We start from the raw sequence: 144,179 nt of genomic DNA, 5'->3' as shown, positions 1-144,179 counted from the left end.
GTGTATGAGGTGTTGCTCCTCCCACCCGAGACTGCCCTTATTGTGGCAGTAGAAGAACTATGGGAATGGGGAGTGAAATTAAAATGGTTGGGACATCTCAGTCGGTTTTAGGAACTCCAGGACTTTACACTCTGGAATTAGGGTGGTGGTCTGTCTCAAAGGACAATAGGTGATGATCATCATCACAAGCCTGGCCAGAAGGTATGGAGATCCTGAGATGCCCAGCCATCAAGATCTTGGCCTCACTAGTGTATTCCAAAGGAAAGCTTATGAAGCAATACATTTGGCACTGGTTTGGCTACAGGGAGCTGCCAGAAGGATGTTCAATGACGTCCAGCTGCCTTAGGGGCTCCACTCTGGATTTGCTGTCTGGGTTTACTCTTGTAGCCTTCATCTCTCCCAAGACTGCCCACAAGGTAGTGGGGCTATTTACCCATAGCTTTGGAACCTGGTTCATGAGATCAGAGTATGTCCAGACGCCGCTGGGCCTGCATGCTACGTGTGCAGGGGCCAGATCTCCTCCCCGTCCTCTGTAGTTCAGCCTGAGTCTGAAAGGAATTCAGTTTCCATGTGTTACCAGCGAAGAGGCACACTGTTGGAGAGGCTATGTACTGGCAGGGAGAGAATTACACATTCCGCTCTCCTTTCCGTGAGACTACTAGTCAGTGGTGGAAGCTGAAAGTGAGAGTGACAAGCACTACCCACTACACTATCACACTAAATGTATCACAATAACCATTTTGACATCATTCTGAAATAATAGCATGTTGTTAATCACCAAACTGAAGAAACATATAGCACAGTGGGAGGATCATCTGGCCAATTATAGGCAAAACAATTTAGTCTATCCCTTTGTCACATCTCTTAGTTTGTTCCCTTATAGAAAATGGCACTTCTATTACATTGATCTTTTCCACTTCCAAAATGCTTTTAAACAGTGATTTCCAGATCCCACTATATGTAGGTTGGATATTTTTCCACAACTCCCATCAGGGAAGAGGCCACGCAGCATCCACACCAATGGTTGAGATGTCCCAATCATTTTGATTCCATTCCCCATTCCTATTCTGACAAGCTGTCAGGCTGATCAACCCCCTCCCATACGACCCCCCCCCACCACTACTTTATAATTTCCTGTCAAAGTCATCTTATGTACAGATACTCCTGTTCCTAACATCACTTTATGTATGTACAATCAGTCTATGTATGTAAGCTAATCAGACGTATTTATATTTATTGTTTATTATTGTGTTCTTTAAGCTTATTGGTGTTTTTTTCATACTGCATTGGATCCAGAATAACAATAGTTTTGTTCTCCGTTGCACTTGTGTAGCAAAGAACAACAATAAACAATCTTGAATCGTGAATTTAATCTTTCCACTTTTTCCCTTGAATCTTGTACTTTAGTAATTGACCTATCTCCTACATGAAGTAGTTCCTTCCTCTTTACCATGTCTCGACTTACAATCTTATACAAATGAAAGTACATATATGTTGCCATTTACTACTTAGATACATACTCTGACAAAAAATTACTCTATTATGACTGTATGCTTGACAATAGCTGTATTTATATATACGGTACAGCTCTGTTAAACCTTTCTTCCACCACCTTTGTTGCAACAAAAGTAAGTCCAGCTGAGCTAATCTTGAAACTAAAATTCTTTATCTCTTTCAACATTCTTTTCAATCTCTACTATACCCTCTATAAAGCTGTCACCTAAGGAACTTTAGTCATGGCCTAAACAGTGTCTTGCCTATTTGCAGCATGACTTTGCTGTTTATGTATTTTATTGCTCAGCATGGACTTGAAGGTTCCTTTCTTCAAGCATAGTTCAGTCCCTGTCTGCTTTGTTTGCGTGCCCCAAATGCATTACTTTACCTCAGTTTTCTGGATTGAATTCCATTTTTGCCCACCAGACCAGTCATGCAATTCTTTATTAATAATTATAATTCTAATCTTGATATTACTTGCAAACTTATTAATTGTGGTTATGCCACAAAAAAGGAACTGAGCACTGAACGATACAGAAGCCAAATGTATGCAGTTTCCAGTCTTGTATACAGCTTCCAGTATGCAAGACTTTGGGGGGGTGGGGGTGGGGGTGGAGTGTTTAAGTATGTGGAAACAGGACTTCCTAAGGGATGTGGAGGGGTTAGTTAGCAGGGCTAGTTGTATAAAATATACAAAATGAAATTGTGTAATCACAAACCATTCATGGTAGGATCACTTAATATAGAGCAGGTTCTTTCAATGCTGGAGTGAAAAGTGTTGGAGAAGCGGTTGAGGGAAGTCCAATTAATGTTACACCTCTTAAAAAGTACTCACTTCAGCTTGAGAGCATTCAGTATTTGTTTCATATGTTCCAATTAATAAGGACCTGTTCCACCAGGCCAATGCAGAACTTATCACAAGATCAGTTTTCATTAATTAAAATCATTTTACTTTGTAGCAATAATGATATCTGTTCAAATTGTAGAAAATTCATTTCAATATTTCTTTGAAATTTACTACTAAGTGGTAGACACGGTTTAGCGTAGCGGTAGCGCAATTATATAACAGTGCTAGTGACCCAGATTCAATTACTCCATTGTCTGTAAGGAGTTTGTATGTTCTCCCCATGACCACATGGGTTTCCTCCGGGTGCTCCAGTTTCCTTTCACATTCCAGTGACGTACAGGTTAGTAGGTTAATTGGTCGCATGTGTGTAATTGGGTGGAGCGGGCTCATTGAGCTGGAAGAGCCTTTTACCGTACTGTATCTCTAAATAAGTGTAATGCCCTGGGTAAGATTTCTACTACTATGCCGTGAGGTATTTTGTTTTCGTAGTTTTCTGTAAAGTAGTGTGTGTTGCTCGTAAGAGTGTTTTGGCTTTGGCTAAAGATAAGTAGCCATGTTGTCCAACTTAACAATGTTGTGTCAGCCCATCGGGACTGTCAGGATACATGTTGTAACTTTCTGCCCAATGGGATGCAAGGGAAGTTCTGAGCAAGCTGAGTGGGAAGAGATTTCTGAAGGACAGTAGTGTGGTTTGGGATCTTTTGGTGGGAGGTGCAGAGAGAAGAACACCAGGGAAGACACCTGGAGGGTCCCATCTGAAGGGGAGACCCTAATGCAAGAAATGCTTTGTGAGATGAAGAATTCCAAGAAGGGAAGTTCTACCTGTGGATTCAGCGCCATGAGTAAAGCAATTCAGCCAGTTACTACAGAAAAGAGCTCTAATGTTTGTGTGTTGTTATTTCCCTGTGACCAATAATTGTGTATGAGCAATATTTACACAACATTCACTATAATCAATGTTCCTTAATCAGAACATCCCATCTGTCCTGTTTGGTTGAAACCCAAATCTTACTGACCCTAGACATGTATTGTTTATGAAGGATGGCCTTCTTAGTGCTGAGTCACGTGGCTGTTAACAGACTTAACTAACAAGCCAAATTTGTATATGAGTGCCAGTGAGAGGGTTACATTTGTGGGGGCTCATCTGGGATTCAGATGCTGACTGAATGCTGCTTAAGGATTTATTAAGCAGTTTATTTGTGTGTTTAAGCCAGTGTTTAAATTAGTGTTTGCGAAAGTGAAGTGACACCATAATTAAATTAATTTATTACGGTTGCTGGGAGTTAAAGTTTGGTGTGATTTGAAGAGAATATCAATAAGCAAACAACACACACAAAATGCTGGTGGAATGCAGCAGGCCAGGCAGCATCTATAGGAAGAAGTATAGTCGACGTTTCGGGTCGAGATCTCGAACTGAGACATCTACTGTACTTCTTCCTATAGATGCTGCCTGGCCTGCTGCTTTCCACCAGCATTTTGTGTGTGTTGCTTGAATTTCCAGCATCTGCAGATTTCCTCGTGTTTGTGTCAATAAGCAATGCTTGTATTCTGAGCGGGGTGGATATTAAAATTCCCGACAAACTGCTAGATAGAGAGCTGAGTTCTGTAAAGGTATTGAGGAAAGTTATGCTGATTGAACGGTGTTTTGACCAATCAGCTGGTAAGGATATCATGTAGTCCAGGCTACCAATGACATGACTGAAGTTACACTGCCTGATAAGATAAGAGCACCTGGAGAGGCGGGGCCCATGGGCAGTCCATAATTTTAGAGAAAGGGAAATGTAGCTGAGGGTGAAGACTTCAAAGACAAGTTGCTTTTGTTTCTGCGAAGTAAGGGAAAGTGATTGTCTGATGTGAAAGGTCTAATGGGTCCTTCAGTGGTTAATTTAAATTCTGAGCTGGTTTTGGCTATTACATCACTGGTTAATAAATACCAGGTGTATCTGCAGAAAGCCAAAGTTATCATAGACTGAGAGTGTTCTCTGGAGTCAAGCCTACCCTTGGTGGGGAAGAAGAATATGAGGCTTGGGTAGAGCAAACATCTCACTTACTGCTCAGATAATATGTAAAGACAGGGACTGGTAGAGAGTTTAAAAGGTCTGGCTGCTGAAGTGGTGAGGTCCCTAAAGGCAGAAAACCTGTTGTCACCTGAACTACAGGCAAGTGTTTGAAAGTATTTTGGCATGATGGACAGCCCAGCTGATCCTGTGATGAAGTTTAGGCACACATTCCAGGAGAAAGGGGAGAAACTTTCTGCCTACCTTTTCAGTCCAGAGAGATAGCTGCTTTGCTTGTGCTGTAAAGGGACCGTTCAATTGGCTGTGATAAATTGACTAAGGATGGAGCAAGTTATGAAGGGCGCACTGCCACATGATGTGATTGCTTTAAGCATTCAAATGACTCTCAAGATGTGTCCCCCTCCCTTGTTTATTGAGCTGATCAGGGAAGTTGGAGAGGAGGAAAACATGCTGGAGGAGTGGCAGCCTTCCATCAGTCGGTATATGTCCAGGTAGTAGCCTCTGTTGCTGAAGTGACCCCTGATGCCACACAAGTGGGGGTTTTGCAAGATAAAATGAAAAACCTGCAAGCTGAGGTATCTTGTTTGATGTCGGCTAGTGCTGCAACTAAGCGTGACAAGTCTGATAGAAAACCTGACCCACCTGTGAGACATCCTAAGCAGAGGAATTCTGCTGAAAGTGGCCTTTGACATGGGAAGCGACCAGTATTTTCTGTTATGACTGTGGAGAAGGTGGACAATTCAAGCGGGAGTGTGAAGGACAGGAAAACCTTCAGACAGTAACCCAGCAGTTGCTTAAACAAAAAAGGAAGTCGGGAAAATTCAGAGAGACCCAGTAAGGGAATGCTCTGGCATTCTGGAGAAAACACATTCCAATCAGTGTATCAAAGGAAATACTAAAGTGAAAAACCCTATTCCCGAAGGTTTAGTGGAACTAAACTCTGATGTATCCATGCAGATTGAGGGTATTTATACTAGAGCCATACTTGACACTATTTCTCAAGTTACTTAAGAGATCGTTTTAGAAATGGTATTTGGTGCATTTACCATTGACGCCTCTCAATGCCCTAGAAATTTTGGGCCTTAGTACTGATGATTACCAATATGATGGTTACTTGTTGAAACTGGAGTTTTCAGAAGTAGATGTTGGAGTAGCTGATACCTTTGATACACCAGCGTTGGTCTGCCTGGATCCAGTTGAAAAAGGGGAAACTTCCATACGTGGGGACAAATGCTTCCATCATGAGAAGGCTCGTGGGAGCGTGCAAAAAGAGACAGGGAGGAAATTTTTGAAAATGCTGTCCATTCACCTGGTGTTCAGAGCTGCTTTTGAGAAGATGCAAGTTCGTCCTAAGCAGGATGATGAGCATATAAGAGGAACTATGTGGTATACCCAGTCCAAACTTGTCAAGTTACGTCTCAGGGAAGTAGCTAGAGTGACGGGAAATTCCAAATTTCCCAGAATGCTTGATGCTGAGGCCCTTCTGGTGGAAACTCTGGAGGATCACAAAGAAGGGTTGTGTTTACCTGCTGGAGTGCTGGTGAGATCTGAACTGCAGAAACCTTTGGCTGTCCACACAAACAGGATGACAGTGATTATCAGGAATACCTCTGAGAGAGAAGTTACCCTCAGATGGGGAATGCCAATGGCACATCTTTTCCCTGTGACAGTAATGTCTAGTTTTCCAGTGAGAACACCGGGAGAGAGACAGTCTCTTGGATTGGGAAAGTTAACAGCAAAGCCATTCAACTTTGGTGACTCCCTGGTACCCAATAAATGGAAAATTAGATTAATTAAGAAGATGTTGAAGCTCGAAGATGTCTTTTCTACTGTCAAGTTTGATCTTGGTTGCTCTAAGAGTACTTGCCACACTATTAGTGACAGAGGACACTCCTTTCGGAGAGAGGTCCTAATGGCTAGCACCAGCGAAGGTTGAAGATATTTAGCAGCACCTGCTGAGACTGAAAGAAGCTGGAACTATTATTAAGTCAAGATGTCCCTATGTGTCACCCATAGTGGTGGTGAGGAAGAAGAATGGGAATGTACAAATGTGTGCTGATTATCAGACACTGAACAGGAGTACAGTCTCAGACTGTATTGTTCCACAGATCAAGGGTACTCTGGTCTGCCTGAGTGGAGCAAAATGGTTCAGTGTGTTGGATCTAAGGAGTGGGTATTATCAGATACCCATGAGTGAAGCTTATAAAGAAAAGACAGCATTCATATGTCCACTTGGATTCTTCCAGTTTGAAAGAATGTCCCAGGGCATATCAGGAGCACTGGCTACTTTACGACGTGTCATGGAGAAGACAGTTGGGGACATGACATGCTTGATGTACTGGTGTACTTGATGATCTCATAGTGTTTGGATCATTACTGAAGGAGCATAAGATAAGGTTACTTAAGCTGTTAGAACACCTGAAAGCTGAAGGTTTAAAACCATAACTGACAAGTAACAGTTCTGTAAGACATCAATCAACTATGTAGGGCACATAGTCTTTCAGAATGGAGTGGCTACGGATCCTTTCAAGATAGAGGTGGTAACCACATGGCTAATGGGGCCCAAGAATGTAAGTGCCCTACATTCATTCCTTGGATTCTGTGGGTACTACAGGAGACTTGTGAAGGACTACTTCAGAGTAAGTCACCCTTGAATCAGCTTCTGTATGGTTACCCTCCCTTGGGGAAGAAAGGCAGGAGAATGAGAGGGGAAAAAGGCAAGGTTTATCTTAGCCCTTTGGAGTCTTTCAGTGAAAGGTGGGATGCAAATATAAAGAGGCCTTTCAGCTGCTGAAAGGGTTGCTGACTAAAGCACCTGTGCTGGCCTTTGCAGACTGCCCCCAGTTGCCATATATACTGCATACAGACGCCAGTTGTGGAAGTTTTGGCCGTGTTCTATATAAAGACCAAGGTAAAGGGTTGAAGCCTGTTGCTTTCATTAGACGGAGTCTGTCACCCCGTAGACGAAACTATTCCATGCATAAAACGGAGTTTCTGGCATTGAAATTGGCCATGGTGGATAAGTTAAGTTACTATTTATATGGTGCCAAGTTTGAGGTGAGGACCGACAACGATCCATTGACTTATATCCTGACCTCGGAAAAGTTGGATGCCACAGGTCATCGCTGGTTAGCAGTATTGTCTGCTTATAATTTCAGCCTTAAATATTGGCAAGGACGTGGCAACATTTATGCAGATGCATTGTCTTGCCATTCGCGTGAAGTGCCGGAAATGGACGGAGAGTGGGAGGGTGTTCCTGCCTCTGGTGTTAAAACGATGTGCCAGTTTTTCACAGTGAGGAATTTAGAGGTCAGGCTGTAGCCTGATAGAGCTGTGGATCATTTGGGAGCTTCTAGTTGTGCCATTCCGCAAGCATATTGCAACTTGACCGCTCTGAATACAAAGCAGTTGCCCACTTTGAGTCCTGTGGAATTGGCAGCAGCCCAGCAAGACGGCCCTTATATAAGTGCAGTTTGGTCATCTGTTGTCAAAGGGGATATGGCCAAAGTTGAGAAGACAAAACACCCTGACATACCCCTACTGATGAGGGAATGGGATGAACTGGAGTTGAGGAACAAGGTTTTAAACATGGTCACGTGTCCTCTAGAAAGGCCTTGGCATTCCCAGTTGGTTTTGCCTGAGAAGAAACAGATGATTGTACTAAAATATCTTTATGATGACTCAGGTCATTGGGGTTTGAAAAGATCTATGGATTGGTCCAAGATTGGTTCTATTGGCCCCAAATGAAGCCTGAGCTTGAAGATTACTGTAAGTCATATATCCGATGTATTCAGAGGAAGAAGCTGGCTACAAGAGTTCTCCATTATCTCATTTACAGAGTATGTGACCGCTTGAGTTAGTGTGTATGGATTTCCTCTCCATTGAGCCTGATTCCAGTAACATTGCGGATGTCTTGGTCATCATGGACCACTACACCAGATATGCTCAAGCCTTTCCCACGAAGGATCAGAGAGCACCCACAGTTATCAAAGTATTATGGAACAAGTATTTTGTTCATTATTACCTCCCAAGAAGGATACACAGAGAGCAAGGAAGGGATTTTTTGAGAGTTGACTCATACATGAGTTGCAGAGCATGCTTGGAGTTGAGAAGTCAAGGACCATGCCATATCACCCTCAGCGTAATCCTTGGCCTGAAAGGTTCAACCGGACATTGCTAGACATGCTTGGGACCCTGGATGCCATAAGAGCAAGTGGAGCCAGCATATTGAGCATCTGGTACTCCGGCTACACACTACACTATTTGCTGTTTGGACAGGAAGCGAGATTACTAGTAGATCTCTGTTTTGAAACTGGTGGTGAAGACTTGCCGCAGAAGACATATCTCATATATGTGTCTGACATGAGGAAAGAACGGCAAAAAGCTTATGAGCTAGCAGCATTTTCTGCCACCAAGCAAACAAGAGAGATATGATCAAAAGTTTAGGTTCTCTCAACTGATGCCTGGAAACAGAGTTTTAATAAGATATTTGGGGCAACCAAGGAAGCAAAAATTGGCTGACTGCTGGGTTTCTACGCTTTATGAAGTGGAGAGCCAGATGCCAAATTTGCCAGTTTTCCTGGTGAAGCCAGAGGTTGGAAATGATACTGTCAAAATTCTCTATCAGAATGACCTTTTACCCCTAGGGCAGGAAGTACATGAGTATGTGTTGACCCAGAGCCTGACATGGACCCACAACTAATAGGAGAATTCTGCACAGAAGGAGAACAGAAAGGTAACAAGCTGATTTCAGTGGAGAGACCCGAAGAGGAACCAACCACTGAATACTGTACAGTCTCAGAGGATGAGGAAGTGGGAGTATTGTATGCTTTACTTTATGCAAACTCCCTAAGAATTGATGAAAAGATGTCTGAATTTCCCAGCTCTGACTTAGAGATAGTAGGGAAGACTACTGGTGGATAGTCGAAAGACAGTGAGGGGAAACTGGGCTCCAATATAATTTGGGATGAAGCTGAGTGCAGTGACGTGGCAGGGGAACTCAAGCAGCCAGAAAGTACGAGTGCCAGACGGGGCGGGGGGGCATCCCCTAGTAGACTAGAGCGGTCACAAGGATTGGCTGAAGCTGAGGATGAGATAAGGAGATCTCAAGAGAGTCAAGAAGCCCCCCAGACAGGCTGGCATATGATGCACAGGGGAAGAAAGTGTGACATGTTACATCCATTTACAAATGGATTGGGGGTTCTAAAATCATGAAATTAATTTGAACACTGTGGTATTAAAAATGGTTAAATGAGTTTCCAAAGTCATGAGCACATGACTATTTCTGATGAGGGGGTTGGGGATGTAATGCCCTGGGTAAGATTTCTACTGCTATTCTGTATTTTTATTTCAGCAATTTTCGGTGAAACAGTGTGTCCTGCTCGTAAGAGTGTTTTGGACTTTGGCTAAAGATAAGGAACCATGTTGCCCAACTTTGGAATGTTGTGTCAGCCGATCAGGACTGTCTGAGTACCTGTTGTAACTTTCTGCCCAGTGGGATGCGAAAGAAGTTCCTAGAGAGCTGAGCGGGAAGGGCAGTAGTGTGGTTTGGGGTCTTTTGGCAGGAGGAGCGCCAGGGAAGACGCCTGAAGGGTCCCATCCAAGGGGAGACCCTGTTGCAAGGAGTGCTTTGCGAGATGAAGGATTCCAAAAAGGGAAATTCTACCTGTGGTTGGTGATGGAAATTCAGTGCTGTGAGTAAAGCAGTGCACTCAGCTACTACAGAAACAAGCTTCAACGTTAATGTAGACATTTAGACTGGTTAACTGTAATGGGATCTTTATCTTTCTTTCAAAGATTCAAAACAAAAAAGATTCAAAAAACTTTATTGTCATTCTAACCGTACATCAGCTCTGCAGGGCAGAATGAGACAGCGTTTCTCAGGGGCAGTGCAATCATAACATAACAAACGCAACACTAAATAATAAACATAACAATAAATAGTAAAACACAACAGCCACATGTCAGTTAAAATCAGTTATAAGGGTCCAGTGCAAGTTAAAAGTGTCCAAAGCAGAGTCAGATGGAACAACTATTTAGCAGTCTGACTGCCTTTGGGAGAAAGCTGTTTAGTAGCCTTGTGGTTTTAGTTTTGATGCTCCTGTAACGTTTGCCTGCTGGCAGAAGAACAAACAGTTCATGGAGAGGGTGTGACGAGTCTTTAATGATGTACCGTGTCTTCTGGAGGCATCGACTCTGAAAGAAGTCTTGGACAGAAGGTAGGGAGACCCTAATAACCTTCTCTGCTTCCCTAACCACCCTCTGCAAGGCTTTTTTGTCAACAGCACTGCAGCTGGAGTACCAGGTTGTGATGCAAAAGGTCAGCACACTCTCAACCACGCCTCTGTAGAATGTAGTTAAGATGTTAGTGGGGAGTGCAATCTCTGCTGGGCCCGTTTCACAATCCCAGTGGTGTTCCTGGACCAGTTGAGATTGTCCGAGATCTGCACCCCAAGGAACTTGATGCTTTCACTCTCTCCACTGTGGAGCCGCTGATGCTGAGGGGTGTGTGCTCAGGCTGAGACCGTCTGAAATCAACGATCATCTCCTTGGTTTTGGTGATATTAAGCATCAAGTTGTTATCCCTGCACCAGCTCTCTAGGTGTTTGACCTCCTCCTTGTACATAGTTTCATCATTTTTGCTGATGAACCCCACCACTGTGGTATCATCTGCAAATTTAATGATCAGGTTCTCCTTGAATCTGGCTGCACAGTCACGTGTTAGCAGTGTAAATAGCAGTGGGCTAAGCACACAGCCTTGTGGGGATCCAGTGCTCAGTGTGATGTAGTCAGAGATGTTCCTGCCAACACGGCCTGACTGTGGTCTCTCTGTCAAGAAATCCAGAATCCAACGACACATGGCAGTGCTAAGGCCAAGCAGCGACAGTTTCTCCACTAGTCTCTGCAGGATGATGGTATTGAACGCTGAACTGAAATCAATGTACAGGATTCGGGCATAAGTGTCTTTGTCGTCCAGGTGAGAGAGAACTGTGTGCAGTGTGGTGGATATTGCGTCCTCTGTAGAGCGATTTGGACGATAAGCAAACTGTAGAGGATCCAGTGATGAGGGGAGGCTGGCTGTGATATGAGGCTTGATAAGCTGTTCAAAACATTTCATCACTATGGGGGTTAGGGCAACGGGACAGTAATCATTCAGACAGGCTACAACTCATTACTTTGCTACAGGGATGATTGTGGAGGTTTTGAAGCATCTGGGGACAATAGCTTGACTAAGGGAGATGTTGAAAATGTCTGTCAGGACATCTGCTAATACGTCAGCAGATTCCTTGAGCACACGTCCAGGGATGTTGTCGGGACCTCCCGCTTTTCATGGGTTGACCCTGGCAAGGGTCCTCCGTGTTTGCTCTGGATCAATGATTGGAGCCGGCTTGTCAGATGGTAAAAAGGGACTGGCTCTCCCCCTTGCTGTAGTGTTTGATGCTTCAAAGCAGGCAAAGAAATTGTTAAGCCTGTCTGGTAGAGAGGTGTCGCTGTCATCAGTTTTCTGCCTGATCTTGTAGTCTGTCAGAGCTTTAATTCCCTGCCACATCTGTGTGGTGTCACCTGTGTCACAGAAGTGTCCATGTATTTTGCCCGCATAGGCCCTTTTCGCTGTCCTGATCCCTAGACCTGGCTGAGCGAAGCGCACTCCTGTCCTTTTCCAGTTAACTGTTTGATAAAGTTTAAAAATTGGTAAATACACTTTCTTTATAATTTTATGCTGGTGTACGATTTGTTATTTCTTGGCGACCAATAATTGTGTCTGAGCAGTATTTATACAGAATTCGCTACAATCAATGATCCTTAATCGGAACTGTTACGTACCCTGTCACTGGGTTGCCAAACCAGCAGAAATGGACCACTTAGTTGGAGTCTGGATTACTGGAGCTAAGAAAGTTTTATTAAAGAAATAAGTAACACAGTACTCTAATCATAAGGATATAAATGCAACAGGTTAGCAATGATAAAACACACATGTACACAGAACTAGGGTAATAGGATCAATCAAGCTCTATCGCAGTCTAGGGGTAAAATGATCAGTCATCAAGTGACACAGAGTTCAGTTCAGTTTAGTTCAGTTCACAGTAATCGCTGTTGTGCCGTTGGGGAGAGAAAGAATGAATATGCAAATTCTCGATTCAAACAGAACTTGATGTTCCTCGCAGTTAGCTTTCGGGCGAGCCCTTTGTAATGTCTTCTGAGGTCACCGACTGTGACCCCTCCGTTCCGGATACGATCGTTCTTCTGCAGTGAACCCGGCACCCAGGCAAGCGCGGACACACACACCAGGTTCCCGCCGATCGTACCTTTCCACCCTGTGCGTCAATGGTCGGTCCCGCGAGCAACCTCCAAAAACTTCCACCAACTTGTGGGGGGGGGGGGGCACAACGCACTTCCAGGGTCTCGTTATCTCGTGGTGTGGTGGTGTCTCCTGCCTTAGCGAACCTACTCCTTTCATCCCCCTGCTGGGGTATCGCCTGTCCATTAAACTTCAAACAGTTCAGGTTCAAAGCAAGTGGTCTAAACAATACTCGGAACTGTGTCTCTTTTCGTTAATCTCTCTCGTCTCTCTCTTATTAGCATTTTGAATGTTTCCCCCATTTGTCTCTCTCTTATCTCTCTTATCAGCATCAATCTTCTGATAACTTGGTCATTTGGTCACAGAACATTCCAACTGTCCCGTTTGGTTGAACCCTAAATCATACCAGCACTGCACGTACTGTATATTGTTCATGAAAGGTGGCCTTCTCGCCACTGAGTCACGTGGCTGTTAACAGACTTAACTAACAAGAGTGTTGCATAAAAAAAACAAAAAAATCTGAATCTGAAGTTGAAGAAGCAAAGAGGCGCCACCTTGTGGGCCTGTATGAGCTGATTTTTACTTCCGATCAATGTATCTGGCATCAAAAACAACAGGAGCAGAAACACATCATCAGTCCTTGATTTTGTTCTATCATTCAAGGTGACCATGACTGATCTTAGATTATAAAATTAGCTTTATTTGTCACATGTACATCAAAATATACAGTGAAATGTGTTGTTCACATCAAATCAAATCAGCAAGGAGCAACCAGCAAGTATTGCTATGTTTTTGGCGCCAGTATAGCATGCCCACAACTTACTAACCAAAACCGTACACCTTTGTTATGTGGGAGGAAACACACATGGTCACATCAAGAACATATGAACTCTCCTTACAGACAATGGCAGGAATCAGACCTCGATCTTACACCTGGCACTGTAAAGCTATGTGCTAACTGCTACACTACCATGCCATCCCAGCTTAAATGGATGTCCTTATTCTATCACCACACTCCATTATTTTATAATCATCTATACATCTCTTTGGAGTAAGCTGATGTTAGTCTGGTGGTGCAGTACCTTTAAGAGAGGTTCACAACTATTTTTTAAAAATCGTATCTTGATAATCCTAAATGGCTGACATGTTATTCCAAGTCAGTGTCCCTTAACGTTGGATGGCTTAGGTAGGAGAAAGGATCCATCAATGAGACTACAGATGCTGGAATTGGAATCAGAATCAGTATTTATTATCATTGATATATGTTGTGAAATGTGTTGGTTTGCGGCAATAGTACAGTGCCATACATAAAAATACTATTGACTACAATAAGAAATAGAGTGCCTATAAAAAGTATTCAACCTCCTTGGAAGTTCCCGTGTTTTATTGTTTTACAACATTGAATCACAGTCTATTTAATTTGGCTTTTTTTTTTGACACTGATCAACAGAATAAGATTTTTGTGTCAAAATGAAACGGGTCTCTACAAATTGATCTAAGTTAATTACAAATATGAAACAAAATAATTGATTGCATAAGCATTCACTCCCTTTTAATATGACACACCAAATCATCACTGGTGCAGCCAATTGGTTTTAAAAGTCACATAATTAGTTAAATGGAAATCACCTGTGTGCAGTCAAGGTGTTTCAATTGATTGTAGTAAAAATACACCTGTAGGTCCAAAGTCCAACTGCTGATGAGTCAGTATCCTAGCAAAAGCTACACCATGAAGACAAAAGAGCAACTCTTCGAAAAGGTTATTGAAAAGCACAAGTCAAAAAATGGATACAAGGAAATTTCTAAGTTACTGAATATCCCTTGGGGTACAGTTAAGTCAATCATCAGGAAGTAGATAAGAGATGGTATAGCTGTAAATTGCCCAGAGCAGGCTGTCCTCAAAAACTGAGTGACTGTGCAAGAAGTGGACTAATGAGGGGGGCCACCAAGAGACCAATGATAACTCTGGAGGAGTTACAAGCTTCAGTGGCTGAGATGGGAGAGACTTGCATATACAACAATTGTTGCCTGGATGCTTTGCCAGTTGCTGCTTTATGGGACAGTGGCAAAGAGAAAGGCACCATTGAAGAAAAGCTCACATGTAATCTCAGATAGTTTGCCAGAAGGTGTGTTGGAGACTCTGAAGCCAGCTGGAAGGTTAGATGTAGAAGGTTCTATAGTCTGATGAAACCAAAATTTAGCTTTTTTGCCTTCAGACTAAATGCTATGTTTGGCATAAGCTGAATACCACACATCATCAAAAACACACCATCCCTACAGTGAAGCATGGTAGTAGCTGCATCATGCTGTGGGGATGCTTCAGTGCAGCAGGCCCTGGAAGGCTTGTGAAGGTAGAGAGTAAAATGAATGCAGCAAAATGCAGGGAAATCCTGCAGCAAAACCTGATGCCACCTACAAGAGAACTGGGACTTTGGAGATTTGTTTTCTAGCAAGACTATGAACCTAAGCATAAAGACAAAGCTCCACAGGAATAGCTTAAAAATAACAAAGTTAATGTCCTGGAGTGGCAAAGTCAGAGTCCAGACCTCAATCCAATTGAGAATTTGTGGCTGGACTTAAGAAAAGATGTTCACTCACGATCCTCATGCAATCTGACAGAGCTTGAACAGTCTTGTTAAGAAGAATGGGGAAAATTGCAGTGTCTAGATGTGCAAAGCTGATAGAGACCTATCCACACAGACTCAGGGCTGTAATGGCTGCCAAAGGTGCATCTACTAAATGCTGACTTGAAAGGGGTGAGTATTTATTCAGTCAATTATTTTGTTTAATAATTGTAATAACTTCAGATCACTTTATAGCAATTTGTTTTCACATTGACACAAAAGTATTTTCTGTTGCTCAATGTCAAAAAAGCCAAACGAAATCCACTGTGATTTACTGCTGTAAAACAATAAAACATGAAAACTTCTGTGGGGGGGGTGGGGTGGAATACGTTTCATAGGCACTGTATGTAATTTAAAAAAAAACTAAGTAGTGCTAAAAGAGCAAAAGTGGATATTGTTTATGGACAATTTACAAATATGGTGGCTAAGGGAAGAACCTGTTCCAAAAACATTGAGTATGTGTCGTCAGGCTCTTGTACCTCCTCCCTGCTGGTAGTAATCAGAAGAGAGAAGTCCTGGGTGGTGGTTCTTAATAAGTGATGCTACCTTCAAAAGGCAATGCCTCAAGAAGATCTCCTTGATGCTGGAGAAGCAAATGCCCATAATGGAACTGGTTGAACTTGCAACCTTCTGCAGAGGCTGCTCCATGTCAGATGGTGATGTAATCAGTTAGAATGCTCTCTGTGGTATGTCTCTAGAAATTTGCGTGAGTCTTTGGAGACTTACCAAATCTACTCAAATTCCTAATGAAATATAGCTGCTGGTGTGCCACCTTAATTGCATCAATATGTTGGGCCCAAGATAGGTCCTCAGATGTTGACACCCTGGAACTTGAAATTGCTCACCCTTTCCACTGCCGACCCCTCGATAAGGACTGTGTGTGATTCCCTCAAAATGGAAAGTCATCAAATGTCATGTGTTGGTGGTTGCATACTTTCTTGTTCGAGATAGTTGTTGCTTTTATGGTATAAATGTTGCTAGCCAGTTGTCAGCCCTACTAGAATGTTGTTTTGGTCATCTGATTTGCTGACATGGAGTGCTTCATTTGCTGAGAAGAATTGGAAGTGGATTAAACATAGTATAATCATCAGGAAACCTCCCTCTTTCTGAGCTTATGGTAAATGGAACATCTGAAGCAGTGAAGGTCTTGGGCCTAGTAATACCATGACCGTTAACAGCCACAATGATTACCCTTTTTGTGAATAATAGAGATAGGTACAACTAGTCAGAATGCTTTTCATTGTACATCTATAGAAATTTGTAAGGGTCGTTGGTGACATGTCACATCTCCTCAAACCCCAGCAAGAACAGCTGCTGGCAAGCCTTTTGTGTCATTGCAAGATGTTCTGGGCCCAGGATAGATCCTCAGATTTTGGTATCCAGGAACAATGAAGTTGCTTAACTTCTACACTGATGATCCCTTGATAAGAACTGATGTGTGTTCTCTTGACTTGCCTTTCCTAAAGTCCATAATTCCTTCATCTTACTGACATGAAGTGTAAAGCTGTTGTTGCAACAGCACTCAACTAGCTGTACATTTGTGCATCTCCTCATCCACCTGAGACTCAACAACAGTTGTGTCATTGTCACATTTATAGGTATCATTTGAGTTGTGCTGTAAACCATAAACAGTAGCCTGATATGTCTTGCTCCAAAGCAGAGTGGAGAGTCTCAGTGAGACTGTGTCTGATGTAGATCCATTGCAGTGGGTCCAGGTCCTTGCTCAGACAGAAATTAATTTTGGCCACAGCCAATGTCTTCAAACACTTCATTGCAATAGATGTGAGTGCAACTGGGCAATAATTGTTGAGGCAGCTCAATCTGCTAGTCTTGGGCACCAGTATGATTGTTGTCCTTTTGAAGCTGGACAGAACCTCTGAACGTAGCACCGAGAGGTTGAACATGCCCTTGAATATGCCAGACAGTTGGTCGGCTCAATATTCAGTAGCTGGTCTGGTACACTATCGAGGCCTGATGCCTAGTCATAGTTTCTTTAAGTGTCAGCACAGATGAAGAAAATGCTTGAAGAAGCATATATGATCCTGGGGCACATCCAAGTGAAAGAGCATGGTAAGCCATGATGAACATTTATGAAACATTGGTTTTATCACAACTGGAGCACCGTGTCCAGTACTGGGTACCATAATTTAGGAAAGATGGTGAAGAACGCAGAAGTGATGTATTGCAAATTTATTTCATATGAATACACATATTCCTTGTTCCTTAAAGAAATGGAATCAAAATTAGAGGGGCTTTAAGGTGAGAGTGGGAAAAAATTATAAGGGGACCCAAGGGGCAACTTCTTCATACAGAAGGTTCAGAATATATGAAATGAGCTGCCAAGGAAAGTGGCTGAGGCAAGTAGAATAATCAATTTTATAGGTCATTTGGGTAGGTACATGGATAGCAAAGAAGAATATGGGCCAAATGGGTCTAGCTCCGATGGGCATATTGGTCAGCATGAATGAGTTGGGTTGGAGGGCCTGTTTCCATGCTGTATATTAACACTTCCCTTTTGATATTGAAGGCCATTCAGCCCATTGCCAAGTCTCCAAACACTCCCATCAATTCTATCCCCAAATATTTCCACGTAACCTGTTTTTTCACATACGTCCATCAATGCTTTGATTCATCTTTCATCCCTCTGCACCAAGGAGAACTTGCAATAACCAATTAACCCATGGGATATGGGAGGAAACTGTAGGGCACTAAAAGAAACCCATATGGTCACAGTGAGACAATGCAAACTTCACACACAGATACTGCTCAGAACCCGAATTGGGTTTATTATCAGACATATGTCGTAAAATTTGTTGTTTTGTGGCAGAAGAACCATACATTTAAAAAAATACTAAGGTACAATAAGAAATATTTTTTTAAAAATTTAGTGCAAAAAAGAGACCAAAAAGTGAGGTGGTGTTAATGGGTTCACTTTCCATTCAGAAATGTGATGACTTGGGGGAAGAAACTTTTCCTAAGACATTGAGTGTGTGTCTTCAGGCTCCTGTACCTCCGTGCCAATGGTAGCAATGAGGAGAGGGCTTGTCCTAGCTGGTGAGGGTCCTGAATGCTGTCTTTCTGAGGCATCTCCTGTTGTTCTCAGTGATGGAGCTGGCTGAGTCTGGAACCTTTCGCAGCTTTTTCTGATCCAGTGCATTTCTGCCTTCATACCAGATGTTGATGCAACCAGTCAGAATGCTCTTCACAGGGTACATCCATAGAAAGCTCTGGACAGATACGTCTAACAGCAGCCCATATGGTTTGCGTTTAATGAATTTGTACCAGGGATGAGGAACTTTAGTTTTGAATATATACTGGATAACCTGGGACTGTTCTTCTTGGAACAGTAGAGTCGTATAACTGTATTTCATATCACAAAGGCTACAGTGAAAAGAGCAATTCTTCCTATGGTAGAAAGGCTTAGATTGAGGGCCGATGGAATGAAGTTCAGATCAAGATTTAGATTTAGTTATCACGTGTACATTGAAACATACAATAAAATGTCATTTATGTTAACGATAGTATACTCAAGGGTGTGCTGAGGCAGCCTATGTTACCACACATTCTGGCACCAACTTACCATGTCCACCATGTAAAACTTGGAACACAACAAAGCAGAATATACCAAGTGACAAAGCAATATCAGCAAAACAAACCCTGTTTCTCCCTCCCATCCACTCACCATCCATATGCATACACAGTCCTCTAACCCCAGGACAGGATGTCTTCCTTGGCCTTCAGAGGACTTGTGGATATGCAGCCACGAGGCTCCAACTTCCCCAACATGCTCGCAGAGATTCACAGCCCCATGTTCAGGCCATCAGGCCTCAATTTCTGGGCTTCTGATAGACCCCTGAGCTTTGATCTGGACCTCTGATTGACTTTTGGGCTTTGATCTGGACTTCCAATCGACCTTCAGGCTTTGATTAAGACTTCCAATTGACCTTTGGGCTTCATCTGGACTTCAGACCTTCAAAAGAACCAAATGTGTCATAGTTTTATTACTTTGTGAATATTTACTGATTAGTATGCATTAATAACAATGTTTACCATAATATACAGGAGCAAAATTAGGCCATTCAACTGATTGAGTGTGCTGGGCCTTTCAATCCTGGCTGATTTTTTTTTTTCAACCCCCATTCTCCCACATTCTTTCTGTAAACCTTAACTCCCTTCCCAGTCAAGTACATATCAGCAGGCTCAATCATAGCTACTACTCCATGTACTGTATGTTCCTTATTACAATAAGAATGCACTTGACTTCACAACTTACCTTGTTATGACCTTGCAATGAATTGATCTGTATGGACAGTATACAAGCCAGGTTTTCCACTGTACTTTGATATATGTGACAATAATGTACCTACTTGCATCCCTTTATTCTGAGGCTGAGCACTCTGATCCTAAAGTCTTCTATGAATGGAAATGTTCTCTCTATGTCCATTCTATCCAGGCCTTTCGGAATCCAGTAGGTTTTAATGAGATTCCCCCCATCCTTATGGATCTTATCAAGTACAGGCCCAGAAACATCAAACACTTCCGATATGTCAAGCCCTTTATTCCTGGAATCAATCTCATGAATCTCCTCTGGACTGTCTCAAGGACCAGCACATCTTTCCTCAGATGTAGGGGCCAAAATTGCTCATAATATTCCAAATGAGGTGTGACCAATGCCTCATAAAGCCCCAACAGTACATACTTGCTTTTATGTTCAGCACTGCACTTTCTTTGTAGATTTTACCAGTTTATTCTGTATTGTTATTGATTTACCTTGTTCTGGCTCAATGTACTGTGTAATGATTTCATCTGTATGTCTTCTCACAATGAATGCTAACATTGTATTTGCCTTCTATACTACTGACTCAACCAGAAAGTTAACCCTAAGTGAGTTCTGAACGAGGATTCGCAATTCCTTTGCACCTCCAATTTCAGAATTGTCTCCCCATTTAAAAAAGTCTACACTTTTATTCTTCCTACATAGTGTTCATAATCCTGCACTTCTCTACTCGTGTTATAATGGAGGACCATTGAATTGTAGTGTTCAAAAGTGTGGTTAAGTATCTAAAAGGAAATAATGGGTGTGGGGAAGGGAGATTCGGTGTAGCTTTTACAGAGAGCGTGTATGGACTTGATGGGCTGAATAGTCTCCTGTATTTTTTACTATTCTGTGTCAGCTGTGACTTGAACTTTTGGATTTGAATTACAAGGATGTCTGTTGAAATCCAATTTCAGGGATTTGATCACAAAAATCGAGCATGGTATTCCTGCGCAGAATGGAACAAAGGTCATTCTTCAGAATGGAGATGTTAAATCAGGGTACTTTTTTGAGTCTTGAATTTCCCAAGGGAAATCCCATGGAACAATATTGCAGATGATCCATTACTTCCCAGCCAAAACGTCAACTGTTTATTCCCCTCCATAGATGCTGCCTGACCTGCTGAGTTCCTCCAACATTTTGTACGTGTTGCTCTGGATTTCCAGCATCTGCAGAATCTCTTATGTTTATACTTTGGTATCCTTTTCTGATTTGTACTGATCCCCAACCTGAACATGCTGCAACTTGTGGCTGCCACTGGCGACCCAGAACTTCACTTGCCTTGGGACACCTGAAGGGTTGTGAATCTGTGGAATTTGTTGTCACTGACAGCTGTGGAGGCCAAGCCATTGGGTATATTTGATAGGTTTTTTGATTAGTAAGAGTGTCAAAACTTGCGGAAGGAGACAGGGAAATGGGTTTGAGAGGGATAATAAATCAGCCACGATGGAATGGTGGAGCTGACTCGATGGACCAAATGGGCTAATTCTGTACCTATGTCTTGTGGTCTAAAGAGGCTGCAGAAATGGAACATGAGAGATACTGGAAAACTTGAAAGGCTTGGACTTAAAGTTTTTTTTGTTAGAGTTACCTTCCACATTTTATGAAGCTTCTATTTCTTTAATACTTAAAGATAAAGACCCTACTGACTGTGCTTCATATAGACCTATTTCATTATTAAATGAGGATGCTAAAATTCTTTCAAAAATAATGGCTAATTGACTGGAGAATATTCTAGCTAAAATTATCTCTCAGGACCAAACACGTTTTATAAAGGCCCGTTATTCCTTCTCTAATACTTGGAGACTGTTAAATGTTATGTACTCGTCCTTTTCTAAGACTCTCCAATGTGTTGTTTCTCTTGATGCTGAAAAGGCATTTCATAGAGTTGAATGAAAATACTCATTTAACGTTTTAAAGAAATTCAACTTTGGTACTAATTTTAATAAGTGGATTAGAATGATATATACAAAAAAAGCCCTATTGCTACTGTTATTACTAATAATTGCAGATCTCCTTTTTCTTGACTTTCGTGGGGTACGAGACAAGGATGTCCGTTAAGTCCCCTGTTATTTAATTTGGTGTTGGATCCCTTGGCCATTGCACTTCGTGAAGCTAAAGATATCCATGGAATTTCCATAAATGGGACTATTCATAAGATCTCCCTTTATGCTGATGATCTCTTAATTTCTGTTTCGAATACTGAAGAATCCATTCCTAGTTTATTGAAATTATTAAAAGAATTCGGAAAGTTTTCGGGATATAAACTAGACCTTCATAAAAGTGAATTATTTCCTCTAAATGATTCTGCTTTTATATATGATGACATTCCTTTTAAAGTTATGGACTCTTTTAAATATTTAGGTATTATTATCACTAAAAATTACAGAGACCTTTATAGAGCTAATTTGGTTCCTTCAGTGGATTTTATGAAGCAATTATTTTGTAGATGAAATCCATTTACACTTTCGTTAGCTGGCCGAATTCATGCAGTCAAAATGACGATTTTACCAAAATTTTTATATGTATTTCAAAATATTCCTTTTTTTTTAAACTAAGAAATTTTTTGATCAGGTTGATTCTATTATTTCATCTTTTGTTTGGAATAATAAAAGACCAGGAATTGAAAAATATCATTTACAAAAATTAAAGGATGGAAGTCTTGCTCTGCCTAATTTAAGAATGTACTATTGGGCTGTTAATATACGTTATATGTATTCTTGGTTATATTGGGCTGATAAAAATGAACGAACACTTTGGGCTGATTTGGAATTGAAAGCTGAGAAATAATTTTACTTAACCTTGTTATTAGGAGGTTCTTTACCCATACAACTGGTCAAAATTTCTAATTTAAATTTATATCCTATGATTAAGCAGTCATTACGAATTTGGTAACAGTTTTGTAATTTTTTTAAATCTCAAAAAATTTAATCTTCTCAGTATAATTAATCAAAATTATTTATTTAAACCTTCACTAAGTGATCCTACCTTTTTTCTTTGGAGGAATGAAGGAGTCTATTCCTTCATGGATCTGTTCCAAGAAGGCCGATTGATTTCTTTTGAGAAATTAGTAACTACTCTCTCTTGTACTCACATTTCTTGCAATATCTTCAGGTCAGACATTTCTTACAATAATATTTAAGTCATTTTCCATATATACAGGATTCTGACCTGTTAGATATTATTTTAAAAATGAATCCTTTAGTTAAAGGTTTTATTGGGAAAATTTATAATTTACTATTACAACAGTACAATTATCCTTAAGATTAAGCAAGATTGGGAAAGGGAGTTTAATATGACCTTGATAACAGAGGATCGGTTACGAATTTTGAAGTTGGTTAATTCTTCTTCGATTTGTGCCAGTCACTCTTTAATTCAATTTAAAATTGTACATCGTTACTATTTGACGAAGGAGAGACTGTCTAAATTGATTCCTAATGTTGATAGTCAGTGTGATAGATGTAAAACCGAGTATGTTTTAGTCGCGTTCTGTATTGAAGCAGTTTTGGAAATCTATCTTCTTTACAATTCCTAAAGCTTTAAAAATTTATTTACAACCTAATAAATTGACAGTTTTGTTCAGTATAATCCCTCAATATATTCATGGTATTTCTGTATCAGACCAGCATTTGTTACATTATTGGCCAGAAGGGCTATTTTATTAAAATGGAAAGATGCCTCTGCTCCCACGTTGATACAATGGTTCTCTCAGGTGATGCTATGTCTTAGTTTGGAGAAAATCAGAAGTCGAACATTTGATCCTCGATTTGACTTTGAGAAAAGGTGGGGTTCTTTTGCCCACTACTATAATCTGATCTGAGTTAATTAAGATGGTTTCCTTCTAATTGTTTAAATGGATTTGAGTTGGCAGATTGATAATTTTCTTTTATGGAAGCTTGTATGGCGTATAGCTCCGGGGTTGTGCTCCCAATGGTTTTTTTTGTTTAAGTTAGTAGGGGTTTTTTTCCCCCAAAAAATAGCCTTAACACTTGATTTTTTCTTCTTATTATTGATATATTGTTCAGCTTTGTAAATCAGTTATTTGGTAATTTAATTCCTCATTGTACATATTGATATGTTGACTTGATTTTTTTGTTTTTTTGTTTGATTTTTTGTTGATCTTCAATAATAAAGATTTAAAAATGAAATGAAAGGCTTGGATAGAGTGTAGGTGGAGAGGATGCTTCCTATAGTGGGAGAATATTTTGAAGGACCATTGGGCACATCCTCACAAAGCAAGGATGCCCCTTTAGAACAGAGATGAAGAGGAATTAAGCCGGAGGGTGGTGAGTATGGAATTAATTGCCATAGGCAGTTGTGGAGGCCAAGTCAATGGGTATATTTAAAGCCCAGGCTGATCGGCTCTTCATTAGTCAGGGCGTCAAAGGTTACTGGGAGAAGTCAGAAAAATGGGGTTGAGAGGAATAATAAATCAACCATGATGGAATAGCGGAGCAGACTCAATGGGCCGAATAGCCTACTTGTGGTCTAAAGCTCACGCAGCCTCTCAGAATGCCACAAAACATTTTGCACCGGCTCTCGCGCATGACCTAACTTCTCCCGGGAATGCGCCGCACAAAACACGGTCACACCAGGACAGTCGCGCCGCGAGGGGCGAGCGCGAGCGCCGGCGCGTAGCCGCACGCGAGAGCGGAAGCGGCGGCGGCGTGTGCGCAGGCGTCGCAAGCTCAGCTGACTGACTTGGAGTAGCGCTGCTCGAGAGCAGCGGGCGATGTGAAGGCGAGAGCGGGGCAGCCACGGCATCGCAGAAGACCCCCTCTTCCATCGAGCTGCTTCGGTAAAGCCTCGGCTCCTCTCCCAGGCCGCCGAACGTTTGGGCGGCGTCGGTTGTCTTGTGTGGTGGTATTTGCGTTGGTTGTCATTTAAGTGCCGGGGTGAATGATGTAGGAGTAAGGCCCGAAGGAGAGAGATGAACCCTTGCCTCCCTTTCTCTCATAGTCTTCCCCACATTTTGCTGCCAATTAGACGGCATAGTTTGGCGACTGAGGCTTTCTTCTTCATTGGCTTTGAAATCTTCAGGAGGGTGGTGCTGTGTTAATTTTTCCTCTGTAAAGGTCGGTGACAGTTTGTTCAGCTTCCTCCCCCCGAAAAACAAACACTAAGGTTTAGGGAAGTGCAATAATCCATTAAGCAATCGCCCAATAAATCCTCTTTCCTTACTTGGGGGAGAAATGGAGCTGCTTGTCACGAGTGCTTGAGTATTTAAGATACATTTGTCTTTTTAGGTTGGTGGGACGCTCTAAGTTGGTGTTTGTAAAACGTGTGCACTGTACACTAGGCTTGTCATGCAGTAATATCCCTTTTGGGTGATTTTTGTCAATTCTTGTTAGATTGGAGTTTTTCAAGAAGTGTTATTCAATATGTTTTGAGAAATCAGGTGGACTATATTCCTGTTCTACTTTTAGAAATCTACCAAACATATGTGATTTTTAATGGTGCTAGTTATACTGACTGCAAGTGTTTTGTTTGGCATATTGTATGCATCAGGAATTTTTTTCATGAAGGGAATCAGAATTTGGTTTATTGTTGCTGACATAAAATGAAATGTTTTGCCGTTAAAATACAAGCACATTAAATGATTGTAAGTTGCATTAAAATTGTGCAAAACAGGAAGATCAAATTGGTGTTCAGGAGTTCATAGCTCATTCAGAAATCTGCTAACAGGGAAAGAAACTATTCCTAAAACTGAATGTTGGTCTTCAGGCTCCTGTGCCACCTCCCTGATGATACTGATGAGAAGAAGGCATGTCCCAGATGGTGTGGGTCTTACATGATGGATGCTGCCTTTTTGAGGCACCACTTTTGGAAGGTGTCCTCTGGGGAGGCTTGTGTGCATGATGGAGCTGGCCTAGTCTACAATCCTCTAAAGCTGCTCAAGATTCTGTGTATTGCCAGACTGTGATGCAGCTAGTCTGAAGGCTGTCCATGGGACATCTATAGATATTTGCTGGACTCTTTGGTGACATGCTGTACCAAATCTCCTGAAAGTCCTCATGAAGTATAGCACTGGTGTGCCTCTGTGATTGCATTAATATGGTGGACCCACGATAGATCCTCTGAGACGTAGATACCTAGGAGGTTGAAAATGTTTACCCTTTCCACTGCTGGCCCCTCAGAATGACTATTTGTGTGTGTTCTGCCAACATCTCCTTCCTGACATCTATAATCAATTCTTTGGTCTTCCTGACGTTAAGTATTGCAACATGTTCAACAAGTTGATCTGTTTTGCTCTTGTACTGTTCAGAAATCTGATAGTGGAGGGGAAGGAACTGTTTCTGAATTGTTGAGTGTTGGTCTTCAGGCTTCTGTACCTCGCTGATGGTATAAACGGGAAGAGGGAAGGTCTGGATGGTGAGAGTCCTTCGTGTTGGATGCTGCCTTGTAAAGCTGTCCTCGGTGGTGGGGATGGTTGTGTCCTTGACAGAGCTGGCTGAGTCTACATCCCACTGCAACCTCTTGTGATCCTTTGCATTGGAGCCTTTGCATCAGATTTTGATGCAACCAATTAGGATGCTGTCCATCATATATTTGTCGGAATTTGCTTGGGTGTTTGGTGACCTACCAACTGTCCTAAAACTAGAAGTAGAGGCACTGGTGTGCTGCCTTCATGATTGCACCAATATGTTGGGCCCAAAACACATGCAAAAGTAACACTTGATGTAGGTTATTGAACTTTGAGCTTGACAATCCAAGGTTTGGTCATAGCACAAAATAGTGTTTTTTTTTAAGATAACAACTTATTCAGCCATGAAATAATTAGCACTAGAACCGGGACAACTGACCTAGCTTTCAGATACTACTCTGATGACTACGCTGTTGATTTGGGGAACTGGACTTGATGTGTTGAGATTGGGATTTGTGACCATTTCCGTGTTGGAGTCATTTATTTACTTTCTTATTCCCAAACCCATATGTTCATTGTAACTGCCAATTTTTGTAGAGGCTTTAAACCCTATATCTTGCTGCTTGACGTCACAAGTAGGGTGATGTAGAAGTGTCCTGGCTTGAAGCATCAACTGTTTATTCATTTCCCTAGATGCTGCTTGACCTGTTGAGTTTCTCTGAGAGTGAGAGAGTGAGATTCCAGCATCTGCATACTTTTTCATGTTTATCACAATTAAATTTGTCTTCTGATCTTGTAAAAGCACATTCATGTATTTGTACTATATCTCTCTGTGTAGTGGAGAAGGTTGCAGTATTATGATGATAAAGTTTAAGGAAAAGGGGATTCTCAAGATTCCTGTAAAACAATGGATTCAGTACTGACTATGTGACTGCAGTGTGTTTGAATAATGTCTCTCAGCTGCTTCCTTTGGAGAAGATAAGGGTTAAAGTTCACCCAGATCTACATCAGATGTCTCTGGGCTTATCACACCTTTTGATTTTGACGAAAGGCAGTGCCTAATGGAAATTGGACAGAAAATTCCTTTCCTAATGAAAGCATAGATTTGACGGATGTTCTTACCTTTGTCATTAAGTTGTGGCTCCAGCAAACCAGGTAGGACATTCCTTTCTTTAATTAGGTGGCTGGAGTGTGTAACAAATTGATTGTACTTTGTATCAATAGTCCATTGACTTGGCTGGAATAGTTATCAAACTGATTGTTCTTTTATATCGGTGGCCTTATAACTTCTGACAATTCTGACATCGGGCAGTGAACTTGTGGAACCGCTGAGGAGATGAGAAAGGGTCTCTCCCTGACGTCGGGTCCAAGGTCACTCGCCGGCTGAACTTGAAGAAATAAACAGGTGAAAAGACAAGTAACAATCTTTTTGTGCTGTCGTTATTTGATCCAGCAAAGTTATGTTTACAATCATGCCAATTGATTCTGGCACAATCAATCAAGGGAACTTGTTTTTCATTGTAGGTACTTCAACTGAACCTTTGGCCCAATTTTTTTAAGGTTACATTTCAGCTTTGCTTTGACAGTGTCTGTTCAAAAAAAAAAAAAATCAGTTGTTCAGATTTTTGCTAGTGGATTGTAAGCACAATATCAGTAATGTAATCACTCAAGTTAAGTATAATGTTCTCCTTGTCAATTGGTGGGTACCCGGGTGGTTCTAGATGCTGACCTGGGATCCACACGTTGTGGTGCAGTATTGGCAAGAGTAAATGGTGGCCATGGTTAGTGGTTGGATCCTTTGGTTGTTCAGTCTCTCCTTTCACAGCTGTCACTTGTTCTCTGGTACAGCAGAGGTTGTTCTCATGTAGAGCATCTCCCTCCTGAACAGATTTCCTCCAGGTGTACCTATTGAGTGTAATGCCTTCCTAGTTTTTAGATGGAATGTTGAATTTATTGCCTTTGATGTAATCTTTGAAGCATTTCCTTTGCCTATGAACAAAATATAGCATTGTTACTATGTGGTATTTGAAATTCCCTTGCTTGTTACTTTCACATCATTGTACAGTGGCATGCAGAAGCTTGGGCACCCCGGTCAAAATTTCTGTTACTGTGAATAGTTAAGTGAGTAGAAGATGAACTGATCTCCAAAAGTCATAAAGTTAAAGATAAAACACTCTTTTCAACATTTTAAGCAAGATTAGTATTATTTTTGTTTTGTGCAATTTTAGAGTGGGGGGGGAAAAGGAAAGGAGCACCATGCAAAAGTTTGGGCACCCCAAGAGATTTGAGCTCTCAGGTAACTTTTACCAAGGTCTCAGACCTTAATTAGCTTGTTAGGGCTATGGCTTGTTCACAGTCATCATTAGGAAAGGCCAGGTGATACAAATTCCAAAGCTTTATAAATACCCTGACTCCTCAAACCTTGTCCCAACAATCAGCAGCCTTAGGCTCCTCTAAGCAGCTGTCTGGCACTCTGAAAATTAAAATAAATAATGCCCACAAAACAGGAGAAGGTTATAAGAAGATAGCAAAGCATTTTCAGATAGCAGTTTCCTCTGTTCATAATGTAATTAAGAAATGGCAGTAAACAGGAACGGTCAGGTTGAGGTCTGGAAGACCAAGAAAACTTTCTGAGAGAACTGCTGGTAGGACTGCTAGAAAGGTAAATCAAAACCTCCGTTTGACTGCAAAAGACCTTCAGGAAGACTTAGCAGCCTCTGGAGTGGTGGTGCACTGTCTACTGTGCAGCGACACCTGCACAAATATGACCTTCATGGAAGAATCATCAGAAGAAAACCTTTCCTGCATCCTCACCACAAAATTCAGTGTCAGAAGTTTGCAAAGGAACACCTAAACAAGCCTGATGCATTTTGGAATCAAGTCCTGTGGACTGAAGAAGTTAAAATAGAACTTTTTGGCCACAATGAGCAAAGGTATGTTTGGAGAAAAAAGGGTGTGGAATTTCCTGAAAAGAATACCTCTCCAACTGTTAAGCACAGGGGTGGATCGATCATGCTTTGGGCTTGTGTTGCAGCCAGTGGCACGGGGAACATTTCACTGGTAGAGGGAAGAATGAATTCAATTAAATACCAGCAAATTCTGGAAGCAAACATCACACTGTAAGTAGTTTTTAAAAAAAAGCTGAAGACGAAAAGAGGATGGCTTCTACAACAGGATAATGATCCTAAACACACCTCAAAATCCACAATGGGCTACCACAAGTGGTGCAAGCGGAAGGTTTTGCCATGGCCCTCACAGTCCCCCGACCTAAACATCATTGAAAATCTGTGGATGGACCTCAAAAGAGCAGTGCATGCAAGACGTCCCAAGAATCTCACAGAACTAGAAGCCTTTTGAAAGGAAGAATGGGCGAAAATCCCCCAAACAAGAATTTAAAGACTCTTAGCTGGCTACAGAACGCGTTTACAAGCTGTGATACTTGCCAAAGCGGGTGTTACTAACTAGTGACCATGCAGGGTGCCCAAACTTTTGCTTTGGGCCCTTTTCCTTTTTTGTTATTTTGAAACTGTAAAAGATGGAAATAAAAAAAGTAACCTTAAAATATTAAAAGAAATGTGTCATCTTTAACTTTATGCTTTTTGGAAATCAGGTCATCTTTTACTCGCCTAGCTATTCACAGTAACAGAAATTTTGATCGGGGTGCCCAAACTTTTGCATGCCACTGTATTTTGTAAAACAAAAAATAATCATATTTTCCTTTATTGTATCCTTTTTAAAGGGCAAGTTTAAAAGCAGTAAATGTGTCTTTCAACTTTGAATGGAATTAAGCTGGGAGTTTTAATGTGGACCTGCATGGATTAAATATTTGTTTTGGATATCCAAGATGTTCAAGGAAAAGAATTAGTTCAAATTATTTTTGTAAATTTGTCTTTTGCAGTAAAAATAAATAGAAATCTTATCTGCTCTGGATTCTTTGAGTTCAAAATTAACATTCGAATTCACTGGTCATGCAGTTAGGCTTGCACAGACTCCTAACAAGATTTTAAAAAGGGGATTGTTTTTATTTTGTCATACTATATTTTAATTAACTTGATACAGTTTAGAAAATGATTAGTGCATACAAATATCAGAGTTTCAAAATTGTACACGTTTTCTTAAATGGGTTAGCCTAGGAGGTTTGAGTAACATGAGGGGAAAAATGAAAACAGAAATAGAAAGCTATGGTAGGTGGGGAAGTTGCTGTCAGCCTTGTGTGTATTTGAAGAAGTGAAAATTCAGAGATTTCATTGTGTAATATGATTTGTTAATATTTCTCAGGATGTTTGAAATTAGTTTTTCCAAGTATTCTGGAGTTGGTACAGAATTTTAAGAATCTTTTCCTTCTTGGGTAGAATGAGCAAAGAGTGTCACTAGAACTGATTTTTATCATCTGTTGCTTGAGAGACAATTAAAATTAGGATTTTATTTTCTAAATGTTTGGATTTTCTTTTACCCTGGTATTTTCAAAGCATTTAAAGGAACTGATTCTAACAGAGCTGCAAGTTTTGCCATGCTGTAATCTCCAGGTCATGACTGATGACTGTCTGTTGGTGAACTTTTATAGTAATCACTTGGCCACAACAGAATCTTTACCCAACGTCTACACTTGTATTCTTCCTTGGAGTCCCTCCAGACTTTTTCCCCATTTTTGTCTGCATATCAAAGTCAATTGTTAGACTTTGTCAGTCTAGCTGCTAGGTTAGTCACATTGAACTCCAGATCTTCCTTTGCCAGCTGAGCAATCAGGGATGATGTTAAATTCATAGATGAAAATGTTTGATGCCTAATACTTCGTTCTCCCTGTAATTATTGGTTGTAACTTTTAAAATAACCTAAGGTAATTTATTAGATCTGTAACTTTGAACAGATGATAATTCTAAAGATAAATCTCAAAAGGCCAGATTGGTTAATTGTAGTGAAGATTCTAAGTTGCATCTCCAAATTGATAAGTAACATGGATATGAAATAGATTGTGCCACTATTCAAAAAAAAAAAACAAAGACCTCTCATTGTGGAACAATTCAGAATCAGGTTTATTATCACTGACATGTTGTGAAAGTTGTTTTGTGGCAGCAGTACAAATACATAAAATACAATGGGTTACAAATGTATGCATATACAGATATATGTACTTTTATAGATAAATGCGTAGCTACTTTTATATGATGTGTTATATATACACGTACATACACGCAATGGTTGTCCATCGTATCCGATGATGACAGGAAGCCTGTACGGGAGAGTTTTTAAATTGGAAAAGCCATTGTACTGAGGCAGTTCCACTCTCTAGACCTTAGCAGTCTGGGTCCAGTGGTACGAACAAGTGTCACAAACTGGGGTCTTCCCTGCTTGCAGTGGATGACCATGTCATTTTCTGTGCCCCTCCATGCTTTTTGCTCTTCATAGAGATGTGCAGTACTGCCTTCCTGGCTGTTGGATCTCACTGTAGATCTCATCTGCCCTGTCACTGGAGCTGACTTTGCATGCTAGGACAGATGACAGGTGTGTCCCTATCTCACCGGGGAATGGTGCTGCCTCTAAGTGCTGTACATGCACACATATACATACCCCTGAACTGGAGGGGTACTAATATCCTAGAAGGAAGGATTGCTAATGTTGCACGGGGGTGGGGGGGGGGGTGGCAGTGGTTAAAGGGAACCAGAGTGCCACAACAGATGCTGGAGAGGTTGTGGCAAAAGATGTTGTCAATACCTCAGACAGTCAGGATTCAAAAAGTTGAGCATGGTGCAACTTATGTCCGGAGCTGCGTATATTTCAATGCAAGAAGTATTGTAGGGAAGGCAGATAAGCTTGGGGCATGGATCAACACATGGAAGTATGATATTGTAGTCATCAGTGGTTGCAGGAGAGGCAGGACTGGCAGCTCATTATTCCGTGGCCCCACTGTTTTAGACGCAACAGTAGGAGTGATTAAAGGGAAGGGGTGGCATTACTGGTCAGGGAAAATGTCAAGGCAGGGCTCAGTCAGGACAGACTGGAGAACTCGGATAGTGAAGCTTTGAGTGGAGCTGAGAAATAAGAAAGGTATGACCATATTAATGGGGCCATATTACAGACTACCCAACAGTCCGCGGTATGTAGAGGAACAAATTTGTGGAGAGGTCATGAACTGTTGCAAGAAACGTAGGTTGTTATAGCAGGTAATTTTAACTATCCACATATAGACTAGGTCTCCCTCACTAAAAGGATAGTTTGTCTAATGTGTTCAGTAAAGTTTCGTAAATCAGTGCATGTAACTCCCAAAGAGGGTGCGATACGTGATCTTTTGGGGAATGAGACAGGGTAAGTGACAGAAGTTTGTGTAGGGGAACACTTTGCATCTGCAGATCATGATGCCATTAGTTTCAAAGTAAATAGGGAAAAAGATGGGTCTGATCGGCAGGTTGAAATTCTAAATTGGAGAAAGTCTGATTTTGATGGCATCAGAAAGGATCTGGCAAGTGTGAATTGGGACAGGGTGTTTTCTGGCAAAGGTATACTAGAGAAGTGGGAGTCCTTCAAAAGTGAAATTTTGAGTACAAAGCTTGTATGTTCCTGTCAGAATGAAAAGCAAGGATACCAGGTTTAGGGAACCATGGTTTTCAAGAGATATTGGGGCCCTCGTTAAAAGAAAGAAAGAGGTGCCTAGCAGGTATAGGCAAGTAGGAACAAATGAGGTACTCATGTACAAGAAATGCAAGAGAACGAAGTCAGGAGGGCTAAAAGAAGACATGAGGTGGCCCTAGCGGACAAGGTAAAGGAGAATCCCAAGGATTTCTACAGATACGTTAAGAGCAAAAGGATTACAAGGTACAAATCTGATCCTTTGGTAATCTATGCATGGAGCCAAAAAAGATGGGGGAGATCTTAAACAAATTTCTTTGCAACTATATCATCTCAGAAGATGGACACAGAGTCTACAGAGGTGAGGCAAAGCAGTTGTGTGTCCCTACGCAGATTACAGAGAAGGAGGTGTTTGTTGTCTTGTGGCAAATTAGGGTGGATAAATCCCCAGACACTGGCAAGGTGTTCTCTTAAACCCTGTGGGAGGCAAGTACAGAAATTACAGGGGTCCTAGCAGAGATATTTAAATCACCCTTAGTGACAGGTGAGGTACTGGAGGATTGGAGGATAGTTAATGTTGTTCCTCTGTTTAAGAAAGGCTCTAAAAATAAACCAGGAAATTATAGGCCAGTGAGCCTAACATCAGTAGTGGGAAAGTTATTGAGGGTACAGGTGTCCCCCGCTTTTTGAACGTTTGCTTTACGAAACCTCGCTGTTGCGAAAGACCTACATTAGTTACCTGTTTTCACTAACAGAAGGTGTTTTCACTGTTGAGAGAAAAGGCAGCGCGCGAGAAAAGCAACGCACTATAAAAGGCAGCACGCATCCCGAGCAGCCAAGCTCCTCCCCCGGAACTGCATTCTAGCCGGCATTGCTTAAGCACGTGTCTGTGAGCAGTTGTTAGCAAGATGAGTTCTGAGGTATTGGAAAAGCCTGAAAGAGCTCGTAAGTGTGTAACACTTAGTGTAAAACTAGACATAATTAACCGTTTTGATCGTGGTGAATGAAGTAAAGACAAAGTGAGTTTGGCTTGTGGAAGTTTACGAAGATTATGTTGAAGAGGTTTTGGCATCCCATAACCAAGAACTGATAGATGAAGAACTGATGCAATTGGAAGAGGAAAAGATAACAATCGAAACCGAATGCAGTAGCGAACAGACTGAAAGTGAAGTCGTCTAGGAACTGAACGTGAAGCAACTGCTTGAGATTTTCGCTGCAATTGACAACAATGATTGCAGAAAAGTACGACTTTAATTTTGAAAGGGTATGTAGGTTTAGGGCATATTTGCAGGATGTTTTGAGTGCTTACAAAGAACTGTATGATAGAAAAATGCGTGAGGCTAAGCAGTCAAGCACACTGTCGTTTTTCAAGCCTTCCACATCAGCCACAGCAGACGACAAACCTCAACCTTCGACATCGAGGCAGGCAGACATAGAAGAAGATGACCTGCCTGCCCCGATGGAAACAGATGACGAGGGCGTAGAGCGTCCCGATGAAACAGTTCGTAAGCCAAAATGTCGTAAAGTGAAGAAGCAATTACCAGTTATTTATATGGGAAAATTTTGTGAGCGTTCGCAGACACAAAAATAACCTACCAAATCATGCCAAATAACACATAAAACCTAAAATAACAGTAACATATAGTAAAAGCAGGAATAATATGATAAATACACGGCCTATATAAAGTAGAAATACTTTTCCACAATCATTGCTGGCACTGTTCGCCGAAGCGAAAATCTCATGCAAGCGCGCTCAGCAGAAAATCTCACGCAAGCGCTGTTGGCAAAAACACGGCGTGAGTGCTCTTCAGTAAACTTTTAAGCTATGAAGCTGCCAAATCATACCAAATAACACGTAAAAATACACAGCCGATATAAAGTAGAAATAATGTATGTCCAGTGTAGTATCACTTACGGGAATCAGGAAGACAGCTTGCCGAGCATACTGATGATGGTGTGTTAGACTGAGTCGTCGCAGGTTGGGGTGGTGCAGTGGCCCCCACCCTCCAGGCCGCCGACCGATACATTGCCGCGAAGCATGCAGGGGTTCAGTGGTAGCCGGGAGGCACACAGCAGATCTTTAAGAAAAAAGCCAAAATAAACATGCCGATTGCATCGCCTCTGATCTGGGCCAACATTTACGTGTAGGGCGGCACCTAATTAATTAGCATGTTTATTTCGGCTTTTTTCATAAAGATTGCTGTGTGCCTCCCGGCTACCGCTGCATTCTCCGCGAATCGGTATCCATCCATGGCCCGGGGGTTGGGGTGGTGGGACACTGGGGTGTCATCTCATCATCTGTTTCCATTAGAGCAGGCAGCTCGTCTTCTCCTATGACTGCCTACCTCAATGTTGAAGGTCGAGGTTTGTCGTCTGCTGTGGCTGATGTGGAAGTCTTGCTTGACTGCTGAGCCTCGCGCATTTTTCTATCATACAGTTCTTTGTAAGGACTCAAACCATCTTGCAAATATCCCCTACACCTATGTACCCTTTTAAAATTAAAGTCGTACTTTATCATTGCAGCGGAAAATCTCACACAGTTGCTTCACATTCAATTCGCTACTGCATTTGGTTTTGATTGTTATCCTTTCCTCTTCCAATTGCATCAGCTCTTCATCTATCAGTTCTTGGTCATGGGATGCCAAAACCTCTTCAACATCATCTTCGTCAGCTTCCACAAGCCAAACTCACTTTGTCCTTCCTTCATTCACCACAATCAAAACAGTTAATTATGTCTAGTTTTACCCTAAGTGTAACACACTTACGAGCTCTTTCAGGCTTTTCCAATACCTCAGAACTCATCTTGCAAACAGCTGCTCACAGGAACGTGTTAAAGCAATGCCGGTGAGAATCCGGGGGAGAGCGGCTGCTCGGGGTGCGTGCTGCCTTTTATCGCGCACTGATTTTTTTTTTGTAACAGTGAAAACACCTTCTGTTAGCGAAAACAGGGTACTAATGTAGGTCTTTCGTAACAGTGAGGTTTCATAAAGCGAACGTTCGGAAAGCGGGGGACACCTGTATCCTGCTTTATATTATTGGCTAGTCTGCCCTCATCTTTCACCTTTTCCCTTTTTATAGCTTTTTTAGTTGCCTTTTGTTGGATTTTAAAAGCTTCCCAATCGTCCAACTTCCTACTAATTTTTTTTTGCTACCTTGTATGCCCTTTCTTCAGCTTTTGTGCAGTCCTTGGCTTCCCTTGTCAGCCACAGTTGCCTACCCCTGCTATTTGAGAACTACTTCTGTAGGACATATCTATACTGTGAACTATTCCCAGAAACTTCAGCCGTCTCTGCTCTGCTGTCATCCCTGCCGGTATCCTCCTCCAATCCACCTGGGCAAGCTCTGCTCTCATACCTGTAATTCCCTTTTATACCATTGTGATACTGATTCATGTGTCTTGTGCTTCTCCCTCAAAATTGCAGGATGAATTCAATCATATTATGATTACAGTATCCTAAGGGTTCCTTTACATTAAGCTCCCTAATAAAATCTGGGTTATTACACAACACCCAATCTAAGATAGCCTTTCCCCGAGTGGGCTTAAGCACAAGCTGCTCTAAAAGGCCATCTCACAGCAACAAATTCCTCTCTTGCAATCCAACACCAACCTGATTTTCCCAATCCCCTTGCATTTTGAAGTCCCCCATTACAATTGTGACATTACTGTTGACGTCTTTTCTAGCTCCCTTTGTCATCTCAACCCCACACCTTGGCTACTGTTTTGAGACCTGTATATGATTCCCATAATGGTATTTTTTAACCCTTGCGGTTTCTTAACTCCACCCACAGATTCAACATTCTCTGACCCTATGTCACCTTTCTCTAAAGAAGTAATTTCATCTCTTACCAGCAGAGCCATACCACTGCCTATGCCTTTCTGCCTGTCCTTTCGATACAAAGTTTATGCTCCCAACTATGGACACTTTTGAGCCACGACTCAGTGATGCCCACAACGTCATACCAGTCAATCTGTAATTATACCATGAGTTCATCCACCTTATTCCAATTGCTATGCGCATTTAAGTACAGCATCTTCAGTCCTATATTCTTTGCCCTTTTGAATTTTGCCTCTGTGGTACAATTCAACTGTCTGCATTTGTACCCGATCATTGGCTTGTCCTGAGTTGAAGTTATTTGCTGTATGTCCAAACTCCAAAAGTGCTCTAACAGACGGGATTCCCTTTGTTTATTTGGGACGCAATGCTGTTTAATTAGGACAGTAGACTGTTGCCAAACAGCTTCTGGCTAGTATCTGCTGTATTATACCAAGTAGGAGGGGAGAGAGAGTCTGGGGTTTAGGTTGAAAGTCTTTCAGCAGAATGGTTAGAAATAATGCTCAGATGTGAAAAAGATGGAGAGTTGAGAAAAACACAAATGGTGATAGGGTGGAAGATGAGAGAAATTAAACGACGAGTGAAAGTGCAAACTGAGAAAGGTGATAATATTCCCAACACTTCATAATATTTCCAGAATCTTAAGTAATTTGCTTTTAAGTGAATGAGCAATTTTAAAATTGTGACTAGAGACATAATTCTAGGTATTGATGCATAAGGTAAAACCTTGAATTTCTATTGCACTAATTAAGTTTTATCATCTTATTACAGTATCTCAATCTTGCAAACCATTTACTTATTTGAGGATGACAGAATTTTGGTTAATATCTGCTCCTGGAGAAAAAACATGTCAACAGACATGGGACAAATTAAATGTTGCAACTACGAGGAGCAATAATCTCTCTACCAACTTCAAGTTTTCAATTCCAGATTTGAAGGTATGTAACAACTGAGATAAAATTGTATAAGTTCTCAATCCTGCTCCTTCATCCATGTGTTTTTGAAGCAATGAAACCAATATTTTTTTCTCTGAAAGAGAATTGAGTTAATGTTTCTCTGATTATTTAAGTTCCAGAAAGAAAACTGATAAAACCAATACAAAGTAATATTGAATAGACCCTATTGAGTGAGAATTTTCACATTGACATTAAAGGAGAAATTTGGTTGTGTGCTACTGTGTGATCCAAGGTGAATATAAATGAACAGAAATCAAAGTTGAAACATTGCACTAAAATTTTACTTGTACTTTGTTACGTTTATTATTAGCAAAGAAAAATGAGATTTTTCAAGTTCAAGTTTTTTTTTGTCATTCAAACATACACGTGTATACAGCTAAACAAAACATCATTCCCCTGGGGCTAAGGTGCGCAAAACAGTACATTGTCACAGCACATACAATCATGATTCAGTGCATACAGACACAAAAGAATATTAGCACATGTCCCTGAGTGGCATGATCTGAAGTTTGACAGGTGCTGATGTTATGTGGGAGATGCGCGTTTATGTAGGACAATATGCTGTTACTGTTGAATTAGTGCCTGTTACAGTCACATTAATCCTTTAACTCCCGAATCCCTAACAGTAACGATGAAAGTATCTGAAGAGCAAATGAGGATGGTCAATAAATGTTGCCCTTCCCTTGTCGTCGTGGCTATCCCTCGAGGTCGAGGATGATGGTCTTTATTCTGAAGAAGTGGCCCACAGAGTGAAAACGCCTGTGCGTGTATTTGTTTAACGTGTACTTGATGTTGCACTCCAAGAAGCACACGATACTTCACAAATCAACCAACTGATTCCGTGGCATGGAAACCATGACGATTGGAGCCGATGGATTTGTTGCAGCATTCATCCACCTTCACAGCCATTGAGTTTGAAGTAACTTCATCCGCCTATTCCACTGTTGAGGACTTGGTTGGATTGTTCTTTGTCAGGGACCTCACCCTTGACCTTACCACCATGGGTGACCCTACCAGGAGCATAGCTCCAGACAGCATTGCTCTCGGGATCACAGGACCACACAAGCTTCTCCACCACGACAAGGAGGCAATCCACAGAGAAGTTGCCCTTCCCTATAGTTTGCATAATAGGGATGCCATTGTAGCAATGTATTACAGCACCAGCAATCAGTGATCTGGGTTCAATTCCTGCCACTGTCTAAGGAGCTTGTATATTCTCCCTGTGACTGTGTGGGTTTCCTCTATATGCTGTGGTTTCCTCCTAATTACCAACGATGTCAGAGTTAGGGTTAGTAAGTTGTAGGCATGCTAAGTTGGCGCTGAAAGCATAGCGACACTTGTGGGTCTCCCCTAGCATATTTGTAGCATAAATGACATTATGTTTTGATGTACAAGTAACAAAGGTATTCTTTAATCCTTTTACCTCACTGATCACTACCCTGCAAATTGTCGATGAGACCTGAAGACAAATCTGTTTATTTCCCTTTTTTGTTACTCTTGCTTTCCTTTCCAGAAGGTGAGAATATTCTTTGGCATTCAACACATTATCTTATACCACTTCCATAATCTTTACTCTGTGCTGTTCTCTTTTACCTTGCATCACGACCCTTCCCCTACCTTTTGTAATTTGATCTCCATCAGAAACTTTTCCTCAATACCACCCCACCATTTTCCAGTGTATTATAAAATGTGCAGCTGTTTAATTTTTCCAAAGCTACCATAGGATTGTTGATGTGAATTGTTAATTGCTTTTCAGTAATACCAAAATAAATGTCCCTCTAAAATGCGAAGTTTTACATAACCTGAATGATCCTGGACAATATTTGAACATTAAATTTGTCATAGCAAAATGATTTCCTTCAATGTTTTGACACTCTATTCATGTTTATTTTGACTAAGGTGGGCAATTTTAGTTAGTGTTGAAAAAAGATTGCCTCCAAACATGTCACTTACATGAATGGTAGTATAAGGTTTCATGAGCTTGCATGAAAACTATGGCGCCACAAGAAAAATCTTGTTTAATGAATTTGAGAATTTTGGAGAAACAAAGTTTAGATTTACTTAAGAGGTGAAAGCATTAAAGCCCTGTCACAAGTGTCTAGCATCTTTCATTGATTAACGTTTAGTCTGGATTTTCCACTTCTCCTATGAGATGGCTTTCTGGAGATCGTACCTGGACCTCTTGTAACTTTCTAGATCACCAGACTTGAATGCCTTTGATCTGGCCCTTAGCAGATTGCGGATCTCATAGTTCATCCAGCGCTTCTGGTTAGGGAAGACTTTGAATGATTTACACATTCGTCTACGACTGTTTTTATAAAGTCCATGACAACTATGGTGTATTCATTCAGATCCACAAATGAGTCCCTGAACATGACACAGTCCACTGACTCAAAAGCAACCCTGTAGCCACTCCTCTACTACCCTTGACCACCTCTTTGTTGTCCTAATCTCTGGAGTCTTGCTCTTCAGCTTTGTCTGTATGCAGGTAGGAGGAGGACAGCCAAGTTATCACATTTCCTGAAATGTGGTCTGGGCATAGAAAGGTAGCCATTGTTTATGTTAGTATAACAGTGATATGGTGTGTTGGGACTCTGGAGCTGCAGGTTATATGCTGATGGTAATTGGGCAGGGAGTTCTTTCAAACAGGCCTGGCTGAAGTCCACAAAAATGATTTGAGATCAAAGTTGGGGACTATGAACATAAAGGAGCCTCGACTCTCACCACCAGATTCAAGAATGGTTATTACCCCTAGCCACCAGGCCATAGAGCCAAAGGGCTAACTTCACTTGCCCCATCATTGAAATGTTCCTATAGCCTTTGGACTCACTTTCAAGGATCTTCATTTCATGTTTTTGATATTTCATGCTTATTACATTATTATTATTTCTTTGTGTTTGCACAGTTTGTCTTTGGCACACTGAAAGCCTAGTTGGTGTGGAATTTCATTGATTTATATTATGGTTATTATTCCATTATCGATTTATTGAACATGTTTGTAAGAAAAGGAATCTCTGGGTTGTATAAGGTGATATATATGTACCTTGATAATAAATTTACTTTGAACTTTGTGTAGATTTCTATTAATTTTGTTTTTGCTGTTATTAAACCAATGTTGAAACTATTTCAAATAAGGAGAATTATGAATAAAATAAACAGAACTGTACAGCAACACCCACCAAGTGCTGGAGGAGCTCAGCATCAATGAAGGGGAATAAACAGTCAATGTTTCAGGCCGAGACCCTTCTTTAGGGCCATTCAGAGAATTGTAAATGCATTTTGTAAAATTATTCATTTTTTAGATTCCACATTTTTATCATTCACTTGGTAATTTTAGGCTTGGTCAGACTGTACATTTATATCATTAAATGTTTTGTGGAAATTTTTGGTGGCATTTTGTGGAAGAAAAATGTAGAAATGCTCAAAGCTACAAAAAACAATTGTCTTTGAAGCTATTGATTGTTTGGGATCTTAATTTCCATTCTGCTGTCACATAATTTTGTACTGCTTTTAATATGAGATTTTCTTTCCCCTTAAAAGGTTGGAACGTTGGATGTCTTGGTGGGATTATCTGATGAACTCGCCAAGTTGGACTCCTTTGTTGAGAGGTAAGTTTGTTAAATAGTCAAATTATTTCTAAAGATGAATTTATATTGCTTCTGACAGTTCCTTTGTGAAAGTCTGATTTTTAAAAGTGACGAAATTACATGTGGTGATAATCTAGTAACTGGTTGCTGTTTACAGTTCACATTAATTGTGGCTATGTGAATTGAACCCATCAGAAACCAAATGTGTGTGTCATTTTCAGATTGGGTATGTATTCTGACTTAAATTTTTAAAAAATGCAGATCTATGTTAGGGCATGCATGCTGGCCTGTCTCAGTATGACTTGATGAAGTCATAATAGGTACAGGTGGATTATAAATAGGTTAAATGACTAGACAAAGAACTGGTAAATCTGACGTAATGTCAAAATGGATAATTTTGGATTTTCCAACAAGGAAAGAAATCAAAGGAGCAGAATTTTGACCCAGATCATTGACAACTCATCTCCACCCCCTACTAACAGATGCTACTTGCTCTGCTGAGTTCCTCTGCTGATTGTTTCTCTTTATTCCAACACCTGAAGTCTCTTGTGTCTCAAAAAGATAAAAGGAGGTTATTATCAAAATGATGAGATATTGTGGAGTTCTGAAATGCAGAAAAGGTTAGCTGAATTTTCAAATGACTAGTGCATCAATCGGTGAGATTGGTGGGTTTGCTGTTCAGTGATTGGCAGGCCCTTGTGTCCTGGAAGTCAATTTGGAAGTCCAGAAGCCAAGGCTCATTGACTGGAGCCCGGAGTCTGCTAACTGAGTCTGCTGGGAAGTGAGACCACCGTCAGTGAAGCTGATTCCACTGGAGACCGAAGAAGGTGGCCTGTCCTGGGGTTAGAGGCCTGTGTATGTGGTTGGCTGGGTGAGAGGAAGAGGGCTCGTTTTGCTGCTGTTGTTCTGCTCCTTGTGTTCTGTTTTGTTCTGTTCCATGTTGTCCTACTGAGCATTAAGGGTATGCTTATGTTGGCATCGGAATGTGTGGTAACACTTGTGGGCTGCCTCCAGTACATTCTCGGGTGTGTTGGTTGTTAATTCGAATAGCATATTTTACAGCATGTTTCAATGTGCGAGTGACAAACTTGAATCTTGATCAAACCTGAGGTGCCAAGTGGCCTTTGAGTCACAGTAACTTTGGCTTCAAGCTCAGTTCGAGAGATTTAAGTATGTAGTTTTAGGTTGATGCTCAGTTGTCAATATTTAGGCTGTAAAGTATAAGACAAGCAGAATTAGGCGTTTCGGCCCATTGAGTCTGCTGCACCATTCCAATTATGATCTGTCAACCACGGTTCAGTGATGCCCACAATGTCATACCTGCCACTTTCTAACTATGCTGCAAGATCACCAACGTTATTTCTTGTACTGTGTGCATTCAGATATAACACCTTTAGTCCTGTACTTGTCACCCTTTTCAGTTTTGTCTCCGTGTTCTCTGAAGTTAAATTCTTATCCCTTTAAACTTTTTAATCTTTATTCTGGAGACTTCTGTAATCCTTCCTGCACTCTCCTTCCGTTTTACTTTATCGATACTTTTCCAAGCTGTTGAACTGACCTTCTCCCCCGTTCCCCCCCAATACTATATAGTTTAAGGCCCTATCCACAGTCTAGTTATATTTTGCTAGGGCCCTGATCCCAGCATGCTTCAGATGGCGCTTGTCCCATTGGAATAGCTCCGTTCTTCCCCAATACTGGTGCCAGAGTCCCACAAATTCAAACCCACTTCTCCCACGCCAATTTTAGAACCACCCATTTAGCTCACTGATCTTATTAACCTTGTGCCAATTTATGCATGGCTCATAACAATCTGGAGATTATTACCTTTTGCATTTTAATTTAGTCACTAGCTGCAAAAGTTCCCTCAGCAGAACCCCTTTTATTGTTTTTACTATGTCATTACAGATAATGAAAGATACAATATTAAAAAATTCCTTGCACTATTTCAAAGATCAAAATACATTTATTATCAAGGTATGTACAGTATTATGGAAAAATTTTAGGCACCTTAGATTATTTTATATGGTTTTCGATTGTATAGCCTCCAGAGAGCCTTGATTTCAACATCAGCGAGGCTGTCTGGAATTACCTGGAGAGACAGAAGCAAGTGAGACAGCCATAGTGATTTAGTTTTTTGCCGTTTACTGCTCTTTATGGTAATTCTTTGATACTTGGAAACTTTTCATTTTATTTTTTTTAAGCAATTTTGCTTGACAAAAGTTTTTTGCATTTGCCGTAGACTTTTGCACAGTATTGTGTGTGTGTTTGTGTAATATGTTCCCTTTTGTACAGTTCAAGTAAAAGACTTGTCTGAATATTTCACATTCTGAATTTTGTCTCATCCCAATTTGTCCAATATTTTAAACTTGTCACATTTTATTATTTTAACTGGTGTTCAGCATTCTTTTTTCATCAAAGTGTTATAGATATCAAAGTGAGAAAAATCTTTGATGGAATCAGATGTAAAAGATTTTTGATCACAGAATAAAATTAAGATCACCTCCCTGTCGGATTCCAGTCACTTCTCTGAAAATCAATTGGCTTCAATCTAATAACTGAGATTAAATAAATCTACCAACTTGGTGTTGAAGCAAAGGGTATATTTTTGATTAACAAGTATGGTTATTCTAAGGATATACACAACTTTGATAACAGATATCAATAGTAATTAGACTATTAACTAATGGTATTTATTCCAAAAAATGATACATCATGAGTTGGTGATGAAAACAAATTGAATATCAGAAATACATGTTCAGCCAAATTTCCCACACTAACTTTAATTTTCTGGCTCAAAATGGTGCCACAGTTTAGTAATCAAGAACAAAGTTCAATAATAATTCTTAATGGGAAGGAGTATGGGTTCAAGAAACATTTCAGAGTTAGATTTATCACATATATGTTGAAACATAGTGAAATGAGTCGTTTGTGTTAACAACCAAAACACCCAAGGATATGCTGAAGGCAGCCTGCAAATGTAGCACACATTCTAGCACCAATATCGCATGCCTACGATGCTCTGTAGAAAAACATGCAACAAACCAAGCCACAAAGCACCAACAGCGAAATGAGCCCCATTCCTCCCTCTCACCCACATGCAAACATAGTCCTCTATCTCAAGGATGGGTCGTCACCAATTTCCTTCGGGATCAATAAAGTATGACTATGACTATAAGTGGTTAAGGCATTCGTCTAGTGATTTGAAGGTCACTAGTTTGAGCCTCAGCTGTGGCAGCGTGTTTGTGTCCTTGAGCAAGGCACTTAGTCACACATTGCTCTAGTCTGTGCGAGGAGTGGCGCCCCACACAGACTTTCAATCTGCGCCTTGTAAGGCATGAAAATGTCCGACACAGGCCTCTCATGGTCTGAGTCGACGTTTCCTCCCTTCCCTAATGGGTAAATTCAAAACCCTATATCTGAAAATATTATTTCAGAGAGAAGAGGTAATTCTACAGAGTAGCTTCCAAGGAATTAGACTGTTTTGATTACAATACAAATTCTACAGTGTTAATTTCAGCAGTAATTTTAAATTCTGTATTTTTTTAAATGCTCACCTTGAAGGGTCAGCAGAGCACCCTCCTCAAAATGGGCTCGCCATAGAAATTCCTTTTATCTTGTTTACAGTGCTACCACAGTCCAATAATAGTCTATGCTGAACCAAGCTTCATTACTGCCCTAACATTTTGTTCAGTTTTTCTTGCCTCCAAACTGTGCCCTGTGGGTTCAAAGTATATTATCAAGGTACAGTGTGTGTCACCATATTCTACCATGAGTTTCATTTTCTTACAGGCATTCACAGTAGAACAACGAAATAAATAGCATCAATGAAAAACTACACACTGGCTGTCAAACAACCCAATGTGCAAAAGAAGGCAATCTGTGCAAATATAACCATATAACAATTACAGCACGGAAATAGGTCATCTCGGCCCTGCTAACCAATTTAACCAACTAACCAATTTCCCCCTGGGATCAATAAAGTATGACTATGACTAGTTTGTGCCAAACCCTTACCCTATCCTAGTCCCACCGACCTGCAGTCAGCCCATAACCCTCCATTCCTTTCCTGTCCATATATCTATCCAATTTAACTTTAAACGACAACATAGAACCTGCCTCAACCACTTCTGCTGGAAGCTCATTTCACACAGCTACCACTCTGAATAAAGAAGTTCCCCCTCATGTTACCCCTAAACTTTTGTCTTCTAATTCTCAACCTATGTCCTCTTGTTTGAATCATCCCCACTCTCAATGGAAAAAGTCTAACCACGTCAACTCTATCAATCCCCCTCATAATTTTAAACACCTCTATCAAGTCCCCCCCTCAACCTTCTATGCTCCAAAGAATAAAGACCTAACTTGTTCAACCTTTCTTTGTAACTTAGGAGATGAAACCCAGGCAACATTTTAGTAAACCTCCTCTGTACCCTCTCAATTCTATTGACATCTTTCCTATAATTCAGTGACCAGAACTGTACACAATACTCCAGATTTGGCCTTACCAATGCCTTATACAAATTCAACATTACATCCCAACTCCTATACTCAATGCTCTGATTAATAAAGGCCAGCAAACCAAAAGCTTTCTTCACCACCCTATCCACATGAGATTCCATCTTCAGTGAACTATGCACCATTATTCCTAGATCCCTCTGTTCTAAAGCATTCTTTAATGCCCTACCATTTACCATGTATGTCCTATTTTGATTAGTTTTACCAAAATGTAGCACCTCACATTTTTCAGCATTAAACTCCATCTGCCATCTTTCAGCCCACTCTTCTAACTGGCCTAAATCTCTCTGCAAGTTTTGAAAACCTACTTCATCATCCACAACGCCACCTATCTTAGTATCACCTGCATACTTACTAATCCAATTTACCACCCCATCATCCAGATCATTAATATATATGACAAACAACATTGGACCCAGTACAGATCCCTGAGGAACACCGCTACACACCGTCCTCCAATCTGACACACAGTTATCCACCACTACTCTCTGGCGTCTCCCATCCAGCCACTGCTGAATCCATTTTACTGCTTCCATATTAATGCCTAACGATTGAACCTTCCTAACTAACCTTCCGTGTGGAAGCTTGTCAAAGGCCTTACTGAAGTCCATATAGACAACATTCACCGTTTTACCCTCGTCAACTTTCTTAGTAACCTCATCAAAAAATTCAATAAGATTTGTCAAACATGACCTTCCACGCACAAATCCATGTTGACTGTTCCCAATCAGACTCTGTCTATCCAGAAAATTATATGTACCATCTCTAAGAATACTTTCCATCAATTTACCCACTACTGACGTCAAACTCACAGGCTGATAATTGCCAGGTTTATTCTTAGAACCCTTTTTAAACAATGGAACCACATGAGCAATACACCAATCCTCCGGCACCATTCCCGTTTCTAATGACATTTGAAATATTTCTGTCCGAGCCCCTGCTATTTCTACACTAACCTCCCTCAAAGTCCTAGGGAATATCTTGTCCGGACCCGGAGACTTATCACTTTTATATTCCTTAAGAGTGCCAGTACTTCCTCTTTAATTGTTATACTTTCCATAACTACTCTACTTGTTTCCTTTACCTTACACAATCCTTTACCTTACACAATTCAATATCTTTCTCCTTAGTGGATACCGAAGAAAAGAAATTGTTCAAAATCTCCCCCATCTCTTTTGGCTCTGCACATAGTCGTCCACTCTGATTCTCCAAGGGACCAATTTTATCCCTCACTTTTGCCACTAACATAACTGTAGAAACCCTTTGGATTTATTTTCACCCTACTTGCCAAAACAGCCTCGTATCTTTTAGCTTTTCTAATTTCTTTCTTAAGATTCTTTTTACATTCTTTATATTCCTCGAGTACCTCATTAACTCCAAGCTGCCTATATATATTGAAGATCTCTCTCTTTTTCTAAACCAAGTTTCTAATATCTCTTGAAAACCATGGCTCTCTCACACATTTAACCTTTCCTTTCAACGTAACAGGAACATAAAGATTCTGAACCCTCGAAATTTCACCTTTAAAGACCTCTATTTCTTTGTTACATCTTTCCCATAAAACAAATTTTCCTAATCCACTCCTTCTAAATCCTTTCACATCTCCTTAAAGTTAGCCTTTCTCCAATCAAAAATCTCAATTCTTGGTCCAGTCCTATCCTTCTCCATAATTACACTGAAACTAATTGTATTCTGATCACTGGACCCGAAGTGCTCCCCAACAAATTCCTCCGTCACCTGCCCTGTCTCATTCCCTAACAGGAGATCCAACACTGCCTCTTCTCTAGTTGGTACCTCTACGTATTGCTTCAAAAAACTATCCTGCACACATTTTACAAACTCCAAACCATCCAGCCCTTTTACAGAATGGGCTTCCCAGTCTATGTGTGGAAAATTAAAATCTCCCACAATCACAACCTTGTGCTTACTACAAATATCTGCTATCTCCTTACAAATTTGCTCCTCCAGTTCTCAGTCCCCATTAGGTGGTCTATAATACACCCCTATAAGCATCGCAACACCTTTCCTATTCCTCAATTCCACCCAAATAGCCTCTCTAGATGAGTCCACTAATCTATCCTGCCAGAGCACTGCTGTTATATAATCTCTGACAAGCAATGCAACACCTCTCCCTCTTGCCCCTCCTATTCTATCACACCTGAAACAATGAAATCCTGGAATATTTAGTTGCCAATCACACCCCTCCTGCAATCACATTTCACTAATAGCTACAACATCATATTTCCAGGTATCAATCCATGCTCTAAGCTCATCCACCTTTCTTATAATGCTCCTAGCATTAAAATAGATGCATTTAAAAATACTCTCTACCTCCCACTCTCTGTTTATCCTTAATTGAGCAAACAACTTTATTATCATCTTCTTCTTTTTCCCCTACATCAACCTCCCCTCTCCTATTCTCCTTAATTTGATTCCCTCCCCCCAACCATTCTAGTTTAAAGTCACCTCAGTAGCCCTCGCACATCTCCCCGCCAGGATATTGGTCCCCCTATGATTCAAGTGCAACCTGTCCCCTTTGTACAGGTCATGCCTGCGCCAATAGTGGTCCCAATGATCCAAAAACCCTGAGTCCCTGCCCCTTGCTCCAATCTCTCAGCCACGCATTTATCCTACATCTCATTGCATTCCTACTCTCACTGTCGCGTAGCACAGGCAGTAATCCTGAGATTACTACCTTTGTCGTCCTTTTTCTCAACTCCCTTCCTAACTCCCTATATTCTTCTTTCAGGACCTCTCCCCTTTTCCAACCTATGTCATTGGTACCTATATGTACCACGACCTCTGGCTCCTCTGCCTCCCACTTCAAGATCTCTTGGACGCGATCAGAAACATCCCGGACCCTGGCACCAGGGAGGCAAACTACCATCCGGATCTCCTGACTTCGTCCACAGAATTGTCTATCTGACCCCCTAACTATTGAGTCCCCTATTACTATTGCCCTCCTCTTCCATTCCGTATCCTTCTCAGCTACAGGGCTTGACTCTGTGCCAGAGGCACGGCCAGTGTTGCTTCTCCCGGGTATGTTGTCCCCCCGCAACAGTACTCAAACAGGAGTACTTATTGTCAAGGGCCACAGCCACGGGGGTACTCTCTATTACTCTATTCTTCCTATTCCCCCTCCTAACCTCGACCCACTTGTCTGCCTCCCGTGGCTCCGGTGTAACCACCTGCCTGTAACTTCTCTCTATCAACTCCTCACGCTCCCTGATAAGACGAAGGTCATCGAGCTGCAGCTCCAGTTTCCTAATGCGGTCTCTTAGGAGCTGCATCTCGACGCACCTGGTGCAGATGTGGATGTCCAGGAGGCTTGGAGACTCCACTACCTCCTACATCCGGCACTAAGAACAACAAGCTGCCCTCACACTCATACTTCCCCCTCTCTTCAAATAACAGTGGAGAAAAAAAAATGAATAACCAAACCCTCTTCGCCTCGCCTGTTTCCGCCTAAGCCCGTTGAGCCAAAGCCCTTAAGCCTTCACTCTGCTCCCTGCTCATTCCGCAGCCCGCAAACTATGCTGTCCGCTATATAAGGCTGTGTTCCTTTTAAATCTTTCTCGTTTCACTCCACGACGTCACATGCTGTGCAGTCCTGACTCTCTCAACGCCGATGGGGGGAAAAAAACCCGAAAGATTCCAAAAAGGCTTCCTTCACAATCCCGCTCCGAATCTCAGTCTTCTTGCTCCCAATTAAACTGGAATCAGGATTTGAGTCTTTTTAAATCTTCCTCGTTTCACTCAATGACATCACACGCCTGCGCAGTCCTGACTCTCTCGATGCCGATGGGGGGGAAAAAAGAACCGAAAAATTCAAAGAAGGCTTCCTCCACACTCCTCCGAATCTGTCGTCTTTTTCCCAAATGCAAATGTAATAATAATAAATAAGAAAATAAATAATACGGAGGACGTGAATTGTAGAGACCTTGAATGAATGTGAGTTCATAACATTGTGGAATCACTAAAGTAAAGTCAGGTTGTGGGTGTGGAGTTCAAAGTAAATTTATTATTGAATTATGTGTATGTCACCATATACTACCCTGAGATTCATTTTCTTGCAGGCATTCACATTAAATACAAAGAAACAGCAGAATCAATGAAGAGCTGCACACAAAAACAGACGAACAATCGATGTATAAAAGGCAACAAATTATGTAAACATAAAATTTAAAGAAAAGAATTAAGTACAGTGGATTCCAGTTAATTGGGACACATTGGGACCAGTACATTTCAGCTCAATTAAGTGTACTAATTATCTAAAGTTTCATGGAAATAGTTAAAAAGGTATAAAAAAAAAGACAAGCTACTGCTTAACTGAGTAACAAATTAAGTATTTAAATGAAATACAGAACAAATTAGAACATCAATATTACTACAGTACTATAGAAATGTATATTCATAATTGCTGACAGGCATTCATTGGATGTATGCTGGCAGAGTACTTGATTAGTAAACTATCCATTCTTATCCCCTTAAAACATAAGAGTTTTAACACTCTTACCAATAACAAACAATTTTTTTTATCAGTTCCTAGCGTGCGTATTTGAACAACACAATTATTAGATCCATTGCTTTCTTTGATCCTGATAGTGTTTCGTGTTTTGTAGCCTGGTATATTAGCGTTGTAGGTAACATTTGCAAAAAAAGTTTTTAAACAAGTTACACACATCAAAGTTGCTGGTGAACGCAGCAGGCCAGGCAGCATCTCTAGGAAGAGGTGCAGTCGACGTTTCAGGCCGAGACCCTTCGTCAGGACTAACTTTTTAAACAAGTTGAGGCCTTTTGTAGGTTTCCAGGATTCTGCACTTACAGTATCAGTGCTACTTTTCTCACTGTGTGCTTTCTTGAATTTAATGTGTCTATATTTCCATACTGCCCAGAATATCTGGTAATATGAGGAAACAAATTGAAGCAGCAGAGATGTGGTTTTTGAGGAGGGTGCAAAGAATATCATGGACGAAATGAATATCTAACGAAGATGTCATGAACAGAACAAATACAAAGAAATAATATGAGATCATGAAAAGGCAACATAACTTAATTGGACCTGTGATTAGGAAAGAGGAGTTAGAACGCACAGTAATTATGGGAAAGATTGAAGGGAAGAAAGCAAGAGGAAGACAAAGACAAATGATGATGGAGACAGCAGCCAGAGAACTGGATATGAATACCAATGAATTGATCCACTTGATCCGAAACAGGAGTGTGTGGGCCATGGCAGTCAAAGCTCAAACTGGGCACGGCACCTGATGATGATGATATTTCCATGAAGATAACCATCTGTTGCTTTAAAATCTTTGTGAACCAGTTTCTTGGCTAGCTCCTCAGACTTTTTTTTTTACATTGGTCCACTGACAGACAGACACACACACACACTTTGTCCAGTTACAATGGAAAACCATTGATTTCTTCAACATCTGGATCTTTACGTTGTTACGTACCCGTAACGGTTTAAATGAACCAGCAGCAATAGACCACACCTGGAATCTGGTTTTGATGTTAAAACCACTATCTTTATTCGTATCTACTTAATATAGCAACTTAAAACAAGAATAATCAAAAGTTAAGTGTTATGCGTATACATATGTGTAAATGTAACTCTCAAACTATTGAGCTCGGGGGTGGGGGGGCGGCACCAGGCTTAAAATCTTGATGGTAAGGTATGAAAGTTCAGTTCATCCACAGATTAAATGATGTGAGAGATATTTGTAATCCAAGGTGAATATCGAGAGAAGGCCTTTATGTCGCGTTCAACGGTGGTAAACAGGATAACAATCGCCGTAGGTTTTACCCATCGTCGTTCCAAATCCACTTACGAATGATCACCAATAGTAGCTTATCACAGGGGTACCGTCTTCAAAGGGAACTATCACCTAGGCAAGGGTTAACACATAGGTAGATTCCACAAGGTTGCCCCAGTCACGCAACGTTATAGCCACTTATCGATGTGCTGGATCGATACTCAACCCATCCTTGTGGGGCACTCGAAAGTTCCAACCAGTGACCCCTTAGTCACTGGCTTCCTTCCATTGTCCGACTCCAACTGCGACTGACTGTGTGTGAGTGAGTGTCCTTGCTTAACTCAAAACAAGCTGCAGAGTCCCATAGCTCCGCCTTCTCTCTCTCTCAGTAAGAATCAAACAGGAGCCAAGAAAGCTGGTGGCTGACGTCACTCAGGCACTCTCTCTTAAAAATGACAGTCCACGGCAAGATAAACCTAGGGGTTCATCACAACCTTCATGCTTTCACTTTTGGGGATGCTTCCATTTGTCACTTGTGTAATGCCCATTCTTCTCGAGCATCCATTTGTAGATTTCAATAACTGGTCATCTCTGCCAGCTGATGATGCGGGGTGTTAGGTAGATGGCTTTTAATTTGGTTAATGAGGGTAATACTTTTATATTAAAAAAATCAAAATGAAAGAAACCTAAATGATCCAAAAAAAGACTGCTTTTTGAATCTGCGTCTGTTGGCCCAAATGAATAACATAACACAATCACCTGCTACTCTTGTCTCTAAGCATGGTGCAGTGTCTAACTGCCACACAAGTTCATGTGATTGACCATCTCCTATCCCAATTAAGTGGCATAGTGTCCCAAATAAATGAAGGCAATTGTGGCTATTTTCTTGATTTGTTTTTGTTATTTGAGTTCTCCCAAATAATTGGCTGCCCCAGTTAATCAATGCCCTAATTAAATGGATTGAGAACGAGTTGTAGAGTCCTTGAAAGTGAGCCCATAGATTGTGGAATGAGTTCAGTGTTGAGGTGAGTGAAATTTCTGTCTAATGGGCAATGGTGACCCCCTGTCCTCTATCTTATGAGGTCTGGGCTACCTACAACAAGTCTCTCAAGACACTTAAAAGATAACTCAATGCTGAATCTACACAATTCTCAATTCACCGAAGGAAAAGTAAACCATTGTTTCCATTTGTAGGTTGGCACTTAGGGGCTTGGCTGTGCACAGCTGGCTGTGCTGGCCAGGTCATGTTGTTCCACATGCCTGCTATCAGACTTCTGAAATAATGCCCAAGACCTCATTAGAGAAGAGGGTTTGGGGGGGCGGGGCGGTTGGCTGGGGAGAAACAGCTTGTGCTTAATGTCCCTTTTGAGAAAATGCAAGAACACCATTGACTGTTGGGATTCCCTGGCTTGTAAGTACTCTAGGTGAAGAAGATAAATTTAGGATGGTATTGAGCACCTTGTACACCTCGTCCATGCTTAGTCAGTACAGAGGTCCTGCAACTACCTACCCATCTGCCCTTTCAGGCAGTTCAGGAGAGTGGGGGGCAGCATGGTAGTGTAGCTATTATTGTAATGCTTTAAAGCACCAGTGATTAGTAATCAGGGTTCGATTCCTACTGCTGTTTATAAGGGGTTTGTACGTTCTCCCCATGACTGCATGGGTTTCTTCTGGGTGTACCATTTTCCTTTCACATTCCAAAGACGTACGGTTAGGGTTAGTACATTGTGGGCATGCTATGTGGCGACAAGCTTGCCCCAGCATATTCCTCACCAATTTGATGCATACAATGCATTTCACTGTATGCTTTGATGTATGTGTGATAAATAAAGCTACTCTTATCTTATAATTCATGTCCCATCTGAAAGATTCTTCAGTTGTCATGTCAGCTTCACTGTCACTTGCATACCCTCAGAACCCACTGGAGGTAGGTTGTGCTCGGTTCCAAGGATAATTGAAGAAGATGCTGATTTGTGAGAAGATCCGCGTGTCAATGGAATTCCCTTGACTGTTCCCTTCTTGGGGCACCATTATTGAGTGATGTTGGTTATTCTTGCTCATCAACTCTGAAAATAACCACATCTTTAGGCTTATTTATTGTTTCTGATCAGTTGGTCTTCAGAATGTCTTTCTCCTAACTCCGTCATCCTCTGCTGTTCTAGGGTAGCATTTCTAGAACCAACAAAAGTTCTCCAGCCTGAAGTGTATTGCTTTCCACATATGCTGATCTGATAAATGTTTTTAGCATTCTCTATTTTTATTTCAGATTTCTAGTATCTGCAGGTTTTTGATTTTTCAGTCTTCTAAAGGACCTGAGTGTACTGGTTTTATTTTTTTTGCAACTCTGAACATTCCATGTCATTTCCTAGTGCACTGATTACCAGGTTATTGAATTCAGTTTTGGAGGCATTCTACTCTTGGCTTTGTCCTGCCTGATAGTAAATTTTTTTTATTTAAGGATATAGTGCAGAACAGGTCCTTCCAATCTTTGGGACCGCACCACTCGGTAACCCACTAACTTAAGCCTAACCTAATCACAGGATAATTTACAATGACAAATTAACCTACTAAACAATACATCTTTGGACTATGGGAGGAAGCTGGAGCACCTAGAGGAAATGCACATGGGAAGGAATGTATAAATTTAGAGGATGCTGGTATTGAACTCCAAACCCCAAGCTGTATTAGCATTATGCTACCCACTACATCATCATGGTGTTGAGCACAATTATGTGTTCATATACTCAATGTTTTTGTAGGATGCAGTGGAGCAGAGGCCAGTACATGTTGCATTTGCCCTAATGTATTGTTTAAACCCATAACCCATGATCTGTTTAATGTTTCAGTGTTGTGAAGAAGGTGGCCCAGTACATGGCTGATGTGTTGGAAGACAGTAGGGACAAAGTACAAGAGAACCTTTTGGCCAGTGGAGGTAAATAGAAAACTCTTGAATCGCAGTGGAATTTTGCGCTGTTAACCCTGCTTTCAGTTACATTCCTGCTTTCTTTTTAATAGGTTGTAGGAATTGAATTTCACCCATGTTCATGCATGAGTGATTATTGCATCTCTGAGACTAATGTTATCAAATGCTGGAATTTCATGATCAGTCCAGTTCGTATTTTACTTGCTGGAAACAATGATACTGAGCAGCCATTATGTAATTAAGATGCAGTAACAGAGCAGACATTTAGTGGGATGTTAATCAGATATCATGCACTGGAGCAAGGGGAAGCTTTCCTATCATGGCATTGGAGAGGCAACAATGGGGGACAAAAAAAATGGAGGACATCATTGTTCACTTCAAAGAAGCCATCAGTATGCCAGAAATTTGGAGTGTCAAGGGGCAGAAGTGAGAGTAGTGTTATTACTGAGGAGAAGGTGTTTTGCTTGGGAAGTTGACATGCCTTAAATGTAGATAAGTCACCTGGACCACCAGGGTTTTGAAAGTGGTTGCCAAAGGGATGGTGGAGCCATCTTTCAAGAAATCACTGGATTCTGGAATGATTCCAGAGGACTGAAAAATTGCAAATGTTACACCTGCTTTAAGTAGGGAGGGTAGTAAAAGACAGGAAATTATAGGCCAATTAGCTTGACTTCAGTGGTTGGTAAGATGTTGGAGTCCATTATTAAGGATGAGGTTTTGGTGGATTTGGAAGCACATGAAAAAGTAGGCTGAAGCCAGTATTGTTTTCTTCAAGAGAAATCTTGCCTCACAAATCTGTTGGAATTCCTTGAGGAACTAACAGACAGGATAGACAAAAAGTGGTCAGTGGATGTTTACTTCGATTTTCCAGAAGCCCTTTAAGGTACCGTACATGAAGCTGCTTAATAAGATGAGTCCATGGTATTACAGGAAAAATACCAATATGGACAGAAGATTGGCTGACTGGCAGGAGGCAAAGAATTGGAATAAAGGGGGTCTTTTCTGGTTGGCTGCTGGTGACTAGTGGTAATCTTCAGGGGTCTGTGTTGGGACTGCTTTTCACATTATATTTCATTGATTTAGCTGATGGTTTTATGGCGAAGTTTGCAAATGACACAAAGATATGTGGAGAAGCAGGTAGTGGTGAGAAAGCAGGTAGTTTGCAGAAGGATGGATTAGGAAAATGGACAAAGGTGGCAGACAGTGTATGGAAGTATATGTTAGAAAGATAAAGGCATAGACTGTTTTCTAAACGGAGCATATTCAAAAATTGCAGGAAGACAATGAAGGCAATCCATTATCTGCATTAGGTATCTGTGATTTTGTTCATTTTCTGTCAATCAAAAGAACAAAATGGTGTACACTGAATTCTGTTAATAACTATTAGGAGCTAATATAAAAGTTTATAGTACTGTAATAGTGTTGGTAGTGTTCTAATTTCTGTATTTCATTCAATACATAATTTGTAATTCTGTTAAATGGTGGTTTGTCTTTTAGACCCTTATAACTATTTCATTGGAACTTTGGCTTTTTGAGGCAGCTGCTTACTTGGGCCATAATATACTGGTCCTGATGTGTCCCAATTCACTAGAATGCATTGCTTGTGTCTGTACCTTAAATTGCAGCTTCAGTTGTGAAACAGACCTGTCCTGAAATGGCTGGGATAGATGTGCGACAAGGAGATTCATTGTCTTCCCAAAGGTTCTTTCAATGGGACAGAATCAGAATATCCTATTAAATTGTGCACATTGTTTATTTCTTGAAGACTGGTTCTTATTTTAGTTATGCTATCAATAATGGTTAAATCCAGTTTCGGCCAGCTCCACATGGTTCAAGCAGATTCGGATCGGTTCAAACCAGAGCTTAAAGTAAAGTAACCTTTTGGAGATAGTGATCATAATATGACAGAATTCATCCTGCAGTTTAAGATGGCAAAGCCAAAATCTGATGTACCAGTATCATAGTGGAATAAAGAGAACTAAAGTTGTATGAGGAAGGAACAGGCCAAGGTTGATTGGAAAGGGACCCTAGCAGGGATGGTGGCAGAACAGCAATGGCTGGAGTTTCTGGGGAGAAGTTCAGAAGGCGCAGGATCAATTCATCCCAAAGAATAAGTATCAAGGAAGGATGACGCAACAATGGCTGACAAGGGAAGTCAAAAATAGCATAAAAGCAAAAGAGGGAACATATAATGTCACAAAAAATAGTGTGAAACTGGAGGATTGGGAAGCTTTTTAAAAACAAAGCTAATAGAAGGCAATAATCAGTTAAAAGATGAACTACATAGGGTAAGCTAGCTCATAATAGAAATGAGGGTACTAAAAATTTTCAGATATAAAGAGGAAAAGAGAAATGAGCTTGGACATCGGACCACATGAAAATGTCGTTGGCGAGGTAATAATGGCGGAACAAAGAAATTGTGTATGTTGCTTCAGTCTTCCCTGTGTAAAACTCTATTTCCTGAGGAGACTGAGGTCCTTTAACATCTGCCAGACGATGCTGAGGATGTTCTACTAGTCTGTGGTGGCCAGTGCTATCATGTTTGCTGTTGTGTGCTGGGGCAGCAGGCTGAGGGTGGCAGACACCAACGGAATCAACAAACTCATTCGTAAGGCCAGTGATGTTGTGGGGATGGAACTGGACTCTCTCACAGTGGTGTCTGGAATGAGGATGCTGTCCAAGTTGCATGCCATCTTGGGCAATGTCTCCCATCCACTACATAATGTGCTGGTTGGGCACAGCAGTACATTCAGCCAGAGACTCATTCCACTGAGATGCAACACAGACCTTCATAGGAAGTCATTCCTGCCTGTGGCCATCAAACTTTATAACTCCTCCCTTGGAGGGTCAGACACCCTGGGCCAGTAGGCTGGTCCTGGACTTATTTCCTGGCATAATTTACATATTACTATTTAACTATTTATGGTTTTATTATTATTTATGGAGCAACTGTAACGAAAATCCAATTTCCCCCGGGATCAATAAAGTATGACTATGACTATAATCTGTTCAGGAAATGGTTGTTGTCTTTTTTCATATTTTTAACTATATCATTTAAATAGTTGGGACAGCCACTTACTTGGGCCATAATATGCTGGTCATGATGTGTCCCAATTATCCAGAATCCACTGCTTGTGTTTGTACCCAAAATGTAGAGCTTTTGTTAGTGTTGATGGATGGCTCCATGAATATACAACTAACCGAAAGGACCGGTCCTGAACTGGCTGGGATACATGTGCAATAGAACATTCATTGTCTTCCCCAAGTTTATTGGTGGGATAGAATCAGACCGCCCCTTTAAACTGTGTACAGGTTTTATTTCTTGAAGACTGATTCTTTTTGTTAATCCGTAATGTGATAACTCCAGAATTAAGTTTCAATTCGGTTTTGGCCAGTTCCATGTGGTTTAGATATGTTCAAACCAGTTCTGGTGGGTTCAAACTGGTTCCAACGGGTTCAGACTGGTTCAATTGGATTCCGGCTGGTTCTGACTGGTTCAAATGGGCTCTGGCTAGTTCAGAAGTGTTTTGGCCAGTTCAATCTGATTTTGACCTGTTCAGTCTGGATCAAACCAGTTTCAGCCAGTTTAAAGCAGAGCTTAAGATAAAGTAACCCTTTGGAGACTGATCATAACATGATAGAATTCACCCTGCAGATTGAGCTAGAGAGGCTAAAATCTGATGTACCATTATTACAGTGGAGTAAAGGGATCTACAGTTGCATGAGAAAGAAGCTGGCCAAAGTTGATTGGAAAGGATAACTAGCAGGGATGATGCCAAAACAGCACTGGGAGCTTCTGGGAGAAATTTGGAAGGTGCAGGATAGATTGATTCCAAAGACGTAGTATTATGAAAGGAGGATGACACAACCACGGCTGACTGGGAAGGTCAGAGATAGCATAAAAACAAGAGAGGGCATATAATGCAAAAAATAGTGGGGAACTGGAGGATTGGGAAGCTTTTTATATATTAAAAAAAAACAAACAAACTAACAGAATGCAATTAAAAAGCAATAATCAGTGAAAAGATAAAGTTAATTATCTATGCTGCGTTCAGATTGGAGGACAGGATGACTCCAAGGTCAGCAAAAGCCGTGCTGTCCTGAGCCATCAGGAAGGTAAAGTGTGAGTATGCACAGAAAACCCACAGCCACCTTTGTGACACCATGGACATGCGACGCGTGTGGCCAGGCGTATAACCCATAACCAATTACAAGTTCACCCTGCACGTCAACAACAGTGGCGCCTCCCTTTTGGGCTGAATGTTTTCTATGCACAATTTGATCAATTGAATGTTATGACCGAGGTAAGGCCCCTCTCTTCTTGGGAACAGGCACCCTGTACAGCTGTAGCCCAGGTGAGGAGGACGCTCGCCAGGTTAAACCCATGCAAAGTTGTAGGGCTGGACAACATGCCTGGTTAGGTGCTGAGGACTATGTGAACCAGCTGACAGAAGTCTTAATAGACATCTTTAATATCTCTCTGAAACAGTGAACTGACCCTGCAGGTTTTATGGCAGCCACCAAAATTCTGGTGCCCAACAGAGCAATGGCATTTGCCTAAATGATTACCACTCAGTGCTCTGATTTCAGAAATCATGAAGTGCTTTGAGTGGATGGTAAGAAATCATATAAAATCCCACCTTCCATCTACATTGGACTCTGCAGTTTGCCTACTGCTGAAGCTCCGGTACGCCTCCAGTGGAGTGCACTGACTCTGCCTCTCTAATGAATACCCTGCCATTACAGAGGCCTTGTCACTACGATAACAAACTGTTTATTTTGCTATTTACCTGTGCTGCACTTTACTACATACTGAATTGTATTTTATTAACTTATAGTATAATGTTTTGGTTTATGTACTATGTGTGATGTATGTTGTGGGTGCACTATGGTCCAGAGGAAAGTTGTTTCATTTGGTTGTAAACTTGAACCTAAAAACATTCACTATTTTCTTTTGGCTGTTAGTTTTCCAGTACTTTGTACTTTTCAAGTTCAAGTTTAATTGTCATTCAACCATTCATGACTACCATGAATACAGCCAAACAAAACAGTATTACTCCGGGGCAAACACAGCACCAACAGTCACACACAGCACATATAAGATGTCAGTAAAATAGTCACACAAAAAATATCGTCCAAGGTCCTGAATCCATTAATGTTGCAACAATCTACAATCAAACACAATACTGTTTGTTTTCTGTCCAGTGTGAACACTGGGGGCTGCACTGACTCCAGCCTGGATGCTGTGCCATACCAACTCTGGTGAAATGCACCTGCTCCAACACCCCTCTCTTAGGCAACTGTAAACTGGTGACACTGGCTTGAGGCCTAGTCCTTGCTACGATCAAGGCCACGCAGCTCTCCTGCCAGCCGCCAATGAATCAAACTTGCAGCGTTCCATATTAACAATGTCCAACAGGGTCTTGTGATCACAGGAAAAGCAACCAAGATGAGCACTTGCTGTTAGATTCCACACCGCCTTCATGTGCCAACTCCTCTGATGCCTCTGTGACGCAGGCAGGAGAACGATCTGAACCAAGTCCAGCTCCTTTAGTTTCTCCATCAATGAGCAACTTGCTGATGGGGTAGTACTTTAAATTCTTAATGCCCAGTAGGATCTTGCGATTGTAACAGATGCATTTAAAAAAGATAATAACACCTTTGGTTGGCCACGTAGAAGCCACTGCGATTGACTGCACCGACATCTTAGCAGAAGCACACTCTTACTGTTGGGCTTTGGTTTACATATCTCAATTTAATTTTCACTTTTTTTTTACTTGAGTTCTGTATTGTGATTTACCTATTGATCTTCTTGGTGAAATCTTATTAGTTCTCTGCAATATCCAAAATTAAGTTGTGTGTGAGAACAGCTGTAATTAACTTTATACGCCTTGAAGAAATTAGTTTTGTTACAAGGATCACCCCTTTTAAAAATGATCAGTGAGGTACAGAGAATCTGTGCTTATCGGCAAGTAACTTCTATTGTTTTAACTAAAAAGCGTGTAGGTTCACACTCTATCTACCTGTGTGCGCCCTACGAGAACCACTGACACTCCATGAAGTCAATGAAGAGAAAAGGTATTACCCGGGAGAGGAGTCTACGCTGGCCAGGCGTTCCTCATGGTCCCTATCTCCATGTGTCCGTGGGGTCCTCCTTATCCACCATGGTTGGTCTCTGGCTGCTGGAGAGTTATCGCCCCAGCGTTTTTGGAGCACCTGAGTCTTGTACGGTTCCTCACTAATTGAACCATTGGATCTCCACCCTATTGGCTCAATGTCACCTGACCGACCTGGTTCATCATCTTACTGGTCACTGTACGGGGCTGCAACCAACATTGTTTCATGGTTCTACCCATCCTAGCCTTGTATATTTGTGTCTTTACACTCTGACTGGTCCAAGCCAGTTAAATGAGGCAACCCAGACAAAGGCTACGTCCACACTAGACCGGATAAATCCGTAACCAAAGCTTTTTTTCTTTGTTTTGACCCTCTGTCCACACTGAAATGGCGTTTTCCTCCCCTGAAAATGGAGCTTTTCTAAAACGCTTTCCAGAGTGTGTAAATCTGAAAACGCTGGTTGGGTGGTGTAGTGTGTATGGGGTAACCGGAGCTTTTTAAAAATGCTGCCATGATGTACCGGAACAGATGGTGGCGGCAGCGCTGTATTTCATTGTTTTCTTGAACGCGTATAGCGTTCTTTATAGCAGTCGAGGATGTCGTTGTATTTGGTTTGGCACGACACGACTCCCAGTCCACGTTCTTGCTGATTTTGTAGTCGTTTGTAACTCGCAGAAGCAGCTCGACTTCATCGTCTGTCCAAACGAAGTCTGGTCTGCTTTTTCCAGCAGAGGTTTTCTTTGTATTCCTCAAAGACAGACATTGTTGAAAACTTTCTTTCGTTGTTTTTGTAGGTACTCTAGTTTTTGCCCAATGCAAATAGCACAACGCGGCCACGGAAACGGAAATAGTTATACGGTTTTCTCTTCACTTGTTTTCTGTAGATGTGCCTTGCACATGCCCAGTAGGAGGAGATTCGCCCAAATACCTATTTTAATGTGGACAGAAGTATTTTCAAAAACACCAGCGTTTTCAAAATTATCCAGTCTAGTGTGGACGTAGTCAAAGTCTAAAGAGATTACAGATTGTTTCTTTTGTAGGTCTGGCATTTTGCATAACAAGTAGCTACTCCTCTGAGAATGGTCCCAGATTTATTGCTCTGATTAACTGTCCCAGAGTCAAGAATCAGTTCAGAGTCTACACCCTTTACATGACAAATGGCTACTTGTTTGAGAATGGTCTCAGGTTTAGCAGATTACCTGAAGCTTCCTGTGTCCACATTCAGTTGGTCTGATTAGGTTATCCAACAGCAAGAATCAATTCAGAGTCCACAAAATGGAGGGGAAAACAAAGACAACTGGCTTGCCTGCTTCCCCCGTCCTTGATCAGACTCTGTTTCTTCTGGCCAACAGTTTCCTTGCAACTCAAACACTACTGCCGGAACTTTCTTTTCATGTTGATATTGCTGCTTTAATTTCTCTCAAAATATGTCTCTTCCATTATTGAAATCTGGAGTCATGAAATTTACAGATTCTTGTCTTTTAATAGTCATGATAGTTTGCAGGTAGTGCAAGATAGTAACAATCTGACTAAATCAGAAGTACAGATTTATAACAATTTACTATAAACCGTTTATTGTTTTCTATCAACAAGCACATTTGTACCTTTCATTAAAGTTGATATTTTGGTTACAAATCTACTATCATTTTAAAGGTAGAATTTGATGTAAATATATTCATGTATCTTACAATTATAGTCATTACTTTGTAGTTTAACTTCTGCGCATTATAATTCTTGTTACTGGAATCTTAAGTGTAGAACTATAATCTTTGTGCCCTTTTGTTGATCCACTTATTTCAGCATTCATTAGAATTGGCCAACTGTTTGCTTTAAAAAAGACTTATTTTTGTTCCCCTTGTAGTGAGGAAAAATGAACTACAGGTGTTTGTGTGTGTGTGTGTGCTTTTCATAATTGTTAGTCAGGAGTTTCTTTGCAACTGTAGTGCTTCAAATCTTTGTTTTTATATTCCACATTGGCGACGGTTCTCTGGTTCACCAAACTCCAGTATGTAATATGGAGGTGCAAGACTGATGCACCATATTTCATCTTGCTGAAACCTAACAGAAGCTTCAAATTCCTTTGGAGTATTAGGTTTGCCATTATAGTTCCTTGATTTTATTTGTTATTTGGAGACATGGCATGGTAACAGGCACTACAGCTTGGAGTGTAAAACTGCAGTTTCTTCCACCAGGTTGCTACATGAATCCAAATTTTGCTTGCACTTCAGGCAACTAATGCATTACTGAGTTCATATGAAAGAAGTTAACTGGGGCTTCATAACGGCTTTGGTTATTTTAAATACAAGAGATTCTTCGGATTCTGGAAATGCAGAGTAATACAGACAGTGCTGGAGGAACTCAGGAATTTTGTGTATGGTACCCTGATTTATTTATTTTGAAGTTTGGTGTACTAGTAAGTGCAATATAGTAATAAGTAACCAAAATGACATTTATTTAGCAGAGGTGTTTTATGTTTAATAAGCTGGTGCTTTACTAATGGTGATTGACCACAGTATTAGCAGAATCAACATGCTACATTCACCTTTGCATCTCCAAAAATGTTGAATAAACTCTTCTCAGGCTACAAGCCAGGTACAGGTATCAATTATAACCAACGTTTCGATGACAAACTCTGCCATCTTCATCAGGGATGATGTCTGGGCATGCCTAGTCCAGTGGTATTTATATTCATGTAGTCTGTTACTCCTGATTTGATGAGAACTAACCAATCAGGTTTCCATTCTCCCACCTTGTTTACAATCAAATTTCAGTTCTAAGAGCGAGACCCTCAGCTTTGTTAAAATTCTTTTCCTCTTAAGTTTATTTCAATGGCTTCCTTCACCAGGCAGTCCCAAAAGCCATTGGTGTTGAAGTCAGTCCTATGGCCAGTGCAAATTCAGTGTCTGCTACCACCAATTTCTCCGGGTAACCCAAATGGATACACTTTGTGTTCTCCTTGATGTGGGTTTCTACTGTGCATCCCGTCTGGCTGATACTGTATACGCTGCTCCACGTTCACAGGGAATCCGTAAACGCCAGCCAACCTGAGTCCCAGCACTAGATCGTTTTTCCAATAATGTCTTTTATACCTTAAAGTACATATTGATCCATATCTGCTTTAATTACAGGTTTCCCCCGCCATCCGAAGGTAGAGCGTTCCTATGAAACGGTTCGTAAGCTGGAATGTCATAAAGCGAAGAAGCAATTACCATTTATTTATATGGGAAAAATTTGTGAGCGTTCACAGACCCAAAAAATAATCTACCAATCATGTCAAATAACACATAAAACCTAAAATAACAGTAACATATAGTAAAAGCAGGAATGATATGATAAATGCACGGCCTATATAAGGTAGAAATACTTTTCCACAATCATTGCTGCACTGTTCTCCATAACGAAAATCTCATGCAGGCGCTCTCGGCAGAAACACTGTCTCCAGTAACCTTTAAGCTATGAAGCTGCCAAATCATACCAAATGATGCATAAAAATATACAACCTATATAAAGTAGAAATAATGTATGTACAGTGTAGTATCACTTACCGGAATTGGGGAAGACAGCACCGAGCACACTGATGATGGTGTGTTAGGCTGAGTCATCGCAGGTTGGGGTGGTGCAGTGGCCCCCACCCTCCAGGCCGCCGACCGATACTGATCTGCAAAGAATGCAGCGGTGCAGCAGTAGCTGGGACACACCTAGCACATCTTTAAGAAAAAAGCCAAAATAAACAAGCTAATTGATTAGGTGCCACCCGGCACGTTAATGTCGGCCCAGATCAGAGACGACGCAATCAGCAATTGCCTCTGATCTGGGCCGACACTTATGTGCCTGGTGGCACCTAATTAATTAGCTTGTTTATTTCAGCTTTTTTCTTAAAGATGTGTTGGGTGCGTCCCGGCTACCACTGCATTCTCCGCGGCAATGTATTGGTCCGCAGTCCAGGGGTTGGGGTGGTGGGATACTGGGGTGTCATCTCATCGTCGTCTGTTTCCATCAGGGCAGGCAGGTCATCTTCTTCATGTTCACTTCCTGGACGACTTCACTTTTGGTCTGTTCGCTACTGCATTTGGTTTTGATTGTTATCCTTTCCTCTTCCAATTGCATCAGCTCTTCATCTATCAGTTCTTGATCATGGGATGCCAAAACCTCTTCAACATCATCTTCGTCAACTTCTACAAGCCAAACTCACTTTGTCCTTACTTTGTTCACCACGATCGAAACGTTTAATTATGTCTAGTTTTATGCTAAGTGTAACACCCTTATGAGCTCTTTTAGGCTTTTCCGATACCTTAGAACTCATCTTGCTAACAGATGCTCAAAATAAATCGACATAAAGCACAGATGCTCACAAGCACGTGCTTAAGCAATGCCGGCTAGAATACAGTTCCGGGGGAGGAGCTTGGGGTGCGCGCTGTCTTTTATCGCGTGCTGCCTTTTTTCATAACAGTGGAAACGCCTTCTGTTAGCGAAAACAGGTAACTAATGTAGGTCTTTCGTAACAAGAAGGTGTCATAAGGTGAACGTTCGAAAAGCGGGGGACACCTGTACATCCTGAAATGCTTTTTCTTCGCAACTATCCATAAAAACAGAGGAGTGCCCCCAAAAATGAAAGTTAAATGTTAGAACCCCAAAGTACCTCGCAGTTCCTGTCCTTCCCGTGTATAAGCAGCAGCAAAGCAATGATCCCCCTCCCCAAAGACTACTTGTTCACCTGGTATTTGACATACCACAGATGCGTGCATGCTCACCCCTCCCCCCCCCCCCCGGGAGCAAGAAGTGTCTCTGTTTCACAAAGAGAGGGGAGGCATAACAGACAACTCACTGGTTTATGATGTTAAAAGTCTGTTGCATTGCTCTTTCTGAGTTCTGTGCCAAAAGGTCTCGGGTATCTGGGCACACAGCCAGAGATCTTCTGACTTCCACGACACACTGATTCCTGCCAGGACACTGACCTTTAATCTGCCTGTCTCCAGAGCCATGAGATCCCGGACCTCAGAAGGCGAGCTAAGCTCTTAGGCCGCATCCTAGCATGTTGAATGTCAGCCAGTCATGAAACTCCGAGAGCAGGTCCCATTCCTGCAAAGAGCCGAAGTCAGCGTGTAACTGCAGGTCAGGGTATTCAAAAGAAGCTCGAAAGGGAAAAATAGGGATATTCAAGATGGAAATAGAGCTGTTTCCGAAGATGCAAGTAAAGAAGTTGCTGTTTAGCGCCATCGTAACTACGCTCCGCCCTCAAGTTGGAGCTCAATTCACCAATCCTCAGTCAATCTCGCTACCTGGCTCCATTCACGATCTCCGCACCAGGTCATATCGTACGACTGGTTCTTTCCACCATCTTCTCTCCATCTCCCGTCGAACAAAGGACTTGGCTCACGTTCCAAAGCACCTGTTATCTTTAACCACAACCCAAACACTGCTTCTACAGAAAGACCCATTATGTTAGCAGTGAAAACTTTCCCAGGCTGTTACAGCCTTTATTTGTCTGTTGACTAGGCTGATTTTTAGAGTGTGGCTTTCACTGCACAGCCAAGAAATATATTTGCTTTGTAGATGACTACATAGTGGTTTAGATAGAAGTACAACATCAGTAATCTCCTTTATCTCTCTTTAGTTTTACGCTTAACTGTTTAACACCATTCATAAACAAGACCATAAGACCATAACACACAAGCAAATTTGACTATTCAGCCCATCAAGTCTGCTCTGCTATCCCATCAAGTCTGATTTATTATCTCTCTCAGCTCCATTTTCCAACCTTTGACACTCTTACTAATCAGGAACCTATCAACTTCTGATTCAAATATAATCAGTGACTTAGCCTCCACAGCCACCTGTGGCAATGAATTCCAGACTTCACCACCCTCTGGCTAAAGAAATTCCTTCTCGTCTCTGTTCTAAAAGGATGTCCTTGCATTCTGAGGCTGCGCCCTCTGGTCCAAGACCACTAGACCACCCCCCCCCCCCCCCACCACCACCACCACCACTATAGGAAACAGCCTCTCCATGTCCACTCTATCTAGACCAGGGTTTCCCAACTTTTTTATATGCATAGACTCCTACCATTAACCCTGATCTAGACCTTTGAATATTCAAACAACAGGAATTCTGCAGATGCTGGAAATTCAAGCAACACACATCAAAGTTGCTGGTGAACGCAGCAGGCCAGGCAGCATCCCTAGGAAGAGGTACAGTCGACGTTTCAGGCCGAGACCCTTCGTCAGGACTAACTGAAGGAAGAGTTAGTAAGAGATTTGAGAGGGGGAGGGGGAGATCCGAAATGATAGGAGAAGACAGGAGGGGGAGGGATGGAGCCAAGAGCTGGACAGGTGATTGGCAAAAGTGATATGAGAGGATCATGGGACAGGAGGCCCAGGGAGAAAGACAAGGTGGGGGAACCCAGAGGATGGGCAAGGGGGATGGGGTTAGTGAGAGAAAGAATGTGTGTATAAAAATAAATAACGGATGCTCACTACCCCATCCGTTATTTATTTTTATACACACATTCTTTCTCTTGCAACCCCATCCGTTATTTATTTTTATACACACATTCTTTCTCTCACTCGTCCAACTTATTATTCTCCGTAACTTCCGCCACCTCCAACGGGATCCCACCACTAAGCACATCTTTCCCTACCCCCCCCCCCCCCGGCTTTCCGCAGGGATCACTCTCTACGTGACTCCCTTGTCCATTTGTCACCTCCATCCCTCCCCACTGATCCCCCTCCTGGCACTTATCCTTGTAAGTGGAACAAGTGCTACACATCCTCCCTTACCACCATTCAGGGCCCCAGACAGTCCTTCCAGGTGAGGTGACACTTCACCTGTGAGTCGGCTGGGGCGATATACTGCGTCCAGTGCTCCCGACGTGGCCCTGTATATATTGGTGAGACCCGACGCAGACTGGGAGACCGCTTTGCTGAACACCTCCGCTCTGTCCGCCAGAGAAAGCAGGATCTCCCAGTGGCCACACATTTTAATTCCACATCTCATTCCCATTCTGACATGTCTATCCACAGTCTCCTCTACTGTAAAGATGAAGCCACACTCAGGTTGGAGGAACAACACCTTATATTCAGTTTGGGTAACCTCCAACCTGATGGCATGAACATTGACTTCTCTAATTTCCACTAATGTCCCACCTCCCCCTCATACCCCATCTGTTATTTATTTTTATACACACATTCTTTCTCTCACTCTCCTTTTTCTCCCTCTGTCCCTCTGACTATACCCCTTGCCCATCCTCTGGGTTCTCCCCCCCCCCCCCACCTTGTCATTCTCCCTGGGACTCCTGTCCCATGATCCTCTCATATCCCCTTTGCCAATCACCTGTCCAGCTCTTGGCTCCATCCCTCCCCCTCCTGTCTTCTCCTATCATTTTGGATCTCCCCCTCTCCCTCCCACTTTCAAATCTCTTACTAACTCTTCCTTCAGTTAGTCCTGAAGAAGGGTCTTGGCCTGAAATGTCGTCTGTACCTCTTCCTAGAGATGCTGCCTGGCCTGCTGCGTTCACCAGCAACTTTGATGTGTGTTGCTTTGAATATTCAATATGTTTCAATGAAATCTCCCCTCATTCCAATCTGTGAGTTCTCCTTGTAATTTTTGCCCTGAGCATTGCTTTTACACTTCTCCATTTAAATGTCACTCTTTTGTAGCTTTACTTTCTTGTAATTTGCCTACCTATAACTTTACATCTCAGCTTTGCAGAAGTCACTAATTGCAATTACTTCTCAGTTAAGCTGCTCAACTGCAGTGTTATTTGATTTGTCTCTTGTGGGGCACATAATGCTCTGACCCTTTTAGTCAGGAGGTTGTGGTGTGTAGTTTCAGTCATGAGATTTGAGCACGTTGTCTAGACAGACATGCCAGCCCAGTGCTGGATTGTTCTGCATGAGAATCAAAACTGGTAGCGTTAAGTTGGTTCTATTATCCATTCCTCAATGCCCTTGAGAATTCAGTGGTGAGCTGGTTTCTTGAACTATTGCAGTGTTTCTGAAGAAGATTTTCCCACAAGGATATTGGAAATTGGATTTAGATCCATTGCCAGTGAAGGAACAGTGATATATTTCTAAGTTAGAATTGTGTGATACTAAAGGAACCTGCAAGTTGTGGGGGTGCAGAGTGCCTCCTGAGCTTGCTGTCTTTGGTTTGAGTGGTGCTGTTGAGATCAGCAGTGTGATTTGTTGATGGTGTACGTAGCAATCACATTGTGCAAGGGAATTAATATATGGTGTGGAGTACCACCTATCAAGGTTGCACTATTATACGTGGTATTGTGCATCTGAAGCTTTTAATATTTGTTGCAGACACTTGTGCTTTTCTGTTGCATTTGCTATCTATTCTGTTGCAGCATCAAAAAAAATAGGACTTTCCTTTATACAGTGTCCTTTACAACCTTCAGATATTTCAAAGCTCTTTCCGGCCAGCAGAGCCTTTGCTATTGAATGTAGGAAAGTTAGATGCAAAAGATTTAGTTGCAAAATTTTAATGAAGAATAGGGTTTTTCATTTATCATGTATATCAGTGGACCATTGGTTACCATATTTTAAAAGTATCTCATTCATTGTTTGGTTTAAGATAGTGTTGGTGAAGCACAGCAATGACTTGCTGGCAGTAAACAAAACTATAAATTACATTATTTATCACTCTTTTTCTCAGAAACTATGACTGCAATCAATAGCCTGTAACTTTCCTTTTGGAGTCGAGCTTTTAAACTGCCTTTATGACCTGGCATTTTTGTAGTGTGAACTGAAGTCTCGAAGGTGCAGGATGGTTGTGACGTGGTGGGTATGGGCCTAATCAAGGAGGTTGGGCCTGTGTCTGAGAGTGGGTAATTGGCCAATGTTTGGCCATTGCTTGAGTGGACTTGGAAGCGATTCGAAGCGGCAGAACCAAGATGAGGCAGAGTCAAGACAGCGGGGCCCAGGCTAGAGAGCGAGGAATGACCCACCGTTTGGCTGATTTAAGCACTGGGCCAGATGGGAAGGTCAGGTATGGGCCAAGTTAAGCCAGCGGAGCCTGGGCCCGAGATTGGTCGAAGCAATAGGACCTAGGTCCAAGAAGGAGGAACGACCTGATGTTTGGCTGCTTTTAAGCACAGTGCCAGATTGTAAAGGTCAGGGTGTCTGCACCAGAGGAGAGGGATAGGCTGGTGTTCAGCTTGCTGCTCGGTGAAGTTACCTGGTCTCTGTACTGAACTGGGGCTGTGGACTGCAGCTAATAGGCTCCTGAATTGGCTGCAAAGATGACTGTCTTTGTGGCTGTGAACTCACTTACGTGAACTTCATTTCTGAATGTTATTTACTTCTATTGTTTGCACGATTTGTTTTTTCTTCCTGTACATTAGGTGTTTGGCAGTCTTTTTTTAAAATGGGTTTTATTGATTTTCTTCTGTGGCTGCCTGTAAGAAGATTGATCTTAGTTTTGTGTATAATATATATAGTTTGATAATAAATGTTCTTTGAACTTTGTAAAGCATTTTGAAATCTGTGGTACTATGTAAATACAAGTTATTGAGCTATATTTGCTACTCCTCTGACAAAAAATGTGATAGTTCAAATATTTGTGCAGCATTGAGACATTGAGACCAGATTATATTGATTGTTAGCTGGCAGTTCTGTAGAGAAACTGTAGAATACGGAGAAAATGGGGACGTGTGAACCGCATAGTACATAATTTTCTGGGGGTGGGGGTAATTGGTTGTTCCTAATTTTGTTGAGCCAAGAGTCTCTTTGCACCTGGCCTGTCAGCTTTAAGTAAGGCATGTCAGGTCTATAAGCAGTTCCCTATCTTTTTCATCTGAATGGATTGCTGACTTTTGTGTAAGTGTTTTAATTTCATTTAAATATGAATATTTTGAATTTGTTGAATGTGGCAAAGTTTATAGTCATATTTTTCATTTGGTTTTTAAAAGTGTTTCGATAAATTTGTTGTTACAATGAAAAAAAGCATGAGCAGTTAGAATGTAATAGCATTAACAACTGGGTTTGCTGGTGGATGTGTCTCACTGCACAGTTTGGGGTCTGCTGGCACTTTCTGTTGGTTCTGCTTCATAGATTAGCCATGTCAGTGAGGATTTAGGATTGCTGTGAGTTGCTTGCAGTCAGTGCAAACCTTTAGATCCTGCAGCAGGTGAACTCAAGTGCAGGCCTGCTCATGGGTGTTCCAGCCCAACTACATTTATATCTGTATGAAATGCTGTCTGACCTGAATCAATACACTGAGTGTATGTTTTGGTCGTCTTCTGCTGTAGCCCATCCACAAGACATAGGAGCAGAATTAGGCCATTTGGCACATCAAGCCTGCTCTGCCATTCCAGACATCCCACCTCTCCTGTAAGTTCCGGGAGTCTCCAGCATATTGATAGCAGCTCCCTGACGCCCGCAAATTATATACAATATCCCAGAAATGAGATCGAGAGCGTAAGGGAGAATGAGAGCAGAAGCAAGAGTGACCATGCTGATAGGTCTACTTAGCACAAAGAGAGACCAATCAGTTTTCTTTGTGGGCAGGCTTTACAGTCAACCTCTGTCTCTCCATCACTTCAGTTTCGTGTCCTGCACCGCCATGGCAAAGTGTTTCGAAAAAAGAAAATAAAAAACGCACTTCACCCCAGACTACACTAAAGTGTACCCCTGCCTGATAGGGGTCAAAAATAATGACCGTGTTGCTTGCTGCACTGTTTGCAACAGTGACTTTTCTATTGCCCATGGTTGGGTTAGGACTGTAAAGGACATGTTGAGGTGAGTTTAACAGGTGTCATTCATTCATTAGCATAACTAATGTTACTTAAACTAGCTGGCTAGCTGCTAAGGAGCTACTCTATTGATGTCCTACGTGATGAGGCCAAACTCCCTGTAGACATGCTTAAAGTTGTAATAGAATTAAAAAACGACTCCATGATAATACATAAGCACATATTTTAATGTCACATTTTCTGCATATACCGAGTTTACAGATTACAGATTGGTTTACAGATTAGACAAAATCACTAAACAAAGTATTACATAAGTCAATATAATAAGGATACACCTTATGCTTTTATTTCTTTTAGAGACCACAACATATTAGGGAGGCTAATCGCAGGGAAGGCTGCTCAAGTATTTCACAGTTCTTTTAAGCAGAGCCACATCACAGTACAAGGAAAGTTTGCAAAAGAAATAGAAAAGCTATTTGCATTAACATTGAGATTACCAACAAAATACTCAACAAGGAATATATATATATGTATGTATGTGTATGTATGTATATGTGTAAAAAAAAATATATATATATATATATATGTAAATAGTTTCAACATGTGTCAGATAAATTGTTGTGTTCTTCATAATCAAATATCCCGTATACATGTGCCCTTGGAGGTCGATCTGGGGGTGGGATATGGGGTTTCAGGGGTGGGGGTGCTACCTCCCTGAAATTGTGGTGCTATCTCCCTGAAATGAGTTTTTGCAGGGTGGGATGTCTGCCATTCAGTCATGGCTGATCTTTTTTTCCCCCCCTCAGCCTCACTCCCCAGCCTTCTCCCCATAACCTTTGATGTTGTGTCCAATATAGAACCTATCAAGCTCTGCCTTAAATACATTCAACGACCTGGCCTCCACAGCTGCCTGTGATCATAAATTCCACAAAATAAACTCTACTTAAAGGTTTAATGTGTTGTGTGTTTAGAGATGCTTTTCTGCACACCACTGTTGTAACACGTGGTTATTTGAATTACTGTTGCCTTTCTGTCAACTTGATCCAGTCTGGTCATTCTCCTCTGACCTCTCTCATTAACAAGGTGTTTTTGCCCACAGAACTGCTGCTCATTGGATGAGTTTTGCATCATTCTCTTTAAAGAGACTATTGTGCATGAAAATCCCAGGAGATCAGTAGTTTCTGAGATACTCAAACCACCCTGCCTTGCACCAACAATCTTTCCACGGTCAAAGTCACTTGGATCACATGTCTTCCCCATTCTGATGTTTGGTCTGAACACCAACTGAACCTCGACCATGTCTGCATTCATTTATTCATTGAGTTGCTGCCACATGATTGGCTGATTAGATATTTTTCATTAACAAGCATATGTACCTCATAAAGGGACCACAGATATATTCAAATAATTTGATAATATTTGTAAAACATTTTGATTTGTATACTGATTTGAAATTGTTCATTGCTACAACATGGTAATTGCACACATTGCATTTCTTCCCATTATTAAACCAAGCAAGACTATTATGTTTGTTCTAACAAACACCTGAAGTTTTTAACCACATTTTTAAAACAACTTTTTTTAAAATTTTAGTTGACTTGGTCACCTATATCACAAGGTTTCAATGGGACATGGCAAAGTATCCAATCAAGCAGTCTCTGAAAAACATTTCTGAAATCATCACCAAGGTTGGTGTCATTTAGATTATTTCTTGAACTTAATGTCGCTTTAATATAAATACTACGGTCATTTTAATTTCCTTGTGGCAATTTTGGAACATTTTGGGTTTATTTTTGTTTTATTTAAGAAAAAAAAAGTGAAATTGTAATGTTCAAAATGGAGATGCTTTGTTGATATTTTTGTTTTGGATACTTGTATGATAAGGGAATTTAGAAATGTAAATATGTTTTATTTCATATGCTGTCTACTTAAGTTTAAATTATTTAAAAAAAAAAATGACTCTGTCTGGGTTAGATACACTTTGTCTTGACTAGGGTTATCCTCCCAACTATAAGAGCTAAATTATAATTTGACATGAGCTAAGCTTTTAGTCAGTAAATTTGCTAAAGTTGGTGTTATTAAAAGATGTAATGCTCTTAAAGGCACCTGGTTGTACAATGTCTATCACATATTTATATTCATTCTGGAGATGTTGATGTTGGTAGCAAGGGCAGTACTTATTGTCCATTCCTCTGTGTCCTTGGGAAGGTAGTGGTGAGCTGCTTTCTCTTGTCCATTCCTCTGTGCCTTTGAGATGGTAGTGGTGAGCTGGTTTCTTGAACTTCTGCAGTGCTTCTGAACAAGTTTCCCAGAAGGATATTAGAAAATAGATTTGGATCTATTGTTAGTCAAGGAACAGTGATATATTTCCAAGTCAGAATGATGTGACACTGAAGGGAACCTGCAAGTTGTGGTTTTCCCATGTGCTTCCTGAGTGTGTTAGATTGATTTGAGTGGTGCTGTTTAGAGTAGCAATGCAATTGGTGGAATTGTGTGCTTAGCAGTCACATTGTGCCAGGAAATTAATGTATGCAGTGGAGTATCAGCTATCTGGGTTGCATTGTTCTACCTGGTAGTGCAAGTGTGATCACTTGAGGCAAGTATATTCTCCTAAGGGGTTGTCTATTGATGGGTTCTTGGGTGGCTGTTGTGGCCCTCTCCTGAGTGTTGGGGTATATTCCCTTCATAGAGAACATCTGTCCATGACTCTTTTTAATGTGGGCAGGCTGATGTGTAGGCCTTGACGGATCGGGGCCGGGGTCCAGTGGTACATAATGCAAGACAACTAGGAATTCTTCATTGCCACAGCCTTTCTCTGGCCTCACTGCCATTATGGTGTGCCGATATCATCTTCTGCCAGTCCCACCCTTGAAGTTTTGGTTGGATCGCTGTTTGTTTGGAACCTTACTGCCATGGGTGACCCTACCAGAAGCTAAGCGCCAGGTAGCTAAACTGCAGATGGCACCACTCTCAGGATCTCAGGAACTCGAGTCTGTCCATCGTGATCAGGTGACAATCCTCGGAGCGGAATCTACATGGTATCAGGCATCTGAGACTTTCAGCAGTTGTCGCAATCAGACACGAGTGCTTTTCTATTGCATCAGCTGTCTATGTCATTTCTCAGTGATAATAGAAGGATGCATTCGTTACCTGAATCTTCAAAAGTAACTGGTGGTTATCTTTATACTGTCCAAACTATTTGCAGGGAATGTGACATTTTTAGCTCTCCACAATGAATTCTCTTTTGATGGTATTAAATTGTTTCGAATTCATGTGTTCAAGGAGTAAGGGTTGAAATGAAGGTGATTATGCACTTGTTCTGGTCAGCAGTGTGCTTCTGGCAAATTATTCCAAGGATTGCATTCAGCTTGTTTTTTAAAGGAATATTCTGAGATGGAGATATCCAAGATACAGATTTATTTATCATGTACATCGCATACAGTAAAATGCATTGTGTTAACAATCAACACCCGAGTGTCTGGTGGTGTATACCTGCAAGTGTCGCCACACATTCTGGTGGCAAAATAGCATGCCGACAATGCTTGGTAGAACAACACAAAACACAACAAGCGACAAAACAATCCCTGTTCTTCCCTCACAATGCACATACGTAGTCCTCCAACCCCAGGACAGGCTATCGTCTGTCTCAACCTGCCTGTGGACTCAAACTCGCAGATAATGGGCCTTGGACTACTTTTGGAGTAGTTCACAATTTAAATCAGTACATCATCCCAATGTATGCTCTGCTTAGTAGTGAATTTATTGTCTTAGATCCTTTTAATCAAATTTGGCATGGAGTGAAATTTAATTTTAGGTTGCATTTCAATTAATTTAATAAACATTCTAGATTAATTTAATCAATTGATAAAACTGCTTCAATTCAACTGTAACTAGTAAAGAACAAGATATAATTTCATCAGATGAGAAGTGAGTCCCAGCAAGATTGTTCTGTTCTGAATTGATAGCTCCAACCAGCAAGATTTGCTACATTGCCTAAAATGCTAGTCTATAGATACATAACCAATTGTGTGTCACTAGATTTAATATTCAGTGACATTTGTTATTAGATTGGGGCCAGTCTGTGGCCATGTACCACTATAAAAGTCTAGGAGAGGCTGCTGGTACCTGGCGGTCAGTTCACCAAATCACCTGTTTGGCCTTCAGATAGCTTGATCTGTCAAATAGCTTTTCATCTGTGTCTAAATACTTTTGATTATAGACATTTAAAAACATTTATCTGTATTTCTTCATTAAAATTCATATTTAAATGCAGAACTTTTGTATATTGATTTAAAATATAAATACAAAGCGAAAGGTAGAAATAAGTAGTTGCCCCTTATTTGTCTTTTTGAATAAAGATCAACGATGCCATTGAAACGAATAGGGCCATTTCATTTTATTATTTATTTAGAGATACAGCACAGTAACAAGCCTTTCTGGGAGCTCAACGACCCCCTACCGCCCAATTAACTATGTGGGTAGAAACTGGAGAATCCAGAGGAAACCCATGCAGTCACGGGGAGAATGCATAAGCTCCTCACGACAGCAGCGGGAATTGAACCTAGGTCACTGGTGCTGATACACTACCGTATAATTGTGATGTTATTCCTCTCCACGCCTCGTGGCGCATCAGGCAGCAGCCTTGCCATTTCTTCTTTTTTTTTTTTTGAGACTGAGATGCTAGCTCAACGCTCAACCCATCGTAGATGGAAAAGGTGCAAGGAAATGGGAACCACTCGCCTCAAAGTCCAGTACTGATGCCACTACACCACCTGCTGGTTATAGTGTTAAGGGCTTAATAGACTGCGTCTATTCCCTCGGTACAGGTGATCTAGAAACACCTTTACATTTGGTAATGTGCCAGCAGCACAGTGAGAGGGGTTATGTACAATAAAAGTAGCACCAATATGTTCAGCACTCATGTGCAACTGTGTGGAGATGGAGAAATTTATAAAGCCAACTACTTCAAGGTTTACTTATGTACATTGAAACATACAATAAAATACAACATTTGTGGTAACAACCAACATGCCCAAAGATGTGTGGGGGGGGCAGCCCACAAATGTTGACACACGCTTTTGCGCCAACATAGTGTGCCAACAGCGCTCAGCAGAACAACACAGAACACAACAAAAGAATAACAGCAAAACAAGCTACTTTCTTCCATCCCAGCCAGCTCCATGCACACAGACCTCCAACTCCAAGGTAGGCTGTCTTTGTTCTCCTGCGAACTTGGACTCACAGACATTGGCCCTTTGATTATCCCAGCACACGTACAGAGATCCGCAGACTTGGGGCTCCAGCCATTTGGTTTTGATTTCTGGACTTCTAATTGCCCCTTGGGCCTTGATCCTCATCATTGACCCCAGGACCTGTCGGTCACTGAACATTAGGCCTCAAACTCTAGTCTCATCGATTCGCATACCCTAGAGGTTTCCGGACCTCAATTCTTCTGCTTGCGTGGAACTCTGACTCCTGAACCTGCCTGCAATTTATGATACTTGCATCATAGCTTCTTGTTTTCTTTTGAGCCACAGCCAAAGATAAGTATGATTCAGCCCAAAGAGCCACAACAGATGTAATAGTCAATATGTAAAGCTGTTGGGCTGTTGGCTTGGTCAGGTGCTGTCCAGTTAAGAAGGTTCTAACAGACATCTTGAACATCTCTCTGCAACAGTCCACTGTCCCTGCAGGCTTCAATGTAGCCACTATCATCCTGGTGCCCAAGGGGACAACAGTAATCTGCCTTAATAATAACCGTCCAGTGGCACTGACTTCAACAATAATGAAGTGCTTTGAGCGGCTGGTTATGGATCACATTAAATCCCATCTTCCTGCTAGATTGGATCCTTTCCAGTTTGCTTATTGCTCAAATTGGTCCACTGATGATGTCAAATATGCCTTGACCTTAGCACTCCACTCTGTCCTGTCCCAGCTAGAAAATGGTGCCTCATACACTGGGATGCTGTTTATGCTACTGAAGCATGACTGCAGTGCTAGATCCATTTCAAACCAAATTGTCAACTTCACTGATGACACACCAGTGGTAGGGCTCATCAACAATGGCGATGACAAGACAGTGTACAGAGGATGTAGAGTGGCAGGTAGAATGGTGTGACCATAACAGCTTGACACTCAATGTGGACAAGACCAAAGAGATGATTGTGGACTTTAAGAAGGTGCAGACTGACCACTCCTCATGGTGCATGCTCCATGGAGTGTGTTAGGAGCACCAAGTTTCTGAGAGTGCCCATAGTGGATAATCTTACCTGATCCTTCAACAGCACTTCTTTGGACAAAAAAGCACAGCAATGTCTCCACTTCCTAAGTTGAAGTGAATGAGGCTCTTTCCCACCCGCCACCCTGTTCTAACCAATTTTTACAGGAGCATTTTTGAGATTGTCCTAACCAGCTGCATCACCGTCTGGTATGGAAACACAGCAGCTAGAGAATTGGAAATGAATACCAATGAATTGATCCACTTGACCCAAAACAGGAGTGTGTGAGCCATGGCAGTCAAAGCTCAAACTGGACATGGCACATGATGATGATAGTTGAATGACCGTAAACTTGAACTTGTAGAGGACAAGAGACCTCCTCCATGTTTGTCTCTGTTTGATTCATTTCACTGATTAATTATACCTTTTAAACCTTAACCTAAAGTTTTTCCTGGTGTAAAACCAGAATAGAAGAAATGAGGTGAAACATGGCACTGAAAAGACCCATAGAGAACAGATCTTATACTGCATTTAGGAACTGGAGGTGTGCAAATACAGTGGATTCCAGTTGATTGGGACACATTGGGACCAGTACATTTAGGTCCAATTAAGCGGCTGCCCCAATTAGCTGAAGTTTCATGGAAACAGTTAGAAAGGTATATCTTAAAAAAAGACAAACTACAGTTTAACTGAATAAAGATTATGTATTTAAAGAAATACAGAACAGATTAGAACATTATCAATCCTACTGTAGTACTATAAATCTGTGTATTAGTTCACAATAGTTATCAACAGGAACTCATCCAGTGTACGCAGCCATGTTCTTTTGATTAACTGTAAATGAACAAAATTAGTGCCGACATCTAGTGCAGAAAATAGACTGCCTTCATACGATGCTTTCGACAATTACATTCTCCAAATCTTCATTTTTATTGTATCATTCAAGGTGATTGCTGATAACTTCAAATTCTTCATAATTCCTGACTTTCATTTTCACTCACAGGCCTTTCTGGCATCTCCAAGCCTGTGTTCTTGAAACTGCAAAGAGCAAACAGTTCTGAATTGTCTCACTGTTTGTCTTGCCAATTTTCAGTGACAAAAATCACTGCATTTTGAACAGAAACACATACAATTGATGCTATTTTAAAACTGTTTCCTCTAGGCACAGTGTGGTGTCTAACAGCCATAGAGATGCATGTGACTGACACCTGTAAAAAAAAACTGTTCAGCAACAGTCTCCTGTACCAATTAAACAACATAGTGTCCCAAATAAATGAAGGGAATTCCTGCTACTTTCTCAATTTAGTTTTAGTTTTTTGAGTTGACCCCAACAAGCAGCTGCCCCGATTAACTGATAGCCCAGTTAATTGGAGTCCACTGTACAGGGTATATTAAGTATATTCACAGCAAATAATATAAATTCAAGGGATGTCTTTGAAAAGGCAGTTGAATGTTATTAAATGAGAGCATTAGAGAAACATGGCACTAATGGGCTTTTCCAATCCTTTTGTTTGTCCTTGCTAATTTGGACATTCGTTCTTTTGCTAATGCTCTGGGTAAATCCAATAACCACCACCCCCCCCCCACCAAAAGTTTTAATTAAGTATTATAGCAGTGGAATCTGTCTTGAAACGGTTAATTTCATGAATTATGCAAGGTAAATTTGGCATTTTCAGATGTCCATTTATTTTCAAGTAAATAAACCATTAATTAATTGTTTGCAAATTTGCAGCAAGTATCACAGATTGACAATGATCTAAAAGCAAGAGCATCAGCATACAACAATCTAAAAGGAAACTTGCAGAATCTAGAGAGGAAGAACGTGTAAGTTACCTTTTAATATATTACCCATATTATAGCTGGACATGAAATACTTATCACTTGCCATGTAATTTACAATTTTGAGTTTTTTTTTTCAATTCTCTCACTTTTGGTTTCAAACCTAGCCCTTCAAATTTCAGTAAATGGATCTTAGAATTATTTCAATGGATTTTGCCAGAGGAAATGGGTATTTAATTTGTATTGTCATGTGGTCATTTGTAGTGGAAGTTTGATGACAAGAAGCCTAGCTGATATTGTGAAGAAGGACGACTTCGTAATGGACTCTGATTATCTTACTACTTTGTTGGTAGTTGTGCCCAAGTAAGTAACTTTCAAATATATTTTTAAATTTAATAAGTTTAAATTGCATACTTCATTAGCATTGATTACTCTTCATGCCAGGGTGCAGTGATTGGGAAAGAAACAAATATTGATAATAACTGAAAAATCAGAATGAGCATATTGATTTTGGTGGTTTTACTTAATCAAAAAAATCTAAGGCCTCTCAAGTGCAGAAGAGCTTTTGCTTGATTTCTTTTAACCTAGGATAGCTGCTGCCCATTAGCTACAGCATGGGGTTGACAAAGCAAGATTCTGTGGCAAGGAGATTCAGATACAGATTTATTTATCACATGTACAATGAAACATACAGTGAAATGTTTCATTTGCATTAACAAGTAACACACCCAAGGATGTGCTAGGGGATACCCGTAAATGAGGCCATTCATACTGACGCCAACCTAGCATAGAAGTAATATTACAATGCTCAGCAGAACAGCACATAATGTAGCACAACGGAACTTAGCAAGGGACAAAGCAACAACAGCAAAACAAGCCCCATTCCTCCCTGTCACTCACCCATGCACATACAGCCCTCTAACCCTAGGAAAGGCCTTGTTCAAACTCAGGCTTCCAGCGGACTTGTAATTCCAGACGTGGACTTGGCATGCATGTGTATCTACGTGGACACGTATACTGAGAGATGCATATGATATGCATATTTGTCCATACCCAATTCCATTATGGCTTTTTCCTTTCAAACCCCTCCCTCCACCCTTCTCCCAACTTTGCAGCTGTCCACTGCCTGCATTTTCCCATAGTGAGGCCACCTTCAATAACCCATGCCCGTATTCACAGAGGTTGTGTTTCCTGAAGACTATGGCCAAGTCTAGCCCCACTTTGAATCTTCAGCTGCTCCCTTGGTGTGCCTGATGTTGACAGTTCAGTGTTCTGGTGTCTTGCAAATTGGTTGGAGGGTCTCAGGATAATTTCTTATTTGGAGGATGTGAATTCAACCACTTTTCACCATCACTGGCCATTTCAAATGCCCAGAAACCCACTGTGCATCTTTCTCCTGAACTTGTGGGCTGCCCCAGCACATCCTCAGATGTGTTGGTTGTTAATGTAAAGGATGCATTTCACTATGTTTCAGTGTACAGTACGTGATATAAATCCGAATCTGCCTGGACTTTAGCTTCTGAACCATTGTACAATCACACATTCTTAATTTGAGTTTGGACAATTGATGAGGAATAGAAGGTAGGCTAAATGATACAACAAAATTTTATATAGGATATATTGGAACACATTGAAATTTGCATACTCAAACCTTTGAAGATGGCAGATAATATTTAAGCTGTTAATCTAAGTACTACAGGTGTCTGGACATCTGAATGAAAATAGATAATTCTAGAGCAACTAACAAAAAACAGACAGCTGACGTTTTGGGTTGAGAAACCTTTTTGGGACTGGAGAGAAGAGTGGGGAAGGAGGGGATGGAACGAGAGCTGGTGGATGATGGGCGAATCGATGGGAGAGGAGGAAGATGGGCAGGTAGGCGAGGGAGGAGTGGGAATGGTGTAAGAACCTTGGAGATAGGTGGAAATGACAAACAGCTGAAGAAGATGGAACTTAATAGAGGAGAGTGGACCATGGAATAAAGGGTAGGAAATGTGAGGATGGGAGATGAGGGAGGAATGTGTAGATAGTTGCCAAATTGAGAGAGCGGGCTAGGGAAAGAGAACAAAAGGATTGGGGGGTTCAACTGAGGGGAGTGGTTACGAGAAATTGGAAAAATCAATGTTAATGCCATCAGGTTGGAGATGGCCAAGATGGAATATGAGATGCTGTTTTTCTCATCTGTGTCTGGCCTCAACTTGAAAGTAGTGGAGGTAATTGAAAATAGCTGGTTTCTTGGGAGATCTTATCTGCTACAGCTGATGGAGTAAAGATGCCTCCCCACCCCCTCCCCCAATCTGTGTCATTTCCCCAATGTCACAGATAGATTCACAATTGGAGTATTATCTCACCTGGAAAAACTATTTAAGCCATGGATGGTGGAGGGACATATGTGGCACTTAGTGAGGTTGCAGGGATAAAAGGAAGGGGGATCAGTGACAAAGGATGGGTGGACAAAGGAATTATGGAGAGAGCAATCCCAGTGGGGAGGGGAAGGGCAGATGTGACTGGTGATAAGGTTGTATTGGAGATGGTGGAAATTGCACAGAATATACTCAGTGGCTACTTTATTAGGTACACCTGTGCACTTGCTTGTTAAAGCAACTATCTAATCAGCCAATCGTGTGGCAGCAAGTGGTACAATCAGATGGAAGTTTTATATAAACCAGAATAGCGTGTAAAAGCATGTAGACATGATCAAAGGGTTCCTTTGCTGTTTGGACCAAAAATCAAAATGGGGAAGAAATATGATTTGAGTGACTTTGACCATAAAATAATTGTTGGTGCCAGATGAGTTGGTTTGAGTATCTCAGAAACTGCTGATCTCCTGGAATTTTCATGCACAATAATCTTTAGAGTTTACAGAGAAAGGTGCAAAAAATGTAAATAGAAGTGTCCAGTGAGTGGTAGTTCTGCAGGCAAAAATGTCTTGTTAATGAGAGAGGTCAGAGGAGGGTGGCCAAACTGGTTTAAGCAGACAGGAAGGCAACAGTAACTCAAATAACCATGCGTTACAAAGTGGTGTGTAGAAGAGCTTCTTTGAACACGCATGTCGAACCTTGAGTGGATGGGCTATTGCAGCAGCAGATCTTGAGCGTACACTGAGTGTCCACTTTATTAGGTACTGGAGGTATGTTGGATGTAGAAGCTTGCGGTGTGGGTGAAGAAAAGGGAAACTATATCCCTGTTATGTCTAGTGGGGGATGCAGTGAGGCAGAAGTGCGGGAAATAGATGCAGGTGTTGGCCCCATCAATAGAAGTGGGGTGGAACCCCTTTTTCTGTTTTTTTTTTAAAAAAGAGCATCTTGAACATTCTGGAGTGCAGAGCGTCACCATAAGAATAGATGCAGTGGATGGGGAGGAACTGGGAGAAGGGAATGACATCCTTGCATGCAGTGGATGGGGAGGAACTGGGAGAAGGGATTGATATCCTTGCATGTAACAGGTTGGGAAGAGGTATCGTCAAGTCAACTGTGGGAGTTGATGTGTTTGTTGGAGATGTCGGTGGATAATCTGTCTCCCAAGATGGAGATAGTAATCAAGAAAAGGGAGAGAGGTGTTTGAGATGACCAAGTGAATTTGAAGGAAGGGTGAAAGTTCATTGTGAAGTTGATGCAATTGACAAGTCTGCATGAGCAATCTCTGGTCCTGATAAAGGGTCTTGGCCCAAAACGTTGACTGTACTCTTTTCCTTGGATTGCTGCCTGGCTTCCTCTGTTCCTCCAACATTTTGTGTGTGTTGTTTTACTTTCCCTAAATTTTCTCTTAAGGGCCTCCTCGCTTTTCTTACCTATGTAATTGTTATCAAGACTTCTAGCTGCTCACCCTTCCTCTTTAGAATGTTGTGGACCAGATCTGAGACTTCCCTGACTCTGGCACCTGGGAGGCAACATACCATCTCATAGTCATAGTCATACTTTATTGATCCCAGGGAGAAATTGGTTTTCATTACAATTGCACCATAAATAATAAATAGTAATAGAACCATAAATAGTTAAATAGTAATATGTAAATTATGCCAGTAAATTATGAAATAAGTCCAGGACCAGCCTATCAACACAGGGTGTCTGACCCTCCAAAGGAGGAGTTGTAAAGTTTGATGGCCACAGGCAGGAATGACTTCCTATGACGCCCTGTGCTGCATCTCGGTGGAATGAGTCTCTGGCTGAATGTACTCCTGTGCCCACCCAGTACATTATGTAGTGGATGGGAGACATTGACCAAGATGGCATGCAACCTTTCAGACACCACCGTCAGAGAGTCCAGTTCCATCCCCACAACATCACTGGCCTTACGAATAAGTTTGTTGATCCTGCTGGTGTCTGCTACCCTCAGCCTGCTGCCCGAGCACACAACAGCAAACATGATAGCACTGGCCACCACAGACTCATAGAACATCCTCAGCATCATCCGGCAGATGTTAAAGGACCTCAGTCTCCTCAGGAAATAGAGATGGTTCTGACCCTTCTTGTAGACAGCCTCAATGTTCTTTGACCAGTCCAGTTTATTGTCAATACGTATCCCCAGGTATCTGTAATCCTCCACCATGTCCATACTGACCCCCTGGATGAAAACAGGGGTCACTGGTGCCTTAGCTCTCCTCAGGTCTACCACCAGCTCCTTAGTCTTTTTCACATTAAGCTGCAGATAATTATGCTCACACCATGTGACAAAGTTTCCTACAGTAGCCCTGTACTTGACCTCATCTTCCTTGCTGATGCATCCAACTATGGCAGAGTCATCCAAAAACTTCTGAAGATGATAAGACTCTGTGCAGTAGTTGAAGTCTGAGGTGGAAATGGTGAAGAGAAAGGGAGACAAGACAGTCCCCTGTGGAGCCCCAGTGCTGCTGATCACTCTGTCGGACACACAGTGTTGCAAGCACACGTACTGTGGTCTGCCAGTCAGGTAATCAAGAATCCATGACACTGGGGGAGCATCCACCTGCATTGCTGTCAGCTTCTCCCCCAGCAGAGCAGGGCAGATGGTGTTGAATGCACTGGAGAAGTCAAAAAAAAAAAATGACCCTCACAGTGCTCGCTGGCTTGTCCAGGTGGGCGTAGACACGGTTCTGCAGGTAGACGATGGCATCCTCAACTCCTAGTCGGGGCTGGTAGGCGAACTGGAGGGGATCTAAGTGTGGCCTGACCATAGGCCGGACCAGCTCCAGAACAAGTGTCTCCAGGGTCTTCATGATGTGGGAGGTCAATGCCACCTGTCTGTAGTCATTGAGTCTGCTGTGGCGCGGCGTCTTTGGCACAGGGACGAGGCAGGACGTTTTCCACAGTACAGGAACCCTCTGGAGCCTCAGGCTCATGTTGAATACATGGTGAAGTATTCCACATAGCTGAGGGGCACAGGCTTTGAGCACCCTGGTACTGACACCATCCGGTCCTGCAGCCTTGCTTGGGTTGAGACGTTTCAGCTGTCTTCTCACCTGTTCAGCCGTGAAGCTCACCGTGGTGGTTTTGTGTGGGGGAGGGGTATAGTCATGAGAGCAGGATGGGGGACTGTGAGGAGGGGTAGGATGGGAGAGTGGAACATGTGTTGATTGGGGGCTGACAACAGATGGCTCATGTGGGGGATGGGCAGGGGTCACAATGTCAGATCTGTTAAAGAAGGTTAAGTTCGTTGGCCCTGTCCACACTGCCCTCAGCTCCTCTGTTGCTAGTTTTCCGGAATCTAGGTGTGTCTATCAGGTCCACAGAATCTTGTGTCTACTCTTAACTGTGGAATCCACATCACTACAGTAGTCCTCTTCTCCCTTCTTCCCTCTAAGCCTCAGCATCAGACTCAATGCCAAGAGACCTGGTTGCTGCAGTTCTTTCTCCCCCCCTCCCTATTACTGAGAGGAACAGCCACAGAGGTACTCTGTACCAGTTGCCCATTTCTCTTCCCTCTCCTGACAGTCACCCATTTTCCTGCCTCCTGCAACTTAGGGGTGACTACCTCCCTGTAGCTACTATCTATCACTTTCAGTTTTGTATATGAGCTGATGGTCATTGAACTGTAGTTCCAGAAAAAATAACTAACGCGTTCTCTGAGGAACTGCAGCTTGGTGCACCTGGTCCAAATGTGGTTTCCTAGGAGGCTGGAGGTCTTCCAGAATTCCCACATCTCTCATAAAGAACACACCACAGCCCAAGGAGCCATTCTCACTGTTCTAACTATATACTAATAGACAAAGTATGAAGAATAAGAAGAAACTTACCAGATATGTACCTAGCCAAAGGCTCTCCATTCTAACACTGGTCCATTCTCACAATGCTGCTCCACTTGTTCTGCCTTCTTTTTATTTGCCTTTGCTAATGCATGAGTCTTCTTGCACCACCGAGACTGTGCTGCCCTTGTATACTGTGCTTTATAGGATTGCTTTTATATATTTTTTATTTATTGAGGTTTTTGTGTTCTTTATGCTTATTGCATTTTTTATGCTGCATTGGATCCAGAAGAATCATTTTGTTCTCTTTTACACTTGTACTGAAAAATGACAATAAACAATCCAGAATCTCGAACGAGCTGAGATTCAAAGAGAGAACTAGATTCCTGATTCTGTAAACAACAGGAATTCTGCAGATGCTGGAAATTCAAGCAACACACATCAAAGTTGCTGGTGAACACAGCAGGCCAGGCAGCATCTCTAGGAAGAGGTACAGTCGACGTTTCAGGCCGAGACCCTTCGTCAGGACTAACTGAAGGAAGAGTTAGTAAGAGATTTGAGGGGGGAGGGGGAGATCCGAAATGATAGGGGAAGACGAGGGGGAGGGATGGAGCCAAGAGCTGGACAGGTGATTGGCAAAAGGGATATGAGAGGATCATGGGACAGGAGGCCTAGGGAGAAAGACAAGGGGGCAGGGAACCCAGAGGATGGGCAAGGGGTTTAGTCAGAGGGACAGAGGGAGAAAAAGGAGAGTGAGAGAAAGAATGTGTGTATAAAAATAAGTAACGGATGGGGTACGAGGGGGAGGTGCGGCTTTAGCGGGAGTTCGAGAAGTCAATGTTCATGCCATCAGGTTGGAGGCTACCCAGACGGAATATAAGGTGTTGTTCCTCCAACCTGAGTGTGGCTTCATCTTTACAGTAGAGGAGGCCGTAGATTGACATGTAAGAATGGGAGCAGGATGTGGAATTAAAATGTGTGGCCACTGGGAGATCCTGCTTTCTCTGGTGGACAGAGAGCAGGTGTTCAGCAAAGTGGTCTCCCAGTCTGCGTCGGGTCTCGCCAATATATAGAAGGCCACATCGGGAGCACCGGACGCCTTATATCACCCCAGCTGACTCACAGGTGAAGTGTCGCCTCACCTGGAAGGACTGTCTGGGGCCCTGAATGGTGGTAAGGAAGGAAGTGTAAGGGCATGTGTAGCACTTGTTCCGCTTACAAGGATAAGTGCCAGGAAGGAGATCAGTGGGGAGGGATGGGGGAGACGAATGGACAAGGGAGTCACGAAGGGAGCGATCCCTGCGGAAAGCAGAGAGAGGGGGTTAGGGAAAGATGTGCTTAGTGGTGGGATCCCGTTGGAGGTGGCGGAAGTTACGGAGAATAATATGTTGGACCTGGAGGCTGGTGGGGTGGTAGGTGAGGACCAGGGGAACCCTATTCCTAGTGGGGTGGCGGGAGGATGGAGTGAGAGCAGATGTGCATGAAATGGGGGAGATGCGTTTGAGAGCAGAGTTGATGGTGGAAGAAGGGAAGCCCCTTTCTTTAAAAAAGGAGGTCATCTCCCTCGTCCTGGAATGAAAAGTCTCATTCTGAGAGCAGATGCGGCGGAGATGGAGGAATTGCTAGAAGGGAATGGCATTTTTGCAAGAGACTGGGTGAGAAGAGGAATAGTCCAGATAGCTGTGAGAGTCAGTAGGCTTATAGTAGACATCAGTGGATAAGCTGTCTCCAGAGACAGAGACAGAAAGATCCAGAAAGGGGAGGGAGGTGTTGGAAATGGACCATGATTCTGATGGATTCCTGATTCTGTTCCGTGTTTCTGATCCACATGTTTTGTTCGAAGATGATAATCACTTGCCACAGTAGATGTGATTTTGTTGAACTCTGGATTTGTTATGAAGATGAAATCTTGAATCATAAGACCTTAATACTTAAAATGGAGTTAAATATATTTAGACAGTTAAGTACCGATAATGTTGTTTCATGTTCCATCTAGTGGTTGAAAGTAGAATTGCAAAATTAGATGCTTTTAAACTTACGTTTTATAAAGCAACGAGGTGTACTTTAATGGTGCAGGTTCTAGCTCAGTGCAATCTTGTGACATGTATATGTCTAAAGAAATTTCTCTCCACTCCTTATCCTGCGATACTACCTCTAACTCAAGATTTTCCAGCCCGAGGAAATAACTTCTGTGAACCTTTTTATATGAACCTTTTATAGCTTGGTGAGATCACACCTTGTTTTGAAATTTCATATAAATATGAGCCTTCCATAGAATATAGAAAACGACAACACAGTATAGTCCCTTCAACCAGCAGGGTTGTGCCGACCTTCTTATCTACTCTAAGATCATTCTCACACTTCCCTTCTTACATGTCCTCCCTCCATTTTTCTATAATCCACATGCTTAAGAGTTTCTTAAATGGCCCTAATGTATCTACCTCTACCAGTTCTCCTGGCAGTGTGCTCCATGCATCACTCTGCTTCTTTTTAAAAAAAACAAGGAAAAAGAAACACCTCTGACACCTCCCCTATACTTTTGTCCAATTACTTTAAAGTTATGCAGCTTGTATTAGCCATTTCCAAACTGGGAAAAACTACCTAGCTGTTCACTTGATCCATGTTTCTTACTAAACATTTGTACTCTATATCTTCATTATAATTATCTTAGAAATCAGTATGGTGAATCCAAATAACTCTTGAGTCCAACACAAATTCAGCTTTTTTTAAGCACAGGTACAAAAAAAACTGCATACAGTACTCAAAGAAACTTGTACCAAAGTCCTATTTAATTTCATTATAATTCTTGTAGAATCTTCATTTGCAATGAAAAAAGGTGAGAATTCTAAGCAGTACAGATTGCGTGATTGAATTAAGCATGAGTTGATGACCCACGTGTTTACTTCAGTCCTCTTGAAGCAATAGCCAACTAAACTTTTGTATCAACATACACACAAAATGCTGGTGGAACGCAGAAGGCCAGGCAGCATCTCTAGGAAGAGGTACAGTCGACGTTTCGGGCTGAGACCCTTCGTCAGGACTAACTGAAAGAAGAGATAGTAAGAGATTTGAAAGTGGGAGGGGGAGATCCGGAATGATAGGAGAAGACAGGAAGGGGAGGGATGGAGCCAAGAGCTGGAAAGTTGATTGGCAAAAGGGATACGAGGCTGGAGAAGGGAGAGGATTATGGGACCGGAGGCCTAGGAAGAAAGAAAGGGGGGGGAACCCAAAGGATGGGCAAGGAGTTATAGTGAGAGGGACAGAGGGAGAAAAAGGAGAGAGAGAGCGGAAAAAAAAATTAATAATAAATAACGGATGGGGTACGAAGGGGAGGTGGGGCATTAACGGAAGTTAGAGAAGTCAATGTTCATGCCATCAGGTTGGAGGCTACCCAGATGGAATATAAGGTGGTATTCCTCCAACCTGAGTGTGGCTTCATCTTGACAGTAGAGGAGGCCGTGGATAGACATCAGAATAGGAATGGGACGTGGAATTAAAATGTGTGGCCACTGGGAGATCCTGCTTTCTCTGGCAGACAGAGCGTAGGTGCTCAGTGAAATGGTCTCCCAGCCTGCGTCGGGTCTCGCCAATATAAAGTAGGCTGCATTGGGAGCACCAGACGCAGTATTTCACCCCAGCCGACTCACAAGTGAAGTAAACACAAAATACTCTGCAGATGCTGGGGTCAAAGCAACACTCAACACGCTGGAGGAACTCAGCAGGTCGGGCAGCATCCGTGGATACGATCAGTCAGTGTTTCCACGGATGCTGCCCGACCTGCTGAGTTCGTCCAGCGTGATGTGAGTGTCACAGGTGAAGTGTCGCCTCACCTGGAAGGACTGTCTGGGGCCCTGAATGTTGGTGAGGGAGGAAAAGTAAGGGCATGTGTAGTACTTGTTCCACTTACAAGGATAAGTGCTGGGAGGGAGATCGGTGGGGAAGGATGGGGGGGACGAACACCTTATATTCAACACCTTATTTTCCGTCTGGGCCAACACCTTGTATTCCGTCTGGGTAGCCTCCAATCTTACGGCATGAACATTGACTTCTCTAACTTCTGTTAATGCCCCATCTCCCCTTTGTACTCTATCCCTTTATCTATCTATATATATCATCCCCTCCCCCCTCCCCCCTCCCCCCTCCCCCCTCCCCCCTCCCCCCCCATAACTCCTTGCCCATCCTATGCATTTCTCTCCTCCCCTCCCCCCCCCCAACCTTTCTTTCTCCCTAGGCCTCCCGTCCCTTGATCCTCTCCCTTCTCCAGCCTTGTATCCCTTTTGCCAATCAACTTTGCAGCTCTTAGCACCATCCCTCCCCCTCTTGTCTTCTCCTATCATTTTGGATCTCCCCCTCTCACTCCCACTTTCAAATCTCTTACTATCCCTTCTTTCAGTTAGTCCTGACAAAGGGTCTCGGCCCGAAACGTCAACTGTACCTCTTCGTATAGATGCTGCCTGGCCTGCTGCGTTCCACCAGCATTTTGTGTGTGTGTTGCTTGAATTTCCAGCATCTGCAGATTTCCTCATGTTTGCGTTTTTAAGCTTTTGTATTCTTAGTTTCTTATTTTATCTGCATGATTACTTTCTGCATCTTGTGAACCAGAGCACCAAGATCTCACTATAGGCAACAAGATTGCTCAAACTCACTGCTTATAAATATTAACAGAAAATACTGTGGAGGCTCAGGCAGCATCAGTGGAAAGAAATGTCTTAGCATCTGTGGAAAGAGACAAAAGGTTTGGGCTGAGTGTTCAATCAATTTCTGTTTCTTTGCTTCTGATTTCCAGTATCTGCAATATGCTTTAATACAGCTATCTGTAGTATTCCTCTTCTTGCCCTGTCTCTTGCAAAAATGCCATCCCCTTCTCACAATTCCTCCGTCTCCGCTGCATCTGCTCTCAGGATGAGGCTTTTCATTCCAGGACGAAGGAGATGTCCTCCTTTTTTTAAAGAAGGGGGTTTCCCTTCCTCCACCATCAACCCTGCTCTCAAACGCATCTCCCCCATTTCACGCACATCTGCTCTCACTCCATCCTCCTGCCACCCCACTAGGTATAGGGTTCCCCTGGTCCTCACCTACCACCCCACCAGCCCCCGGGTCCAACATATAATTCTCCGTAATTTCCACCACCTCCAATGGGATCCCACCACTAAGCACATCTTTCTCTCCCCCCCCCCCCGCTTTCCGCAGGGATCACTCCCTACGCGATTCCTTTGTCCATTCGTCCCCCCCATCCCTCCGCACTGATCTCCCTCCTGGCACTTATCCTTGTAAGCGGAACAAGTGCTACACATGCCTTTACACTTCCTCCCTCACTACCATTCAGGGCCCCAGACAGTCCTTCCAGGTGAGGCGACACTTCACCTGTGAGTTGGCTGGGGTGATACTGCGTCTGGTGCTCCCGATGCGGCCTTCTATATATGGGCGGACCGGACGCAGACTGGGAGATCGTTTTGCTGAACACCTACACTCTGTCCGCCAGAGAAAGCAGGATCTCCAGTGGCCACACATTTTAATTCCACGTCCCATTCCCATTCTGATATGTCTATCCACGGCCTCCTCGACTGTCAAGATGAAGCCACACTCAGGTTGGAGGAATAACACCTTATATTCTGTCTAGGTAGCCTCCAACCTGATGGCATGATCATTGACTTCTCAAACGTCCGCTAATGCCCGACCTTCCCCTTGTACCACATCCGTTATTTATTTATTTATTTATATACACACACATTCTTTTTTTCTCTCTCTCCTTTTTCTCCCTCTGTCCCCCTCACTATACCCCTTGCCCATCCTCTGTGCTTTTCCCCACCTCCCCCTTGTCTTTCTCCCCGGACCTCCTGTCCCATGATCCTCTCATATCCCTTTTGCCTATCACCTGTCCAGCTCTTGGCTCCATCCCTCCCCCTCCTGTCTTCTCCTATCATTTCGGATCTCCCCCTCCCCCTCCCACTTTCAAGTCTCTTACTAGTTCTTCTTTCAGTTAGTCCTGACAAAGGGTCTTGGCCCAAAACGTCGACTGTGCCTCTTCCTCGAGATGCTGCCTGGCCTGCTGCGTTCACCCGCAAATTTTATGTGTGTTGCTTGTTTTTCTATTACATTGATTTAAAGTGCATATTCTGACTTTTTTATTATACTCTCTGTCACTGCTTTTTACTTTACCTTTCTATCCTTTTGCATCCTTCTGCTCCCTCTGCCATTTAGCTTTCATTATCGGTAGACTTGTATATGTTACACTGTCACGGAATACTCTCAACGGGAAAGGCGGTCATCTTGCTGAGCTCTGTTTCTGTATTTATCAGATGTGGAAAAATATCTGGATCTGGAGTTAATATATTTTAATTAAAATGCTTTTCTTCTTTAGAGCAAATTATGCTGAATGGGAAAAAACATATGAAACTCTAGCAGAGATGGTGGTTCCACGTTCAAGCAAGTAAGGAAGAGATATGATCTATTTCTTGTGAACTTTCCAGCTGGTATTGATTGAAAATTTGAGCAATGCTTACTGCTATGACTTTGATTTTGACCATCTTAAATAAACTGGTTATAATTTGTAGATTGTATCCAAGATGCAGAGGGGGAGAGAACCTGGAAACTGTAGTGTAATGGTTCAGCAGCATAGTAAGATTAATGATGCTCAGAATTCTGGTTCAGTGGGAAGAGAGTGGAGAAAGAGTATATAGAGATGTGTGGCAAATTGAATTAAAGATAATTTTTGCTTCATTTGGGGGGGGGTATGTAGAAAATTCTGATACAACCTGGAGTAAACTTATATGGGAAGGGCAGAATATAGGGGAAGAAAACACAATTTTATGGGGAAAGTAGTTGTATTTTTAAGTGGGATTAAAGACAACTTGTTCTCAACCATAAAGTTAATCAGAGTACAAATATTTGAGTGCTTAACTTTCCAATGAAGCATGCTTCCAGAACAGCACCACTACATTTGCTTTAAAATTTGTACTTACTAGGGCTTTCATAAATATTCAGGTATTATTTTCAATGATACATGTGAAGTTGGATTTTCTATGAATGATTAAAGTTCATATAACTACTTCCACTTTCAGAATACTAATACATTGGATGTGAATTTTTGTTGAAGACGGGCAGTGCAAGTTGGTGTTTAGTTCCAGATGTGAGAATTTGGAAATCTGCTGGACCCTTCGAAACATTGTTCATGTGATTTTTTTTTAAATGGTGAAAGAACTGGAAAGTGTGCAGTTTCTTGATAAATAAGGAAAAATTTATCAATTTCATTGCTGCTTTAAATTTTAGTGTTTTCAAGGGTTGGGCTTCGGTGTGTTGTTGGTCCAAGACTAGAACTGGGGAAGGCATGACATTTGTTGCAAAGAAATGATTACATTTAAAGTACACCACATTCTATATCTTATGTACTTGATAAACCATGAACGAATCTGAAATGAGACCTATCCACATAATTTAGTGCTCAGTCTGTGTCCACGTACAAGCAAGCTAACAAACTTTGTGCATTAAAACCTACACTCATTGGTCACTTAATTTGGTACAAGAATGGTCTTCTTCTGCTGCTGTAGCCCGTGCACTTCAAAGTTCGACATGTGCGTTCAGAGATGCTGTTCTACACACCACTGTTGTAACGTGTGTTTATTTGAATTGCTGTCTCCTTTCTGTTAACTTGAACCAGTCTAGCCATTCTCTTCTGACCTCTCTCATTAACAAAGTCCTTTCGTCTACAGAACTGCTACTCCATGGATTTTTTTTTTGTTTCTTGCACCATTCTCTGTAAACTCTAGAGCAGCCTTTCTCAACCTTTTTGCCCTGGAGGAACCCTTGAAATAATTTTCAGATCTCAGGGAACCCCTGCCTAAAAATTTTTATATGTACAGCTCACGGTATTTTAGCGTGATCAGTAAGTTGTAGATATAATGCAAAAATAACTGTCAATGCTTTTTTGAGTAGAGATTGAATTTTTAGCTTACCTTTCTGAAATTAATCTCTCTTTCCCTTTTTCATAAATGTTAAACAAGAAAAAGCTTGCTCACACATGTAAGAAGTTGAAAACTCAGCAAAATGTTCATTGCTTTCCTATGAATGGCAGGATATTTTTCTTTCACAGAAATCCAGAACTTGTCCAGGGCAGGTTAATAAATCTCACCTTGAGTGCACGACCAGAGTGCAGCTCACAAAGTTCTTCCTCTTCTCTCAAAGTCAAGTTCTCAGGCTGAGCAGAATGTTTGGGGAAAGGGTCCCTCACCCAGTCATACATGTGTTGAAAGGGAGGAAAAATGCTGTTCAATCTTGTTCTGCAGTTCTTCCAAGTGGTTTTCAATAAGACTCAAGACTTTCTGATATCCGTCCTCACTCTTGAGCCCAAGTAGCAACGGAAACATTTCGCAATTTCCTTTTGCATCATGATTTTTCCAAAGATTCAGTTTACTTTTAAATCTAAGAATCTTGTCACTTGAAGTCAAAACATTTTCTCCAGGGCCTTGCACAGACTTGTTCAACTGGTTCATATGTTGAAAAATGTCTGTTAAGTAGGCTAGTTTCTGCAGCCATTCTGCAACTTCAAAGCACTCAGCAAAATCTGGCCTACTATTTTCTGAAAAGCACTCATGCAATTCATCTTTCAGCTCAAACACCCTGTTGAGAAATCTTCCTCTGCTAAGCCACCAATTTTGTATGTAGCAGAGGATTGGTGTGCTCTTTGTCCAAGTTTCCACAGTTTTTTAAACATTCTCTAGTGAACTAGTCTTAAAGCTACTAAATAACTTGCTTCCTGAATCGTTTTACTGACTGTGACTTTATTTTCAAAAGCTTTAATCTGTTTGTTTTAAGATTCCAATAGTTTAAAATAATCAGCACTTTCATGTGTCATGTGGCTGTGATTTGTAGTTAAGGGTCTTTTCAATTTTGCTGGAGCCATTGCTACATTTGTATGTTGTTTGCCACCGACTAGGCACAGTGGAATATGACAACTTGGATCACCAGTCCATATAAAACTCACTGATAAGCTGGTTTATTTGAAAAGATGGACTTTTTTGTATCTGTTGTTTCACTAGTGTAGTGAAATGATTCAGATTGTAATTCTTCATCATTAAGCTTATCAGAATTGTCCGTAGGCCTAGGTCTAGAATTCTCTTCTTCAAACTTACACCTCCTATTCAAAAATCACCACACTGGACCACCTTTAGAATTAAAATTTCCCTACAATTTTCTACTACACTGGTAGTTTGTTCGCTCCTATAAATCAGTAGGCAGCACGTAAAGGGAAGTTGTGGGAGGTGTTTCGGAAGGGAGAGGCTGACATCACAGCCCAAGTTGGGCAAGTCTATTCAATGCTCAGAAAACACATTTCATGCTCCTCTTCGGCTTATTGTCCTCCCCTCCATCCAATACACTGCTCATCAATTATCAATGGCCTCCCCATCTCATGTTAAAAACTGAGAAAGGACTCAACCAAATAAACACAATCCAACTGAGCACTGCCATACTGTGCTGAGATTGCTAGTGGGGCTATTCAGTCACTGCCTACCACTGCGAGTGCTAGCATTGCCCATTACGCGAAGTTCAAATACTGCTGGATGTTTTAAGTAGTCATATTGCACTGTCAGATATCCAAAAGCACTTAAAATGCTAGTCTATGTTGGCAAAACTAAGGGAGGGGCATTGCTGGCTCTCAAATTTTAGGATAAAAGTTTCTCCATTGTGTTGGATCCTGCCATTATTGAGAACATTAACATACTTGAATGCATGAGGTTAGGGAGGAAAAAACCCTGTGCATCTGAACGTGACCACACCATGGACTAAGGCAAGCAAAATCTACACAAATAATCTTTATTAATATTTCTTCCATTTTACCTCCATTCAAGATTGATATACGAAGATTCTGATTGTGGCCTATATAATGTGACATTGTTCAGGAAGGCAGTTGATGACTTTCGACTGAAGGCCAGGGAGAATAAGTAAGAATTCCTGGTTGAATAATTTCTATTAGAGTTATGCATATTTAAAAACCTGATACATTCAGCTTTCTCTTGCTTTCTTTCTAGATTTATCGTGCGGGATTTCCAGTATAATGAGGAGGAACTGAAAGCAGATAAAGAAGAGATGACTCGTCTTTCAACTGACAAGAAAAAACAGTTTGTATGTGCTTAAGTCTATGGCAGAGCAGATTTGATGGGCCAAATAGTCCCATCTTATGTCTCTTATGTCTAACGGTCATTCCAAGACATGTAATTCTTTTGAGCGAAGAATTTTAATTGACACTCATTATGTAATTTTACTCTCTTGTCTTAATCATAGTTATAGAAAAGTACAGCACAGAAGCAGGCCCCTTGGTCCATCTAGTCCATGCCGAAACATTTAAACTGCTTACTCCCATCAACCTGTACTGGAACCAGAGCCCTCCATACCCCTCCCATCCATGTACCTATCCAAGCATCTCTTGAACATTGAAATCGAGCTCGTATGCACCACTTGTGTTGGCAGCTCTTGCACACTCTCACAACCCTCTGAATGAAGAGGTTTCCCTGCATGTTCCTCTTAAACTTTTTACTTTTTACCCTTAACCTATGACCTCTAGCTGTAGTTCCACACAACCTCAGTGGAAAAAGCATGTTTGCATTTACCCTTTCTATACCCTTCATCATCTTGTATACCCCTATGAAATCTCCCCTCAATCTTCTACATTCCAAGGAATAAAGTCTTAACCTAGTCAATCTTTCCTTATACTCAGGTCCTCCGGTTCTGGCAACATCCTCGTAAAATTTTTTTGTACTCTTTCAACCTTAATTACATCTCTTCTGTAGGTAGGTGACCAAAACTACACACAATACTCCAAGTTCGGAGTCACCAATGTCTTGTACAACTTCAACATACCATCCCATCTCCTGTTTTCATTCTTTGATTTATGAAGGACAATGGGCTAAAAGCTTTCTTTATGACCCTATCTACCTGTCTCGCCACTTTCAATGAATTATGGACCAGTATTCCCAAATCCCTTTGTTCTATCACACTCCTCAGTGCCCTACCGTTCATTGTGTAAGACCTACCCTGGTTGGTCCTACTGAAATGCCTCTATTTAAACCACCAGTGAGATGTTGCATATGTTTGGTAGCGTCATCTTAAATAGAAATTTTCCATATAGCCAACATCCACTGCCTTGCTTTCATCAACTTTCCCTGGTAAGTTCCTCAAAGAACTTAAGGTTGGTTGGTTAGATATGACCTACACACATATTGACTATCCCTAATCAGTCCTTGTGTATCCAAGTACTGATAAAACTGGTCCCTCAGAATACCTTCCAATAATTTTCCCACAACTGATGTCAGGCTCACTGACCAATAATTTCCTATAATCTGCAGATGCTGGAAATCTAAGTAACACACACAAAATGCTGGAGGAAATCAGCAGGCCAGGCAGCATCTATGGAAAAGAGTAAACAACATTTCGGGCCGTTCTGTTGCATCTCAAACAACAGAACCCTAGACTGTTGAGCTGCCAGTCCTACCCCTCCTGCAGCCAAGTCTCACTAATAGCTACAATATCATAATTCAATGTGTTGATTATTGTCCTGAGCTCATATGCCTTTCCTACAATATATGCGCAGATCAGGACATTAGTTGCACCATGCTCAACCTTTTTATTCCTGACTTTGTCTGAGGTCTTAATAATATTTGTCTTCACAACTCTCCACCATCTCTACTGACACTCTGGTTTCCATCCCCCTGCAACTCTAGTTTAACCCCTGCCCACCCCATGCCATACTAACAAACCTTCCCACTAGGATATTTGTCCCTCTCCTAATCCACCTATGGTCTTTTATTAGCTCTCCTCCATTATGTCCTGTTTAAGTTTAGAGAAAATAAGAAGTCGGACATTTGATACATCTTTTAAATTTGAGCAAATCTGGCGACATTTTATTCAATATTTTCATTTAATTTGATTTATTACTCTTTCAATCTTTTTTTCTGAAGTTTTAGATTTGATCAGAAAGTCTTTCTTTATTTTTGGTTGTATCCTCAAAATGGACTGCCCAGTCCTTTTGTTTTTTAGTGTAGTGGTTTTTAAAAATTTAAAACCCAATGTTTTTTCTTTTCATAAACTGATAAGAGGAGAATTGTTATTTTCATTTTTTATTATATATTTTATACTAGTTTAACAATATCTATGATTTTGACAATGTTTATCTTAATCTCGGTTTATATTGTTACTGATATATATAATTTTTTTGAGATAATTCTCCTCTTGTTGTATTTATGCTCCTTTTAAATCAATAAAAAGATTAATAATTAAAGAAAGGATATTTGTCCCTCTCTAGTTCAGGTACAAACTGCCCGTCTCTCCCTGGAAGAGACCCCAGTGATCCAAAAATCTGATGCCCTTCCTCCTACACCAACTCCTTAGCCACATGTCAAACTGTATAATCTTCCTCTTTCTGGGCTCACTAGCATGTGGCATGGGTGCAATCCTGAGATTACAATGGTGGAGGTCCTGCCCTTTAACTTAGCACCTAACTCCATGAACTCACTTTGCAGAACTTTGCCACTCTTCCCACCTGTTCCATTAGTATCTACGTGGACCACGGACTCTGGCTGTTCACTCTTCCACTTAAGAATGCTGAGGACTCAATCTGAGATGTCCCTGACCTTGGCACCTAGGAGGCAACATACTATCTGGGCATCTCATTCTCTTCCACAAAACCACCTTCCTGTTCCTGTAATTAACGAATCCCCTGTCACCACAGCTTGCCTCTTCTCCTTCCTTTCTGAGACACAGAGCCAGACTCAGTGCCAGAGGCTTAATCATTGTGAATTGCCTTTGCTAGATCATCTCCCCTCTACAGTATCCAAAGTGGTGCACCTGTTGTTTAGAGTGATGGCCACAGGGGTACTCTGCACTGGCTGTTTAACCCTTTCCCTGTCCTGACTGGCACCCAGTCTCCTGTGTCCTGTGCCCTGGGTGTAAGTGCCTTGCTATATGTCCTATTTGTCATCCCCTCGGCTTCACGAATGATTCGGAGTTCATTCAGTTGCTGCTCCAATTCCTTAATGTGGAGTGTTAGAAGGTGCAGCTGGATGCACTTCTCGCAGGTGTAATCATCGGGGACACTGGAGGTCTCCCTGCCTTACCACATCCCGTAAGAGGAGCCTTCAACTATCCTGGCTGGCATCCCTACTGCTCTAATTGAGTATAAAGAAGGAAAAAAAATAAACTGGGGGGATAAAACCTATTTACAGCTTTTTTGCTTTCTCTTACCCAAGCCTCAAATTCCCTACTCCAATACTGTCCACTCCAAAAATGGCCGCTCCACATCTCCGCCTTATTTTAATTTGTTCTTTCCAATCAATCCCAGTTGTTGACTGGTCACTGCTCAAAACTCCAAACTGCTGCAAGTCAATGCCTTATGTACTGAATAGCGAACCTGAGTGGGCTATATCTTCTCACGCTTATGATCTCTGATTGGCTACTGCTTTTATATATATATATATATATATATATATATATATATATATATATATATATAAAAAAAGGATTGCTCTGGTCAAGCCCTTTAAGAATATTGTGTTTCAGTAAGATCAGCACTCTTCTGATTATAAATGAGCGCAAACTGAACACGAATTATATATGAAAGTAGTTGTACTTAAAAGAAAATGTCATTCCCTCCATAACCAGAAACATTGTTGTGAAACATTGCTGAACTGCCTCCAGTGATGATAAATCTTGAATAAAAGAAACAAATCTGAACAGTGTTGTCCTCACTAATGCCTTTGCAGCTGTTTTTAGACTTAACTACCTCAGTACTCCATCCCCTTTGAAATAAAAACCATCATTTTCTTATTCTAATAACCTGCACGATACCCAGGATAGTCCAATTTTCCAGCATTTGGCCCATGACCTTCTAAACTTTTTCTATCTATATACCTGTACAACTATCTTTTAAAGGTTGTTATTGTTCCTGTCTCTACCATTTCCTCCGGCAGCTCACTCTACACATGTTCCACCCTCTGTATATAATTAAAAAGTTGCTTTCAGGCTTCTATTAAATCTTTCCCTTCTTCCCTTAAACCTAAGCTAGCAAGCCATCAGTGTTTCATGTACAAGAACACCCAAATTATCAGTGGCAAGGTAGCGTAGCAGTTAGTTCATTGTTTTACAGCACTATTTGTAAGATTGAAATTTGATTCCTGCCAATTCTGTCAGGAGTGTGTATGTTCTCCCTGTGACTGCATAACTTTCCTCTGGGTGCTCTGGTTTTCTTCCATATTCCTAAAAACATATGGTTAGGGTGGTACGTAGTGGGCATACTATGGTGGCACAGGAAACATGGCGACACAGCATGGGCTGCAAAGCACAACTTTGCTGGTTTGAGTTGATGCAAGCAACTTATTTCTCTATGTGATTTGACGTACAGGTGTTTAATCTTATGATCTTAAAAAAAAATCACCATGTTCAATTTTCTGTTTAAATATTAAATATTCAGCTTTCTAAAGTTAACAGATTCCCTTTCACACATAATATTTCGTTTGTCAACTTTTTGCTCTCTTATTTAACCTATGAATATCTCAGTGTATCATCCTCAAGCTTACTATTCTACCCAACTGTATTTCATTCGCAAATACAGTGTACCTACTGCCTTGAGATCATGAATATACAGGTGCCACCCTCCCCCCACATTACAGCTGTTTAAGTAACAAATTTGTCATTACAGAATTTATCATTTGCTTTCCAAAAATTTTAATTGAAGGAATAAAATTTGCTGTTACAGAATTCGTGGGGGCAAAAAAACAAGTGTGTGCAATTGTGTTTTTATTTAATTTGCATTTCTTGACCTATTTGATTCTGATAATTGTGATTATAAAGTTGTAGAAAACTATAGCACAGAAACAGGCCCTTCAGTCCATGTAGTCTGCCCAAATTATTATTCCAACTAGTCCCATTGACCTGCACCCATACCCTTCCCATCCATGTACCTACCCAAATTTCTCTTGGGTGTTGAAGTTGTATCTGCATCCACCAATTCTGCTTGCATCTACTTCCACATTCTCACCACCCTGAGTGAAGAAGTACACCTTCAGGTTCCCCTTAAACGTTTCACGTTTCACCTTTCACCCTTAGCCCAAGACCTCTAGTTCTAGTTTCACCCAACCTCAGTGGAAACCGTCTGCTTGCATTTACCCAAGCTATACCCCCCCCCCCCCCCCCGGTAATTGTGAATACCTTATGATCTGTTTTCAAGGAGCACAGACCTCTTCCGTCCATCATGCAGGGGTCACCCATTTGTGTCGCAAATGGTTGTAGTGTCAGTACTGATCCTTGCAGCACTCAGTTTGTTACAGGCCATGATCCGAGAATGACTATTCAGCAATGAGTTTTGAGGTTTGCACAATTAAAGTGAAGAAAATGCAGTTTCTGAAAGCCCTGAAAGTCAGCACTCATTTTCTTGAATATTTATTCCCTGGATGAAAGCTGTTTTAAGTTTGGAACTCTGCTGCATTAGATCCTCCTGAAACCAGCTGCCCATATGTGCATTTTGGTTTGGTATTCTTTCCTGTCAGCAGAGCAAAGTCAAAGTAGATTTATTATCTAAATATGTACATGTTACCATATACTACCTTTAGATTCATTTTCTAGCAGGCATTTACAGGAAAATAAAGAAATACAATAGAATTTATGAAAGAAATACATTAAAGTCTGACAAACAACCAATATGCAAAAGAAGATGATACAATTTTAACAAATAGTGATACATGATTTGTATTCAGCTCTTTGTAATTTGGATTATTTTTATTTGGGATTATAAAGAAAAATGGGTATCATAACCACAACATATGCTGCATGTACATCTAATAGAGGCATGCAAAGTCTGACTACACGGTGCCCTTGAACTTGAGAGAATTTCAATAATGTTTCTGCAGTTCACCAAGGTGCTGATGAATGTTAACCAACATAGTACTCTTGAAGTTAATTGTGCCTTTGATGTGATGCAACAAGTACAAAAATACCCAACCACAAGCATTGTATCTTAACATAGAAGTTCAACTTTTAAGCAACACACATCATAGTTGCTGGTGAACACAGCAGGCCAGGCAGCATCTCTAGGACGAGGTATAGTCGACGTTTCAGGCCGAGACCCTTCGTCAGGCCCTCTTCCTAGAGATGCTGCCTGGCCTGCTGCGTTCACCAGCAACTTTGATGTGTGTTGCTTGAATTTCTAGCATCTGCAGAATTCCTGTTGTTTGAGTTCAACTTTTACATCATTTTATGTGAGTTACTCTGGATTTCTAGCATCTGCAGGATCTTTTATGTGATGCACTGTGATGTTTGTTTAAATTAGTTAAAAAATTAAACTATCAAGAGCAATCTTTAATACCAAATAAATTACCATTTCAGTTTAATTTGGAGTATTGATTTTCTGTGATGTTCCTTAGGGTGAGTTGAGAAAAAGAGCAATGTCTATCTTATATAGAAATAGCGGGTAGAAAAATAATTGGACATGGGCAGAGAACTGGGCTAAATAAGATGACAAGATGAGGTGGGCGGTACCTGTTTTAAGGAAACTTGAGGGAAAATACTAAGCAGGCCACAAGAACATATAAGAAGCCGTTCACAAAGCATGCAAGGGGCTAACTGATAGTGCAGAGTAGCCCAGCCCTACATTCAATAAAGTGGGAAGGTAATGGACAAAAATGCCATCTGTGCCTAAGGATAACAGAAAATAGGATGAAGATCAGAGGAGGAGCCTTGATGCATTTATATTCAGCTAGCACTATATATTGCCAGAGCCTGCGAACATGTAAGCATGTTTCCAAGGGTCACCTAGGAGCAAGTGTAAAGGAAGCCAGCAGAGGTAGACATCCAATCAAATGTAAAATTTTGGAGCAGAGAGTGGCTGATAAATGGCAAAATTCTTTTTTTTTCAACTTTTAATTTTTTTTGAAAGATATTGAGCAGGCCAGGCAGCATTTATGGGGAAGAATAAATAGTCAAACATTTCAGGCAGAAACCCTCATCAAGTCTGAAATGTCAACTGTTTATTGAGTCTGATTAAGTGTCTCAGCCTGAAACATCAACTGCTTATTTCTCTACATAGATGCTGCCTGACTGGCTGAGTTCCTCCGACATTTTGTATGTGTTACTCTGGATTTCCAGCATCTGCAGAACCTCTCCTGTTTAACAGAATTTTGTTTTTGAAGGGAACCTAGAAACAAGGCAAAAGTAGCCATTATGTAAGCATTATGCTTCTATGTTAGGATGCAATGTTTGTGATTGGGTATTTTACTATTGATCAAAAAATGATCCTGCTATTAGTTGACATCTTACAAGGTGTATCAGTTCCACAGCTAGAAGTTCAACTACATTGAAATCTGAGTAAGTTTAATCAGATTGTGGGAGTTATTTTTTTGGATGAGGGTGAGATGAGCAAAATTACTTGGCACCATACTACATCTATGTGATTGTTTTGCAATTTCAAATGTTTAGATAAACACTTGCTAATTATCTTTTATAGCTATGCCCTCTGGAAGGCTAAAAGTAGGAAATGAATGAGAATATAAAATTTACTTTGCTACATCTAATTGCGATACTAGGATAAGTTAAAATAAGGGGTTGTTTCATATTTAGCAATAATACTGTACATGTACATACTATCTTGTGCATCTTAATTGAAAATTATCTGAAGTGTTTTTTAAACAGTTAAAACTGAGTCTGTTCTGCCATTCCATCATGGCTGATTTATTATCCCTCTAAACCCCATAGTCTGCCTTCTCTGTTTAACCTTTGATGCCCTTACTAATCAAGAACCAGTCAACCTCTGCTTTAAGTATGTATGTATGTATGTATTTATTTATTTAATTTACTGATGCACTACAGAGTGGCCCTTCTGGCCCCTCAATCCATGCTGCCCCAACAACCTAATCACAGGACAATTTACAATGACCAATTACCTACCCACTATGTCCTTGGACTGTGGGAGAAAACTGGAGGACCTGGAAAAAACCCACACATTTCACAGGGACTCATTGCTGAGCAGCGTTGGAATTGAACTCTGAACTCTGGAATTCCCAAGCTGTGATGGTGTCACGCTAACCACTACATTACTGTGACGCCCAGTGAAATAGCCCCCCCAGCCTTCTATGGCAATGAATTCCACAGATGCACCCCCCCAAAAGAAATTCCTCCTCATCTCTGTTCTAGAGGGATGTCCTTGTATATTGAAACTCTCCCGCTATAGGAAGCATCCCTTCATCTTCAATGCCTAGATAGAATGCATAAACTGTATAAAATGTATTGCAATGAACTATTTCCTCAAATGTGTTGTACTGTTTATTTGTAGGGTCCTTTGGTGCGATGGCTGAAAGTTAACTTCAGTGAGGCTTTTATTGCATGGATTCACGTGAAAGCTTTACGGGTGTTTGTAGAGTCTGTTCTAAGGTACTGATTACTAATTTGAAACTTCACAGTGCAAATGCTATTATACAATAAGTTTTTAATGTTATCAGTTTAATTCTTAGTTGTAAATCAAAGTATAATGTTTGTGCTTGGATATTTCATATTCAGGGTACTGTAGTGGTTAGCACAGTGCTATTGCAATTCAGGGCGTTATAGTTCAGAGTTCAATTCCGATGCCATCTGTAAGGAGTTTGTACTTCCTCCCCATGGCTGCATGGGTTTCCAGGTTTACTTCCACATTCTAAAGTCATACTGATTATTAGGTTAACTGGTCATTGTAAATTGTTCTGGGTTTTGGTTAGGGTTAAATAGGTGGTTTGCTGGACAGTGTGGCTTGCTGAGCCGGAAGGGCCTGTCTGCACTGTATCCCTAAATAAATAAATATACATTTGCTACTGATCAGAAACCACTTCAGCACTCGTACTTGACAGGTCAATTAAGGTAAATCAATTAAGGTTTTCTGATTTTGTATTTTTCTTCTAGGGTCTAAATCGTTATCAGAATTTCTAACATTTGTGGTCAACATAAACTTGGGAGAGGTAACACTCAGAACAATTTACCTGCAGTTCACTTGTACTGAAATGCAAAAAAGTTTAATGAAATTGTTAAAAGGAAAGGCAAATCCTGTTGCAGAGCAATTTGGAGATGACATTATTTCATCTTCCTTCCTTACGTACATAAGCCCATCACCCCTATTGATGCATTGGCTGCCAACAGCATCTTGCCAATTTTCTCAGTCTTGGGCTAGTTTTTCAAATTGTTCCATCTTCGTGGTGTCCTTTGTCTCCCACGGATGAGATCTTTGGTGCTGCTGTTGGTGTTTCTGTAGCTCTGGGTTTTTGGAGATGGAGTTGCTAGTCCCATGCCCAGTCCTCCTCCTCTTCTAGCTGGGCTTGGGACCATCCATGGCAGAGTTATTCCATCTTCCAGTATTTGCATGTTCAGAGCTGTTTTGGATGCTTAGCTTTTGTACTTCTGTTTCTTTCACTTTAATTTTGAGTTGGATTATATTTGCTGAATGACATCCTAAACTGAATATTCTTAGAAAATGATTTTAATTAGTAGAGTAATGTCAATGCAATTAAATGTGAGTTGAAGGAGAAGTTGTACTTTTTCTTCAAATGCTTGTAAGTTGTTGAGTGCTATCCTACCAAGTTTGTTGATCACAAATGTTAGAAATTCTGTCAATGATTTAGACCCTAGAAAAAAATTATAAAATGTGAAAAGCCCTCACTACACTAATCCTTGTGAGATCTCATTGTCTTCTGATTATCTCTACCCTGTGCTTTCAGTTAGCTATCTATTCTGCTTCCTGTCCCTTAACTTTATTTTTCTGTCCCTAACTTTATTTTGAACATGAAGGTTTTTATGCAGTACCATAAGGCCTTTGTCTTCAAATGATCAACTATTCCATCTTCTTATATTCAGTTTATTTCCTTCCCATTAAATGTTTAGGGGTTTAGTGAGTTGTGAGACCATAAGACCATAGAAGCAGAATTAGGCTATTTGGCCCATTGAGTCCACTCCACCATTCCATCATGGATAATTTATTATCCCTCTCAACACCATTCTCCTGTCTTCTCCCTATAACCTTTGACACCCTTACTAATCAAAAACCTATCAAACTCCACTTTAAATATTACCATGTCTATGGCAATGAATTCCATAGATTCATCACCCTCTCACTAAAGAAATTCTTCCTCACCTCTGTAAGAAACATCCTTGTGAACTAAAATGTGCTGTTACTTGAAATAATCAAAAAGTGCCAGATCACCACAGATAATTTTACAAAAGGGAATTTAATCTGGTATTCAAAGGATAAACATCTTTTCAGTTTCCAGTGTCAAATAATTGATGCATTGAGATTTTTTTATCACTGTACTTTGCTATCAGCTTGTGGTTAAATCTAAAATCTTTAAATAGATCATGCCAGCTATCCATATTCCAGAGAATTGTAGTGTCTAAATTCTGGAGTCTGGCGTGGTAGGCTGCGTACTGTAACTGGACCCCCCTCTCCTACAGCCGAATCCTGGCTGCTCGGAGTGACTTTGACAGTAATCATGGATCAGTGCTGGGGGTAATTCGATAGACCTCAGAGTCTCCTTAATAGGTTGACTAGAGTACAATGTCGAAACAGGATCCAGACCAGGGTCCTAATCTGACTCCAGAGACTTGACCAAATCAGAGTCCAAATCTTCATCTGTATCCTCAGATGACGGCAACAGGGCACTATGAATGGTCTTTGTCCTCTTGGGACTAGGCTCTGAGAGTCTGAGTTTAGGAGCCTTGCCCTTTCACGGGACCTGTGACTGAGTCCCTCGGGCTTGGCTGCTAGGGCTCCGGAATTCTTGAGCACATCTTTGGTGGGTTATTTTTCTCGCTTGTCTCTGCAGTTCCAACACACCTCCGACTAGGCAGGGTCTCACAGTCCTGTTGAAATCTTCTCACTATGGCTGGCCACAGCTGACGAGAGACTCCGATATCCTGCTGGGTCTGTGTTGGCTAAATCATACTGTGACAAGAGGCCTAGGTGAGGATGGTAAGGACCCAAGTGCTGGACTATCTGAGACTAGAATTGAAACACGATTTTGAGACTGAGACGAGAAATTGAGTTCTTGACTGGATACTAGATAAAAACCTGACAAGACTAGACGAGAATCCAAATCAGACAGAAATCCTTAAGTCAACTGCAGTCTGAACCAAAGTTGAGCTGACGGTTGAACACTGAACCTGAATTTCGGTGCTCTTTAAATATCCAAATCTTGACATCAAAACTTGGCTGCCAATTAGTGGAGTGGGCCAGAATCTATAAAGGGACCATGCGAGCTATCTGTATGACAATCATCGCATCTAAACCCCAGAGGCTGGCACAGTGGGGTACATTCTGTAAGATGACAAGGTACAGGATGAGGATTGATTTTGTGGAAGATATTTTTGCTTAAGCTATTCCTTCCCCCATCCACTATCTTTGGGGGTGGGTGGGATCTATATGCGGATAAAGTATGGCTTAACACTTAAAAATACGAACTTAGCAGAAGACCTAAGACTGTTAATGTTCTTGCATGTTAGGTGTCCTGACAATGTTTCTGTGCAGATCTGTGTACTGAACCTCTAAGTAGCTTTATTATTTTTGCAGATTGCTAAATTTGCTAATGATTTAAAGATAGGTAGTTTCATCGCTAATCAACTGGACTCTGAAAACTCACACTTGGTCATCAATCACACTTTTACTTGTGCACAAGGAGAACAGCATGGCTTCTGTCACTATAATTTTCTCCAGTCTGAACAGAAAAATGCCATTTTTATACATAATTGACTAGCAGTTGCCAATATTGACCATTTGGTGAACTTGTGTATGTTCAAACTCCTTTTTTTTTGTATAAATCACCAATCACACTACAATAATACAAGTATTAATAACCAATAGAATTTCCATGCTAAAGGTCAATAATACTTCAGAATTAGTAAAATAACTGATCAGTAGTAAGTGTCACCCTAGAATCCTTTGTTTGCATTCTTTTGTATTCCAAAATGGCTCTGGTCACTGCTGAGCAAAAGGAAGCTGTGCTTTTCATAGATCTTTCTTAAAGATCCTTTCTTGTCTGGGCTGACTGCATACGACCTGTAAGCTATCCTTGCCTGGACATTTTCAATCCTTACCTTGAAGCAACTTACACAGTAAACTGTGAGAAAGGCATACGGTGGCTACAAATAGGAGCAAGGATCTGGCAAAAGGAGTATAATGTGGACAAAATATGAAAAAATAAAATGAAACATTATTTAAATAGTGACACTACAGAGCTCAGGTCTAGAAAGGTCTTGATGTCCTCCTGCATGATTCACTAAAGACGTATGCAGATAGAGCAAGTAATCAGGAAAGCTAACAAAACTTTTGGTTATGTTGAAGGGAGTTGATTACAAATATTGGGAGCTTGTGCTTCAGTTATTTAGTGTATTGACACAACCACATTCAAAGTACTGTGCACAGCAGTAGTCTTTAATGTTCATGGAAGGTTGCTAGTGTATTGGGAACGATTCAGAGAAGGCTTAACTTTACAAATTTCTGGAATGAGTGAATTATTTTAGAGGAAAGTTGGAAAGGCTCAACTTGTGTCCATTGGAGCTTAGAAGCTGAGAGCAGATTTGACTGAAGCAAGGTGCTGCAGGTTCTTGATGAGGCAAGTGTGGAGATATTTTCTCTTCTGAACTAGGGGGAGTCACGGTTATTTTTTAAATTGTCCATTTAAAATGGGTAAGGTGAAATTATTTTTCTTAGTGGGGCATGTGTCTTTGGATTTCTCTTCCCCAAAAGGTGGTCAATAGATGTTGCCTGGCCTGCTGAGTTCCTCTAGCAATTTGTGTGTATTACTTTGATTTCCGGCATCTGCAGCTTTTCTCTTGTTTGTTTTCAAAGCAGAATCTTTTGGTATTTCTAAAGCAGAGGTTGATAGTATTTGATAAGCAGGTTTGGGGGGGGGGGGGGCTGTCTCTTGGTACCATAGGTAAAGTGGAATGCAGAATTGAGGTTATGGTACGAATACATTACTGAATGGTAGAGTAGTGTTGAGTGACTATCTCGCTGCCTACTGTTCCTAATCCTTGGATTTATTCACCTGTTACTTCAGGCGGGAAATTCAACATGCCTAATGCCAAACAGGCTAACTGCCTTTCCTGTTTTATTCTAAAGTTGTTTCTATGTATTGGTATTTTTAAAGGTAAATGAATATGAAAACAGTCACTTCAAATAGAGCAGTTTTGTGTGACAAGAATAACATTTGAAAAGTAGTTAATGGTACACAAATGCTGCCCCAAGCAAAGACTTGCACACTGGGAAATGTGAAGCTAGTTGAAAAAGAGGAATTCTAAATAATAAATTAATACAGTTAAGTATGGTAAGAAAATTTTGTATAGTTGGTTTTATTTCAAAATCAGCATAATGTACTGAAATTTTATAATCATGTTTAAAAGATTGTGAAAAATAAAATTATCTTTTAAGCAATATTATAAATAACAGAATTTGGGATGTAAGATAGCAATGTGGCAATATATTTGTATCATAAAACATCTCAGAAAATGTGAACAGTGTATTCACGATAAGATGTTCTTATGGCCACAAGTAATACTTGACAGTTTTGATAAACCATTCTTGATGCACAGCCTTTTCAGTTGAAAGAAGCACATCTATTTACTGATAGAATTTAGATATCTGGAAAAGCCTAAATAAGAGAAATTAAATAAACCCAAGCAGAAAAGTTATAAAATATCAGACTTGATATCTTAAACTTTATTGCAAGGAGGTAAGAGCTTGAGGTGGGCTGAGAGTAGTGGATTGAAAGGAAAGTAGAAGCATCATAGTCATGTGATTTATATTATGTTTACGTGGCACAAGCCACAATGTTGTTAACATGGTGGCACGGTATCGTAGCAGTTAGTACAATGCCCTACAGCATACTAGTTGTAAGATTGGAGCTTCAATTCCCACCATTGTATGTAAGAAGTTGGTATGTTCTCCCCATGATTGTGTGAGTTTCCTTCGGATGCTTCTGTTTCCTCCCATGTTCCAAAGACTTACAAGGTTAGGGTTTGTAAGTTGTGGGTATGCTATGTTTGCACCTGAAGCATGGCGTCACTGTGGACTACTCCCAGCATATCACTAACACAAATGATGCATTTCTCAATGTTTCGATTTAAGGTACATGTGATAAATAACCTTATCTTTAAAGTTTTGAATGATAAATCATACTTTGTAATGCATTCTTTTAGATTCCTATGATGTACAATTTGTAATAGTAGATAGATTTCCATACTGTACTTTGTAACATGGGAACACAAATTAATTGTGTAACAGGGAAGCAGGCATCTTTTCCATTAAGCTTTCTTTTCATCTTAAAATTCTTTTAAAGATAATTATATCTGAAACTTTATATTAAAAAAGAATCCATTGGTTGAAGTTGCTAGATGAACACTTGTTCTAAAGCATTTCTGTCTCCTTGTTGTAGGGTTTGAAGGCTTGCATGCCTCAATGACCCGGAAAGCTATGTTGGCTGGAGTCAGGGCTTTATGCTTTGGCTCTTGGTTGGGTCACTCATGCCAAACGCGTCGAAGGGTAGAAGCCAGACTTAAGAATGGTCCTTTGGGTTTGGGGGTTCAGCTCGGGGTTAACAGCCCTGACTGGTAAAACAAAACTGTTAAAGGAAACAGCAATATGAAGTATCCTTCTATATCTTAAGTGCAATGGTATTTCTGAGTTTCCACCTGGAACTTGCAAGACTGTCAGTAGTGAAAACTGAGCTACTGACAAGACAAAGGAAGCCCTGAACACCACCAGAAATGGAGGACCTTCATTGTTGCCCTAAACACCAGTGGTGTAATGGGGCAGTAGCTAGTGATTTCTGTGTATGGAACAACATTATGCATGTAAAAGTACAGGATGTATGACTAACATCCTTGTTTTATCTTTCCAGATATGGTTTGCCAGTTAACTTCCAGGCCATGCTTTTACAACCCAACAAAAAAATGATGAAGAAACTTCGAGAAGTTCTCAATGATTTGTACAAACACCTAGACAGCAGTGCAGCTGCCATCATTGATGTAGGTACCTGAATGGCAACACTTGTTTCAGTAATTGTTAATCTATTAGGAGACATCGTTATTTTAAAAATAACTGACTGCAGGCCTCTGTAGATAAAATATTGATTGTAATTTTATGGAACAGATGGACCATTTATTGCACAATCACTTAATAACACGCAGACTAGTCGCAATTTTTCCCAAAAGTGTACTTTATATATAAAGCTCAAGACTCTTTATTCCATTCCATAGATGCAACCTGACCACCCGAGTTCAGATGGGACATGGAATTATCTTCATTTACTATACCAGGCGTACTAGGTCATTAGTTATTCATTCCTAGATATTTGTTGTAGTTTTTATCCACAGTCCACAGGCTTTTCTCATAGTTGCATTAGTGTCCTTCAACACATAATTCTATAGTTTGGATTACAGAATTTATACTTGATGGAAGTTACTGCTTCTGAAATGTGAAGGGCATTCTCTACCTGTGGGAGAACCTTTCATTGCAAAATCCTTAGATTAGAATGAGAATCATATTGTCTGGGTAGCCTCCAATATGATGCCATCAATTTCTCTGACTTCTGTTAATGTCTCCTTGTTCCCCTTCTCTCTTTTTCTATTCCCCATTGTTTCCCCTCTTACTTCTTCTCCTCCCTTGCCCATCACCTCCTTCTACCTGTCCTCCTTCCCTTTCTCCCATGATCCACTCTCCTCTCCTATCAGATTCCTCCTTCAGCCCTTTACCTTTTCCATCTGTCACCTCCCAGCTTCTCACTTCATCCTCCCTCCCCCACCTACCTTCTTCCTCACTCGGCTTCACGTATCACCTTCTAGCTTGTACTCCTCCTCCTCCCCACACCACCTTATTCTGACTTTCTCCCCTTTCCTTTCCAGTCCTGATGAAGGGTCTCAGCCCAAAAGGTCTGCTGTTTATTCCTTTCATGGGTGCTGCCTAACCTACTGAATTCCTCCAGCATTTTATTTGTGTTACTAATGAGAAATCAGGTTTATTATCACTGACATGTGTTGTGAAATTTGTTGATTTGTGGCAGCAATACAGCGCTAGTCAAAATACTGTAAGTTACAAAAATAAAATAATAGTGCGAAAGAAGAATAACAAGGTAATGTCCATGGACCATTCAGAATTATGATGGCAGATGAGTAGACTGTGGGTCTTCAAGCCCCTTTATCTCCTCCATAATGAAGAGGGCATGTTCTGGATGGTTTGGGTCCTTAGTGATAGATGCCACCTCTTGAAGATGTCCTTGGTGGAGCTGGCTGAGTACACAACCCTCCGCAGCTCCTTCTAATACTATGCATCAGGTAGTGATGAAGCCTGTCAGAACACCCTCCATGGCACATGTGCAAGTGTTTGGTGAGAGACCAGATCTGCTCAAACTAATAAAGTAGAGCTGCTGACATGCATTAATGTGTTAGGCTCGAGATGGATCCGCCAAGCAGTTAATTCCCAGACACTTGAAGCTGCTTATCCTTTCTACTGCTGACCCTTCAACAAGAAATAGTGTTGTGTTCTTCCAACTTCCTCTTCTGAACTGCACAATCAGTTTCTTGGTCTTGTCTTGTTGCGATACCACTGATCTATCTCACTTCTGTGTACCTCCCAGTCACCATCTAAGATTTTGTCAACAGTGATATTATCAACAAATTTGTAGATGGTCTTTCAGCTGGTGTTAGCCACACAGTCATGAGGTGTCAAGAGAGTAGAGTCATGGGCAAAGCACACTTGAGGTACACTAATGTTGTCATATCTTCACCGTGGCCTCTCAATAAGGAAGCTGAAGGTCTACTTACAGAGGTCCAGATTTTGAAGCTTGTTGATTAGTACAGAAGGAATGGTGGGGTTGAACGCCAAGCTGTAAACGATAAATATCAGCCTGTCCTATACCTGGGTGTACCTGAGTATATGGGGTGAAATTCTTTTCAAATCGGTCTTCAGAAAAATTCAAAAGATCATTCATTATTGCCTAGCTGAAATAATCTGGTGTATTAGGAGTTTCAATTTGTTTTTAATGAGGTTTTGCTTTTTAAAAAAAAAATCAAGGCTAGTTGCACCACACTTAGATACATTTGTTGCTTGACCTTGAATGTGAATGTCTTTGTTAGCAAATATTTGCAATTAACCCTGATTTCCTCCGCAGTGCAATTGTATCCTTTCTAAACATGGAGAAAGTTCAGAAATCAAAGATGCAAAGGGACTTGGGAGTCTTGCAGGTTTCCCTAAAGGTTAATTTGCAGGTTGAGTTGGTAGTAAGGAAGGCCATTGTAATGTTTACATTCATTTCTAAAGAACTAGAATATAAAATCAAGATGTAATATTGAGGCTCTATAAGACATTGGTCAGATCGTGCTTGGAGTATTGTGAGCAGTTTTGGGCCCCTTAGAGTGGATGTGGAGAGGATATGGGGAGATGAGGCTGAGTACAGCAAGGGAGATGAGGCTGAGTACAGGGCTACGGTGGGAAACCTTGTCACATAGTGTGAGCAGAATTATCTGCAGCTTAATGTGAAAAAGACTAAGAAGCTGGTGGTGGACCTGAGGAGGACTAAGGCACTGGTGACCCCTGTTTCCATCCAGGGGGTCAGTGTGGATATGGTGGAGGATTACAAATACCTGGGGATACGAATTGACAATAAACTGGACTGGTCAAAGAACACTGAGGCTGTCTACAAGAAGGGTCAGAGCCGTCTCTATTTCCTGAGGAGACTGAGGTCCTTTGACATCCGTGGGACGATGCTGAGGATGTTCTATGAGTCTGTGGTGGTCAGTGCTATCATGTTTGCTGTTGTGTGCTGGGGCAGCGGGCTGAGGGTAGCAGACACCAACAGAATCAACAAACTCATTCGTCAGGCCAGTGATGTTATGGGGATGGAACTGGACTCTCTGATGGTGGTGTCTGAAAAGAGGATGCTGTCCAAGTTGCATGCCATCTTGGACAATGTCTCCCATCCACTACATAATGTACTGGTTGGGCACAGGAGTACATTCAGCCAGAGACTCGTTCCACCAAGATGCAACACTGAGCGTCATAGGAAGTCATTCCTGCCTGTGACTATCAAACTTTACAACTCCTCCTTTGGAGGGTCAGACACCCTGAGCCAATAGGCTGGTCCTGGACTTATTTCCATCTGGCATAATTTACATATTATTATTTAATTAATTTATGGTTTTACATTGCTATATTTATACTCTGTTCTTGGTTGGTGCAACTGTAATGAAACCCAATTTCCCTAGGGATCAATAAAGTATGTCTATCTATCCATCCATCTATCTATTTCCTATAGTGGGGAAGTCTAGGACCAGGTGTTTTTTTGAGAACAGAGATGAGAAGGCATTTCTTTAGCCAGAGGATGGTGAATCTGTGGAATTCATTGTCATAGACGGCTGTGGAGGCCAAAACATTGGGCATATTTAATGTGGAGGTTGATAGGTTCTTGATTAGTAAGGGCATCAAAGGTTACAGGGAGAAGGTAGAATAGGATTGAGGGGGATAATAAATCATCCATGATGGACTGGCGGAGCAAGCCCAATGGGCCAAATGGCCTAATTCTGCTTCTGTGTCTTTCTCTCCAATGGTCTTATAAAGTGGCCACTGAGTATAAATTATTCTTGATGAGCAAAAGTTTGATTTGACACAAAATGATGCATTTTGCTGTATGTTTTGATGTACATGTGACAAATAATCTCATTTTATAAAGTTGCATTCTTTAGTTTTAAACCCATGAGCTGTCAGTTTACTGATTCTCTATTCATTGTTGCTTTAACTTGTGCATATTATCATAAACTTTGTATAATCCTTTCTCTTGGGCAAAAATACGTGGGGGTATTGCACGCACACACCTGTTGTATAGAATGATTCTAGGATACAGTATTATAGTGTGCTAATACAATAAGCATTAATCTTGAGGTTTAATTACTGTATCTAATCTTATTTGAATTTGTACACAATCATTGTATTCTTACTATGACTGAGCTTGCTTGACATTTGGAGACAAGCTTGTAAAAGCTGATGGTACAAATTTTCTTATTTGACTGCACGACTTTTTGAAAGCTCATGGATAACATTCAAGTTGCTGAATGAGCTGCTGGTTAATTGGGAGTTAACTGTATTTTGTATAGTTTGACTTGCATTCCACACAAACAGAAATACATGTGTAAATTCAGTTAATTCTAGCTCACAAAAAGAGGAATTCTAAAACTAACATCATTAATGTAAATCTACTTAAAATCACTGCTTTCTGGATCAAATATTCAAAAATTCCCATTACCTCCTTGCTCCTCTCTTCATCCCACCTATTTCTTCTTACTGCCCTCTCTCATTTGCCTATTCCTATTATCTTCATTATCATCACTCTACAACACTTGGCCACTTTATTTCCACAAGAGTGGAATCTGATGTGGTCTTCTGCTGCTGTTGCCCATCTCATTCAAGAGTCAATGTGTTGTTTGGTCAGAGATGCTCTTCTGCACACCACAGTTACAACATGTGTTTATTTGAGTTATGTCGCCTTTCTTTCTGATTGAGCCAGTCTTGCCACTCTCCCCTGACTTCTCTCATTAACAAGATGTTTTCACCCACAGAGCTGCTGCTCACTGGATTTTTTTTGTTTTCCACACCATTCTCTTTACAGAGACTGTGTATGTGAAAATCCCAGGAAGTCAGCAGTTTCTGAGATACTCATATCACCCTGTCTAGCACCAACAATATTTCCAGTCAAAGTCACTTAGAGCACATTTCTTCCTCATTCTGATGTCTGGTCTGAACTACAGCTGAACCTCTTGACCATGGCTGCATGCTTTAATGCATTGAGTTGCTGCCACATGATTGGCTCAATAGATATTAGCATTAATGAACTGGTGTACATGTGTACCTATAAAGTGGCTGTGGATGTCAGTTGTGCAATACAAAATTTGTAAATTTTCATATTTTTTATTTGGTAAAATTTCCTTCAGTTTTATTGAAGTCAGGAACTTCAAAAGAATTGTAACATGGAAATGTCATTGATTTATGCATGAATTTACTTAATTTACAAATTGCCAGTTTATATTTTAGAATTTGAAACAAAGGTATTTTGGAAACTGCTGCCATTATCTTAAATTGAGCTTTTTTTAAAAAAAAGTCTATGAATGGAATAATGTAAATCAAATGTTAATTTGTTTTCAACCTTCTTTTACAGGCTGCAATGGACATACCAGGTCTAAGTTTAAGTCAGCAGGAATACTACCCATATGTATATTATAAGATTGACTGCAACCTGCTTGAGTTCAAATGAAAGTTCATATAGTTCTTTTCCAGTCACCTTGGCTTTTAGAGTATGGGTAACAGTAGTATTGGATTGCAACTTGCTCCTCCCTTTTTCTTCAAGCCTGGGTTAACTGGTGTTTGCTTACTCATTCCTGCAATTAGGTCCAGCTCTGTGATCTGTCCACTGATGTTTCCTTCAAAGACGTGTTGACATACTTTTTTTTTTACCAATCAGGTATTGAATTATGTGCTGCAATAATCTGGATCTATATTTATGAAACAAACTCACTATTTAAAAATTTTAAAAAACACATTTGTGAAGTGCTGTGCAATAAACTGCATTAGTTGTCAATATTCCTGGAAGACCTTGTTTACAGCTATATATTAATAGTGCAAAGAGTTTGTATCATGTCACCTCTTTACCTGTGTTTGATACATAAAATTTTAAATGGTCATTGGTCGTAACAAATTGTGTTTATTGAAAAAGTATATGTGATGTACCAGGTCTGTACTGGTGTTTCAAACATGACTCCAATGTGCAACATTCATGATTAATGATGTCTTCAAAATATGTAATAAATGTAAAAGTCATGGTAATGAAGATGTTTTCAGTGTTTAGTATTTGTCAAATTACTAAATAAGTAAGAAGCATAGAAAATCTACAGCACAATACAGGCCCTTTGGCCCACAATGCTGTACCAAACATGTACGTACTTTAGAAATTACCTAGGGTTACCCATAGCCCTCTATTTTTCTAAGCTCCATGTACCTATCCAAGAGTCTCTTAAAAGACCCTGTTGCGACCACTGTCGCTGGCAGCCCATTTCACGCACTCACCATTTTTTTTAAACTTGCTCCTGACATCTCCACTGTACCTACTTCCAAGCACCTTGAAACTGTGCCCTCTCATGTTAGCCATTTCAGCCCTGGGAAAAAGCCTCTGACTATCCACATGATCAATGCCTCTCATCAGACCATAAAACCATAAGATATGAGTGCAAAATCTAATGTTATAATGTTGAAATTATAGAATTGCTAAAACAAGTTAAGATTTTAGGATGTTGAGCACCTTCACTCCATCTGCAACAGGCAGTATTTCCTGGTGGTCAACCATTTAAATTCTACTGCCCATTCTAATTCCAAAGTGACAGTTCATGGCCTTCTCTACTACCATGATGAAGCCACTCTCAAGTTGGAGGAGCAATGCATCAATTCTGCCTGGGTAGCCTCCAACCTGACAGCACAAACAATGATTTCTCTAACTTCTGGTAATTTCACCTCCTCCCCCATCTCTCTTTTTGTGTTCCACATTCTGGCTCTTCTCACCTGCTTATCACCTTCCTCTGCTGATTTTGTTGTTGTTTGTTCTCCTCCCACCTTTTTTTATTCTGGTGTCTTCCCCCTTCCTTTCCAGTCCTGATGAAGGGTCTCGGCCCAAAATGTTAACTACTTATTCCTCTCCATAGATGCAGTCCACCTCCTGAGTTCCTCCAGCATTTTGTTTGTTGCTCTGGATTTCCAACATTTGCAGAATCTCTTTCGGCTAAGATTTTATAAAAACAAAATATTAAAGATGCTGGAAGTGTGAAATGGAAACTAAAATTTTGGAAGCACTTTGTATATAAGGGTGTACTTGCAGGGAGTGAAAGAATTAATATGTCATGTTTATCATACTTATGAAATTGCATCTTCAGCAACCTGGGCTCAATGCTCACTTCATACTATCTGTATGGTGTTTACATGTTCTTTCGGTGACTGTGGGTTTTCCCTGTGTGCTCTGACTTCCTGTCTTATCCAAAAGATATGCAGTAGGTTAATTGTCAAAGTTCAAAGTAAATTTATTATCTAATTCCATGTATGTAAAAAGTGCGGAATAGGCCCTTCGAGCCATACTGCCCAGTAATCCACCGTTTTTATCGTAGCCTAATTACGGGACAATTTACAATGGCCAATTAACCTACCAACTGATACGCCTTTGGACTGTGGGAGGAAACTGAAGTACCTGGAGGAAACCTATGCAGTCACAGAGAGAACGTACAAACTCAAACAAAATATACAAGCAACCATACTTCCCTGAGATTCAATTTCTTGCAGGCATTCACAGTAGAATAAAGGAGTAAAATAGAATCAATGAAAAATGACAAAAACTGACAAGCAACTAATGTGCAAAAGACTAATTGTGCAAATGCAAAAGGAAGCATCTAATAAGTAATATTGTGAACTTGAGTTGTAAAGTTCTTGAAAGTCAATCATTATTGATCAGTTCAGTGTTGTGGTGAGCGAAGTTATCCAATCTGGTTCAGGAGCCTGGTGGTTGTAGGGTAATAACTGTTCCTGAACCTGGTAATGTGGCACCTAAGACTCCTGAACCACCTCCCTGATGGCATCAGTAATGGCCTTAGACGATGGAGGTTCTTGATGATGGCTGTTGGAAATCCAGGGAAATGTGCACAAAATGCTGAAGGAACTCAGCTGGTTAGGCATCATTTATTGAGAGGAGTAAACAGTTGATATTTCAGGCGGAGACACTTCATCAGGACTGGAAAAGGAGGAGGAAGAGTCCAGAATAAAGTAGGGATGGTGTTTTTTTTTGTGTGGCAGTGTTCTATGTAAATATACTGGATGGTAGGGAAGGCTTTTCCTTTAATGGACTGGAGTGTATCCACCTCTTACTGTAGACAAGTCTGCTGACCTGTATATTACCCAAGTATGTAGCTGAGTGGTGTAATGTAGGGGAAGTTAATAGAACTATGGGAAGTATAAGGTGGCATTAGTGTAAATGGTTGTTGATGGTCACTGTAATAGTAGCTTTGACCCAGTGGGTCAAAGTTACTATTTCTGTGTTGTATCTTTCTGTGATTCTAAGTTAACTAAGATTTTAGGCTTGTATAGATTTACAAAAATTATCACTGATTTAGATTGCAAAAATTAGTGCAAATTAAAGGTTGCTATTCTTTTTAAGAACTTAAACTTTATTTGGTTTAAAGAGAGATCAGATCTAAGAAAAGAATGCTCAGAAGACAAATATTTCACCCAAAAGTAATTTATATTTGCAGATCTACATTTCATGATTCATTTTTTGCCAGATCAGTTGATTTCAGTCCTCATTCCTGAGGATAGGGATAGATAAATAGTAGCAGTAAGCTATAGCAAGTGTCCTATCTCTAGTAAAACATTCATTTTTAAATATTTTTTGAGAAGTTTCATTTTTAGTTTTTTGTCTATCCCTTTTTCTGGAAACTTGGTCTTTACTGAGATTATTCCCAATATTAATATACCTTGAGATCTTCCAGGCCCTCTTCCACAATGGAATCAATGAATGACCCCACCCAGCAGGACAGGTAACAACCAATGTGGGGAGAAAAAACAACTGTACAAATACAAAAAGGAAAAAAAAGTTTGATCAAGTTCAAGTTTATTGTCATTCAACTGTACACATCTATCTAGCCAAACAAAACAATTTTCCTCTGGGACAAAGTACAAAACGCCAGATACATCACATACAGCACATGAAATAATACTAACAGATAATAAAATAGTGTAGATGTACAAGTTGACAAAGTGCATGGGTGACATACAGTATAATTAAATAAATAACAGTATAATGCTACTGACACGGTCATAAATAGTGTGTACTTGGTGGTAGCAGGTTATACAAACCTATTGCCCAGTCTAACAGTCCTTGTTCTCATACTACAGTTAACTTCTGCCTTACGGTAGGAGGTCGAAGTGATTGAGGGATGGATTTATGGGGTACTTGACAAAGCAGTGAGCTCTATAAATACTTCTAGTATATGTCCTGTTTGGGGGGGGAGAGAGAGAGATCCTGATGATTCTCTCAGCAGTCCTCAAATCCATTGTAGGGTCTTGCGGTCAGATGCTTTGCAATTCCCATTCCAGATGGTGATACAGTTGGTCAGAATACTCTTGATGATGCTCCAATAGAGTGTGGTTAGAATGGGGGTGGGAAGCCTCATTCTCCTCAATCTCCTATGGAAGTAGAGGTGTTGCTGTGCTTTCTTGTTGAGGGGCCAGGTGAGATCATCTATGACGTGCACTCCCAGAAACTTATGCTCTTGAACTGATGCAGTTCATTAAAGAGTACATCACCTACAAAAAAGTTACCATTGTTAACCTGTCCTATGCTCACAAGCATTAACAGCTGTTTAGTGTTTACTATTCTTGATGCTAAATTAGTTTATTATGGTAGGAATCAATCATATAGAAAAATAAGTCCAGGGTCAGGGATTCAAGTTGTACATGTGTAGACAATCCAGACCTAAATCTGAGCAAAAGGAATATGCTGTTCATTAATTTGTAATGAGTGCACCAAATGGACAACATAATTGGAGCATAGCTTTGCCATCTGTTGACTATCTCCATAGCGCGTTAGTTAAGGAGGATTTTACTGATCTACTCAAGTGGCCAGACATATTGACTAGGTCCAGGAAGCTCTCAGCCAGTGAGTTGGGCCTTGCACATCTAACTACGTCAATGTGAGGTAATGAAAAAATGGTCTCCATGCAATATTGGTGGTACAAATAGAAAGTGCATGTCATAAGATGTAGTTTACAGTGAATCAGGAAGATGCTATGAAATAGTGATGTAGCTCAAAGTAAAATGTATTATCAAAGTACATATACATTATGTCACCATACGCTACCTTGATTAATTTTCCTGCAAGCATTTACAGGAAAATAAAGAAATACAACAGAATTTATGAAAATCTCTACAAAAGGACTGACAAACAACCATCGTACAAAGAAGACAAAATGTGTAATTTTTAAAAAAAATACTGAGAACATGAATTGTAGAGTCCTTGAAAGTGAGTCAGTAGGTTGTTGAATCAATACAGAGTCGTGGTGACTGAAGTTATGTTGGTTCAGAAGCTGAAAGGTTGTAACTGTTCCTGAATTTCAGTAGGTAACATGTCAGAGTGCTTTGGTGTTTTTGTCAGAATTTGGTTGGAAATGTCCTTCTGTTACTTAAAAAAAAAAAGCATATTTTGCATTTTGTTTGCCAAGTCCTGTTTCATTTTATGTAAATTTAAATTTCAGTAAAATTTGCCTGTTACTGGTTACCAGAGATGTGCAAACAGTTAATGATCAGGAGCACCAGGAAATCAAAAATAATTTCACGTTCTTTGAAATATTGATGCAGATATGATGTTTATGATGTTTAACTGGCTGGTGGCGTAGTGGCATCAGCGCTGGACTTTGGGGTGAGTTCTCGAGTTGGAATCCGGCCGGCTCCCTTGCACGCTCTCCTTCCGTGCCTGGGTTGAGTGTTGAGCTGACAACTTGACCTCGTTTTAAAAAAAAGCCTGGAGAGGTATGGGCTCTGCCAGGTTTCAGATGCCCAAGGCACCGTACGTACGGCGCGCGCACACTCTCACACTCTCACACACTCACACTCTGTTTATCATCACACACTCTTTGCTCCCACTGAAATTCATATAATGTATATGTAATGTGGAAGCAGATTCATTGGTTTGGTTAGTGAGCCAGAAAACTCTGACTATGAATCAGTGTATTAGTTATAACCAGTAAAAAAAAAATTGACCAAGCACATAAGTTCTCCAAGTTACACAAACTACAAAACTAAATATTCAACAAACAGATACTTAGTTAAAAGTGCACATGGATTATACCTTCCAAAGAGCTCTGTGCAGCAAGCCTTAGACAAAGGAGAGTGAGAAAAAAAACTCCCATGCCTGCTATTCTTTATACCCAGGGTATTCAAAACTGGACACTGGGTGCTGTGGTGCGCAAGCCAACCATTGGGAAGAGTGGTTGTGGTTTTTAAATGCATCAGTCACAATCAACATTTCAGAAGTGGCTTTTGACTGGCAAATAAGCCACACCCCCTCACCCAACCCTCAGACTAGTAGAACCTTGTGAACTCTCTGCTAAACTACAAAAGTACAATATCCACTTGCCATCCACCTTGTTCCTGTGCTTATCATTCTACCTACACCAATATTCTGTCTGGTGGGGAAATCACTTTTAAGAGTCAGGATCTTCCAATTAAACAGATGGTATGAAGGGATTTTTTTTGCAGATTACGCCATTGCCATTCAGGGCAGCATTGAAGGTCCTTCATGTAGTATTCATGGCTTCCTTCATTGTGTCAGTAGCTTCTTCTTGGTTTACTATCAGTCATACAGGTCTTGGGTAAAGACTCAGGAACACCATCGCACACAGATGTAGAAAGATTCTTCATTGCTGTTTCTCCGTAACAATTTTGTTTTACCAGTCAGGGCTGTTAGCCCTGAGGTGAACCCCCAAACCTGGAGGGTTGGTGGCTGGTGGACCACTCTTAGTCTAACCTCTACCTTTTGACCCATTTGCCACGGGTGACCCTACAGAGAGCCAAAGCATAAAGCCATGATTCCATCCAGCATAGGTGTCCAGGTCATTGAGGCATGCAAGCCTGCAAACCACGACAAGGTTGTGGTCCTCTTGGAGGAGGTAAGGAAATACCAGCCCTTAAAGCACATGGGCTATGAAGGCTCAAGGCTGATAAAATACTATGGATTGAGGTTGGCTGGAATAGATTACTCCCTCCTGGTTCCTTTCAAAACAGAATGCCAAAATCTCAGAAGCCAAATATTTTCTCCTACAATCTTTTTCCTTGTCATGAAAAGGGGCCATTATTAGCAGCATCCCTTCTGCAATGTAGTAAGGAATCCTCAAACAAATGCAGCCGTCTGACCCACTAGCCTGGGGTGCAAATTCAAACACCATCCCCAGGAATGTATTCCAGGATCTCCCACCACATCCAACACGTTGCCATTCTGTAATGCAGGGAGATACAAATGCAATTGCACCTGATTAGTCACTGAATATTTAGAAAATACAAAAAAACCCAAAAACTACTGGAATTGATCCCCTAATTCCTATGCCCCCTCTTAAATGTGGGCATCTCATACGCTGAATAAAGTTGTCCAAATTTCTACTCCATCAACTCAAATTTCACACATGGCCAGTGTGAAATGTAATATATCCCTAAAACCAATTGCATGGAAAATAAGTAACAGACTAAGAACATAGGATACAAAGTAACAGACTAATACACAGGAAACAACATAGCAGACTAAAAGCACAAGAAAAAAGTAACAGGCCAAAAACACAAGAAACAAATTACAGACTGAAAACACAAGAAATAATACAGGCTTGTATTTCTCTTCCTTAAAAAATCTTCACATGGAACTGCAAAATTTAAAACAGTTAATTCCCACAGGGCAAATGCATTTAAAAAAACAAAAAGGTGTCGCTTTTTGCAAATAAAGCTGCATGAGGCATTTTATATTTAAGTAAACGGTAACAACTCATTTATTGTACTGCAAACAATGAACGTGAAGCACGGTAACAGAGCTTTACATAATTATGTCATCCAGTCAGATCAGCCTTTTAAAGTGAACTTTAGCTCGATGTCGGTGGCTGTGAATTATGTATGTTTCCACCAATTACATCACCCTTCCAAAGAACCCCCAGAATTCACTAAAACAGGCATTGTGAGTCAGTCCGGAGCTTGGACAAGCCACCTGGCTTGAGTGCTGTATTCCATGGGTGGAGGAACAGCCCACAGCCATGTTGACATGCTCATGATCATATCATGATGGGAGGGGCATGGTAGCAGAACCCTCCGAATCTTGGTGGGTCGTTTAAGGTGATCTACCAAAATACATTCCAGTTTACCCCTCTTATCTATGATAAAAGTCCTCTCTCTCCATTCCAAAACATGGAATGGGCCATCGTATGGGGGCCTCAGGAGATGTTGGTGTGCATTATGGTAGATAAAAATAAATGAGGTGGAATGTAGGTCAACAGGAACCCAAGGATGCTGTACGCCATGATGGGAGATAGGAATGGGTGCAAAGGAATTGAATTTACTGAGAGGGTGGAACGCCGTTGAGAGGCCGACCTGGCAGTTGTGGTGTCAGGAATAAAATCACCTGGTACTTGTAACGTCTGCCTATATACCAAATCAGCTGCAGATGACTGCAGTCCTCTTTTGGAGTTATTCTGAGCCCCAGCAGGACCCAAGTGACACGATCGTGCCAACAATCATATGTCAGGGAAGCCCTCAGGAGCCTTTAAGAAGCAGTCAAACCGCTTGCATGGCCTATTGGACTGCAGGTGATTGGTGTGATGTAGCCTAACACAGAAGTCCTGGGCCAGTGCAGCTCAGAGGTCTGATATGAATTGGGGATTGTGGTTAGAGGAAATATCAAATGGGATGCCAAACTAAGCAACCCAGGTGCTGAGGATCACCAGAGCCACATCTGCGGCTGTCATCGATGCTAGGGGGACAACCTCTGGCCACTTGGTGGTACGGTCCACCATTGTAAGAAGGCGCATGAAACCACAGAAGGTGGGGGTGGGGTGCAGGGGAAGAGGACACATGTCCCTTCTAAGGTTGTGCCACACAACCAGTTTCTGTGAGGTCTTCCAGCCCAGATACGAGCGGCCATGTATGGAGTCAAAAACAGTCCGCCTCCAATCTGCCAACACGATGGGGCCAGGGCAACGGGTTGAGACATTGCACAGGAAAGAAACCCCAACTTCCTCCACTAAATGTCGGCCAACTGCACGCCCATGACTGCTGTTTGGTAAGCCTGGACCTCAGGGTCAATAGCTTGGTCGGCTGCCATGCCGGTACAGTCAACCCTCAATGGCTGGCTGTGAGAGGCAATCAGCAATGGGATTACCTTTCCTCTTGGTATGTTATATATCAGTTGTGAACTCTGATATGTAGGCCAGCTGGTATTGCAGCCGTGCAGACCATATTTTGATCTTCGTGAGCACGAGGGGTTTGTGGTCAACACATACTGTGAACTGGTGACCCTCTAGAAGAAAATGGAAACGGTGGACAACCAGATAGAGACTGAGGAGCTCGCAGTCAAATGTTCTGTACTTACTTTTGGGGGGACAGAGCTGTTGGCTGAAGAAGGTGAGCAGCTGCCACACATTTCCCACCAACTGTTAGTGCACAACACCCACAGTATAGTCTGAACTATCAGTAGGTGTGTTGGGGAGCGGGTGCGCCAGTAGGGTTACGTTGGAAAGAGCTCGTCTGATATCATCAAATGCACTGGTCATGTCCGCTGAACAGTCAAGCATGAGATCAGAGGTATTGCCTTTAAGCACACTATAACAGGGGAAGCATAAGTTCAGCAGCTCATGGATTGGAGTGGTGATAGAAATTCACCTCACCTAAAAACTGCTGTAGTTTTTTAGTAGTGTGGGCCAGTGGGGAATCCAGAATACAAGCTACTTGATGGGAAGGGTTTTGTATCTTCTGCGGAGATGCGATGGCTAAGAAAGTCAATGGTTGACAACCCAAACTGGCACTTAGCAGGGTTAATAATCTACCCGTGTTGGCATAAGCACTCCAAAAGTGTGAGGAGCTGGGATATGTGTCCAGATTTGGATACACTGGTGACAAGTATGTCATCCAGGTAAACAAACAGGAAAACTAAGTTTTTCAATACAGAGGCAATCAGCCATTGGAACACCTGTGCTGCATTTTTCAGTCCAAATGGCATGTGCAGAAATTCAAAGAGGCCAAACAGGTGATTTCCCAGGGAGATATGGTCCATTATCTCAAACGGCTTAGCATTGCTGAGGCTGGGCAAGAAGAGCATCTGTTTGGCACAATTAGACTCCAATAGTCCAAAAATCTGTAAAAAGTGGGTTTTCAGCGATTGGTATTTATCGTGTTCAGGCGGGTCTTCTGGCAAACTCACCATGCTCACAGCCATGGAGTTGCTGAGCGATGCCACCTCATAGTAGAATTTGGTGTTGTCGGCGGAAATGGGGCCTCGGCTTGTACAAAAACCAAACAATAGCAATTTGCTCCTAAAGCTTCAACAGTTTCAAAATGACTGCACTGGCTGACACGTTCGATAACTCTTGAATCATTGTAAAGGACAGAGGTTACCAAACAGGTTTTTGCTAATAAAACTGGATGAGGCACTTTACATTTTAAAAAACTGTAACAACTCATTCATTGTACCGCCAACACTGAACACAAAGCGCAATTACAAAACTTCATGTAATTACATCATCATGTCAATCAAGTCTCTTAAAGGGAAGCCCGACTGAATGTTGGTGATAGTGTATTGTGTATGGTTACACCAATTACATTACCCTACAGGAGAAGGAAAAAAACAACGCACGCAATGCTGCATTCTCATCCTTAAGACCCATGAGCATCTTGGGCTGGTTCATTTGATAGATAGATAGAATCTTTATTGATCCCAAAGGAAATTACGGAGTCTCAGTAGCATTACAAGTCTGCAGATATACAAATATTAGAAAAGAAGTAAGAAAGAATAAAAAAAAGTTACCTCAAGCAGTCTAACAGGAGGGGGGAGGGTCATCACTTCCCCGGCTATAAGTTAACTCATTATAGAGCCTAATGGCCGAGGATAAGAGTGACCTCTTTGGAGCAGTGCAGTTGTCTTAGTCTATTACTAAAAGTGCCCCTCTGTTCCACCAAAGTGGAATGCAGAGGGTGAGAAACATTGTCCAGAATATCCAGGATTTTCCATACAGTCCTTTGTTCTACCACAGTCTTCAGTGTGTCCAGTTTGACTCCTATAACAGAGTCAGCCTTTCTAATCAGTTTATTGAACCTGTTGGCATCACCTATGTCAATGCCATTGCCCCAGCACACCACCACATAGAAGATTGTACTGGCAACGACTGGTAGAACATGTGAAGGAGAGGCCTACCTACTCCAAAGCACTTCAGTCTCCTCAGGAAGTAGAGACAACTCTGGTCCTTCTTGTACACAGCCTCTGTGTTGGTGCTCCACTCATCTGTCATCCAGGTGCACCCCCAGGTACTTGTAGGTGCTCACCATCAGTGGTAACAGGGAACAATGCAGGCTTAGTCTTCCTTAAAGTCCATCACCATCTCCTTTGTCTTACCGATGTTGAGCTGCAGATGATTCAGCTTGCACTATTTGACAAAGTCCTCCACCAGGGCCCTGCATTCATCCTCCCCATCCTCCCTTTATACACCCAACCATTGCTGAGTCATCAGTGAATTTCTGCAGATGACATAACTCAGTGTTGGATCTTAAGGTCCAAGGTAAACAGGGTAAACAGGAAGGGAGCCAATACAGTCCCCTGTGGAACCCCAGTGCTATTTATAGCCATGTCTGACACACAGCTCTGCATGTCTGATATGCAGTTCTGAAGCTGCACAAACTGTGGTCTGCCAGTCAGGTAGTCCATTATCCAAGATACAATGGAAGTGCCAACCTGCACTGAATGAAGCTTTACCCAGCAATGAGGACTGTATGGTATTGAAGACCCTTGAGAAATCAAAAAACATGATCCTCATAGTGCTGCCCTGCTTATCCAAATGGGAGTAGACTCTGTTCAGCAGGTAATGACAGCATCGTTGACTCCAATGTGCTCCTGGTTGACAAACTGCAGGGGATCAAGGGCTGATCTAACCAGGGGATGGAGGTGAACCTGGACCAGCCTCTCTAGGGTTTTCATGACGTGTGAGGTAAGGGACACTGGAGGGTAGTCATTCAAGGGTTGGCCCTTCTTGGGTATTGGGACTGTACATGATGTTTGCCACATAGTCGGGACACTTTCCAGGCTGAAACTCCGATTGAAAATGCGCTGGAGAACTCCACACAGCTGCTCAGCACTCTCCTTCAGGACCTTGGGGTTCACACCATCCGGTCCCAATGCTTTGCCGTGTCTGAGTTTCCCAGACCCTTCTCACCTGCTCAGTGGTGAAGGGAAGTCCATAATGACTGGGGAGTTGGTGGAAGGTGGGGGCTGGGGGGAGCGAAGGGTGAAGATTGGGATGATAACAGTTGGTATGTGGAGGTGTGGTGGTAGGTGATGGGCAAGGAGGGGATATAGACAGTGATAGCCTCTGTTGTTCATCCACGTGTTGAACTGGAGGGGGGAGGAGGAGGGGAGGAGTTGGTGCTGAGGGAGCATTGGGTGCCTCGGGATCTGAACCGGTGTACTGAGGGGGGTGTGAACAGGAGGGCAATTGTCAAACCTATTGAAGAATTGGTTTAACTCATTAGCCCATTCACAGCTGCATCCTGAGGCTCTACAACTAGACTGGTTGAAGCCAGTGATGTTCTTCATGCCTCTCCTCACATCCTGTGTGCTACTCTGCCCAAGCTTGTTCTCCAGCTCTCTCCTCTTTAGCCCCTTGATCTTCTCCTTTAGCACCCTCCACACATGTTTCAATTCCTCCCTGTCTCCTGATCTAAAGACTCTTTCTGTGGTTGAGAAGGGCCTTTAGATCACTGTTGGCCCATGGTTTGTTGTTAGGGAAGCAACGAACAGTCCTTCATGGTATTACAGTGTCCACACAGAAGTTGATGTAGTCAGCGATGCAATCAGTAAGTCCGTTAAATGTCCTCACCATATGGTTCACAAAGCTCATTCCAGCCAGTAACCTCAAAGCAGCCCTGGCCAGTTAGCCTGACTTCAGTAGTTGTTAGCATGTTCAAATCCATTATTAAGGATGAGGTTTTGGGGTACTTGGAGGCACGTACTAAAATAGGTAAAGTCAGAATGGTTTCCTTCGAGGAAAATCTTGCCCGACAAATCTGATGGAAACAACAAATCTGAGAGAACAACAAGTAGGATAAATGAAGGAGAGTCCATGGATGTTGTTTACTTTGATTTTCAGAAGGCTTTTGTCAACAGGAGAGATACTAACATGGATAGAAGCTTGACTGCATGATTTCCTGAAGGTTACTTCTTCAAAACAAAAGTAACAATAAATGATTAACAACAGTTTGAAGTGTTATCATCATCTACTTTAACATTTTGAATATAGTCAGTAAATTCACAGAATTACATATTTACAATGGTAGCACATCCCAACTTCCAATCTTCAATGCCGCGGATTCTGGTTAATTGGGCCATTCATTAATTGGGGTAGCTGCTTATTTAGGACAACTCTTAAAGAACAAAAACTAACTGAGAAAATAGCTGGTACTCCCTTTGTTTATGTTGGACACTATGCCGCTTAATTGGGACAGGAAACTGTTGCAGAACAGTTTCTAACTAGTGTTGGTCACATGCACTTGTGTAGCTGTTAGTATTCTTAAGGGAGGATGGGACAACTGTGGCTGACAAGGGAAGTCAAGGACAGCATAAAAGACAAGGAGAGAGCATATAATATTGCAAACATTAATGGGGAGTTAGAAGCCTGGAAAACTTTTAAAAGCCAACAGAAGACAACAAAAAAAAATCAGTAAGGGGTTAAAAAATATGCAAGTACGCCAGGCAATAATACCACAAGTTTTTTTTTCCAGATGTATTGAGAATTTGAAAAAAAGGCAAGAGTGGATATCAGACCACTGGAAAATGACACCGACAAAGAAATGGCGGATGAACTCGATAAGATTTTACTTCAGTCTTTACTATATAAGGCAGCACAATATGCCAGAAATTTGAGAGTGTCAGGGGGAGGAAGTAAGTCTAGACACTATTACTAAGGCAAACGTGCTTGAGAAGCTGAAAGGTCTGAAGGTAGATAAGTCACCTGGACTAAATGGGCTACAACCCAGAGCTTCGAAAGAGTTCGTCAGTATGGACTAGTTGGGCCCAAGGGCCTGTATCTTGCCGTGTATATAAAAAAGTTCAGTTTATGTATATTTTCAAGGAGAAACTAGTCTCCTTTAATGTTGCCATATGCTCTTCAAGAAAAGCCCATCTTTGCAAGATACTGTGGCAATTCAAGAATATTGTTTTCAACTTTAAATCCACTGTTGAACCTTGTGTCCTCAGTCAATCACCTGCCACAACATGAGAAATTCACAATTTTTTAAAATCAAAAGCACTTACTTCTATTTAGGAGAGTATAGCGACAGATACTGGTCACCTCTATAGCCATCCTCATAAAAAGATGGCGACTATGTCAAAATTTACAAGAATTTAGTCATAGTATAGTCATAGTCATGGTCATACTTTATTGATCCCGGGGGAAATTGGTTTTCATTACAGTTGCACCATAAATAATTAAATAGTAATAAAACCATAAATAATTAAATAGTAATATGTAAATTATGCCAGGAAATAAGTCCAGGATCAGCCTATTGTCTCAGGGTGTCTGATCCTCCAAGGGAGGAGTTGTAAAGTTTGATGGCCACAGGCAGGAATGACTTCCTATGACGCTCTGTGTTGCATCTCGGTGGAATGAGTCTCTGGCTGAATGTACTCCTGTGCCCAACCAGTACACTATGTAGTGGATGGGAGACATTGACCAAGATGGCATGCAATTTGGACAGCATCCTCTTTTCAGACACCACCGTCAGACAGTCCAGTTCCATCCCCACAACATCACTGGCCTTACTAATGAGTTTGTTGATTCTGCTGGTGTCTGCTACCCTCAGCCTGCTGCCCCAGCACACAACAGCAAACATGATCGCGCTGGCCACCACAGACTCGTAGAACATCCTCAGCATCGTCCAACAGATGTTAAAGGAACTTAGTCTCCTCAGGAAATAGAGACGGCTCTGATCCTTCTTGTAGACAGCATCAGTGTTCTTTGACCAGTCCAGTTTATTGTCAATTCGTATCCCCAGGTATTTGTAATCCTCCACCATGTCCACACTGACCCCCTGGATGGAAACAGGGGTCACCAGTGCCTTAGCCCTCCTCAGGTCCACCACCAGCTTCTTAGTCTTTTTCACATTAAGCTGCAGATAATTCTGCTCACACCATGTGACAAAGTTTCCTACCGTAGCCCTGTACTCAGCCTCATCTCCCTTGCTGATGCATCCAACTATAGCAGAGTCATCAGAAAACTTCTGAAGATGACAAGACTCTGTGCAGTAGTTGAAGTCCGAGGTGTAAGTGGTTCTGATACAGAGCTCTATAAGATTGTAACAAAGAGTAAATCATCCACTTGCTACCATACTTTTTAAGGACCCTTTTAATAGTGTTTTCAATACTTTTAGAAAATTTATTAACACATCCCTTGCAATGGGAGTTTTTCCAGATGCCTTCAAAACTGCGGCTGTCAAACCCCTACTTTAAAAAAAAACAAACCTTGATAGTGAAGTACTAGCAAAGTACTTGCTAACTACAAGCTTATATCAAAGCTTCCGTTCTGGGCAAGACTCATGGGAATGCCGTTTTCAATCAACTCAACAACTCCCTGAAAAGTTTCAGTCAGGTTTTAGAGCAAACCACAGCGCAGAGATGGCCCTTATCAAAATTGTCAGTAACCTTAGGCTAAACACTGATGTCAACAGGATCTCAGTTTTAATTCTCCTAGATCTAAGTCCTGCCTGCGACACAATTGACCACAACATTCTCCTAGATTGTCTTGAGAACTGGGTTGGCCTCTCTGCTCGTGCCCATAATTGGTTTTGTCTGTCTTGGAGGCCAATTTTCTAAGAGATATAATGTACCTTTTGGTGTTGGTCAGAGAAGGCTTCTTGGTCCCCTACTCATAAACTTGACTTCCACAATTTTGCAGATGGCACACAATTGTAAATCTCAGTTGAGCCTGATGATGATAACACCCTATCTTCTCTGACTTCTGGTTTGGCTGCAATAATCAAATGAATGAGCAATAATTTCCTTAAGTTAAATGAAGATAAAACTGAAATACTTTTGGTTGGTCCTAAAGACAAAGGTGATAAACTTGATAAATTTGCGAACTTGGCTCCATTGTAAAGTCAGAAGTAAGAAGCCTGGGTGTTATCCTTGATTCAGATTTAAATATTAAATCCCACATTAAGAAATTGACCAGAGCAACTTTTCTACACTTAAGAAGAGACGGTGGGCGGAGCTTAAGATGATGGCGCCTAAACGGCTACCTGTTTACTTGCATCTTCGGAAACAGCTCGATGTCTATCTTTAATATTTCTTATTTTTCTTTTCAGAGTTCATTTGAAGACCCTGACCTGGAGTTACACGCTGACGTCAGTTCTTTGCAGAAATGGGACCTACTCTCGGGGTCCCACAACCGGCTGCTTTTCGATATGCCAAGGACACGGCCTGGAAGTCTAGTGTGCCATCAAGGTGCCAGATTTTTGTGGCTCTGGAGGTAGGCAAACTCGAGGCCAGTGCCACTGCCTGATGCATCATGGGAGGTGGAAGATTGAAAGCAGCGAACTGGCTGCTGGCTGTTTACCCAGAGACCAGAGTTCTTTGGGCACAGAGCTTGGAAAAAGTGACGCAATAGCGTTTTAACATAAAATCAGCAAGTTGTTTTGCTATGCCTCCCCTCTCGCTGTGAAACAGGGACACCTCTTTTTCCCTTATTAGAGAGAGAGAGAGAGAGAGAGAGAGAGAGAGAGCACCTGTGGTATGTCGAATTACCAGATGAACGAGTAGTCTTTGTGGTACTACATGTCTGTGTATTTATTGATGCTTTGCTGCGCTCTTGAGTGCTTGGTGGGGGGGTGCCGATGCTTTTTTGCTGGTGGAGGGGGGGATGGATCGTGCTTTGCTGCTGCTTATGCGTGGGAGGGGGGAGCTGGGGGGCTTTGGGGTTCTAACATTTAACTGTCGTTCATTCTTTGGAGCACTCCTCTGTCTTTGTGGATGTCTGCAAAGAAAAAGAATTTCAGGATGTATATTGCAATCATTTCTCTGACATTAAATGTACCTATTGAAACCTAAACATTGTAAATGTATGTTCCTTTCTGCCATGTACAAGAACAATGATTGTCCACGTCATAGGACACGGCACATAATGATGATGATGATGATGATGAATACAGAGAACAGGCACTGACCAGAGCATCACCTCCTCTGGATTTGTTTCTACTTTGGTATGCGGGTGGTATCTTATCTTCCACCTACTCTGTATATCTGCAGATTATTCCCCAATACGCAATCTGGGGATGCACCTGATGGGGTGACAGAAACCCTCCCCATGGGTTATTATAATTACTATTACCATGTGGAATGGCCATAGTGTGAGTGGGACAGGATTAGAGTGGGGGACAAGGATTTGGCTCAAGAAGCTTTGGCGAGGAGAGGTGGAGGCTAAGGTAAGTTTCTGATAAGTTTATTCCTTTCTTGTTGCACAATCAGAGCAGTGGAATGCCTGACAGGACAGGGACTGCTTGTATTGAGTGATGTGAGAAGACAGGAAGACCTCCAGTATTCCTGTTGACTTTACCTGCAAGAATTGCATCCAGCTGCAACTTCTTATAGACTTCATTAGGGAACTGGAGCTGGATCATTCAGGAGGCTGAGGGATTGATGGACAGAAGATACAAGTAGGTAGTTACACGTAAAGCGCATGACATTGATAACTGGGTGCCCTTCTGAAGAGGGAAAGGGGATAAACAGCCAGTGCAGACTACCCCTGTGGCTATCACTCTCATGGGGGGGCACGGTGTCAACCTAACAGAGAAAAGCCACTGCAGTCAGATCTTTGGCACAAAAAATTGGCTCTATGACTCTGAAAGGAAGGCAGAGAGAAGGGGAGCAATAGTGATAAAGGATTCATTTGGATAGGGAAACAGACAGGAGGTCAGGAGATTCCTAGATGCACTGTTGCCTCCCAGATGCCAGGTCAAGGACATCACAGCTAGAGTCTATAACAGTCTTAAGAGGGAGTGTGAGTACACAGAGGCTATGGTTCATTAAGGTACCAACGATATAGGCAGGAAGGGCAACGAGGTCCTGCAAAGTGAGTTCATGGAGTTAGGTCTAAGTTATAGCACAGGATCTCCAGGATTGTGATCTCAGGATTGCTACACATGTCTTGATGCTAGAAGTAGGAAGATCATACAGTTGAACACGAGGATAAGGAGATGGTGCAGGAGGGAGGGCTACAGGGTTTTGGATGGTTGGGCTCTCTTCCAGGGAAGGGGGACCTGCACAGACAAGACAGATTGAACGTGAACTGGACGATGGGGTGGGGGGGGGGGGTAATACCTTTGCAGGAAGGTTTGCGAGTGCTGCTCCATGGGGGGAGGGGGGTTAAACTAGATTTGCGAGGGGCTGAGAACCGGAGGTTCAGGGAAGATAATGGAGTGGTTATAGGGAAAGATAATATTACACCTACAAAGACAGGAATCAAACTATTGAGCATGGTGGGAATAACGTTCTGAGTTGCATAAACATCAATGCAAGCAATATTGAAGGTAAGGTGGATAGATGAATTTAAAGCATGGATTAGCCTGTGGCATTGTGATGTAGCCATCAGTGAAACTTGGTTGTTGGAGGGGCAGGACTGGCATTTCAATGTTCCAGGGTTGTGTTATATTAGACATGATAGAGGGGGAGTTATTAAACTGGGAGCGGTGGCATTACTAGTTAGGGATAATGTCATGGCAGTGCTCAGACAGGACAGTCTAGAGGGCTCATCTACTGAGAGATCATGGGGGAATTGAATAAGAAAGAGATGACCATGTTAATGGGATTATATGGTAGACCATCCAATAGTGATCAGGAATTACAGGAGCAAATTTGAAGAGCAAACTTTCTGAGCAGAAAGTTGCAAGAAAAGTAAGGTTTCGACAGCAGTCAATTTTAACTTTTCACATATTGAACGGGATTCCTATACTGTGAAAGGACTGGATGGGAGGGAGTTTGCCATATATGTTCAGGATAGTTTCTTTGATTAATATTTAGACACCCCAACTAGGGAGAGTGTAATTGTGGACCTCCTCTTTGGGAATGAAACACATTAAGTAACAGAAGTGTGTGTAGGGGAACACTTTGGATTTAATCATCATATTTCCATTAGTTTTCAGATTGATATTTACTTATCACTTGTACAGTAGATTGAAGCATAGAGTGAAATGTGTCATTTGTGTTAACAACCACACGCCCAAGGATGTGCTGTGGGCAGTCCGTGTCACCACACGTTCCAGTGCCAACACAGCATGCACACAAAGCTCAGCAGAAGAACACAGAACACAACAAAATGGAACGAAGCATCAAAACGACACCACTAAAACAGATTCCCTCCCCTCTCCCGCAGACACGGACAATACTCCAACTCCAGCACAGAGATCTCAGGTCTCCAAACTAAACTAACTAAACACGACCTTGTGTACGGTAGGTCATGTTTCACTAATCCAAAGAGCTTTTTTTTTTGAGGAGGTTACCAGGAAAGTTGATGCAAGAAAGGCAGTGGATGTTGTTCAGTCGAACGTCTTTGACAAAGTCCCCAATGGGAGGCTGCTCAAGAACGTTCAGTCATTTGGCATTCAGCATGAGGTAGTAAATTGGATTTGGTACTGGGTTTGAGGGAGAAGCCAGAGAGTGCTAGTAGATGGTTGCCTCTCTGACTGCAGGCCTGCAACTAGTGGTGTCCCACAGGTATTGGTGCTGGATCCATTATTGATTGTCATCTATATCGATCTATATGTTGATAATGAAGTAAACTGGATCAGCAAATCTGAGGATTATACAGAGATTAGGGGTGCAGTGGACAGTGAAGAAAACTTGCAGCAGGATCAGGTCCAGAGGGAATTTTATGCAGACAAGTGTGAGGTGTTGCATTTTGGGAGAACAAACTGGGGTAGGGTGCACAGTGGGCACTGAGGCGTGAACAGAGATCTGGAATAGAGTTCCATTGTTTCTGGAAAGTGGTGTCACACGTAGATGGGGTTGTAAAGAGAACTTTCAGCGCATTGGCCTTCATAAATCAAAGTACTAAGTATAGGAGTTAAATTGTATAAGTCATTGGGTGAGGTCTAATTTGGTATATTGTTTGCAGTTCTGATCACCTACTCACAAGAAAGCCATCAATAACACTGAAATTGTACAGTGAAAACGTACAAGATGTTGCTGGAATTTGAGAACCTGTGTTATAGGAAAAGGTTGAGTAGATTAGGACTTTATTCTTCTCGGGTGCAGAAGAACAAGGGGAGGTTTGATAGAGGTGTACAAAATTATGAGGGGCAGAGATGGGAATAATGCAAGCAGGCTTTTTCCACTGAGGTGGGGAGAGACTACAACTAGAGGTCATAGGTTAAGGGTGAAAGGTGAAATATCTAAGGGGAACCTGAGGGGGAACTTCTTCACTTAGAGCATGGTGAAAGTATGGAACACACTACAATGGAATTGGTAGGTATGCGTTTGATAGCAATATTTATGAGGAGTTTGGATAAGTACAAGGATGGGAGGGATATGGAAGGCTATGGTCCACATGCAAGTTGATGGGACTAGGGAGAATAATAGTCAGGCATGGACAAGGTGGGCCCAAGGGCCTGTTTTCCTTGTGGTAGTCCTCTGTGACTCTATTACTCTATACAGCTACGAAATGTCTGGTAGTAGCCAGATTTGGGAATTAGACTGGTTAAGGAATGAAGTTCGATGGCAAGATCTAAAATAATAAATAAGGGAGGGGTTGTAAGTACGAATTCAAAAATAATGAGGAAAAACATGCTTCTTGGCATAGAGGGGAAAATTCTATGTAGAAACATAGAAAATATACAGCACAATTCAGGCCCTTCGGCCCACAAAGCTCCATGTACCCATCCAAGAGTCTCTTAAAAGACCCTATCGTTTCCGCCTCCGGCAGCCCATTCCATGTACTCACCACTCTCTGCATAAAAACTTACACCTGACATCTCCTCTGTACCTATTTCCAAGCACCTTAAAACTATGCCCTCTCATGCTAGCTATTTCAGCCCTGGGGAGAAGCCTCTGACTATCCACACAATCAATGCCTCTCATTATCTTGTACACCTCTATCAGGTCACCTCTCATTCTCTGTTGCACCAAAGAGAAAAGGCCGAGTTTACTCAAACTATTCTCATGAGGCATGCTCCCCAATCCAGGCAACATCCTCATAAATCTCCTCTGCACCCTTTCTATGGTTTCCACATCCTTCCTGTAGTGAGGCGATCAGAATTGAGCACAGTACTCCAAGTGGGGTCTGACCAAGGTCTTATATAGCTGCAACATTACCTCTCGGCTCTTAAACTCAATCCCACGATGGATGAAGGCCAATGTACCGTATGCCTTTTTAACCACATAGTCAACCTGCGCAGCAGCTTTGAGTGTCCTATGGATTCGGAACCCAAGATCCCTCGGATCCTCACACTGCCAAGAGTCTTACCATTAATGCTATATTCTGCCATCATATTTGACCTATCAAAATGAACCACCTCACACTAATCTGGGCTGAACTCCATCTGCCACTTCTCAGCCCAGTTTTGCATCCTATCAATGTCCCATTGTAAACTCTGACAGCCCTCCACACTATCCACAACACCCCCAACATTTGTGTCATCAGCAAATTTACTAACCCATCCCTCCACTTCCTCATCCAGGTCATTTATAAAAATCACAGAGTTGGGGTCCCAGAACAGATCCCTGAGGCACACCACTGGTCACCGGTCTCCATATAGAATATGACCAGTCTACAACCACTCTTTGCCTTCTGTGGGCAAGCCAGTTCTGGATCCACAAAGCAATGTCCCCTTGGATCCCATGCCTCCTTACTTTCTCAATAAGCCTTGCTCAAATCCATAAACACTACATCTATGGCTCTACCTTCATCAATGTGTTTAGTCACATCCTCAAAAAATTCAGTCAGGCTCTTAAGGCACAACCTGCCTTTAACAAAACCATGCTGACTATTCCTGATCATATTATGCCTCTCCAAATGTTCATAATTCCTGCCTCTCAGGATCTTCTCCATCAACTTACCAACCACTGAAGTAAGACTCACTGGCCTATAATTTCCTGGGCTATCCCTACTCCCTTTCTTGAATAAGGGAACAACATCCACAACCCTCCAATCCTCCGGAACCTCTCCCATCCTCATTGATGATGCAAAGATCATTGCCAGAGGCTCAGCTATCTACTTCCTCGCTTCCCACAGTAGCCTGTAGCCTGGGATACATCCCGTCCGGTCCCAGTGACTTGCCCAATTTAATGCTTTCTAAAAGCTCCAGCACATCCTCTTCCTTAATATCTACATGCTCAAGCTTTTCAGTCCACTGCAAGTCATCCCTACAACCACCAAGATCCTTTTCCATAGTGAATACTGAAGCAAAGTATTCATTAAGTACCTCTGCTATTTCCTCTGGTTTCATACACACTTCCCCACTGTCACACTTGATTGGTCCTATTCTCTCACCTTTTATCCACTTGCTCCTCACATACGTGTAGAATGCCTTGGGGTTTTCCTTAATCCTGTCTGCCAAGGCCTTCTCATGGCCCCTTCTGGCTCTACTAATTTCATTCTTAAACTCCTTCCTGCTAGCCTTATAATCTTCTAGATTCCTATCATTACCTAGTTTTTTGAACCTTTCGTAAGCTCTTTTTTCTCCTTGACTAGATTTACAACAGCCTTTGTGCACCATGGATCTTGTACGTGTAAGGGGGTTTTGTCTTTTATGGTACTGCGTAGGCTAATTAAAATGGCTTCTTTGTTATGTTATACTTGGAAATGCTTCTTTGTTATGTTAAATGCTGAGAAAGTTCTTGCGCTAGCAGCTTGTTTTGGGTTAGAGTGTGATAAGAGTATGTTACGAACCAATTGGGATAGTTGCTATGCTTTTGGTGTATTTGAAGATACTGTATGCATGGGATTTTGGGGGAGAAGGCGAGAGAGAGAGACAGAGGATGGACCAGGTGCTGTGAGTCTGCTAATGGGGTCGGACCCCGAGCGAGGAGAGGAGACTGAGATGGACTCATGTGGAGCATCTGGTCGACCACCATTGTCGGTTCCAGGCGGCCGGTCAAGGTGGTCCGAGGGGTCGCAGGGTGAAGAAGAAGGGTCCTGAGCTCCAACGGTTTGTGCACGAGGAATTTGAACTTTGATAAGTGTGGTGCCTTTTATTTTCCTTTTATATTTTATTCTCTATTAATTATATAGTTCCAGTAATATCTATAAACTGTAAATCATTTAATCGTATCTGGTGTATTGTCTGTTATTTTGGCGGGGTGGGGTACATCACACAGCATCCACACAAACTAATTACCCAGTTTGACGGGGCCGAGAGCTGCTTCCCTAGACGACAGCGAGCTGAGCAACCCTGAGGCTGGCCGGGGTCTACATTGTGGGGGCTCGTCCTGGATTGGATCTACTAGTATGCTGTGTGGGTGCCCTGTTTAAATCAGTAATGTGTGTCTCTGTGGGTTATTTGCTGGTTATTGCTGTATGCGTGGTGGGTGAGGTCTTTGTTCGAGTTCAGACTAGCATTGACGAGTTGGAGGTGGAACTCAGGGCTGTCCATGCTGTTGGGAGAGAGAGGAAAAAGTGGTCTGATTTGGAGGTAGCGTATGTGAATATATGTTCCAGCCCTGGAAGACTCTGCCTGGCGTTTGGGATAGTGTCCACCCCAAGACGGGTGGAAGCGTGCGAGATGTGGACGGAGCGGATCTCTCAGTTGTTAGATGAGTGGCAGTGCTCGGTTGAGGGAGAGCGACAGGGATTGGTTGAAAGTTTGAGTAGGCAGGCTGGTGACGGTGTTAGAGCTGTCAGGTTCACTTACACCGTAGTGACAGCTGTCAGTTATTTGAAAGAGGGGGGAAAGTTCTCAGTGTGTCTTCTCTGGCTAGGAGGGCAGCTAAATTGCTTGCAGTGCCAGGGGGATCATTTCAGGGGATCAGCCCCTCCTTCAGTTGTTCAGCTGATCAGAGAGGTGTCGGGAAACTTTGTGGAGGCCCAGTGGGGGAACGGCTTGGGGTCTCTGGGGAAGCACGTTCCCAGCAATGTACCAATGAACTTCCGAAAGGAAAAGACCCTATTCCTGAAGGCTTAGAGGGACCATGCCCCAGGGTGTCGTTACGGATAGAGGGATGTGATGCTAAAGCCATCCTCGACCCCGGGGCACAGGTCAAGTTGTTGTACAGTTTGTTTTACAACCGGTGTCTGAAGCATTTACCCTTGGCAACTGCAAGGGCACCGGAGACTTTGGGTACTAGTGGCAATAGTTATCCAGAAGACGATGATTGGTTAATGACCCTGGAGTTCATGGGGGCATTGTCTGGGCACCCAGCGTGTCGAGTTGCTTCTGAGGACGTGTGTAGTAGCCTTGAGCGAGTACCGAATTTAAACGAGACCCAGCGGTGGTGCGGCCTGGGGAAAGTAGCTGAGGGTGAGACCCTCTTAGTAGACGCTCCGAACCACCACGAGGGAGGGGAGTTGACCACTGAAGACACCTCAGTGAGAGCGAGGTCGCGGCAACTGGACCCTGGCAGCGTGGAAGATGAAGGCAGCGTGTGTGTGGATTATGCGACGTGGTTTAATGTGCTGGATCTGAGGAGGGGATGTTGCCAGATCCTGAGGAGTGCGGCTATCGAGCCGACGACGGTCGTTATTAGTTCCCTAGGATACTTCCGATCCGAAAAGATGTCCAAGGGCATATCTGGAGCCCCTGCATCCTTCCCGCGGGGCATGAGGAAGACCATGGGGGAAGTGAAGTTGTGTGGCATTTTGGCGTATGTGGATGACCATCTGGAGCTTGAATTCGCCTAGGGGGACTATGAGGCAAGGCGAGTGGCTGAGCCCGGGCGACAGAAGCAAAGTGTCACATGTGGAGGAGTTTTTGGCCGGAGGAATTTGGTGCAATGTGAGAAAAATGACCCGACCTACCAGTTGAACTTCCTGGTGTTGGACCAGACGGTGGAGGACCTGGGGATGGAAACCCAGGTCGTCAATCTGAATGAGACACAGGGGAGAGAGGGGATTTGCACCGCTGAACTGAGTGCTCAGAAGTGCCAGTCGGAGACTGAGTGCCGCACTTGTGGGACGACCATTGCAGACTTGGAATGCACGCTCGTCAACGTGGAGAAGGAGCAACGGAATTTCGAGCCGACACTGCGGTCATGTACTGATGAATTAATCCAGTGAGAAGAAACAATGACCCACCTTCGAAGGGATCAGCAGAAACTCAAGACGTCGATTCAGAAAAGATTGGAAGACTTACAAGTTGGGCAAGATCAAGGAAGTGTTCTGACTAAGACCAACAGAAAACCGAGAGCCCAGGGAGGGGAGTTTGACTACACTCCCAAGGAGGTGAAGAAATGGAGGACAAATCTCGGAAAAGGGAAGCGGACGCTTGAAAGGAACCTGAAGATGACTATCGACAGTTTAAATGAAGTGGAAAAAAACTGACAGTTGACCTGGAAGACATTATCAGGAAGAAAAAACTGGAGGCTGAACATCCTTTAACTGCTGCATTTCAGGTCAGGGTGGGAGAAGCTGGTGGGGTAACTGCATCCCAGATTGAGATGGCCAAGAACCCTGAATCAGAGCTGCGGAGGCTGTGGTGAGAGTTGAAGGAGTCCCCGAAGAAGCTGATGTATCGATTGCAGGAGGCTGAAGGGGTAGCCCAGCTAAATGTTTCAGTTTGGAGAAACCTAAACAGCAGCTACCAATCGAGGGAATGAGGAAGAATACGGATTTGAAGGATGATGTGCTGGACATGTGGTACATGCTGCCTTTTGCTAACTTCCCCGTGATTGAGGAAGAGACCTTTGGCCCTTCTCCCACTGAATCAGATGTAGTGGGGAGGGCTAGCTGTGGGCAGTCTGAGTTGTGGCAGGACCAGGAAGAAGCGGGGCCCTGGACACGGGACAGGGGGCTCCGAGTTGTAATGGTGGGCTGAGTGTGAGAGGAGTTGGCAAGCAGGCCCGAGGTATCCCTAGTAGTGTCTGAGCCTTTAGGGTTTAGGTGAGGGAGTACGGAGGTCTCGGAGGATTAGGAAGCTCCCAGGTAGGTTGGCCTATGTAGTGCCAGTGGGACGGGCGTAAGGTCCACTGTTTGGGGAGCACTGTCACTGTGTGTATCTGTGTACGTGTGTGCTGTGTGTCTGCAGGACTGGTTGGCGACTTATTTAGAAGTCATGAGAACATGACTTTGTTTGGTGGGGGGAGAGTGTAAGGGGGTTTCCTCTTTTATGTTACTGCGTAGGCCAATTAAAATGGCTTCTTTATTATGTTATACTTGGGAATGCTTCTTTGTTATATTAAATGCTGAGAAAGTTCTTGCGCTAGGAGGTTGTTTTGGGTTAGAGTGTGATAAGAGTATGTTACGAACCAATTGGGATAGTTGTAATGTTTTTGGTGTATTTGAAGATACTGTATGCATGGGGTTTTGGGGCAGAAGGTGGGAGAGAGAGGCAGAGGATGGACCAGGTGCTGTGAGTCCGCTAACGGGGTTGGACCCCGAGAGGGGTGTTCGGCAAGGAGAGGAGTCGGAGATGGACTTGTGTGGAGCAACTGGTCGACCACTGTTGTTGGTCCCAGGCGGCCGGTCGAGGTTGTCCGAGGGGTCGCAGGGTGAAGAAGAAGGGTCCTGAGCTCCAACTGTTTGTGCACTAAGAGATTGAACTTTGATAAGTGTGGTGCCTTTTATTTTCCTTTTATATTTTATTCTCTATTAATTACATAGTTCCAGTAATATCTATAAACTGTAAATCACTTAATCGTATCTGGTGTATTGTCTGTTATTTTGGCGGGGTGGGGTACATCACACAGCATCCATACAAACTAACTACCCAGTTTGGCGGGGCTGAGGGCTGTTTCCCTAGACGACAGCGAGCCGAGAGACCCTGAGGCTGGCCAAGGAGGCTACATACGCTATCATCCTTTCCATGTCTCATTGGATCATACCTACTCAGAACCCCACGCAAATATCCCCTGAACATTTGCCACATTTCTTCCGTACGTTTCCCTGAGAACACCTGTTTCCAATTTATGCTTCCAAGTTCCTGCCTGATAAGCCTCATATTTCCCCTTACTCCAATTAAATGTTTCCCTAACTTGTCTGTTCCTATCCCTCTGCACTGCTCTGGTAAAGGAGATAGAATTGTGATCACTTTCTCCAAAATGCTCTCCCACTGAGAGCCCTTACACCTGACCAGGTTCATTTCCCAATACCAGATCAAGTTCTCTTGTAGACTTATCTACATATTTTGTCAAGAAACCTTCCTGAACACACCCAACAAACTCTACCCCATCTAAACCCCTCACTCTAGGGAGATGCCAATCAATATTTGGGAAATTAAAATCTCTCACAACAACCCTGTTATTATTACTCCTTTCTAGAATCTGTCTCCCTATCTGCTCCTCAATGTCCCTGTTACTATTGGGTGGTCTATAAAAAACACCCAGTAGAGTTATTGACCCCTTCCTATTCCTAACTACCACTCACAGATACTCCGTAGACAATCCCTCCATGACTTCCTCCTTTTCTGCAGCTGTGACACTATCTCTGATCAACAGTGTCATGCCCCCACCTCTTTTGCCCCCCCTCCCTATCCTTTCTGAAACATCTAAAGCCTGGCACTTGAAGTAGCTATTCCTGCCCCTGCACCATCCAAGTCTCTGTAATGGCCACAACATCATATCTCCAAATGCTGATCCACGCTCTAAGCTCATCCACTTTATTCATGATACTCCTCACATTAAAATAGACACATCTCAAACCATCAGACTGATCACGTCCCTTCTCTATCACCTGCCTATCCTCCCTTTGGCACTGTCTCCAAATTTTCTCTATTTGTGAGCCAATCTCCCTTTCCTCTGTCACTTCAGTTGGGTTCCTACCTCCCAGCAATTCTAGTTTAAACTCTCCCCAATAGTCTTAGCAAACCTTCCCGCCAGGACATTGGTCCCCCTCGAATTCAAGTGCAACCCGTCCTTTTTGTACAGATCACACCTGCCCCAGAAGAGGTCCCAATGATCCAGAAATCTGAATCCCTGCCCCCTGCTCTAATCCCTCAGCCACACATTTATCCTCCACCTCATTCTTTCTTTTTTCAATCTTTTTATTGATTTTTTTAAAAAAGTGTATACAAATAAGAGGAGAATATCTCTGGTATATATGTCAGTAACAGTACATATAGAAGGTAAAATAAACAATATCAGAATCACACTTAGTGTTGATCTACAAAGTATAAGTTTGATATAGAATGTATAATACAGAAAAAAGAATGTACAAACGTTTGTAATTCATTCTCCTCTTATCAATTTATGAAGAAAAGAAGAACTGTTAGAAATTTTTATATATAAAAAAACACTATTCTAAACAGAAAAAAAAGGACTGGGCAATCCATCCTGAGAGAAAAATCAAGAGAAGAGAGACTCTCTGATCAAATCCAAGGTTCTGAAAAAATAGCTGGAAGAGAATCAGTACAAAAATCAGATCATATGAAAATATTGAATAAAAGGTCGCCAGATTTCTTCAAATTTAAAGGATGTATCCAATGTCCGACTTCTTATTTTCTCTAGACTACCTCATTCTATTCCTATATTCACTGTCAAGTGGTAGTAATTAGTACCTTTGAGGCCCTGCTTCTCAACTTCTTTCCTAACTGTAGTCTGTTTTCAGGACCTCCTCCCTTTTCCTACCTATGTCAATGGTACCAATATGTACCACGACTTCTGGCAACTCTCCTTCCCACTTCAAGATAACGTGGATGCGATCAGAATCATCCCGGACCCTGGCACCTGGGAGGCAAACTACCATCCGTGTTTCTTTCCTGCATCCACAGAATCACCTGTCTGACCCCCTAACTATAGAGTCCCCTATCACTGCTGCCATCCTCTTCCTTTCCCTACCCTTCTGAGCCACAGAGTCAGACTCTGTGCCAGAGGTGCAATCACTGTTGCTTCCCCCAGGTAGGCTGTTTCCCCCCCCCGCCCCCCCAACAGTACTCAAGCAGGAATACTTATTGTTAAGGAGGACAGCCACTGGGATACTCTCTAGTACCTGCTTCTTGCCCTTCCCTCTCCTGAGGAGGACCACAGACATGATTAAGGGTCAGGAGATGGAGAGTCTGCAGAGAGACTTGGATAGATTGGAAGAATGGGCAAAGAAGTGGCAAATGAAGTACAATGTTGGAAAGTGTATGGTTATGCACTTTGGCAGATGTAATAAACAGACAGACTATTATTTAAATGGGGAAA

General features: G+C 41.8%; 1 protein-coding gene across 1 annotated transcript; it reads left to right on the top strand.

Moving 5' to 3' along the window:
• Window positions 1-24,279: 24,279 nt before the first annotated feature.
• atp6v1c1a (ATPase H+ transporting V1 subunit C1a) lies at window positions 24,280-115,930 on the top strand. The gene is made up of 13 exons (XM_072261951.1): window positions 24,280-24,395; window positions 37,130-37,296; window positions 40,855-40,922; window positions 54,016-54,101; window positions 72,499-72,593; window positions 78,856-78,947; window positions 79,167-79,265; window positions 91,424-91,492; window positions 94,908-95,000; window positions 95,088-95,181; window positions 103,373-103,470; window positions 109,953-110,079; window positions 115,257-115,930. Exons 2-13 carry the CDS (start codon window positions 37,165-37,167, stop codon window positions 115,350-115,352), a joined length of 1,149 nt encoding a protein of 382 aa, XP_072118052.1. The 5' UTR covers window positions 24,280-24,395; window positions 37,130-37,164; the 3' UTR covers window positions 115,353-115,930.
• The last annotated feature ends 28,249 nt before the right edge of the window (window positions 115,931-144,179 follow it).

This window comes from Mobula birostris, chromosome 1 (genome assembly GCF_030028105.1).
Source record: "Mobula birostris isolate sMobBir1 chromosome 1, sMobBir1.hap1, whole genome shotgun sequence".
NCBI classification, from domain to species: Eukaryota; Metazoa; Chordata; class Chondrichthyes; order Myliobatiformes; family Myliobatidae; genus Mobula; species Mobula birostris.
Note: the sequence above shows the minus strand (reverse complement) of the source record. Positions and strands in the feature narration are given on the sequence as shown.

Coding starts and splice junctions, on each gene's coding strand:
- atp6v1c1a (XM_072261951.1), top strand. CDS start 37,165: ATGACAGAATTTTGGTTAATATCTGCTCCTGGAGAAAAAACATGTCAA. Junction 40,923..54,015: donor TTGGACTCCTTTGTTGAGAG/GTAAGTTTGTTA, acceptor TTAATGTTTCAG/TGTTGTGAAGAAGGTGGCCC. Junction 95,001..95,087: donor CTGAAGGCCAGGGAGAATAA/GTAAGAATTCCT, acceptor CTTTCTTTCTAG/ATTTATCGTGCGGGATTTCC.